This window comes from Zalophus californianus, chromosome 9, assembly GCF_009762305.2.
Source record: "Zalophus californianus isolate mZalCal1 chromosome 9, mZalCal1.pri.v2, whole genome shotgun sequence".
NCBI classification, from domain to species: domain Eukaryota; kingdom Metazoa; phylum Chordata; class Mammalia; order Carnivora; family Otariidae; genus Zalophus; species Zalophus californianus.
In genome coordinates, this window is record NC_045603.1 from 5,194,636 (window position 1) to 5,335,632 (window position 140,997).

At 55.8% G+C, this 140,997-nt stretch overlaps 2 protein-coding genes across 5 annotated transcripts in view; one reads left to right on the forward strand and one right to left on the reverse strand.

Moving 5' to 3' along the window:
* The first annotated feature begins 30,225 nt into the window (after positions 1-30,225).
* SHISAL1 (shisa like 1) lies at positions 30,226-112,553 on the forward strand. 4 transcript variants are annotated; one of them, XM_027595302.1, is made up of 5 exons: positions 30,226-30,371; positions 64,604-64,699; positions 68,067-68,280; positions 78,631-78,948; positions 99,203-99,247. In XM_027595302.1, the coding sequence occupies exons 2-5, from the start codon at positions 64,633-64,635 to the stop codon at positions 99,219-99,221; spliced, it is 618 nt and encodes a 205-aa protein (XP_027451103.1). In that variant the 5' UTR covers positions 30,226-30,371; positions 64,604-64,632; the 3' UTR covers positions 99,222-99,247. The 4 variants fall into 4 exon arrangements, with proteins under 4 accessions (XP_027451103.1, XP_027451101.1, XP_027451100.1 ...); XM_027595300.2 differs by lacking the exon at positions 99,203-99,247 and adding an exon at positions 106,767-112,553 and having other exon boundaries at positions 30,251-30,319; XM_027595299.1 differs by having other exon boundaries at positions 30,251-30,319.
* A 19,032-nt stretch (positions 112,554-131,585) lies between these two features.
* Positions 131,586-140,997, reverse strand: part of PARVG (parvin gamma) — a 24,313-nt gene continuing 14,901 nt past the window's right edge. Inside the window, exons 9-13 of the mRNA XM_035729077.1 lie at positions 140,144-140,202; positions 139,878-139,946; positions 137,741-137,842; positions 133,455-133,527; positions 131,586-133,005 (exon numbers count right to left, since the gene is read on the reverse strand). Of these exons, the coding sequence (XP_035584970.1) occupies positions 132,896-133,005; positions 133,455-133,527; positions 137,741-137,842; positions 139,878-139,946; positions 140,144-140,202 (413 nt within the window). The 3' untranslated portion in view covers positions 131,586-132,895. The remainder of the gene's footprint in view (positions 133,006-133,454; positions 133,528-137,740; positions 137,843-139,877; positions 139,947-140,143; positions 140,203-140,997) is intronic.

Here is a 140,997-nt window from a genome sequence, read left to right on the forward strand (position 1 = left end):
ACTTGATAGTAACTCTTGACTCCACTCCTGTGAGTTCCCATTTTGTTCTTCTTTTCTTAGGTTTTTAAAATACTATAGGTCCTTTTCATTTTTGTATAAATAGTAGGATCAGCCTATCAATTTACACACACACACACACACACACACACACACACACACACACGCATGCACACATGCACACACCTGCTGGGAATTTGACCGGATGGCATTCAATGTTCAGTGTACAGATCAGTTTGGGGAGAACTAAAAGCTTTACAATATTAAGCTTTCTCATCCATGAACATGGTGTATCTCTGCATTTTAAAACAGATTTTTATTTGATTACCCTCAACAATGTTCTGATTTTTCTGTGCGGGAGTCTTGTACATCTTTCATCATTCATTCCTGGGTGCTTTGTTTTTAATATATTTGCAAATGATTTATTAAAATTTCCCAACTATTTGTGAATGGCACATAGAAATCCAGTTGGTTTGGGCAGGTTGACCTTGTATCCAGCGATCTTGCTAAATTGATCAGATCTATCAGATTGTCTGTACATTCTTTTGGATTGTCTGTCCTCACAAACCATTCGCCTGTACACGCTGACCATGTCATTTCTTTTCTTCCAGTCCTTGCACTTTTCCTTTTCATGCCTTATTGTACTAGCTAAACCCCTTAATGCTGAACAGACGTAGTGATAGTGGGTCCCCTTGACTTGTGCCTGACCTCGGGGTGGGGGGGGGCATTTTCAATCCTTCGTCATTAAGTACAATGTTCACGGAAGGTTTTGTAGGTACTTTGATCAGGTGAGAGAAGTTTCTTCTACTTGTAAACTGCTAAGCATTTTGTAAAAATCATGAATGAGTGTTGGCTTGTATCACATGCGATTTCTACATCCACTGGGCAAACGTATCATTATATTCTCTAAAATGCAGTGAATTCCCCTGTCAAATGCCAGATCAGTCTGCATTCCCAGGATACACCCAATCATGATGTATTGTTCTTTGTATATAGAGCCAGATTCTACTTTGCTAATATTTTATCTAAGATTTCTTTTTTTTAAAAGATTTTATTTCTTTATTTGAGAGAGAGAGAATGAGAGATAGAGAGCACGAGAGGGAAGAGGGTCAGAGGGAGAAGCAGACTCCCTGCCGAGCAGGGAGCCCGACGTGGGACTCGATCCCAGGACTCCAGGATCATGACCTGAGCCGAAGGCAGTCGCTTAACCAACTGAGCCACCCGGGCGCCCTTATCTAAGATTTCTGCATCTTGAACTTTTGGCTTTAAATCGGCCACTCACTTTTTTTGTGTAGTAGTTACTTATTGCTTCTTAACAAATTGTACCTAAATATCCTGGCTTAAAGCAGTAATCTTATCTCTAATGGAGTCTGTGGGTCAGGAATTCTGCTCTATGATGTCTGGGACCTCAGCTGGAAGACCCGAAGACTGGGACAGACAGGAATCCCATGAAGTCTCAGACACTCACATGCCCGGTGGTTGATGCTGACTGCTGGCTAGAAACCCAGCTTGGACTTCCTCACAACATGGTGGCTGGATTCCAAGAGCCAATGTCCCAAGAGTGAGAGAGGGGGAGAGAGACAGAGAGAGGCAGAGAGGGAGAGAGGAAGGCAGAGAGACATACCCTATATTCTCTTATCCTTTATAGACCAGCCTGGGAAAGCACATAACATCACTTCTGCAGCCCTCCATCAGTCAGGGGAGTCCCCGGGCCCCTCCCAGATTCAAAGGGAGTAAGAACAATGTCCATCCCATTGTAAGAGGAACCTGTGGAATGGGGTAAATCTATTGGCGTGTTGCCTTTGGAAAATGCATTCTACCCCTTTTCTTGTAAGGTCCTTATCAGGTTTAAGTTCTGCCTCCAGAACAAATAGGGAAATAGTCCACTTTTTTATTCTGTGTGTAATTTGTATCTGATTGGTGTTATTTCTTCCTTACGTGTTTGGGAGAATTCATCAGAGAAGCCAGCTGGCCTGGAGATTTCTTTGTGGGAGAGTTTAAATTACAGATTAAATTTTTAAAACAGATATAGGACCATTCAAACTTCCTATTTCTTCTTGGTCAGTTTGGGTCAGTTTTGTTTTTCTAGGAGTCAGTCTGTTTCAACCAGAAATTTTAATTTACTAGCATGAAGAGGTGTTCATATTATCCTTCTTTAAAATGTTGGTAAGGAGTGTAAAGATGTCCTCTTTTTATTCTTGATACTGCTTTTTAATTTTTTTGATCAGTCATGCTAGGGATTAATCAATCTATTACGCATTTGAAAAATTATTCTGCTTTGTGGATTTTTCACTATTATATGTTTATTTTCTGTTTTAATATTTTAAGTTCCCTCTCTTATTTCTTTCCTTTTAATTTCTTTGAGTTTACTTTGTTTTTGTTTGCTTGTTTGTTTTTTGCCTCTTAAGATGTGTACTTAGATATTTCTTTTCAGTCTTTTTCCCCCCAAATGGCAAGTTTTTAGACTATACTTTTTCCTCTAAGCACTGCTTTAGCTGCATCCCATATTTTGGGGATTCATTTTTGCTATTTTCTGATCTTCATTGTCCAACTCCTTGGTTATTTAGAAGAGTATTTATTAATTTCCAAATGGCAGGGATAGTCTAGTTGCCTTTTTCTTAATGATTTCTGGTTTAATTCCACTGATTTAATGCCAAAGAACATACGATTTTAATGATTTGAAATTTGTTGATACTTCCTTTACGGCCTATTGTATATGGGCATAAATGTTCCAGGAGCACTCGATAGAAACATCAACCCTGCTGCTTACTTTCACAATGTTCTACACGTATCAGGGAGGCCAGGCCGATTAATCCCATTGTCTAAAATTTTCTGTATCCAGAGCGCCTGGGTGGTTCAGTCGGTTAAGCATCTCCTTCAGCTCGGGTCATGATCCCAGAAGTCCCACATTGTGGTCCCTGCTCAGTGGGGACTCTGCTTCTCCCTCTACCCCTCCCCCCTGCTTGCGATCTCTCTCTCTCTCATTCTGTCTCTCAAATAAAAATCTTTAAAAAAAATAAAATTTTCTATATCCTGACTACGTCTTTGTCTGCTCGTTTGATCAGTTACTGAGAGAAATGCATCGATTGCCCACTAGGATTATGACTTTGTCCATCTCTCCTTCTCATTCTGCTTATTTTTTCCTTCATTTATTTTGAGGCTGTGTTATGAAGTCCATACACATTTAGAACTGTTTCATCGTCTTAGCTAATTGACCCTCTAACAGTGATCTTCTTGGTTAATTGTCCCCCTTTACCTCTACTTAGGATTTTTGCCCCACATCTACTTTGCCTGATATTACCATAGCTAAACCTGCTCTCCTCTGAGTAGAGTTTGCATGAACTTTTCGTACCTTTCCACTTTCAGCCTATCTTAGAAGTCCTCGTATTTAAGATCCCTCTTCTAAGCAGCATACAGCTGGGTTAAAATTAAACCAGTTAAAATTGTGAAATGATGTCTTTTAATAAAAGTATTTATTTTCGGGGTGCCTGGGTGGCTCAGATGGTTAAGCGTCTGCCTTCGGCTCAGGTCATGATCCCAGGGTCCTGGGGTCGAGTCCCGCATCAGGCTCCCTGCTAGGCGGGGAGCCTGCTTCTCCCTCTCCCTCTGCCTCTCTCTCTCTCTCTCTGACTTTCATGAATAAATAAATAAAACATTTAAAAAAATTAATTAAAAAAAAATAAAAGTATTTATTTTCTACTGATTCTGGACATCCTGTGTTCTTTTACTCCCTTTCCTTTTTTTAAAAAAAAGGTTTTATTTATTTATTTATTTATTTATTTATTTATTTATTTATTTATTTGAGAGAGAGAGAGAGCACACACACCCAGAAGGAGGGAAAGGAACAAGCAGACTCTGTGCTGAGTGCGGAGTCTGACTCAGGGCTTGATCTCACAACCCTGAGATCATGACCTGAGCCGAAATCAAGAGTCAGTGTGGCTTAACCAGCTGAGCCACCCAGGCGCCCCACCCTTACTTTCTTTATTTTAGAAAAATGAAATATTTTTTCCCATTTCCCCCTTTCTATTAGCTTGTCAGTTATACATATTTAAATTAGTCTGTTAGGGGTTATCTAGAGGTTACACCATGCATCTTTGACTTACTATAGCCTAATTGAAGGTACTGTTTTTACCACTTCCTAGAAAATGCAAAATTGCAAGGGCCTCAGAGCATTTTAACTTGATTTGCCCCCTCCACGTATTTTCCTTGTTGTCCTGCTATACCCGCATAGTTAGAGGCTTACCCTTGTTCCTGCTCTCCATTCTTCCTGTGTTGTTAATGTGTCTTCATCAGGACGCCTGGGAGTCACTTTCTCCTGCCTGAAGAGCTTCTTTTATAGCATTTCCTTTCTTGAAGCTCTACTAGACATAAATTCTGTAAGCTCTATTTGTCTGAAAATATGTCCTTCCCTTTCATTTTTGAAGGATGTTTTGATAGGACGTATAGTTCCAGGTTGGCGGTTATTTTCCTCCAGCTCTTTGAAGAGGCCCATTTTCTGGATTGCATCATTTTTGTCGAGAAGCCACCTGCCAGTCCTAATGTTGCGCTATTGAAGGTCATGTGTCTTTTTTCTCTGGCTGCTCAGAAGACTTTGTCTTTGGTTGTCAGCAGTTTTGCTATGACATGCCTGGTGTGGTTGGAGGTGTTCATCAAGCTCCTTGAATCTTGGTTTGATGTCTTTCATCGGATTTGGAAACTCCTTAGAAACTGCTTTTCCAAAGAGTGTTTCTGCCTGATTCACCCCCAGATTCCCCTCCTGGGTCTCCAGTTATGTGCATGTTGGATCTTTTAACTGATCCCCATGTCCCTTATCATTCCTTCTTTTGTCACCCTGTGCTTTACTGTAGATATTTCCCACTTATTTTCCAGTTAACTCATTTTCTATCCAGCCTAGCCTACATTGCTCTCAACACCAACTATAGAGTTCTTGTTTTCAGTTATTATATTTTTCAGATCCAGATTTTCCATTTGCTTCTTTTTTGTGTGTATTCCAGCTTTGGACTGAAATTCTTTGCATTGTCATCTAGTTTCTTGAACATACTAATCACAATAATGCTGATGTCTACATCTGGTCACTCCAATATTTGGATAGCCAGTGGGTCGTTTGTTTTGTCTAGTTTTTTTTTTTTTTTTTCCCCTCTTTTTCCTATTGCTTCAAGCCTGGGGATTATTTAATGAATATTGAGCATTGGATATGAACTTGTAGATATCTAACTCTAGGTTGGCACTGATTTTCTTTCAGCTCCTTAAAGATAATGTTATAATCCTTTCAATAGGGTTTAGCTTCTGAAGGCATTTAGATGACAGCAAGATAACTGTAAGTGTTTCTTGGGCATGCTTTACCTCTGACTTACCTTAATTCCTCAAGGATAGCTAGCTTCAGGATCAAACTGAGATTATGGTGTCCCCCCCCCCCACCCCTTGGCAGTCCCCGAACTCCAATATTTTTTTTCCGCCACAACAAATCTGTGGAAAGTTCTGCTAAGATTTTCAGTCTGTTGGCAGCCACTTTGTGCTGGGCTCATTCTGCTAAGGACATGGCAAGTTTCTCGAAGGGGAGACAGAGAGAGCACAGGGCTCACTCCCTTGTGGTTTTCTTCTGGAATCTAGACCTCAAAACCTGGATGCCCTGCTAGCCATCAACCCCAGGTTTCCTCTCCCAGCCCCGGGAGGTTTCCAAAAGCTCTGAGAGATGCCAGTTTCTGCTCAGCAGCTCGGCTTCTTGGAACCGTCACCTACAAATGGGCAGGTGACTCGGGGGGAAAAAGCAGGGTAGATAATCAGCCTCACGTAAATGAGCTTCTCTTTTCTCTGGGCTCTTGGGGCTGCTTCTGTCACTCTTCCATGCCTCTTAAGCAGCTGTTTCCTGCATTTTATCTCACTTTTCTCCTCGTTAGGGCAGGAAGGAGGGCAGACGAGAGGTGATGCTGATGGTGCAAAGATGGCTGCAATAGAGAGATGTGCTGATTTATTTGAGGGGAGAGGAGTCAATGGTGAACACAGATTGTCCCTTCGGATACTGAGCACATACCAATGCCAGGCTGATGCCTGCTCCCACCCAGGCTCTGACAGCCCTCTCCCCTGGGCACCCAGTCCTCCCTGCACACACACCCCCCCACACCCACTATAGCCCTGACCACTCTGTGGTCATCATTCGTGTCCTTGTCCACTTCCTCCAAAGGCAGGGGTTTGTCTGCTGGTCTCCATGTTCCCCCAGGGTTGCTCAGCAAAGAGATGGTCTCAGGTCACTGAGGGAATAAATTAACTAAAGAAATGTGAATTTGGCCAATAATGAGCAATGGTAAAACCGGTGTCTCCTGGGTCCAAAGGCAACCGGGACCTCCTGTTCTGCACCCAGCTGGGTTTGAGTGGGGTGGTGAGGCCGGGTTTCTACGGGAGGTGCTCCCTAGGCCCCAGGCCCTCTGTTGCCCCAGCCGCTGGCTGCCTGCTCCCAGCTCGAACTGGGTCACTGGATGCGTCCCAAGGCTCTTCCCAAGGCTGATCCTTGGGCTCCTGGCTGTCCTTGGCCCTTGCTCAGTCCTGGCCAGGCCACGTTCTCACTGTCCCACCCCTGTCTCAGGTCAGAGCAGGTGCATGCCAGAGATAGGCCTCTCCCTGGCAGTAGGAGGGGCTGTGGAGAGCAGGTGTTTGCAGCAGCCTAGAGGGAACGAGGAGTGAGCACTGATTGTTATGACTCAGCCTTCCCCTTGGCCCTTGGGCGGGTGCAGGATTTAAGCCAACAACAGGACAACCTCTTGCATCCCCCACTGGAGCACTCCATCCCCAAGTTGCCAACCCCCTCCCAGCTGCCCCCTGCTTCTCTCTCCGCACCACATGGGAAAGAGCAGGCCCAGCAGGTGCCACACATCTCTGACTGTGAGACTAAAGTCCCCGCAGGGCAGGGGCTGGAGGACAGAGGCACCCCTGGGAGAGCCAGCTGGTGGCAGAGTATGGGGAAACTGCCTTCTCCAGAGCTGTTTGTTGGTCTCAGGTGGAGATTTTTCTGAGGTGCTGTGGATGGCTTTGGGCAGGGAGGTGGGGTCAGAGAAGGGGGGCAGGAAGGTAGCGTTGTGTGGGGGAGGAAACTGGGCTAGGATCTCTGACACTAGATTCTGGTTCTCTCAAAGCTCCAGCAGTTTCTGGCTCTAGAGTCAAGCTCCTAACCACTACCCACTGCCTCACCCAGCAACCCTAGCGGCCCAACGGACTCCTACTCACCCCTCAAAACTATAAGGCTGCCTCCTCTGGGAAGCCTTCCCACTCCTCCTGAGAAGGGGCCATTCTTTCTCTAGACTCCTCCCTGACTCAATTTCACACCGGGTGGGCTGTCCTTGCAACTGTCTACCCTTGCTCAGACATGAGCCTTGTGGGGACAGTCTGATTCACCTGTGCCAGCCCCATCCCCAGCTCCCAACACCCCGCATGCAGTCGGGCTCAGAGCTGCTGCTCCCAGGAGTCCCTGTGGAAAGGGGGAGGCTGGAGGAAGGGCAGGGAAAGGCGAAAATTTGCTGCCTGCCACTGGACACCTGACTTACTCATCTCAGCCAACAAGAGCTGCATGCAGACCCACCCCCCCCATCCCCAGCACTGGGTTCTTCCCATTCTGTGTCTCCCGCTGTGGATTCCTGGGTAAATTCCTCTCCTTTTCCGCGGTTCAGCTGCTCCCCTTAGCTAATGGGTCATGCCACTTTCCCAATTGCCGTAATTGGGTAGAGCCCACATCAGGGGGTGACCATCAGGGGGGGTTTGGTTGTAAACAGCATAAACATTTTATAGGAAGCATATCCAGGGGTTCTAAGAATCAGAAACTCAGAGCCCGGCCAGGAAAAGGCTTAGGAACCAAGAACAGCCTGGTGTTGTGGCCCCCTGGGTGCTCAGCACTGGCACTGCCATCCAGGACGCTTGGCAGCACGGTCTCCACCAAGAATATGCTCTAACGACGCCTGCTGCTGAATCACCCCATGAGCCCCAGACACAGAGTCCCAGGCGAGCCTCTGATTGGCCGAGCCAGGTCACCTGACACAGCTGCCTGCAGGGCCCTTCCTAGGGAGAGTAGTAATCCGGTGGCAGCCACCAAGGTAGGCTCAGGTGCCCGATAGACCCCAAAGCAAGTTCCACTCAGAGGACTCTGTATCGTGGTAACTCTAGGTGTCCCCCAGGGCTGGAACTAGGGGCGACAATCCTTGCTGTTCCTTGGCTTGTGGCCACATCCCTCCAGGCTCTGCTTCTTCCCTGTCTGTCTGTCTGTCTGTCTGTCTTTTTCACGTGGCCTTCTTATAAGGACACCGGTCCCTAGACCACCCTGTTCCAGTATGGCCTCATCTTAACTAAGCCCATCTGCAAAGATCGTGGGTTCAGATAAGGTCCCATTCTGAGTTTCCAGGTAGACATGATTTTGGTGAGGACACCAGTCAACCCAGTAGAGGAGCTCAGTGAGTATTTGTGATTGATCCAAAGGAAACGTGCTGCCATACCTTCCTCTCAGGGCCCGGCACTGGGTGGGCGCCCCAGCCCACTGCTGCCCCCGAGAACCTGAAATGGGTCCCCAAGCCCATCACTTCCCCCAAGGTCATCCCTCGAGACACTACGTGTGTGCTGCCCTCACTCAGGGCACCCACAGCCAGTTTCTGGCCACAGAGCTACAGCGGACCGATCCCCCGTGTTGGAGGCATCCACAGGTCACAAACACAGCACAAGGCCACAGCACCAGGTTTGGATGTTGCTTGAGAAGTGCCCTAATTCTTCCATGCAGAATGGGGCCTGGGCCGCCAGGGGACCAGGGCTAGGGCCAGAGGGAGTCCCCAGTGTCCAATCTTGAGGTCCTCAGGCCTGGTGACATCACTGCAGATAAAACGTTCAAGGGCCCCATTTGCCCTCAGTAAAGACCAAATATCTCAGCATGGCCACTAAGGCCCCACGGGTCCTTGCCCAGCCCTTGGCCATCCAGCACCCCTCCCCTCAGCTTGGGCCACCCTGAAAGTCCATTGCCCCAAATACACCTGAGGTCCTGCCTCAGGGCCTTTACACAGGCTGTTTCCCAGTCTGAGAATGCTCTTCCTCACCCCATCCAAGGGGCCACTTGACTCCTCCCCACACTTTGGGTCTTAGCTTGAATGTCCTTGGCCTAGGCCCGGCTCCTCACTCTTCAGCTCACAACTGTGCATTATCGGTGATGACCTCTCGGTGTCCCCCGCCTTCCTCGGGACTACAAGCTCCACAAAGACTGGTTTACCGCTGTATCCTTCTGCCTAGTCCTGCGCCTGCCACATCACTGGTGCTCCACGAACGTTTGCTGAACACCTCTGGGAAGGGTCCCTGGCTTTGGCCGGCTGGCCTCTGGCCTCCCATCTGCTTCTGCCCCTTACTTGTCTGTGACCTCAGGCAAATGGCTTTTTTTTTGAGCCTCAGTTTCTCCTACTGGCAGAATGGGGTTATTAATCCTGGCCGGCCTGCCTTTCTAGAAGGATGGTGTGAGGCTCAAAATCATCTTATTTCACTCATTCATTTACCCAATAGTTACAGAGCCCCTACGAAGTGCCCAGGCACTCTTCCAAGCAGTGGGGACACAGCAGCAGTGAAACAAAAGAGACAAAGATCCCTGTCCTCATGAACATCCTGGCAGTGGGGGCGGGGGGTAGAGGGAGGGACAGCGGCGGCAATATGACCAAATAACAGGTGACGGTGAATGGCACGAGGAATACTAACAGCCAAGCAGGTGCGGCGGCCAGGGTGGTGGGCATCACCAGCCGCAACCCTGCAGGGGGCGCTGTTTCCAACCTGGCAGCTTGGCTGGGTGCCAACTGCCCTGGGCTGGATCCTAAAGCTAACTGAGCTTGCTGGCGGCCACACAAGGCTGGGCTGCACTTTTGGAGGCCAGAAACCCCGCTGGCTGCTGACCCTGCCAGAGGCGAGCCCCCAGACTGTCCAGCTGGACCCGGTGAGCAGATCAGTGCCCAGGCAGACCACGGGAGACCTCCATCCCAGCCGCCCCAGTCCCCTAAACCTCCTCGTGGGGAGCGGGAAGGAGATCGGCCCTGACCCCCAGGGTGCCCACACACACACCCACCCCTTCCAGCTGTCTCCCCATCTTGCACACTCAGAAACAAGGAAGGCCCCAGCTGCTGCCTGGGCCTCCAGGTCCCTCCAAGACAAAGAGGCATTAATCAGGCTGGAGGCAGCCACCAAATGTACCCACAGACTAGGAAGGCACAGCCCCAGCCCCACTGCATACACCAACCCAGCTCCCCGCCCTGGGCAGATACAGGCCTCGAAAACTGCGATGTTCCCGCCCTGTGTCATTCCCAAGAGGTAGCCCCAGCCGGCGCCCAATTATCTCCCTGCCATCAGCCCAAGGAACAATTCGAGGTCAGGTGCTTATTGGCAACTATCCACAGCTGGCCTGATGCAGACCCTGCCCAAGGGGGCTCCTGGCTCAGAGAGCCAGAGCCAGGGGCTGGCTATGGGGCCCGGGAGGGAACGGGGATCTGTCCCTCTGCAGCGTGGGGAGCAGGGGCATCAATTCTGGTACACGGGACTCCGAGAAAGGTTCACTGGCTGTGCAGTCCAAGGTGCTGGCTTGATTGACGTCCCAGCCCTGACCTGTACCAGCTGGGACTTTATGCACCCCACCTCCTCTTTCTGAGCCTTGGTGTTCTCATCTGTAAAATGGGCTCCCACTTGTATCACGCCACTGTCTTGAGAGTCCAGTGACATCTCCTGGCTTCATCTGGTGAAGGGACTCCTGACCTTGCCCACGCAGGGGGTGTCTGTCTGGAACGGTGGCTGAGGGCGTTTCTCAAGTTAGGACTTTATGAAGGAAAGGAAAAGTGTGTTAGGGATGTCTGCCCTAGAGCAAGAATGATGTATATGGCTGATTAGGCCATTAACTGTAATATCTATCTAAATACATGTTGTATCCTGTTGTAGGTATGCATAGATTCATACAATAAGAAATAAGAGTAAATCTCCAGGTTCTGTATTCCCTCCCCACTTAGGGATTGGGGAAGCCCCTTGGCTAAGACAATTACTTGAAGGTCAAAAGGGAGGCCACGCTCTTCTGTGTCCAGAGCTACTCCCCACTGGAATAGTTGCACACTCCGTCAGGATGCTGACTTTTCACTGCAGAGAACGTCCCGGCTCTCGGTCAGTGTCAGCTGTTCACGTGGTCTTCACCAGCTGCATTGCTAGGAGTCTGCAAGATGCCTGCCGCCCGATTGAAGTCATCGGGAATGACTGGACGCTCTGCGTCTGGGAAGCTGGCTGCTGAGGCCGGTGCTGGGCACCAAGCATTTAGCTGCAGAAGCTTTTGCTGTGAGGAGTAATTTCCGGGCAAGTCTGTACTGAAAGCAACTCCGCCAATGCACAGAAGTTTTGAACACCGAGACCCAAGACCCAATTCTCAAATCAAATGTTACTGACTGCATCTGTTAGCTCCTGCCGTGTAACAAACCGTCTCAAATCTTCGTGGCTTAAAGTAACGACCATTTACTTAGCTCATGACTCCGCGCGTGGCCCGAGAAGTTCTGGGTCTGGGTCAGCTCAGCTCGTTTCTGTTGGGCTCTCTAATGCATCTGTGGTCAGCTGGCAGGTTGGCTGGTGATGGGATGATCTAGAATGTCCTCACTCACATGACTGGTGGTTGGCAGGCGGCCGGTTGGAGCACCTTAGTCCCTCGACATGGCCATTCCGGCAGGCTGTCTGGGGCTAATTCACCTGGTGCTCGCAATGTCCCAAGTGCAACGTGAGGGCAAACCCCAGTGCACTTGTGTTCTCCAAGCCTCTGCTTGCATCACACTGGCTAATGTCCCCGTGGACAAAGCAAGCTCCCTGGGCAAGCCCAGCCTTGGTGAGGGAGGGACTACACAGATTGAGTGGAGACGGCGGGGGGCGGGGGGGAAGAGGTGGCTGTTTTTGTCGCCTCAGATCGTTATTATTTCTATAATGAAGGTAGGATTCATGACAGGAGGTAGGGGAAGTGGGAGGTGAGCCATCTTCCCAAGTGGCCATGGGCATCCTGTCTTTGTTGACTGGTGGTGTTGGGGGTGGGGGGGACACGTGCCAGCAACGTCCCAGCCAAGGTGCCATTAAAACCAGCCAATTATCACTAAGTGAAGGGCAGTCTGATGATGTCAGCTCTATAACATTCTGGAAAAGGCAAACCTATGGAGAAACTAAAAAGACCTGTGGTTGCCAGAGGGAGGGGGGAGGGAAGGATGAATTGGCAGAGCACAGAGTTATTTTTAGGGCAGTGAGACTACTCTGTGTGATATTGTAATGGTGGATGTGTGTCATTGTACTTTTGTCTACACCCGTAGCAGGTGCAACACCAAGAGCGAACCCTAGTGGGCTTTGGGTGACAAAATGGGTGGCATGGGGTGATGTGTTGATGTAGCTTAATCAGTTGTAACAAATGTCCCACTCAGGAGCAAGGTTTTGATAATGGGGGAGGCCATGCATGTGTGGGGGCTGGGGGTATATGGGAAATCTCTGTACCTTCTGCTTAATTTGCTGTGAACCTAAAATGCTCTAAAAGCTAACATCTATTAAGAAACAAAAACCCAGCCAACTCCACTCTGAGAGGGCATCGGTTGTGTGAGGTGATGAGGCTGCGCTGGGCAGTCGGAAGTGAGCAGTGAGCAGAGGATGAATCGGGAGAGAGGAAGGAGCTGGGGGCGGGATCTCAGAGTACGGGAGACCTGAGAGGTCTGGTGCGACCCCCAGACCCTTCACAATGGGGAAACCCAGTCATAGACGCCCAGGACAGCCCAGGGGAGAGAGGGAGGGTGGGCTCTGCCATCTTCTGGCTGCCTCATTCTCCGTCACCTTGGGTGGGGCCCTTGACCTCTTGGGGCTAAGTCTCCTGCCTGTAAGTTGGGTCCGTTCACTGGCCTTCTATCCCAGGGTTGAGGGAAGGATTTAGTGAGGTAATCTGTGTAAAACACTTACAACTGTGCCTGGCATGCAGGGCATGCATGGGTACACACTGTTGCTCTTTTGTTTTTGTTTCAATTTAAATTCAATTAATTAACATATACTGTACTATAAGTTTCAGAGGTAGAGGTCAGTGATTCATCAGTCTTATATCACACCCAGTGCCCATCACCTCACGTGCCCTCCTTAATGCCCATCCCCCAGTTGCCCCATGCCCTCACCCCCTCCCCTCCAGCAACCCTCAGTTGTTTCTATGATTGAGACTCTCATGGTTTGTCTCCCTCTCTGATTTCATCTTGTTTTATTTTTCCCTCTCTTCCCCTATGATCTTCTGTTTTGTTTCTTAAATTCCACATATGAGTGAGATCATATGATAAGGGTCTTTCTCTGATTGACTTATTTCACCCGGCATAAGACCCTCTGGTTCCATCCACGTGGCTGCAAATGGCAAAATTTCCCTTTTTGGATGGCTGAGCACTATTCCATTGTGTATATATCCCACATCTTCTTTATCCCTTCCTCTGTCGCTGTTAGAGCTTGAACCCAAGCCTCCCCGCTCCCAGCCCTGAGCTTTTTCTGTGGCTGTGGGAAGGCTCCCTGCAGCACGGGTCTTCAGGTGTGGGGACTTCTCTCTGAAAACCTCTCTCACACCTGCCTGCCTTGGGGGTGCAGTCTTGGTGTTGAGGCTGCATGTTCCCTCTCCTGTCGATGGGCTTTCCATCTGCTGAGGTAGGGGGCGCAGAAAGCTGCGGTTCACCGAACGTCCCCGTTAGATGCTGGCGTCGCAGTGACTGAGAGGGCGTGTCGTCCGCTTGGGGGCTGGTCCCCGCTCTGCTGTGTGACCTTGGGGCGTCCTTTAGCCTCTCTGCGCTTCAGCCGCCTCTGGAAAGTGGGCCTGATGATAGGCTCCACTCAAAGGCCCCGTGAGGACGAACGGGTAGCTCCTTAAAGCAGTGGGAGACGCACCCCACCCATGGTGGGTGTTGGAAGGAATCAGTTTTATCCTTTTATTATTATCACTGCTCTTCAAAAACCATCCGTCGGTTCCTTCATGCCCTCACTCAGGTTGGAGCGAATCCTGCAAGTCACTGGGTCACCAGCTGATCCGGACCAACATCTGCTCCCAGAGAGCCCCCGGGGCCCCCGTGCCAGGGCTGAGACATGGGGACCCCGGGGCTGGAAGGGGCTCCAGGTGAGTCAGCTCCATGTGGGACCCTGTGCAGGCGGCTCCTCCTCCTGAGGCTCAGTTTCCCATTTGTGCAACAGGTAGGACTCACGCATCCCTTTATCTGATACTCGCACCTCATGCCCAAGGGACATGGGTCATGGCAGGAATCTGGGGCAGAAGTGTGAAGAGCCTGCAGGGGGTGGATGGGAAAGGCTCAGACTCTTGAGCTGGATCCAGAGACATGAGAGAAAGACCCCAAGGTCCCTTCCTGCAGATCTATATGATCCACGGGTAAGGCTCACTCTATACCTGCTGGGAGCCGTGTAGACGCCCAGATGCCTGGGGAGGGTACCCCTGGGTGTGCCCTCTGCACGAGCAAAGGCTTGAGGCAGGAACACTTCTCTCTCGCTTTGCTCAATTTTCACAGAGGTCGTCCTTTTTAGGAACTGCTGACCTTCTTAAAAGGCATAGAACAGTGAGGGAACGCTGATTTTAATGTAGCCCGCAGGTGCCATGGGCAGGAGGCTGCCCCTCTACAGAGAACGGGCCACGGTGGCCTGGGAAGTGTTCGCGTATGTGAGTGCACATATGTGGATGTGAGTGTGTGTGCATGCACACGTGATTGTTCGTGTGTGCGTGCATGCACATATGTGGATGTGAGTGCGTGTGCATGCATCTGTGTTTCAGTCAGTGGCTGGTGATTGATCGATGGACGAAGGTACAAAAGTGCAGATGGAAAACCAAAGCCCACCTTCTTCAAGCATCCATAGGCCACAAAAAGATGTCTTTATTTCAAAAACAGTCTGAAGCTTTCTGAAGACAAAAGAGCCCTTTCCGAGGCAAATGACTCAGGTTATAATGGCACAGCTCCAGGGGACTCAGCGCACTGAGAGGGGGCAAGGAAGCAGGTGCCCCCTACGGGACGGGAACAGGCAGGTTGTGAACGGTCACTGACATCCTGGAGGGATGCTTCTAACAAGGGCACAGTTAGAGCCCGTCCTCAATCCCCCTTTGGAGGGACTGGGTTCTTTGGTGACTTGACCTTTCACCCAGGGTCAGCGCACCGCCCCACGTGCGCGGCCCTGCGCTGGGCTCCATCCTGCAGCACACGACCTCCCAGTGGAACCCTGCCCCCTCCCAGTGGGTCCAGGCAGGACTTGCCCTGCTCTCTGAGCGCCGGGCCTCCTCATGTGCTCTTTCCAGGAGCCCCCACCGTGGGTCCAGTGTGGGCTGGGGGCTTGGGGGTGGGACCACCTTCATTCTTCCTTGCTTCTGGCCACTTGCTCCCACCTGGCAGTCTCATTATTCCCACGTTTGCACGAACACGGCAGGTACTTCTCCTAGTTTTTCCAGGCAGTTTTGGGTAATCCGGACTCTTCTGGGAGAGTCTGGTGGAATTTAAAGCTCCTGCCTGCGCCTCTCTAGCTCAGTGCCGCTGAGCTAGTTTTGGGACCAGGGGCTTGCTTGGTTTCTCCTCTGTCCCGTCTCCCTCCTCACTGCTAGGCAGGGTGGTGAGGAGGGGCAGCTGTGAGCTGGGGTCAGGGCCCCCTAAACAGTCTTTGGAGACCCTTCCCAAGGGCCCCTCAGCCTGCAGTCCCTAGGCAATGCTCTGCCCTCTGCCCCAGCTTCGAGGACCCACCCTTCTCGAGGTTTAATCGGGCCACAAGAATGAACCCCTTTGTTCCTCAATACCTAGCACGGCCCAGCCTCTTGGCTCTACCCAGGCAGCTTCTTGTTCCCACACCTACTACATCCCTGAGAGGTCCCAGGACACTTGTCAAGCTCTTGGAGTGGTTTGCTTGGTACCCACACCCATCCTCCTCAAGTAATTTGTGCACATTTTAGTCAGGCCTCTTCCTCCGGGCTGACCCCCTGGCTTAGCGTGGCTTGGAGGCTTGGCTGGAATCCAACCCCATTTGCACCTCGTGGGACCTGTCCCCAGGGCCAGGCTGGCTTGGGTATGCACCCCTCCAACGCCTCCACCCCGGGCTCCCTTGTCACCCTGCGCTGCCCCCATCTCAGCACTCTGCGCCGGGCCTGGAGACCACCGCCCCACACAATGTCCTGAAGGCAGACACTGCCTCCTGGCTCGGGGCCTGCCCACAGTGGGGCTCCATAAGTCTCAGCTAAGTAGTGAGCTGGGGAGGAGCCAAGGCTCCCTGTAAAATGGGGCAGGGCCCATCATGACCTTGGGGGATGGGGCCTGGGGGGTGGCAGCTGGCGATCTCCAGGGATGGGTTCCCCTGCAAGAAGTGTCCCCTTACTACGTCTCCTGCTGTCTGCGCAGTGTCACAAGGCCCTCTTCCTCAGGCCTGAGGCCACAGGATCAGCCTTATCCCTCCTGCCTTAGGCCAGGGTCAGCCGCCCAGCAGGAGGTGGATCTTGAATGAGGGCAGGACAAGGTGAGCAGCTGCTGGGGGGGGGGTGTTTGGGGGATGCCTGGGTCGGGGCAGAGCCCTGCAGTTCAGCCACTCTGATGACTGATGGGTAGCATCAGGAGCGGGACTAAGGCAGGTCTCCGCCTCTGGGCCTCAGGGTCCTCATCTGTGAAATGGGAGCAGTGAAGCAGCTCTGTCTAACTGAAGAGCCTTCCAGATCAGGCAGCTCCGGGCGTCCCCACATACCCCACCCCTCCTGTGACACATGCAGCCGCTGCCTCTTGGCCAGCCCAGAGCAGGCAGTTGGCGTGAGCGCTGACTCAGCGTCTGACAGGAGCTGGACCGGGATTCCGGAATGTCCTGGAAGAATGCTGGGTGCCATCCAGGCGCCACCGCCAACCCCACTGCGCAGGGAACCCTAGTTGCCAGCCGGGCCAGTGGCCCTGACCCAGCGGCCGGCCCTTCTAGAGGGCTGGGGCTGTCCCAGGCAGAGGGCCTCACGCCCTGGATGCCGGCCTGCTCCGTCTCAGAGCGCTCCACGCCTCTGGAAGCCGAGCGTCCGGGATGGACCAGCTCAGGCTGACCCTCCCCCTGCCTCTCCACAGCGCAGGTGGCACATGGTGGGGAGGGCGCCCATCCCTCAGCGGAGGAAACAAGCCCAGGGAGGCAGCGGGACCGCTCCGGGCCCCACACCCCTCGCACACGTTGTCACTCAGCAGCACGCTGCGAGGCAGGGTGCCCACGGTCACCACGCCACCTCCGTGGGCCACCGTGCTGCGGTGGATGGGCACTCAGCCTCTCTGCTTCTCAGTCTCCCCATCTGTGCAATGGGTCTAATCCCAGCATTTGCCGCTGGTATTGGGCACAAGGGATGCGGTGCGGGCTGGCATATGGCCAACGATGCCGGCGTTCGCTGTGACGTGTCACCTTCCGTGTGGAGACCTGTAGAGGTGCTGGGAGGGAACGTGCCTGCCTTCAAGATGCCCCAGGGTGTAAGCCACGGCCACCCCCCGAGCCCAAGGCCAGCAGGTGCCCAGGGGAGGGTCCTCCACCGGAGGGGACACTGACCCAGGCTTGCCCCGAGACGGGGCGCACCCTTTTTCTCTCTATTGTGAGTAGCAAAGGGACGTTGAAGGAGCATTTGAGAAAGAACCCCGTGATCCCAGTGCCCCTCACTGCACGGACACCCTCTGGATGCCTGGCTCCCGGCTCCGTCCCAGGACGGACTTCACGTCCCCTGTGTCCTTGCCAGTGTGTTTCATTCTCCGTGGCCTGCCCCAGGCTCTGCCACTCTCTGCCGAGGGGTCCTGGGCCTGCTCTTCAGCCTGTAAAGTAGAGATCAAACTCTCTTGCCGTAGGATGAGAGGAGAAGCAATGAGATAACCTAGAACGAATGTCCCTCGGGGCCAGGCCTTGGAGAGCCGCTCAACAAACAGCCGCCCTCCGGTCCGCTCCCCCCCGTTGCCAGGCCTTCAGAGCTTCAGCTGCTCTAGACTCCCTGGGATGGACCCGCACGGCTGCCTTTACCGTTTCTGCAGATGATCTGTGCCCGCGGCAATGCACGGCTAATGCCTGGGTGCCCAGAGCTTCCCGGCGAACAGCGCCCCCCCCCCCCCCCCCCCCCGCCTCCCCGGGGCAGAGAACTGTCCGGGACAAGTACAAGTTGGTCCTGAGGGGGCCGGTTGGGGCTGGGGCTCTGCCTCCTCCACGCTCCACGGATGTCATCAAGGGTCCCGTGGCTGGGGCGCTGCGAGGTGGGCTCGAGCCTGCAGGGGCGTGACACCTGCGTGCTCCCGCGTCGCCAGGGTCGGCTGTGTTCGTTGGCTCGACCTCTTGTCCGTCCGTAACAAGAAGCCGGGGTGGGGGAGGGGGCGGCTTAGCCCAAGCGCCCTCAGTCCAAGGTCAAGTTGTTTGCCCCCTCAGTCCAAGGTCACGTTGTTTGCCGTGCTGGCTCCTTCTGGTCCCCTCTCCTTGGCTTGCAGACCACCGTGCTCTCCCCGTGTGGGTCTGTGTCCTAAACTCTCTTTATAAGGACATAAAGCATATTGGATTAAGACCCACCTTAATGTCCTCATTTAGTTTAATGATCTCTTTAAAGACCCTGTCTCCAAAGAGAGTCACATTCTTAGGTGAAGGGGTGAGGACCTCAACATAGGAAGCCCATAGCATGGGTGACTCATCCTAATTCTGGAATTTGGGGAGCACCAATCAGGCGGAGCCTCAGGATCACTACCCCGGGAACCCCCGTAAGAACGCCGCCCCTCAGCACCACCAAGAACCCTGCCTCCGATAGGGAAACAAAGGCTGGGAGAGACCATGACTTTCCAGGGGCTGAGGCAGCACTTGGACCCAGCCTGGCTCATCCCAGAGCCTGCTGGCTTTCCATCCTGCTACAACGGCTTCCTAAAATGGTCTGGGAACGTTCTGGACTCCCCAGAAGCCTCCTGCAGGGGCCATGACACCGTCCACGGCTTTCCAGCAGGGTGCAGACGCCAGCCAGCCGGCCAGCCCTGGAGCCTGCCTGGGACACAGAACTGGAGACCAATTTAAATGGCACCCACAGTGTGCGGCCCCCGCCAGGCTGTCTGGGAAACACTGGGACGAATCGTGGGTGACGCACGGCAAGGTCACGGCCCTGGGGCACACACTCGCTCTGCACAGAGGCCGCTCGCCACACATCTGAACACCCAGGACACGCAGCCAAGAGTGGGGCCGCGGCCCCCCTCCGGTTTGGGCCCCATGTGGGGCTGGCCTTTCCCATGTCCCAAGCCCTAACTGTCCCAGAACTGAGTCATGACAGAGGTTGGGAGGACTCCTCGGGGCTGGGGGGCGGGTAAATCTGGCCCCCACATGTTCTTGCCTGCCTCCCTCCGTGCCAGGGGCTCCAGCCCAGATGTGCCCGCGCCGTGAAAACCCCAGCCGGCCCCAGCTCTGAATTCCTCCCTGCTGGGGTCCCTGGGTGGCTGCCGGCTGTAAGCAGCGTGACCCCACAGTCCCACAGGGCAGGGAGCTGCGGTAGCAAAGAACATGTCTTTGTCCCCGTTGGAGTGGTGTTGCCAAAGCACATCGGATGTGGTGGGTGGAAGCTCAGTGCCCGCCCCCCCCCCCCCCCGCCGCTCCCCCAGGCTGCGGGGTGGCGCTCCATCAGGACGAGCCTTCGTGAATTTGTGCCTTTTTACGAGCTGTTGCCGCTCCTTGGAGGTACTCAGTTCATCAGCAACAGGGGCCCCACTTAATGGCTGGGAAACTGAGTCGGGGTTAAATCATGGAGCATCGGCCGGGGAGGGGCCAGGGCAGGAATTTCCACTCACACCTAGGGCTCCGACACTTGTGTGGCTGGGTCGTCCCAGCTCCACCATTAGGGATGCTGTTCCCAGTTCTGCTCTGTGCTCCCCCAACATTCACTGCTACCCCCCAAGTGTTCAGGTCCCTTCTGCCTCCCAGCCTTGGCCTAAGTTGGTCTTACTCCCTGAAATGGCCTTCCCAGGCCCACCCTACTGCAGGCCCTGGGGAGGACTCGGGGCCAAGGAGCTGGGTGCGGGGTCCCCAGGCCCAGGTTTGCATCTCCCCTGAGACCTCTGCGGGCCCCTTCACCTCTCTGAGCCTCCTGCCTCAGTTTCTGCGTCCATAGAACGGGAATAGATTTGAGTCCTTCTAAGAGCTGTGAGAGGGTCAGTGAGAGGTAACATGAGAAAAGCCTTTTCAAAATAGGAAAAGCTTTCAAGTGTGTCATCACCAGTCTGCCCCAGGGCCTTTGCATATACTCCCTTGCAGCTCGTGGGAGTGTAGATGAGGGTTTCTCCCCTTCAGCCAGCCTTGCAGAGCCCAGTAGCCAGGCCAGCCAGAGCCACAGCTTGGAGTGGGGTATCTAATTCTTCTTCTTCTTCTTTTTCTCCTCCTCCTCTTTCTTCTTCTTTATCATCATCATCATCATCACCATCATCATCGCTGACATGATGGGCCAGGCTTAGGCCACGTAGCCCTCCTAGAGGAGTGTGTGTTCTGGTTACCTGTCCGGGGGACGAGGAAACGGAGCTGGGTAAGGCCAGGAAGTGGTTGAACTGGGATTCAGCCCTGCAGCCAGGAGAGTGCTGGGGTCAACCATGCCGTGGCCCGCCAGGGAGCAGGTGGTGACCCGGGCGGCGCGAGTGCCTCGTGCTTGGCCCAGCCCAGCTGTGTGAGACCACCCTCTGCCAGATCACTCACCCTGGCTGATTCCCCTGGGGCTGAGCCCTTGGCCACCACACCAAAACCTGCACTTTCGGGAGGCTGAGGGGTATGGATGGGTAACCCGTCAACACCCACCGTGAGGCTTTTGCGGCTCTTGTTCTGCTCACCCAAACTGTGGCTGGAAACCTTGGCTCTGCCAACGAACACTGGGTCCCCCTGAAATTGTGGGCCCTGGCATCTGCCGGGTCCTCAGCGTGGCCTCGGCGTGCCATCACACTCCTCCTGGCGCCTGCATCCACGTCGCGGGACACCTCTGAGCCCTGCCAAGTCCCCAGGGACTCTATGGCCTTCGACCTCCTTCTCCTCTCCCCCTTCACGTGACAAACTCCCTCCTTGCCCACACTCTCCTGGGGCTCCTCTGAGCACTCTCCTCCTTGACCGGCCCTCGACATGAGCCCAGCTCCAGCAGAGAATCCTGCTAAGCCGCTTTATCAAAGATCCCCCAGTCCCTTATCCCCCATCCTCGGCGTCTAAGTCCTTGGCCCTTGGGAAGAATGTTATTGGGCCATTGAGCAGGAATTCCCCAATCCCTGATGTCTAATCAAGCCCCTCTCAGTAATTTTCCATCCACTGACCCCTCGCTCCACTCCATGGTCATAAATCCCCAGCTGTCTTCGCTGTATTTGGAAGTGACTTCAGTCTCTTGATCTTGTGCAATGGTCTTGACCCCTATAGCAATAGTCCTGAATAAAGTCTTCCTTGCTGTTTTTAGCAAGCATCTGGTACAATTCTTCTCTTTAACTTCCCCGCCCCCTTAGCCACCGCCAGCCTGGCCGTCCTCCCCCAAAGCTGCTCACCCCTGAAATCTTATTCTGTGTCTTGGTCTACAGCAAGTGTGGCGTGTTCAGAGACCCGACTTCACTTCTCAGCTCCCCTCCCAGGAGGGTGCTCCTTATACCCTCATCCACGTCTATAAGGTGGGTAGAGAAGAGAGAAGAAACCACACACATACACCCCAGAAGGCAGGTCTCTGAGCAGAACAGGTGCTCAGTGAACATGTGTTTCTTTGTCCTTCTCAGGCTCCTGTATATAAGATGCCTTAAATCTGCCAGCAGAGATGCCACACTGCCAGGATATTCTGTCTTCCAATGGGGGAAATAAAATCCCAGGTGGCGAGCAAGTGGCAACCCTCAGAAATGGTGACATCTGCCCAGCTCTGCTTCCCTATTTATCTCTCTATTTCGGTGCTCAAAAGGACAGGCAGGTGGCCAGCCGCAGAGCCGAAATTGAATAAAAGAACCGGGAAGGTATTGGACAGTCCAGGCGCAGCCCCGGTGGGGTGTGGGTCTTCAGCAAGTCTGGCTTGGTATTTTGTTTTCCCCTCCACTGGAAGAGCAGGGCAGGGAGTCGATGAAATATTTCGGGTGTTTGTCAGGAGTATTCTTTCTCTTACCCCAGGCAGGCAGCTTTCTTGGAACCGGCTGGAATGTTACCCGCTCGAGGGCTTTGCGGGCAACCTGCGTCTTTACCTCAATTGGCTTAGAGGGAAGGGCCTGGGGGCAGTGAGTCTTAGCAAATGTGACACCCAAGCTCTCCTGGGGGACTGGCGAGCTTGCGTTTGGCACGCAGGGTCACAGGTTGAATAGGTGCAGGAGCTGGGGCCAGAGGCATGGATTCCCTTGCTTTTATGCCGACTTCAAATGTCCCCTGCTCCATGAAGCCTTCCTTGCCTCCACCCCCTACCCTAGGCTGGCTCAGGGTCCCACATCGGAGCCCGAATCATGCCCCATTGCATTCAATGTAGCTCCCTCTTTGGGGGCAGATGTGTCTGAGCACAGAGGTGGCAACAATACATCTGAATAAATGAAAGCATGACTACCTGGAAGTCTTTCCCCTCTCCGACAGGCAGCCCCCTTGCCTGTACACCGTGGCGTGCAGAGGCCCAACCGCGAGGCACTTTTATCCCCACAAGGGCCAGCTCGGGCCGGGAAACTGACAGCTAATTACAATAATATTATTGATATAACAACAATAAAAATAACCACCACACTCCTGCTACACCAATTACTGAGCCTTACTACGAACGAGGTGCATGTCCCAGTGTATGTTACTGAAGGCTCGTGACAGCCGTGGGAGGTGGGTATTATTATCCTAATTTCTCAAATGAGGAACCAGAGACTCAGAGAGCTGACTCCCTTGATGAGCGAGGGCGGCCCTGGAGCTGGTGGGGGGGAGGGCCGGGAGGGGTGCACAGGGGGGTGTCGGGTCATGTGGTTAGTGTCCCGGGGCTGCTGCTGAGAGGACCGCAGATGGGGCAAGGGGAGAGGGCTTAAGACAACAGGAATTTATGCTCTCGCAGTTCTAGAAGCTGGAAGTCTGAGATCAAGGTGCTGGCAGGCTGTGAGGGAGAATCTGCCCGGGCTTCTCTCCCTTTCTGGGGGTTTGCTGGCAACGTGTGGCGTTCCCTGGTTTGTAGACGCGTCCCCGGATCCCTGCCTCTTGTCTTCACGTGGACTTCTCCCCGTGCACGTGCCTGTGTCCAAATTGCCCTTTTTATAAGGACATCGGTCATTTCGGGTTAGGGCATACTCCAGGATGACCTCATCTTAACGTGATTAATTATATCGGCATCAAACCTATTTCCATGTAAAGTGCCACATTCCGAGGGACGGGGCGTTAGAACTTCAACCTATGAGTGCTGGAGGTCAAATTCAACCCATAACAGTGACTCCAGGCGGGACTCCGGGAAACTGGGCCAAGCATGGCATCAGTGAGGTCAGGCTGAGTGCCAGGTGGGCACTTGGGGACAGGCCAGTGGGAGGAGGGGATGATGGAGGCACTGGGGCCACCAGTGCGCCTGGGGAAACCAGCAGCTGCTCGGGAAAGTGTTGCCTGGGTTCCCCGTCAGGGCAAATGGTTCCACGGCCCCCCACCCCCATCCTCAAACCATAAACACTTGCCCCTCCCTCGGCCCCCAGATCTGGACCCCCATCACCTCAAGAACTCTTGGATCTGTTCACTTCTCACAAATAAGCAAGTACGTATGTACTATAGCAGATGGCAGTGAACACCTCAGGGGGAGAAGCCGAGAAGACAGGCAGGAAGTATCAGGAGGGGAGGGGTCTTCAGAGAGGCATGTGTGTCAGCGGAGGCTGAGGGAGGAAGGAGGAAGCCAGGGGGGCGGGGTATTGGAGGAGAGCAGAAGTAGCTGGTAAGCAGGACCAGCCAGTACAAAGGTCCTGGGACAGGTGTGTGCACGACACGTCCCGGGAGCAACAAGGAAGACAGTGGAGTGGAGGAAAGAAGCAGGTGGGAAAGACGCAGGAAAGGTGGTCTGGGAGATGAGTGGGTTACCTCGTGTGCCCCTGGCCCAGGAGGCAATCTCAGACCCAGGCTGCTTCCCCTCAACTTCCCCATCTGATGGTAAGAGGAGCTTCAACGTCGGAATCCCAGCCCCGAGCCACACCCAGGCCCCCAGGCCTGTCCTGCCTGCGGGAGCCCAGCTCCCAAATCAGCAAGAGCAAATAGTGAGCGGTTGTCATGATAGAAATCACTTTATATAACAATATCATGAAACCCTGGGGAGGAGCCGGGAAGAAAACCCCCAGAAATAATGAAGTAAAGACAACGGACTCGCTATGAATAGAAACCCCATTTGCAAAAACCGCAGAAGGGATCACAATATTTCCAAATCTTCCCATGGCTCTGCTTTAATTGCCGCCGGGCACCACTTTCTTCCTGATGCTTTAATCAACCAATTTAGATGTATTACCGTGCTTGACTTCTGATAAATGAAACAAAAATATTAAGAACACTGGCAGAGTTGGGAACAGCAGGCCCGCTCCCTGCCCATGGTCTGCCTAACATTTCTGCAAAACGTCCCCACTCGTTCAGCAAATCTTTGCTGAGGGCCTACTGTGTGCCAGGCCCCCAGAGGCACAGCAGAGAGCAAGCAGATACATGAGACACCCCTCCCGCCCTGTTGGGGAACTCCCAGATCAATGGAGTATTTGTAACAACGTGACAAAGGAGCAAGGTGCCCAGATGGGCAGGAGGTGCTTCAGCCAAGACAGAACCCCTGAAGGGGGAGTCCTCCTGGGGAGGGAGGGGCAGGGGGAGGAGCAACAGGGGCAGCGGGGGCCTTACTGAGGGAGCTGACATATTAGGAAAGATTCCACGGAGTGAGCCAGTTAGCTGTGTGGGTCTCTTAGGGCAAGAGCGTTGCAGAGAAGGGAGCTGACCTTAGCTCTGGGTGGCATGGGGCCATGGAGGGAACACAGGGGCCCCTGGGGCCGCTGGCTGAGAGTAGACTGGGGGACAGAGGGGTATTTGAGTTACAGCTCCGCTCCAAATATCTCAACTGTGTGATTCTGTGGTCCTCAAATGACCTGGAAGCTTCTGTGGGGCTCAGGCCCGGGGTCAGGGAGACGACAGGGCATCGAGGTCTACAAAGTGGTTCTCCCGACAGCTCTGCAGCTGGGTGTTCTCGGACAAGTCAGGCAGCCTCTGGATGGCTTCTGTCTAATCACGGCGTGGCCCGGCTGGCTGCCATGAGGTGTGGGTGAGGCAGTGGGTGAGAATGTGCTGGACCAAATACGGGTGCTCTCTGCATTCTGAGAAGCACCCTTGTGAGTCCTGTGGCCATCACTGACTGGCCCGGGCAAGTCCTCAGAAGGGGCTGGGATAGACATGCATCCACAGGGCACCTGCCACGCACCTGTCTGGAGGCACAGGGAGTGGAGGTGAGGGGTGGGGCCACCTGAGCGCTCCACAAACAGGAACTTAGCTGCAAGCAATGGGTCCCTCATTAGGTCCCCAAGGCCAGACTCTGCCCACGGTCTAAAGACCTCCATGCGGCATATCCACACAGGTGCCCTCAGGTCCCTGAGACCCAGAACGCAGTCCCAGGTAGGAAGAAGCACCCCCCTACACACACACACCCTGATGGGCAGACCTGTGTGCTCACCACACGCTGAGTGCAGCTGGGGAGACTGTAGGAGTCACCCACCCGCTCTGAGCCCCGGGCTCTTCCTCTGTGAGTCAGGGTGGCCGGAAGAGCCCAGCAACTTTGGCAAGTGACTTGCACGACTGGAGCTCTGGGCGGATAGGAAACATTTGTTCGCTCCAATCACGGCCTCTGCCTTGTCCTCTCTGGCCTCTAAGATGAGCCCCCAGCCCTCCAGCCACATTCGGAGACCAGGTCCACCCTGTCCATGTTCACCCAGCCTGTAGCATTGGCTTTAAGTCCATCCTCCCACCCAGCCCTGGGGGGGCCGGGACTGGGAGGGCGCAGGGCCACCCTCATTCTGTCCTGCCTCCTCCCCTCCTTTGCCTGTTGGGACGGTGGAAACCTGGGACGGTCCCTGGCAGCAGCCTGGCAGGCTCACATCTGATTTTAGCTCACAGTCTACACAGGCGTGCCTCTGCTGGCCCCGGATCCAGACACAACCCAGTGTCATGAAAACCCAGGGTAGCCCCTGGCCCAGGTATGTGTGAATCACTGCTTTGATATCCCCCAAAGCGGAGCACCAGATTATTGATAGCCCCTGGGAATGGGGAGCTCTCTACCCGAGGGGACCATCCCTCTCTGCTCAGCTAGGTGGGGCTCTTCCTACCAATCTGCCCACAGGGTATTCCCGTGGTCCCGGCCCTGCCCCTCGGAGACACAGAGCATGGCCATTTCCTCTCCTCAACAGCTCGGCCCTGCAGGGGTCATCCATTGTGCCCATCCCAGGAGGAGGCATGATACTAACACCCAGCACCCGCTGTGCGCTTCAGAGTCACCTACTGTGTGCCACATTTTGTGCATACCTCACACCACAGCACCATGCCCCCATAATGGGCCACGATCCCCGTTTTATAAAGGGTGAAACAGGCTGGGAGAGGTAAAGTCACTGGCCTGAGGTCACGAAGCCTGTGAGTGGCTGATCTGGGGTTTGGCCCTAGGCTCTCAGGTTCCAGAGCAATGTTCTGGGCTGTTAGGTGCCCATACAGAATCCGGCAGCCACGGCAACAGTGTGCACTTGGAGGAGCTGGAGGGTGGGGGCGGGGGCCTGGGAGGAAGGTCTCTACTCTCCCCAGCAGGGTAGGGGCTGTGGACCAGCTCTACCTGCTGAAGCAAGGGTGTGGCCATTTCCTCACTGGGGGGACCCCAGCCTGGAGGACAGGTGGCTTGCTGAAGGTCACCCGCCAGGAAGCGGCAGAGCCAGCGTTCAAACACCTTCCCGTCCTCCCGGCGGGACCTCAGCCCAGCAGCCAAGCGTGGGCTAGGCACTTTTGGAGATGAAGACTCCCCCCTTCGTCTGGCTCCTCCCCTCTTCCAAACAGCTAGCAGGGCTCAGCCCTGCGCCCAAAGATGCCAGGAGCAGCTGTCCCCTCCGTGGGCGGCCGGGTCCTTTCGCCCCCACTGCACGCAGGGCTGGGAGGGGCGGCTGCCCAGGCTATCTTTAGCTCCCGGGGCCCACAAGCAAGGTCACCCTGCTGTCCCAAGAGAGAAGGGACTCAGATTTGGACAAGTTGACAGAGTGCCTGGTTCCCGGGCTGCCCTGCTCCGGAAGGCAAGGGCCGTTCCTGGTTCAGGGACTGGGCCAGGGTGGGCAGCCAGGTGGAAACCCAGCCCGGAGGCAGATCCGCCGCTCCACCGAGCGATCTGCCTGAGCCCCGGGGTGCCTGTGTTCACTGATGTGTTCTGGGGTACCCAGAACGGCACCTGGAGCCTAGAAAAGGCTCCCTCAATACTCATGGAATGTGTTGATTGATTAATGCGTGAAGGAGCCCTGATCTCATTTTTGAGAACCATACTATCTGGTGTGGGAAGGCGGTGGTTTCAGGAAGGGTAGTGCTAGTCTCAAAGCAACGTCTACACGTCAGCCGCCGCAGGAAGGACAGCCAGACCTCAGTGCTCGCCACAAGCAAACAGACCAGAACTCTTGCTTATGCTCACGTTCCACACCAGGACGCCGGCCGTGGGGAAGCCAAGGGTCCCAGGGCAGTGACTCCAGACCCCAGGCTGGAAACCATCCTGAAGCTGGCAGGCTCGGATGGAGCTCCAGAGGGAAAGGCCAGCTCACTGGGCCCTGAGGTGGACGGTGGGGACTGGCATTCTAGAAGAGACGGCATGTAAGCACTGATCCGGGAGCCTGTCGTGGAGAAAACTGGGGACCTTTGGTGTATCCGCAGTGGCTGGCTAAGAGATGCTGGGTGCACCAGGAAGGCCAGGTGTTGGGGGGCCAGGGGAGGGCTTGGGGGCAGGCAAGAGGCAGGATGAGGGTTGTGCTTTGGCGAGAGCCCCTTGGCCGCCCTGGGGAGGGGGTCACGGGAGAGGCCGGGACCACTAAGGGGGGCGGGGGTCCGGTCCAGCAAGAGTGGGTGGGGGCTGAAGTCAGGGGTGGAGATGGCCTCAGGTCTCCCTGACAGCTGCAAGAGGGAGGAACAGCACTGCAGGGAGGGAGGCAGCGACGAGAGGAACCTAATTACACGGTGGGATTAATCACAGCACCTTTACGGGAAGAACTTCACACATCATTATCTGCCGTGGGATGAGCAGCTTGTTTGGGGTGCAGGGAGAATTAATTAAGGCTGGGGACGCCTCAGAGAGCTGCAGATGAAAGGTGCAAGGCAAGTGCCAAATGCGCTTATTAATAAAATATCGGGGCCGAGTTGAAGGTGCGGCCAGACTGTGCGCCGGGTGTCCCGGGGTGGGGGGTGGCTGGGAGGGCCGTCAACCCCACGCTTCCTCCCAGGCCAGCCCTCCGGAGGCTCCTGGTGGTGACAGGAGCACAGACAGGCAGGGTCATTCAGGGTGACCGGGGCTGTGATGGGCTCGGGGAAGGCCTCCGGAAGGAGAAAACGAGTGACTGGGTCGTCAAGGATGGGAAGGAACCAGACACACAGTCCAGCAAGAGAAAACAAAGAGCTGGAGGCAGGTGGCGTGAAGTAAGTTCAGGAAAGATGAGAGATGGAGCAAGCCTCGGGTGACTCTGTGGCAGGAGACGGAGCTGGGTGGCATGTCCTGAAGGCAGCGGGGAGCCGTAGAAGGGTCCTGAGCAGGAGAATGAAGCTGTCAGCTGTGCTTCACACAGATCCCTTTGGCTCCCAGGGGGCCAGAGAATGGAGTCAGGGAGGCTGCTGGCTACTGCATGAGTCCAGGCAGGAGGGAGTGAGGTTTGAGCTGGGTGGCACCAGTGGGTACTAGGGCGAATGGCTGAGAGGCTGAAGCCAGAGGACCCTAAAGGCTCTGCCCGATGAAGCCAACACCCCTGGGGACGGACTGGTGAGGGCGTGAGCACTGTCAAGGGCAGAGTTCCCACATAGGTTGGCCTCTGTGTCCATGGCACCAATCCTATCCTTCTCTGGGAAGGACAGACCCAGGTTCAAAGCCCAGCTTGACCACGTCTTAGCTGTGTGATCCTGGGCTTGTCACTTAACCTCTCTGGGCCTGCTTTGTCGACAAAGCTGTATACAGAAATGCAAAGACGCAACTCCTAGGATGGTAATGAGGATGCAGGGAGACCATCGAAGTGACACGGGGGGGGGGGGGTGTCCCAGAGCACCCAGTAAGTGGAAACCCTGCCTTGTTTCGGTCAAGCACATGCTTACGGGGCTAATGCCTTGGGCCCCCTCGGGAGGGGAGGAGAGAAGGCACACTTCCTGCCCAAAGCAGTTGTCAACTTAATTCAAGAGAAAAGATGGATCTTCAGCTCAGAGAGGTCAGGTGACCTGTCCAGGGCCAAGCTGCTGCCGAGTGGAGACTTCTTCAAACGATGGTTCTACGGAGCAAAGCCCTCGCCCCACTTCCCCAAGACAGAGCTTCTGAGAAGGGGCCCCCTGGGCAGCGAGGCCCTCACAGTTCTGCCCCAGGGCCTGCCTCTCAGAAGTGGCATGCCCTCAGGCCCTCCCATGACCTCGCTCAGGCCCCCTCCTGCAGCTCGGACAATGGGGGGCGTGGGGGGGCTGCCCCCACGCCCCACATTGTCTCTAAGTGCAAACGTGAGGGAGGAGCCCACACGGAGCTGAGGAGGCCCTGCATGCACATGCCAATTATCCGGATTATCACTGCTGTTGTGATTCCTCCGGGGCCTGCCCCTGGGGAGGGCTGGGCCGGGTGGAAATTAGGCTGGTGCTTGGCTCAACCTACCAATTTGCATCATATGAATCCTCATCCTCTGAGCTCTGGGCTGGAGATGCTGGTGAGACACAGGAGCCCAAGAGCCACCAGCCACAGCAGAGCCGGAACCCGGACAGACACAGGAACAGGGGTCCTATCAGCCAGGGCAGACCCACTGGGGATCTGAGGCCTGGCTGGGGGTCCCTCACCGCCCCCAACGCAGCCTCTCCGCCTTCTGGGGCGGGGGGAGGACTGTGCCGTGCCTCCTGGGAGCCAGGCCTGGGCCGAGCTCTCCACCATCCCCCTGCGGGAGCAGAACCAACTTGCCCAAGACCACCAGCGGGCACTGGGGGAGCCAGGGTTCAGGCCCAGGGCCCACGGCTGAGCGGCCAGAGCTCTGCATCACAATGCGCCACTCCCAGTCTAAGTTCCCCACCTGTGAGACCGTCACAATGACCGAGGACACTGGCTCCGAAGCCACAGGCTTGTCCTGACTTAATACACACCATGCCCCGAGCACAGCCTGGCGCGACCTGAAGGCGGGTTATCATCGGTGACGTGGACAGATGAGTAAACTGAGTCCCTGGGCCCTCTCGTTTTGCCCTTTGGAAGGCGCAGTTCGGTATTGTCCACCAGCCCCTCCCAGCTCCTTCTGCCCCCTTGCGGCAGACACACTCCTGCCCCTCCCTGCCCCCCACCCCTGAGGCAGCTCCTGAGCTCCGGACTGCTGAGCATCTGCAGGCTCCAAGCTTTAGGGTCTGGGGCAGGCAGATCTGCAAAGGCCACTTTCTGGAGTCCTGCTGTTTTCCTGGGAGCAAGGCCCACTGCTAGAACCAGTGCCCCCAAGCCTGTAGCAGGGGCTTCGCTGCTGGCTTCTGTCGTCTTTTCATCCCTGTGCTGAATTTTCTGAAATGTGGGATTTGCAACTGTGCCTAACATTATTGCCTTACATCTGCCTGATATCCACATAACCGGCTATCGGGGGGCGTACTGAACGAAATGGAAACACTTGGGAACATCTAGGTGCCCTACCTGAAAGCAGGGAGCCATCATGATCCAACACTCGAGTCTGATGAGGGACCAAGGCAGCCCTCTGCACACACACCATTGCCCACGGCACGTGTGGGGCAGGGACACTCGTAGGAATGTGGGAAGGCAGGGATCAGAGCATGGAGGGCCTTGAGTGTCAAACTAGGGACTCAAACTTCACCCCAAAGACATAACCACCGAAGGGCCACAGGCAACGAGATGGCTAGGTCAGGGTCATGTTGTACAAAGACCGCCCCGGGGGTCTGCAGCGGGAGCGATGGCTATAAGGATCCTCACCCCATAAAAATTAAGTAAGCAGTTGGCTTGAGTGGTAGCCGAGTATACTGGTACCTATATGTATATATAAATTGGTTTTTCTATTAGCACTTAATAAATGCAGCAACTTAAAACAGTGCCCATTTATTATCCCACAGCTCTGTAGGTCAGAAGGCTGGGTGGGTTCGGCGAGTCCTCTGCTTCGGGTCTCACGAGGTAGAAATCAAGGCATCAGCCAAGATGGGCCCTTGTGGGGACACTCTGGGAGACTTTTTGAGGGCTCCTTCAGGATGCTGGCAGAACGTGGCTCTTGGTGGTCGCAGGACTGAGGTCCCGTTTCTTAGTGGCTGTGGGTTGGGGGCTGCTCTCACCTCCTTGCCCTGAGACCTCCCAGCTCAGCAGGAGCCTCCCTCCTGGGGACGCTCTTCACACTGACTTCTCTTCGGCTTCCTCGTCTAACACCAGCCGGGAAAACCCTTAGGTTTTAAAGGGCTGCTGTGATCAGTTTAGGCGGCGGATAATCTCCTTATCTGAAGGTCAAGTGATTAGTAATCTTCATTATATCTGTAAAACCCGCTTTGCCACATAATGGAATCTCGGAGGAACACCAGGCGGGGAGGCCGGTGGGACTGGTTTAGAACAGGGCCTGCCGTGTGCACTTCTGAGGCAGACAGAAGCCCGGTCTCTTCTGGGCTCTCTGAGTGGTCCTGCCAGGCTCCCTGCCCAGGCCAGAATAGAAACTGTGCTCACCCCTTGTGACCAGGAGGGAGGCAGGCAGGAGCGGGGGGAGGAGCGGGAGGCTGAGCGGAGGCCGCCCGGTGAGCTTATGGCCCAGCGCACATGGCCTGCCGCACACAGCACTGGTCCGTGTCACCGCCGCGGCCCTGGACCCTGGCTTCCTGGACCTGGCGACCCGCTCGCGGCCTCCGGGCTCCCAGATCTCCAGAACGACAGTCAGCCACAGCAGCGGCTTTTGCACGCTGAGCACCTACTCTGTGCCTGGCTCTGAGTCTCACGACAACTTCCAGATGAGCCAACAGGCCGAGAGCGGGGCCCAGGCAGCTCAGCCTCAGTGCTGGGCGGCCCTACCGACCCGGCCCTGGAACCCCAGGGAGGCTGCAGCTTTTCTGCCACACGGGACTCCCCTGGCCAGTTGGGAGAGCATAAGCAGCAAGGTCCCAGGATGGCCATGATCTGACTGGCCTCCCGCCTCCCAGGGGTCAGGGCTGGGAGGCCGAGGCCTGGCTGCTGGCCCGTTCCTCCACCCCTCCAGGGGCTTGTGTCCTCTGAAAACAAGGGGAGGGGTGGACTTGATGCCCCCCGCCCCAGGACCCTTCACAGTGCTTTGTCCAGAGGTGGAGGCAGCTTGGTATTTCCACCCCTTTGGATGGAGAAGGGAACGGGCTGCAGGAAGCGAGTGACCTGCCCATCACCCCCGTCTACTCCACAGGAGGGACCAAGTGGCTAGATGGCCCAGAACCTAAGCCCCAGGCCAGGCCAACAGTTCAAATCTTGGCTTGGGGACATCCTCCAGGGATGACTCTGGGGGCTGAGGTTTCAAATGTCTCTGAGCCTCGGTTCCTTGTTTTGAATTCGGGAAATAGGGGCTTGGGGGCAGAACCCTAAGATTTTGAAGAGGAAAGAGGGACCGGAGGGGCCCTCAGGAGGGCAGAGGCTGCTCCCCGAGGGAGGGGGGAATAAGAGGAGATGGTGCCGAGGCTGGGGGCCAGCTGGTGGTGCTCACACTGGGGCCCCTCCCCTTGCCCACCGCAGGGGCTCAGTCTCCAAGGGCCCTCACTCCCTCCCAAAGGAGGCTCACTGTACAGACCTCTGCTGAAAGCCTCATGTCCCCAACTTCTAATTAAATGGCCGTGATTTTGATGTGGCAGGTGATCTTCTCGGGAGGCCTGGCTTTAAATTTAGCTCCCTCCCCAGCCAGCCCTTTGCAAAAGCTGCTCTCCACGGAGAGAGTGTGAGTCATCCCCAGGCCTCCCTCCCGCCCGCCCTGGTGAGCGGCTGCGTTTGCGGGGGAGCAAGCCTCCCGAAGGCAGAGAAATAGTAAATAGGGATGGTATTAAAGGCGACCGTGCCTGTGGAGCTCGACACACAGTAGGTTCAGAAATGGGGAGTCTGTGTAATTACCTGCACATACCCCTTCCCCTCTCCCTCCCCCAGCCTGTACCCCCAGGGGGGCACAGATATTTGTGGTCTGGGTAGCCCGATGCCAGTATGCACGCTCCAGCTCACCTCCTGCAGATGCAAAGCCGGCTGGCTGTAGCTCTGAAGCCTGAAAATGCTCCCCACCCCAAAGATACCTTCTTGCGCCCTAGCCCCTAAACTTGGGGATGTTATCTTTTATGGCAAGAAGGGAAAAAAGGAGCTTTGCAGATGTGATTTAGGAAGGGCTTTGAGATGGGGGATGATCCTGGATTATCAGAGGACCCCAAATGCCATCACAGGGGACCTTCCGAGAAGGAGCAGAGGGGGGGTCTGGTGCACACGGAGGAGCAGGGCACACAGAGAGACGGGCAGATGCTGGCCTTGGAGGCTGGAGGGACACGGCCATAAGAGAAGGAATCCGCGGGCAGCCACCAGGAACTGGAGCGGTCCTCCCCTTGAGTGTCAGAGGGAGACAGCCCCGTGGACCCCTGACTTGAGCCTAGTGGCTCTGATTTTTGGCTTCTCGCCTCCAGAACTATAAGGGAATCAATAGGTGTTGTTTTAATTCACCAAGTTTGGGGTCATTGGTTACTGCAGCCATCAGAAACCAGTGCATAGGAGTTGGGAGAAGTGAATGAACTTGCCCTCTGTCACACAGCTGGTGAACAGCCACGCTGAGAGCCAAGCTCCAGTCCAACCGTCCCCCCGCCCACGCCATTCCCTGCCCACTCAGGACCCCCTGGAAGAAGGGACACTGATGCAGATCCAGCACCAACGAAGTTGCCAGGCGCTCATTTCTTTCATGCCAGTCTCTCATTTAACCCTTGTATTGACCCTTTGAGGCGGATAAAATCATCCCCATTTTGCAGATGAGGAAACTGAGGCTCAGGGAGACAACCTCGCTTTGTCCACACTGGGGGAGCCAACTGTGGGGAAGGAGAAGGTGCAGGCCTAGGAGCGCAGTGAGGGCAGCCCCGCGGGCACACAGTAGCTGGGTAGTGGAGCTTTGAGGCTGACTAGGGAAACCCCAGTTAGCGGCCTCGATGTGGCTGGAGCTTGGGGCACCTGGCTGCAGAGCAGGCTGGGAAGGCAGGCTGGGCCCCGCGTGCCAGGAAGGGGTGATGGTGTCTGAGCGGGTAGAAAATCGGGGTGGATGGAGGTCTAACATCCCGAGTCATCACCTGACTGGGCTCTGAGCCTCTTGGGCACAGGGAGCTCATCTCATCTCTGGGTGTCTCGCACCAGACAAGGGACAGGCCCAGAGCCCTGCTCAGTGACCTGAAGGGGGAGGGGAGACTGTTCTGAACCACAAGGCTTTCCAGTATACCCTGAACATGCCATACCCAGGTACACACACACACACACACACACACACACACACACACACACATACATACGCACAAATACCCCCACACACACACACCCCACTCTTTACAGCCTCAATGACCCCCAAGACACAGCCTCTGGCTACAGAGGACAGACACCTCTCAACCTGAATACCATCCCCATGAGCTCTTAGGCCTGTTTCTTAACCTTTCTTGCCCTTGGTTTCCACCATAACATGGGGTGACCATGGACCCCCTCTCGGGAGGGTTGGCAGGTGCCAGGTAAAGTGCGACCCGCATCCTGCCTCGTTTAATCCTCATAAGATCCCGGAGGGAGGTGCTGCTGCGATCTCTTTAGGGAAGAACACTGCCCCAGGTGGAGAGCCCTGTGATTAGAAGTCAGGGGGATCTGGGCTGCAGCCCTGCTTCTGCCTCTTGCTGGCTGTGTGGCTCGGGGCAGGTGTCCTAACCTCTCTGAGCCCCAGTTGCCTGCCTCGTCCGTAAAGAGGGGATGACACCACCCAGTGCTGTGGTGAGAAATAAATAAAATACTGTGCATAAAGTGCCCAGCCCAGTTTCTGGTGAGGTTCAACCCATGTCAGAAGCCAGATCCAAGGATGGGAGAGCCCCAAGGCGTTGGCACTAGGGGGACTGACCAGCCCTCCAGGGCACTCGAACACACTCTCCCTCCCCAGATGACCAACTGATAGCCATTCTCATCACTACTCCCTCTGTGGGGTCCCTGCAATGTCCCCCCACAGTCCCTACCACCGGAGGTCGGGGGGCCTGGGACAGAGGAGGGTGGGGGGACGGGCTTACTGAGGTTAGCTCTCTGACTCAGGGCCACAGAGAGCACCCAGCACACCTAAATGGGGGGGGGCAATTAGAAGTAGGGGCTGCTGGGGCGGACACGGGGAGACAAGGACTGGAACAGGAGAGGGAAGCCCAAGCAGGGGTCACCGCGGTCAGGGAAGTTGGGCTCTGCCCGTGGGAAACTGAAGAGAGCATCCTCTCTGATGTGATGGATCCCCTCGCCCAAGCCTGACCCTGCCACTGAGCACCCTCAGCCCGACCCTGCCACCGATCCCCCGGGGCGTGGTCTGCCAAGAAGGAATGCCTCCCTTGAAAGAAGCGCCTGGGGAGGGAACCCGCCCGAACCCACCCTTAGGGAGCCTCCCGCGGCAGGCGGCCGCACGTCTGCCAGGACAGGGTCCACCTGGCAGAAGGGGGTCTGTGTTCCCGTGGGCAGGGGCCGGGAGCACCTGGAAGGAGGCAAGTGACTGCGGGGAGGGGGGGGCGGGGGAGACAGGAATCAGGGGCGTGGGAGAGAGGCAGAGAGAAAGGACAGGAGGGAGGCGAGAAGGGGAAGGAAAAGTAGAAAGGAAGGAAGGACGAAGGAGAGAAAGCGGGAGGGAAGAAAAGACGATAGTGAGAAGAGAGAAGGAGCCACAAAAGGAAGGAGAAAGACTGCGAAAGAAAAAGCGAGAGGCGGAGGAGAGCGAGAGGGAGAGCGCGCGAGAGGGAGGAAGGGAAGGAGGGAGGGCGCGGAGAGAGGGAGGGAGAGAGAAAGAAAGAGAGAGGGAGAGAGACCGGCGAGCGCGAGAAAGAGGGAGAGCGCGAGGGAGGAGGAGGGCGGGCGGGAGAGGCGGACGCCGGCGCTGGGAGAGGGGGAGCGCGGCGCGGCGGCGAGGCCAGGACGGCTGGGAGCCGCGAGCGCGGCGAGGGGGCAGCAGAGGGCGCGGAGCGAGCGGCGAGCGGCAAAGAGTGAAGTGGCGGCGGCGGGCGCGGGGCCGGCGAGCATGAGCGCGGTGGCGGCGGCGGCGGCGGCGGGCGCGGCGCGGGGCGCGGGGCCGGCGGGCGGGAGGGCGGCGCGGGCCGCCCAGTAGCCGCGCGGGGCGCCGGCGGGGCGGGCAGCGGGCGTCCGGAGCGCGAGCCGGAGTCCCAGCCGGAGCCCCAGCGCCGCGCCGCGCCCCGCGCGTCTAGGCGCCCCCGACCCTCCCCCCCCCACCCCCGGGCCCCCGAGTCCCCGCAGCCCCCGGGGCCGGGACAACTGTTGCGGCGGCGGCGGGGGCACCGCGGGGGCGTGGGCGGCCCCGCGCCCCAGCAGGCGGCTCAGCCCCGCGGGCGCCGGCTCCCGGCGGCGGAGCGAGGAGCGAGCGGGCGGCGGGCACGAGGTGAGCGGCGCCCCGGGGCGGGCCGGGCTGGGGCCGCGCGGGGGAAGGGCGCGCCGGGCCGGGGTCCGAGCACCGCGGGCATAGGGGGCCGGGGGCGGGGCTCCTGGAGGGGGAGGGTCCCGGCGAGTGGGGGGGGCGGGGTCTTCGGCGCCGGGGCTCCGCGGAAAGGGGTGCGGGCGCCCGGGGCGCGGAGGGGTGGGCGCACTGGGAGAGCCGCGTTGGGTGCTTCGGAGGGAGGGTCCGGCGGTGCCTTGGAAAGGGGCCGGGGACGCCGGGCGGAGAGTCTGGGGGCGGGAGCCGTGTGGGGTAGCCGGTGCTCTGGCGTTCGGGTCCGCGCCAGGGCTAATCAAGGTCGGGGTCGCTGAACCTTGGGGAGGAGGCGGGCCCGGGTCCGAGGAGCAGTCCGGAGCGCGTCGTGCCGGTACGAGGCAGTTGGGACCGGAATGCGCGTCCGAGGTGGGGACCGGCGTCCGAGGACCTAGTCCCGGAGCGCAGCGAGCCAGGAGCCCCGTGCGCGCCGGACAGAGTTCCGGAGGCACAATAGGGGGGACCCAGCCGGTTCCGGGGGCCCCAGCTGGGCGGCGCGGGCGACCAGGAAGACCCCCCTCCAAGAGCGCGCCCCTGGCTCCCCGCCTGCCGCGTGGCCCCAATGGAACCGCCGCCGCTTCCCGGGGCCGAATCAATATTGATCCCGCGCCTGGGGCCGGGTGGCCCGGCGGCCTCCGAAGCTCACTAGCGGGAGCGGTTGCCATGGCAACGAGACCCCAAGCGTCTTCAGGTTATATTTATTCTAATTATTATTATCATTATCAGTATTAGTATTTGTTAAGTCAGCCAGAGGGAAAAAAGAAAGGAAGAAATGCCAGCGCGTCCTGGCGCCTCCAACTGTCCTCTCTTTGGAGAGAGCCAGTGTTGGGCTCCTGGGCCAGGCCCGGCGGGTCGGTGTGGGTGGCGGGCCGCACCCCTGGGGCGATGGGGCCAGGGAAGGGGAGTTACATAATCTGCCGTGGGAGTATGTCTCTATGCCTCTTTGTGTCTACCCTCCCTCTCTCGGCCTCTCTGATCCCTTGGCTTGGTGACTGCTCCTGCCCAAGGAACCCCAGAGCTGGAAGGGGGGAGCAGAAAGTGCCTGGCATCAGGAATCACAGTGGGTGGCCTCTAGCCCTCTCTTCCCTGGCTGGGTGACCTTGAGCAAGGTGCTTGACCCCTCAGAGTCTCTGTTTCCCCATCTGTAAAGTGGCACGGAAGCCCTTGCCACCTCTGAAGGTTGGTGGAGGTTGCCCTGAGAAGGGACTATTAGTTTCTGATGGTGTGCTGTTGGCTGTGTGACCCCAGGCGGTTTCCTGCCCTTCTCTGGGCCTCAGTTCCCCAGTCTATTGAACGAGGGCCTTGACCCCCATGGGTCTACCACATCTTCAGTCACTGGTGTCCTGTGAATCCCATGCTGGGCTGTGATTGAAATGCTGTTGAGCCAGCCAGTTAGGCCCCATTCAGAGCCAGACTAAGGAGGGGGAGGTCCCTCCATCATCCCTTGTTTCTTCACCTGTCAGATGGTTTGAATGTGACCAGGAAGCATGTGGCCCCGCGGGACATTTCACTGCCAGGCAGTCTTCAGGGTATGGTTGGAAATGGTTTTCAAAGCAGAATCACAATAAACCCCGGGCCCCTGGTGGCAGCTCAGGACAATCCCCAAGCTGGTCAGGGTTGTCCAGATGGGGGGGGTCCCTCCAACCCCTGAATCTGTGGCTGCTCGGGGCAGGACACCCCCCTGCGAGCCATCCGTCTCCACAGAGAGGCTGTTTGCCGTGCCTGTCCTGACGGGGGGGTTGAGTGTGGAGCGGGAGATGGCCAGAAAGTTCCCTGGAGCCAGGTGGCCCCTGCACCTCGGGGCTCAAGGTGAAAGCCCCAGGTAGAGGGCACTGCCAGTTTCTTTCATGTCACCGTCACCCGGGGTTCCTGGCTCTGTCTCAGGCATCTGGGAGGTAGTGGACTGACGGGGCGGTGAGGAGAAGCAGTTCAGCTTGGAGCTGTGAGTGTATGTGTGAGACTATGTGGACGTGTTAGTGTGTGTGGCGTGAGAGTTTGTAGCACCCATGGTGTGCGTGTAAATGTGTGTGGTGGTGTGAGTGTGTGTGTAAATGTGTTTGTGTGAGCGTGAGCGTGTGTCCCACCCCCAGTCCCAAGCCACCCAGCCTGAAGCCTGTCAGGCTGGACGGGAGGGCTGGGGGCAGGGCCAGCGCTGCTCAGACTTTTGTGGGGGAGAGAAAGGGGGGAGGGAGGCCGGCCCCAGGGAGCCGCTGAGAGCCCCTCCCTGTTCCTGTTAGCCATCCATCCATTCATTCCTTCACGCAGACCGCCCAGCGAGCCCCCGTGTCGCTGCTGCTGAAGGGCATCAGCTCTACCCTTGGCAGCTCTTGAGAAAACAGCCCCTGACGAGCCAGCAGGACTGGAGCCCTGCCTGGGGGAAGCCGAGGCAGTGGGGGCGCAGGTGGGAAGGGTCTGCCCCAGAGAGCCCAAGGAGGGGTGCCAGGGGGGCCTGGTCCAGAAGGCAGGCCTGAAGCAGCCAGAAGGGAGGAGCAGAAGGTGTTCTGGGCAGAGACCCTCTATGGGTGATGATGCAGATTGGCCTGGGGTGGGGGGGCGGTGGGCTGCAGGACTAGGGGGACAGGCAGCAGATGGTGCCGCCATGCAGGCCTGGCGCCAGGGAGCTGGACACCCCCCGCCCCCAGCCTGGGGGAGGGTTCAGAAGCAGGAGTGGGGCGGCAAGGTGGGGAGGATGGGTGGGTTTGGAGCTCGGACACTTACGTGGCCCACGGGTGGGAACCCATGGTGGGGGTGGGCAGAGGGAGGGCTAGTTCGGAAGACAAGAAGATGGATCTGGTTTCCAGCTCTCTAGGACGATCAGCCAAGCCCTCGACAGCCCTCCCCGCTTCCGGCCACACTGCGGGAGATGAGTGCCTCATGGCCAGGCCCTTGCCTTCTAAGAGAAGGAGGGAGCAAGCGGACGCCAGTTCTGGCCGCTTCAGCCGCCTGCATATGACAAACGACTTTGCGGACACCCGTGCAGGATGGCGCCTCCACGGCACTAGGCTGGCATCTGATGGCAGGGGCCAGAAGGCCTACTACGTGCCAGACATTGTGCTGAGCAAGCCCCAAGCCCCAGCACCCCCTAATCCGCACGCCATCTGCCTGAACTGGCCATTATGGATGTTGTTGTGCAGACAAAACAGCCTCAGAGGGGTTCCGAATAACCCAGCTGGGGTCCTGCTCCTAACCACTATGCCGCTCCACCTGGAGCCCGGCCCTCTCACACCGCGCTGTGAGCTGCTGCGGGTCAGGCTCTCTGGAGACTCACTTACGAGACATTGTTCTGTTTCCTCTGCTCTGGACCGAGCCAGAGCATGGCCCATCTGATGCTCAGGGTGATAGGTATCTCCTCCCTTCGTAGGGACACTCTGCCTCTATTAACTCGGCCTCTGTTGGTTTGCTTCGCCCCAGGCTGAGTCACACAACAGATTCACATTGATCCTAGGATGAACTAAGAGCCCCATCCCCGGCTCCCTCAAGAAGTGGCTTTTCCCAGCCCGGCTGCTCTTCCTAGAAGTTACTGAAATCCCAGTCAACCTCTAAGAACGGGAGGGCCTTGTGTCCTAAACATTCTTCCGTAAGGTGGAGTCCTGAACATCTGGAGCCACCAAAAGCGAGGAGGGTGACCAGAGGCCTGGGCCACAGCCTCCTGGGGACAGCAGGTGCCACCCACTCTTTTGGTTTTGGCCTCACTCCGCACAAAGCCTGGCAGGAAGGAAGTTCCCTCTCCTCTCTCCATCCCTCTTTTTTTCCTTCCCGACTTCCTTCCTCCAGCTCACACATTCCTTGACCCCTTCTTTATGTGTGACCCCCATTGGAGATATAGAGAAGATCCCAAAGTCCCCTCAGACCTGTCCCCATGGAGTCCCTGCCTAGAGATGACCAGCGCTCAATTTGTTGGGTGACTGAGTGTATAAATAGATAATTCTCTGGCTGTGACAATGGCTGTCTTGGCACCCCTGACCCTGTTACTGTACCCCCTCCCACGTGTCAGCTAGGCCCCCTTGTGACAAGGCCCTCCCTCCTTTTCCCCTTGGCTGTGACCAGGTTGGAAATTTTCTGGAGAACCTTCTCTGGGCATCCTGACTTGGCCACTCACTGGCGAGTCACTTGCCCTCTGAGCCTATTTTCTCATTCAGCAACGCAGGACATGAAGGTTGTGGGGGAAGGGGTACTGGTAGCGTCTTGGGTGTGGGAGCCCCCACTCTCCATAGCCTAAAGTTGGGGTATCAGGCAAAGAAGGGGACCCCAGCACATCTGGGGCCTGTGTGCCATGCTAAGTTAGAGGGAAGCCCCAGGAGCTGCTGCTGTGGGTCCCGAGAGGGAGCTGGAAACTTGTCCATGTACCCAGATACAGATGGGGACACTGAGTCCAGAGCCTGCCCCGGATGTGCTCAAGGTTACAGTGAATGAGCATCCTTGATGGCCAAGGATGTGCAGTGATACCGTTGCAGACTTGGAAGGTGTTTTTCAGAGGCCCCTGAGGCTGCCTGGGCTGGGGGATCGGGAGGGGGCTTGGATGGTAAAATTGCACTCCCTTCCGGCAAAGGCTTCAGACACCCCCACCCTCACCCCCACCCCCTCCAGGCCATTGGCCATCAGAGCGGAAAAGCAGAAGCCAGATGAAATGCAAATGCCTCCCATCCCAGATTTCCGGACGTCAGCCCTGAATGGAGCGTTTACTTTGCGTGTTCTCGACAGCCTGCCCCTTTCCCTCCCCCGACTGGGGCGCACACTCCGATTACCGCCCATCTGTCCTCACGCACACGTACCTCAGCAGATGCGTGCAGACTCGCCTTGAGAAATTAAGAAATAATGCATGAGTTTCCCAAATTACACCCATTTAACACTGAATTAAGTTCTGGAAGCTCTTAACAGAGCCCTGGGAGGAAAAAAATTTCTTGTTCACACTTCCCTGGAAAATGAGACAAACCGTGATCTTTTAAAACCCAGCTACATAATCTGATTATTCCTGGCTGGCAAGCGTCAGAGAAATGCCCGGCGGAGGGCGGGGATGGCTCGGGCCGCCGCCGCGAGATTTGCATGAGGAAATTGGGCCGGGAAAGTTTGCCTCCTGCGCCAGAGTCAAAGCTCCTCGGTGCATGATGGGCTCAGAATAAAGTGCCGCTTTCTTAGATATTGGCGCAAATTAAAAATAAAGGCAAATTCCTTCCATAATCCAGTGTGAGAATTTCCTCCGCGGCTCCCCGAGCTTGTTACGGAAAGGATGGTGATTTGCTTTCACTTCAGGCTCCTTTTCGTTTCGGGAAGAATCCTCCGTGTACAGCTGGATTCGTAGACCAACAGCCAATGCAATTTAGCTTACATTCAGTCCACATTTCCGGAGCACCTACCCTGTGCCCGGACACAGTGCCAGGCGCCGGAGACCAGAGACCATGAAGACAGGACCTGCTTTTGCTGTGTGATTGTTGGGGGCAGAATAGAATTCAACAGGCATCTGCAAGGTCCTACCCTGCCTGAGGGGGCAGGGAGGGCTCCCTGGAGGAGGTGACTTTTGGCTTGGGTCTTAAAGGGTGAGTAGGAGTGTGCCGGGCCCAGAAGAGGAGCAGCCCGAGAAAAGTCTTGAAGCAGGTCTCGCAGAGGCTTGGGCTCCCAGTGGCATCTTCCAATTTTCACATTGGCAGTTTCCCTTGTTACAGATCCCCTTCATGTGCATTACCTTCCAGCACCCTCAGGAAACCCCAGGGCCAACCTCTTGAGTCTCCCTTTCCCTGAGGAGAACAGAGCCCAGAGAGAGGAAGCGGGGTGTCTGGGGGTCATAGCCAGACAGGGCCCTTTGGGGTGGGGGAATAAGTATAGGACGCTAAAAGTGGAAATTCTAAAAATCAAATCATGGAATCACAGACACTAATACCAAAGTCTAGAAAGTCCCCTTTCTCCTTCCCTCTGAGCCCTGCTCCTTCTCCACTACCTCCCAGGCTGGGCTTCAGGACGTGGGGCCTGGGATGTCTGTGCTAGAGCTACCAGCACTCAGCCTCAGTCTCTACATCCAGAAAATGGGGGCAGGGAGGGAGCCTCTGTGTCCCTTTGCAGGAAGCCCAGCATCATCACTGAGCCCCAGAGGCCCAACCTTCACCTCTGGGTGGCAGTCCAGCATGCCCCCGCAGCCATGGGCTGGTTTCCAAGGTCTCTGCTGTTTTAGTGTTTCAGGGAGCAGGTCGGGAATGTGGCATCCTCTGGGTATGACTGCCTGGAATCTGATCCCTGGGACCCTGAGGCCTTTGGGGAATGAGCGGAGCCTCTGAGCAGAGGCCCATCGTCAGGGCAACGGGTGGAGCCGGAGGGAGGCTCCTGGCACAGACCCACAGATCCCTGGAGAACCTGTGCCCGGAGCTCCAGCCAGGACAAGTCCCCCCTCCGCTTGTTCCGAACTCCGCGACCCTGGGCAGCTTCTCTAACCCCCGGGCCTCTGTTTCCTCACCTGCAAAAGTGGGTTATTGTGAGAACCGGATAAGGTTTGCAGAGGTGCTTAGTGAGCACAGAGTGTGCATTGACGACTGCGTCAGCTCTCCCTATTCTCACTTTATTACGGCGAACAGACGTGTCACTGTGGTACTGTTCATCCTGTTCACCCTGCTCCAGCCCTTTCTGCAGCGGCCAGGAACCACAGCCGGTCGTCCCTGAACCTCCGTGGCCATGGTTGTTGACTGAATGAGGAAATGAGTCAAGGGGGCCATGAGAACGGCTGGTGGCCGGCCCAGCTCACCCTCCTGGGCTCACGCCCCAGTTCCAGTGTCGGGCTGCTCGGTTCACCCTGAGCCTCAGTGTCCTCGTGTGCAAAATAAGGCTGATAACGTTGGTAATGATAATAATACGTTACAAGGGTGTTTTTGAGGGTTACGGGTAAGAATCATAGTATTCCGGGCTCCTGGGTCCATCACAGTGATGACCATGATTTATTATCCCAGAACTCTGGAGGGACCATCCGGGCTGGAACCCCCGTCTCCATCCCTGCTAGTTGTGGGACCTCGGGCGAGTTACATGACCTCTTGGAGCCTCGGTGTCCTCATCTAAAAATGGGGATAGCGCCCACCTCACAAGGTTCTTTCAAGACTCAAATGAGGAAATCCAAGGACCTTGCTTGGTGCGGAGCCCGACGCGTAGTTACGTGCTCAGTAAACATTATTGTCATTGCCACCACGGGTCCACTTAATAACAGAAACACCCAGGAGGCCCAGGGGCAGTGGAGCTTCTCTCTGTGCTTGAAGGGTGGAGACCACTTCATTCCTGATTTAGTTCTGGGGCCGGTGCCTAGCCCAGGGGTGCCTGGGCAGGATGGACAGATGGGCAAGTGGATGGATGGATGGATGGGTGGATGGGTGGATGGGTGGGTGAATGAGCGAGTGAGGGGTTGGATGGAGGATGGAAAGAGGGAAGGAAGGAGGGATGGACAGCTGTCAGGAAACGTCACAAGCCTAGGATCGGGGCAGCTGGGGAGGGGCTTCCTTCTGAAGGCCGTTGGCAATGAGGTGGAATGGGCTTTGTGGCCTTCTCTCTTCTCTGTGCAAACGTCTACTGTCCCCGTTCCCCGGGACTGGGCATGGTGGCCCAAGTCCGGGGGCCCAGGCCACCAGTGTCCCTGCCAGTTTGGTTCTGAGCCGGACAGAGCTGAGTTCGGGCTGTGGCTTCCACCCCTTTCACACAGCGAAGTCCGGGTGCAGCTCCGAACCTCTGTTCCCTCCTCCATAATGCGGGCTGAGCGCTGCCTTCCTTTGGGGGCTGGTGGTGCGCAAAGATAACGTGTCTGAGCGTAGTTTGTAATCTGTGAAGCTACACTGAAAGTCGGAGGAGGTGTTTGGACTCCACACGCCGCAGGCCGAGATTATGGAGCAGCCTGTGAGCCACCTGGTGGCTTCCAGAAGGGGCCCGAAGCGCGGGGTCAGGGAAGGGGCAGGGACGAGGGCACTGCCAACCCAGGGCAGAATTCGGCCTGCCGGCCCTGGGCACGGGAACACTGGCTCCCAGGCCTGCAGGCGCCCCGACCTGCTGGGGAGACCCGTGAGTCGCCACGGAGCCCCCGTCCCGGGCGCTTTGTAAACACCAGCCCATTTAATCCTGGGAACGTTCCATGAGGAAGGACAGGTTACCACTCCTACCCGGGTGATGACTTCCCTGCGAGCACACAGCTGCTAAGCAGAAAGCCAGGATTTGGATCTGGCAGCTTCGACTCTTTCCACGGTGGGAGGCCGGATACGCTTCGTGGTCGGGGGAGGCGCCGGCATGGGGGGGGGGGGCGCCACAGTCCCGTGCCCACCCGTCACCAGTGTGTGGCCTTGCCGAGCCGCCTCCTCTCTGTCTCAGTATCCTCTGTAAACTGGGGTCCCCGGCGGGACCTCTGGGGTCCTGGGTGCTTGAGGGGCCAGGCAGAGTGCTCCAGAAGCAAGCCCTTCACACGTTTCCACTCGTCTGTCACCATCACAGAGAGCTCCTTCTCTCTGGGGAGGGGGATGCAGGGCAGCGAGACCCTGGGGAGGGAATGGGGTCTGAGTGCGGTTATACTGGGGTTGCCCCAGCATCGTCTGGGCCCGAAGGTCGAGGGCTGTGGGGTCTTTAATATCTGGCACCCGGTTTCCACTGCCACCTGTGGCCACCTCCGAAGGGGCCAGGTGTCAGGAGTGCATAAGCCATCTGCTCGGATGCCCTGTGGCATGGTTATTCACTCCTGAAGTTGCACCCAGGCCTTGTGGTCTGCAGGAAGTCTGAGTCCTACGGGTCTGAGTCCCATGTAAGGGACTGAGCAAGTGTGGGTGATGACGGGGTTTGGAGGAGCAATTGTGCCTGGAGAGAGGGGCCGGAGCAGCAAGGAGGCCTTCCCAGAGGAGGTGGCACCCCAGGAGGTAGAGTATGAGATGACCAGGTCAATGAGCAAGGGTGGAGGGACATCAAGGCAAAAGGAACAATGCATATGGAGCCCAGGAAAAGGAGCTGGCACACTTTGGGTGCTTGGGCACGGCTGTCCCGTGATGGTGGTAGAGGCTGGGCAGGGGAGGCTGTAGCATTCAGCAGTGGCCTGACCTCCAGGGACTCTGGCAAGTTAAGGAGCGTTTGTCCTGCCGCTTGGTCAACAGGGATGATGACGGCCCCTCATAGTTGCTTGTGTTGTGGCTCAGCCCAGCATCCAGAGAACTTTCCTGACGGGAGAGGGGTGGGGAGGCAGGTGGCAGCCTCCAGCTGCACCCAGTCTGCCAGGCTCCCAGGGTGCCCCATTGCCTGCAGAGCCCCCCGCCAAGTTCAGTCCTTTCTGGGGAAGCAAAGCCTTCTCTTCCAGGGCCAGGGTATTTCCAGTGGGTGCCCAACATGAGCGCCACCTGAGAGTACAGACCCCCAGCCCGGGTGAGCCCCCGTCCGTCTCCTGCAGGGCCACAGGCCAGCAGGTGGGAACGTCCAGCCGGGTCACCAGGAGAGGGCAAGGGCCTGGCAGAATTCTGGGCAGGGCGAGGGAAAGATTAGGAGACTTTTCTCCTGAAATTCAAACAATTGGACAATCTGTTCTGGATCGATTTAGAAGCAGTGAAGTGGGAAAAAAAAAATCAGAAAATATAGTGTGAAAGCTATTTTCTCTCTCTCAGTTGGGAAGAGGGATGAGCAGTTTATTTGTGGACTGTCCAAGGCCGGGGCCGGGGCTTCTTAGCTCCTCGCTGCCCCTGCACCGCTGCCCTGGCCCCCGACTCGCCCACTCCCGGCCTCTTCCTCCTCTGTGCCCAGGGCAGGGCTGGGCAGCCGGGGTCTCAGAGGGGCACCAGCCCTGGCTCCGGCCTCCGCCAGGAGCCAACAGTCCACAGGGACCTCAGGCGTGGGCATAGCCAACATGGGCACCGCTGAGCTCGATCCCTTCTGCGCAGACAGCAGGTGGGGAGGGATGGAGAGGCCCGCTCCCCGCTCCAGACCGAGGCCTCCGCATGCCAAGGGCAAGTGTCTGTCTAGTTCATTCCTGCATCCTCAGGGCTGAGAGTCAGGGGTGATACCTAGCAGGGGCTCGGTGAAAGTTTCCTGGCTGAATGATGGGTGGGAGGGAGGCAGGCAAGAAGAAAACGGGTTCTAAATGGAGCGACCTGCTCACGGTCCCACGTCAGTTAGTGGTGGGGATGACATTGGAACCAGATCCGTCACCCTGAGGCCTGGATGCCCCCCTCCCCCCTCCCCATCCGTGAGGCCGGGAGCTCGGTCTGAGACACTCGGGGGATCTCCCGTCAACGACCCCCTTCTTTCCCAGGCATGGCCTATCCACTTCTCCTGACACCACCAAATGTAGATTTCGTTTTCACAGCTTGAGCCAAATGCTGATTGTTTTAAAATAAGCCTGTTCAGTGCGAGGCCAGACTAGTGTAGAGTGGGGGGTGGGGGGGGAGCAGGAGTGCGGATCCCTCCTCCCCAGCTTCCCTGTGGGACTCCCCCCCAGGAGAACGGGGCCCCAGGGGCTGTGGTGAGCCGAGGTCTGTGGATGGAGGAGTTCAATCAGGGGCCAGGTCTGCCGGGAAGTCCTGAGTGTGGGCGGAGGGCCGGGCCTCCAGCGCCGGGTGGGAAATGGGACCAGCTTATTCCAAAAATGGTCTCTCTTCTGCTCTTCCCCCGGGCCTCGGGAGAGGGGGAAATTCCCGGTGGTTTCATTTCGGGAGAGTGGCAGCCTTCTCCCTTAACACCACTTCCTCCTGATTGCCCAAGGCCAAGAGCCCGAGGCCCAGAAAGGACCTTGACTTGGAAACTGGACCAGCTTGGGGCCAAGTGCCCGTAGGTCAGCGGCTCTGTGACCTTGGCCTGGTGACACCACCTCTCAGGGTCTTACTTTTCCTATCTGCACACTAGGAGCAGCATCCCCCCGCCCCCTTTTCGAAAATTAAAAGAGACAGTATTTGTCAGATGCCAATCCCAGGGCTGGACACATAGTAGGTGCTCAAGAAATAGTCTCTTTCTCTTGTTTCCACTGTACAGAAAGAAGGTCAGTTCTTATATACAGTTTAACTCTTGTGTGGGTTCTGCCTCTACAGCCTGGAGCCTGTGGGCTCTGGTCCAAGGACGGTGCCCCCCCCCCCCGCCCCGACGGCGCAGAGAGCCCTGTGAGCCCCCAGACGTCTCCCCTGAGCCACGCCGGGGATGTGCAGACTGTGCCAGTTGTGGCCAGTGTGGCATTGTGGAGGGAGTCCTGTGCTGAGAATCTGGAAACCCGGGTGCCAGTCCCAGGTCGGCTTTGTATGAGCTATGTGACAACCTCCCCCAGCTCCCAACAGAGTGACAGCCTCTCTGATCCTCCGTTCCTCCGTGTCCACATCTGAGGCTAATAATCTCTCCCTGGACCACATCTCGGGGTCACGAGCAGCTCACGTTAGAGAACATGGAACAGCCAGAAGCAAACCCCGAGCCCCAGCGACGGAGGGGCTGAGAAAGGAAACCCTATTTCCTGACCACCCGCTGACCCCCCAGCCCGGTCCTGGATTCACATATACCACCTCATTTCATCCCTCAGGCCACCCCCATGAGGCTGGGACCAGCACCCCACTTTGCGGGCAGGAGGGAGGCCCAGACAGACTAGGTCAGGCGTCCGGGGGCACAGGACCACCGTGGGACCTCCCCCAGGCCAGCCTGCGCCCCTGTCCTCTCTGCGGCCGCCCTCGGCCAGACTCGGCCCAGCACCGGCCTCCTCGTGGACGCCCACCCTGCCCACCCTGGTTCTGCCTGGCTTCCTTGCTGACAGAGCTCTTTCATAAATGCTTTTTGATGTTACCTCTCCATTCCCCAGAAATTTTGGAGCCCACATTCCCCAAAGCGGCACACTAATTAGACCTCCATAAGACTGTTTACCTAGATGTCAACCTACGCTCTAAAATTGAGCAATTTTCTCCCCATGCTTAGCGATGTTCAGTTTTGGAAAAGCGGGAAGCCTGCTGAGGTGGGCCGGGACGTCTCCTTCAGCCCAGGAACCCCCGGGGTGGGGGGAAGGCTCGCCCTCCCTGTGCTGGGCTCTGCCCCATCACCACGGTGGACCCGGATGGACTCCCGTTTGGGGAGGCGGGTGTAGGCCTGATGGCAGGGCCTTCCCTCCCGCAGGGCCTGTGCTCGGCCCCTCGCTCCCCGCTCCCTCTCCAGCATCTCTCGTGCCAAGATGAACACAGAGCCCACCTGGGGGATGGTCAGAGGGCTCCAGCCGCTCCTGGACACCGGCAGACAGGTTTCTTAGTGAGTCTTGGGTTTCCGGAGTGGTAACTCAAGAGAATGGCTCTCCAGTTCGGGGAAGAGGTGCTGGCTGGGCTGGGGAGGAGCCCCCAGGCTGGGAAGAGCAGGGAAGCAGGCAGGAAGAGAAAAGCGCCAGGGGCTCAGAACATTCCGTGCAATTCCAGAGCCCAGCTCCTGACCAGACACCTGACGGTGGCTGGACATGGTGACCCCAGGCCTGGCTTCCCTCCAGATCACCTAAGACCATGTGATACTGCTGTTCTTCTGGATGGCATGGGGATGCGGGGAATGTGTCTGACGCGGGGGTCTTCCCACTTTCCTGGAACCCCCATGCCCTCCACCTCTCACACCAGTCTCGTGGCCGACCCCTCGTTCTTCCTGGGAGATCAGTCATAGGAATGGCTGGCAGAGGGGGCAGCAAAGCCCAAGGTGGGGAACCACAGGGCTGGGGCTGGCCGAGGAGTTCAGGTTGGGGTGCCAGGGGCCCCAGCAGTGGAGATGAGCCAGAGGAGGACTCCTGTCTGTTCAGGTCTGGGCTGCAGGGGTGAGCAAGGGGAAGACGGCCAGGAGCCACTTCCTGCCACCTTTGCGAGCGACCTGTGTCCCCCGGCTGCCTGGCCATTGCCACCAGGGAGCCCTCTTGGGTGTGGAGGGTCCCAGGTGAGGCCAGGCCTGGCTCGCTGGGGGCTGGAGTGGGATAGGGACCCAGGCCAGCTAACGGGGGGTGGCAACAGATGCTTTTGAGAGGGGCAGCAGGGCCTAGCTTGGCTTTTGGCAGCTGCTGGCTCACCTCCTGCTCAGCAGCTTTGGTGCCAATTATGGGGAGTGTGGGCGGGAGGCTCGTTAACCCCCCCAGAAGTGGAGTGGGTCGAGGGGTGATTCAGGGGAACGTGGGCCCCCCAGGCCAGCGGTGGGGGGTTAAGAGTGCCATGTCAGGGCAGTGGGGGGGGGGGCCAGCTTGCACGCACCATCCCTGTGGTCTCCTATAAGGCCCTATTTGCATAATTTTGAAGTTGATTGGCCTAAAGGCAACTTCGCTTAATCACAACTGACGAGTCTCTGGTTGCAACAGCAGCTGCTGCCCATTAGCCGAGTTGGAGTTGGTGCCAGGGTTTGTTACTAGTTCGCTCGGCAGCCCCTCCCCCAGCTCCCCCCTCCCTGCCCCTGCTCATCAGACACCACCCCCCCACCCTCCCCACCCCCCCCACCCCCGGCCAGGGAACCAGCAGGGCCTGGAGGCTGCCTGGAGAATCTGCGGCCTGCTCCCTGGTATGTGCCCCGGCTGGGGCTTCTCAAACTTGCAGGCGCTGGCACCAGTTAGCAGGCACTGGTTAGCAGGTGCTGGGACCGGTTAGCGGGGGCCAGGACCAGTTAGCAGGCACTGGTTAGCAGGCACCAGGACTGGTTAGCAGGCACTGGTTAGCAGGTGCTTGGACCAGTTAGCAGGTGCCAGGATCAGTTAGCAGGCACTAGTGAGCAGGCACCGGGACTGGTTAGCAGGCACTGGTGAGCAGTTGCTGGGACCGGTTAGCGGGGGCCAGGACCAGTTAGCAGGCACTGTTTAGCAGGCACCAGGACTGGTTAGCAGGCACTGGTTAGCAGGTGCTTGGACCGGTTAGCAGGTGCCAGGATCAGTTAGCAGGCACTGGTTAGCAGGCACCGGGACTGGTTAGCAGGCACTGGTGAGCAGGTGCTGGGACCGGTTAGCCGGCACTGGTTAGCAGGCACCAGGACTGGTTAGCAGGCACTGGTTAGCAGGTGCTGGGACTGGTTAGCAGGTGCCAGGACCGGTTAGCAGGCACTGGTTAGCAGGCACCAGTTAGCAGGTGCGGGGACTGGTTAGCAGGCACTGGTTAGCAGATGGTGGGACCAGTTAGCAGGTGCTGGGACTGGTTAGCAGGCACCAGGACTGGTTAGCAGGCACAGTCCCTGATTCGGCAGGTGGGGCAGCCCGAGAGCCTGTGTTTCCAGCCAGCTCCCAGGACATGCCCTGGATGCTGTCCGTGGACTTCATGGTGGGTATCAAGGCTCTAATGCAGGGGTTCACAAGCTGGGCCTGCCTGTTTCTGTTAATAAAGTTTTACTGGAACACAGCCCCTCCCATGTGCTTAGTATCGCGTATGGCTGCTTTCTTGCTCTGATCTCAGAGTTGAGTTATTGCAACAAGACCCAGTGGCTCAAAAGCCAATGATAAGTACTATCTGGCTCTTTCTAGAAAACGTCTCCTGACCTCTGACTAGCCCAGTGGTTCTCATACTTGAGCGTCTGTCAGATTCCCCTGAAGAGCTGGGATAAAGATGCAGATTCTGAGATCCTACGTTTCTAGCCAGCTCCCAAGTCAAGTGCAGGGCCACACTCCAGGCACCCTGGTCCAGGCATCTCTTACAACATTCTGCACACATCTTGTCCTGCTCTGAACACCATTCCCATTAGACAGAGGAAGAAACTGAGGGTCTGAGAGGTCCCTTAACTCTCCAAGGTCCTGGACTGATAAGCGCTAGCTCTTCCCCACGACATACTGTACCCTTGATGCAGGTACCTCACCCTAAGGTGAACACACCCCAGGTACAATACACCCCAGTTACTTAGCTTGGTCTGTTTCAAATCTGGGTTCCACGACTGGGGCTTACTATTAGTAACAGCAACACCTGAGCCAGGCTCAGAGTGCCATCATCCTCTTTGGGTTAGGGAAGCACGATCATGGGAGGTCAGGGTGTCAAGGGCACAGCCGAGAGCACCTGACATCCAGTGGGGGCTTTGCTGTCTGCCCTCTGCCAACATCTGCAGAGCAGCTGGTGATTTGCTGTGTGTTCAGTTACCAACATCCGTTTGGCGTCATTCACTCCCTCGGCAGTGACCACCTGTCCTGCCACCCCTGGGTCACCTGGTCACTGTGAATGATCAGCATGCTCTTCATCTCCTTAGTCTTCCCCAAACCCAGAGAGGGGAGAGGCAGGGCACCCACTTACAGAGGAAGAAGCCCGGTCAGGCCAAATCGCGGAAGGACGGTTCGTGTCCCTTTTTGTAGGCGAGGAAGCCGCGGCACAGAGAGTTGATGACCAGGAAGTACTCGAAGGGACAGGGTTGTGCCTGCGAGGAGGCCGGGGATCCATGCGGAGACAGAGCCGTGCTGGAGTGGGGAGATGCCAGCACCAGGCCAAGAGTCCAGGAGGCCTGTCTGAGCACAGGCATCCTTTCCAGAGAACGCTGCCAAGCCAGCCACCTGGGGCCCCTCCCCAGGCCCTGGTGTCGCCCCCCCCAGCGTCTGGGAGCTGAGACTATTTACGGTCGATGGGGGAGGGGACATCATCTTTATTTTTGTCCATATTTTTTAGCACTGATTTTATATTTTATTGCCTGGACTCCAGGTTGGGGAATTAGCTTAGTCCCTCTCCCGGTGTTCTTCCACTACGGGTCCTGTCAAAGCTGCTTTACTGACTTGTTTGCCTATTAATAACATAATAGACATTCTCGAGCCCACCGCCCAATGCAGGAGCTGGAACATTGGCCCCGAGTGCCCTCCCTCACCCCCGCTCTGCAGGGCCCGAGCATTGTGCTGGCTCCCCTCTGCGCCCTGGTCACGGCCATACGTTTTCTACAAGAGTGCGTGTTTCTCCAGCTCCTTCTAGTCTCAGCAAGTGGACTCTGCCATGTTTGATCTGGGGACCTGAATCTCTCCCTCAGCCCTGTGTTGCTAAAGTGCCCTGAGATGTTCGGCGTGGCTGTGGTGCCCTCGGCAGCTTGGAGTGTTTCAGAGTTTGGGCATACCACAGTGCATTTTCCCGTCTATCCATTTGGCTCGCCTCCAGGGTTTTGCTCTTCTAAACCTGTGCTGCCAGGAACATTCTCATACCTGGTACATGTGGGCCAGCACCCCTGAGCCCAGGAGGGGGTGTGTTGGTGCCACTTACCATGCCGTGGCTGGGCACCCACCACGTCTAAGAGGATGTAGTGAAATGAGCCTCTCCGGGGCCTCCCTGAGCTTGCGGAGGGATCGTACTCCTACTAGGCTGGCTGGTCTGTGCTGTGAATCCAGCCGTTGCAAAGGTGAATATAGGAACTCCTGTGCAGGGTAATCACGGAGAGTAATGGAACATTAGAGCTACATGTTTATGTGCCATAGGTTCTCAGGATCTGGCACATAGGAGGTTCGCTTTGAACAGTAGCTTAAAAATGTTGAGGTGGCCCAGGCTCAGAGAGGTGCAGGGGCTTGCCCAGGGTCACACAGCTGAGAAGTGGATCCGAGTGTGTGGATCCCAGGCTCAGAGCCTGCCCTCTGGCTCTCTCCTACCTTGGTAAGCACCGCGCAGAAATAGCTCCCACGTTCATTACACTGAAACAGCCCTCACTTTCACCTCCCGTTTGTAAGTCTCGTTCCTTGAACACCCCTCCCCCCACCCAAGAGGCCACTATGAGACCCTGGGGTCCACATCGAGTCTCAGCTCTGCCACCGACTAGCTGGTGGCCCAGGATGAGTGATGAAGCTCGTGGAGTTGAGGAGATAAGAAAGTGCCTATTTCCTCACTTGTAAAAAGTACAGATAATCTACCCCCCTCCTAATCCTGAGAATTAAATAAATATTGCCTGCCCCTCACCCTCGTCAGGCGGGGTCGACACTTCTCCTGGGCCCCGCGGCTCCCATTTCCCCTTGACTGCACGGTCACCCTGGGGGCCCTTGTCCGCCTGGGCCGTGGCTGGATAAGGGGAACCCAGGCCAGTCTGAAGCTGGTGATAAGCAGAGCACCCGTTCTTCGGGGGATGAGAAAGGGGGGTTTATCTCTGGCCCAGCTCAGGACAGGCAGGATTCGAGGGATAGAAGGGAGGGAGGGGGAGCTGGCCTCCTTGATGGCTCAGCTCTAAATTCTTTCAACATCCCCCCCACCCCGTCCACCCAGCTCCCCAGGGTGGCCTGTGTGCACACCTAGCTGGCCAGAGGACCGAGTGGACAGACATAGGGGCCCACCACAGGGTCATAGCTGTATGAGTGTGGGCCGGCCCCTCCCCCCCACCCATTGATTACAGACCCAAGAATGCAGAGAAGGTGCTCGAATGGCTCCCCGCTCCCCACTTGACTTGCTTTGTCCTTTGCTCTGTTTCCCTGTCCCTTCCCCACCCAAGAGTGTAGCACCCCTAGTTTATGGTGGTCCTCATGAATTATGGGAGTGAGCCCATCAGCACTACCCTGTGCCCGGAGTGCTCACCTGGGCCCTGATAGGTGAACCGGGCCTCCCCCCACTTCCTCCCCCCACTTCCTCCCCCCACCCCACTCCCATTGCACTGGCCTCGTCCCCTAGCTCTGTCCCACCTCTCGGCCTTTGCCCGAGCTGGCTGGCGTGCTCTCTCCCCCAGGCCCCCCTCTCCTGGTCTGGGGAAAGCCTGCTTACCTCAGAACTCAGCTTCCCTGAGCGCCCCCCGATCCAGACAAGGTCAGGGCCCTCCCATCTGCTCCAAGGCCCTGAGTCACTCATGTGGGTGCTTGGTTGGCTTCGTGAGGGTTGGGACGGGTCTGTTCCCACTGGGCACGCCATCTGTTGTCCCCTGCCCAGCGCCCAGCTCACACCTCGTAGGGAGTGAATGAATGAATGAATGAATGAATACATTCACACATGCCTGCTTGGTCCCTCCCAGCACCCTTTCAAGATGAGTGTGTGATCCCCATTTACAGATGGGAAACTGAGGCTTGGCTCCGGCTTCTGTTCTCCCCCAGGAGGAGGGCTCCCGGGGCCAGGGCCCCCCACACTGATGGAGGCCGGGAAAGAAATCGAGGCCACCCTCCAGCAGGCCTTCTGTGGGCCTGTCTTTCCTCTTCCTGCCCTGACACTTTCAGTGATTCATTCTTCATGGGATATTTTTGTATTGCTCCAGTGGCGGGGGGTGGGGGGTGGGGTGGGGAATGCCTGTGGGATTTCCAGGGGTTGTTTTATCTCCATGGTGCCGCCAAATAATTCGAGGGAACAGACAGAGGCAGAGGGATGTCAGGTTACGGAGTGTCCCTCGATGGCTTCAGCCAAGCGCTCCCCTCAACTAGGGAGGAAACCGAGGTGGAGTTGGGGGAGCTGCTAGCCCTGTGACCCGGCGTGGCCCCGCGGGGGGTGGAGAGCAGAAACTCCGGGGGCCGGGATTGCCTGCTGTGTGCCCTTCCCTGGGCCTCAGTGTCCTCACCTGGGACGTGGGGAGAGCGGCCGTGCCGGCCTCCAGCATTTGAGGACGGAACATACAGGAAGGGCATGGTGTGTGCAGACCTGGCCCAGGGCCAGGGGTCAAGGAGGGGAACCAGGGAAGCAAGCCGAGGTTAGAACTTGAACCCAGAGCCCAGCTGGCTGAGTGCAGGGGGTTGAAGAGGGGAGAGAGCCCTTTATCAAGGAGAGACTGCAGTGTGTTCTCGAAGGGGAATGGGGGGCAGCAGTGGTTTCTAAGTTGGTGGTAATGTGCACTCTGTCCCCGTTACAACACTCTTTCCAACACCCCACACTACAGCTTGCAGAGATCCCTTTGACCGTCCAGGGGCCCCCGGGAGCGGGCGTTATCATGCCCACCTGATATGGGTGACGGGGGGGGGGGGGGGACAGGGAGCATAGAAGACTCTGAGCCGTCCCACCTGGGTGCCCTGGCCGCAGAGCTGGGGTTTGGGGTTTCTCGGCTAAGGTGAGTGGCTTCCACCATGAGGCTGATGCCCAAGGTCACTGTCAATGACAGGAGAAGTCAAGCCCCCCATCTCCGCGGGAGGGGCAGGCATGGTGCACTAAAGGCCTCTGCCTGGCTCTACCCTGCTTCCTCTGAAAGCTTGCTCTTTGCGATAAGGCGGACCTGGCATCCAGGCCAGTGAGTGTGGACAGAGTTCCTCCTCTTTGGGCAGCAACCATCTAGTCAGCACCTACTGTATGCAAAGCAAGGCAGGGGAGGATAAGAGGCCCAGAGGTCCCCTCTGCCCCAGAACCTGGCACCAGGCAGGGAAGCGATTAGCCAGCAGGCTGGGTGGAAGGGTGTTAGTGCTAACATGAGGCACAGACAGCAGGAAGAGGAATTCACCTGCAGGCCGACTGTTCAAACACACTTTCATTTGCTAAGGGGCACCCCAGGAGACTCTCAGGTACCTAAACCACTGGCTTTGGAAACACAGTGGGCAACACCAGGTAAGAGCCATCTGTGGAGTCCGTGGTCTATGCGCTGGGTGCTCTGCCAGCATTTCTGGTCCTTTCTGTTCCTTTGTACCCCAGCAAGGAGGGGGCATGGTTCCCATCTTACAGATGAGAAACCTGAGCCCAGGGAAGGAAGTTGCTTAGAATTCCCAGCTAGTGAGCTGCAGAGCTGGGATCCCAGGCTAGGTGCTGTCACCCCCAACCCACCATGAGCCTGTTTGGAGTCAGACAGACCTGAGTTCAGGTCATGGCCCTGCCACCCTCCAGGTCGACACAAACCACTTAGTCGCCCTAAGTTATGGTTTATTTATCTGAAAAATGGAGCTGATGATGCCTACAGTCATTCACCAATCTGGCAAGTGTTTGTAAAGGGCCCACTATGTGCCAGGCCCCATGCTGCTTACAGTGACAAGCAGCGACCATGTGGTCTCAGCAGGGCGAGCGTCGAGGGTGCGTGATCGGCGCAGTCCCACAGAGCCCGGGCGCTCAGGAGGGCCCAAGCTTGGCTTAAATGCTCTGCGGTAGCTATCTAGAAATGCCTAATCATTTTTTTTTTTTAACAAAGGCCTGCATTTTTCATTTTGTGCTGGGCCCTGCAAATTATGTCCCTGGTTCTGGGTCCCAGCCCTCATCCAACTTACAGTCCAATGGAAGAGACGAATGTACTCAGAGCCACCGCTCCAAGTGCGCCACTAGAACCTCCATCTGCATTTGAAGGCAAGGTGAGCGGGCAGTGAGCACAGCAGCAGGGCTCAGGGAAGGCCTCTTGGAGGCCCCAGGCCCCGGGGGAATTGTCTGGAACTGCCAGGTGCAGGGAAGGGACAGCGGGCTGGGGTAGAGTGCAGGGACGGAGAGATGGCCAGTGTGGCTACAGGGGAACCCCTCCAGCCAGGGAGGAGCCAGGAGTCTGGCAGGGTTTTGATCAGGGCCACAGAGCTTGATTTTTGAAAGCCAGCTCTCTGGCTTCAAGGTGAGGATGGGTTGGGGGTACAGCAGCAGTGCGGGGGGGACCCCATGGTGCTTGACGGATGCAAGGGAGAGGAAGTGAGGGGGTCCAGAGGGGGCCAGACTTCCTCCCGGGCTCACAGGTCTGCATGGAGGTGGGAACAACGGGGGACCTCGCGGGCCAGCTCGAGGTTCAGTGGGAAGCCGTGGGTGAGGGGGCTGGTGCAGGGGCTGGTGCAGGGGCTCAGTGCGCGTGTCTATCTCTGGCCCATGTCTGTCCTCCACGCGTGTGCACCAGCCACCTTGCCCTGGCCCCTGGCCGGCGCGGGGAGGGAGCGCATCCCTCCCTCCCTCCCTCCCTCCCTCCCTGTTCCCTCCTGCAGGCGCAGGGGTCAGGAGGACCCACTTTGATCTTGCTTCACACAGGCATCTCGCCTCCCCACATGTTTATTCCCAGACTTCACATTTCAGAGTGAGATTTCATAACCTTGAAGTGGGCGTTGTCCTGAAAACAAAAGTTCGAAAACTCCGGGTTAGGTCTGCACCGCTAGCACCCTGGGAACTTGGGACCAGGCTGGCAGTTAAAGATCACTGCTGATACCATGTGCGCTTACACACGTGCGCGTGCGTGTGCAGGCGTGTACTGTGTGTGGGCATGTGTGTGCCCTTGTGTGCTGCCTGGGGCATGCACGTGCTCATCCTGTCGGTGGAGACAGGGCTCAGGAGCAGAGCACGGGGTTTGAATCCCGGCTCTGCCTCCACCCTCCACCTGCATCCTGGGGAGGGCGGGGTACAGCCTCAGGGGTGGGGTGTGGCGAGCAGTGCTTGAGCTCCTGAGTGAAGCACCACCAGCCCAGGGAGGGTCCCCAACAGCTGTTAGCTGCCACCTCCCATCCGTGCCAACACCTGTCTCTTGGGCACCTGCTGCTCGCAAAGGGCCCCGCCCAGTTTTCATTACTTTTACTAATGCGCAGTCCTCATACTACAGCTACTAGCAGGAAGAAGAATGTCCAAGCTTCCTGACTAATTCCTCACGGAAACAGTTGCTTTGTGACTCTGCCCCAGGCCGTGGTCCCACGGGGGCCGGACTGTGTCCCTCTTGCTTCTGTCTGCATGCCCCCGACCCTGCCCTGCCCTGGTTTTGGCCCCCAGGGGAGCTCTGTTAGGTATTCATTGAGTGGGCCTCCGGAAGAGGAACCACTCCCCGGACAGTGGGGTGGGGAGGGTGACCAGGTGGCCTTTGAGCCGGGCCTCGCAGCTTGGTCTGCTTTGGACATAGGAGTTGGGGAGAGGGGGACCCAGGGAGGGCCAGCCTGAGCCAAAGTCCTGATTCCTGTGCTCTGCTCTCCAGCCACCGGGCACCCAGGAGGCTGGGGCAGGACCTATCCTGGCCCTGCCAAAGGGCTGGCCACGGAGCTGCGCCTTCCACCTCTCCTGCCCCTCATGCACCCCCACAGGGGAGGGGCAAGGTGGGACATGTTTGGGTGGCAGGCATAGCACTAGTCACATGTCCGTCTTTGTTCTCAACTCCAGGAAATTCAGGGCTTGGGGGGCCAGGTCTAAAGAGGGCCAGGTCTACCCCTCATTGTCCCTACTCCTGATTTGCACTCGAGGCTTTGTGCCCTGCCATGCTCCTGCCCACTCTGGTGGCGGGTGAATCCCACACAGCCCAGGACAGCCCTGGAGCAGAGGCAGGCCCAGAGTTTCAGGAGCCCACCCAGGGGAGTGAGAGAGTCAGGGGGAGAAAAGCTTCCTGAGAGATGGACACCCCAAGCTGAGCCTTGAAAGCTGGGTCAAAACTGCCTAGCTGCAGGAGAGGGTAAAGGTGTCCCAGGCGTGGAGGAACGGCATGTGCCAAGGCGCAGAGGAGAGGGCTGACCCTTGAGGAGCGGAGAGAGTAAGGGGGTAGGAGCGAGGGCCAGACCACACGGGGCCTCAGGAGCATGGAGACTTGAACCCGGAGCTGCCAGGACTCCTGAGAGAGTGGGCTGCTGGTCAGACGGGCACTTCAGAAAAAACCTGGCCCTGGATGGCTCCTGGGGCAGAGACAGCTCAAGGAGCACTCAGCACGGACCCTTTCTGAGCGCCCACTGCGCGCCAGCTCTGTTCCAGGCGCTTCGATGCATCACCTCATTCAATGGTCAAGGATCCTGTGAATTAGATACCATTTTTATCCCCATTCGAGGTCCAAGGAGACTGGGGAGACCTGACCCAGGCCACACGGGCTGTGGTTACAAAGGTGGAGCCAGGACTTGGCCCCAGACAGTGTGGTCCAAGCTCAAGGACCAAACCTCCAGGCCACGCTGCCCTTGACCCAGTCCTGGCAGGAGGATGCGCTTGGCCCCGCCCAGGGGAGGGTGTGGTGGTCTGAGAAGGGGTGGGGGGAAGCCCCAGAGACGATGCGGGAGATATCTCCAGGTACTGGGCCCAAGGCGTCTTGGGCAGCACCCCTGCACCGAAGCCAGGCCCTACCCCACGTCCCTCCCTCGCCCGGCCGGGCTGACGAGAAAACAGATCTGTTGTTGTTCCCGGTGGGCTGTAATTCATCAGCTCTGTTTCTCTCCACATGCCCTTCTCCTCCTCTCCAGCCTCGCCAAATTCGGTGTTTAAAAATAATCCTCAAATCTGGGAACAGCAGTCCCCGGCTGACCCGAGGGGTGGACCGCAGAGATGCGTACCCGACTCGTGATTCTGGATGCGGCCAGAGCTCAGGGGGAGTCCTACTCATCCAGAATGTTCTCTCAGTTATTGGAGTTTTATTGTTGGCCCCGAGCTACCCTCATGGACCGTTTACCAATTTTCAAAGAACTAGAACCCAGGACAATAAATCTAATCTGTCTGTGGTAAATGTGCTTTCTCGGGGGGCTGCGGGGGGAGGTGGAAACTCCCGCTGCGCAGAGGTGGCGAGCAGGATCTAGGCCGGGTTGGCCTCCCGCCTGAGCCGCTGAGGAGCTGTGTGACCTTGAGCCTCAGTTTCCTTCTTTACGAGATGGAGTTTGATGACCTGTCAGTGCTGGGTGGCGAGATTCCCTGAGACTACGTGGAGAAAGGTCAGAGTCCAGGACTCGGGCGGGGGTGGGTGTGGGAACGACCTGAGAAAGCCGGCTCTGGGGCAGCCCAGTGGGAAGAAGGTGGCTCCCCGTTTCCCACAGCTGTCACCTGTGGGGGTCCCAGGTGGCCGTACCTGGTGGCTTGACATGCCCTTTACACCTGAGCTCATAGTCGCTGAGCACACGTCCCCCTCTGCAGACCCCACGCAGGGCGCGAGGGCATGGCTTTGGCCTTGTGAAGGTTGGTGCTGTCAGTTGCGTGACCCCTGAGGACAGACCAAGGATCACAGCTGCTGCCGGCCACTGAGTTTCCAAAGCCACTCTGACCCTGCCAGGCTGGAGTGGCCGGCTTCTGAGTTTTGCTGTCTCGTGAGAAATGGAGTTTTTAATGTGGTGGGCTTTGTTCCATCGTAGATTTGGCGTTCAGTTCTGGCGCCTGAGCAGCTCCTCTCCATAGGCCCCCATGCCCCCCTCCGCCCCGCCGAGTCCCTGTACCCCAACCTTTGTCCAGCAAACAGGGCTGTGGCTTCTTCTGCCGCCAACCCCTGCCATGGAGTCACGCCCAGGCAGCCCCAGGTGGGCGTGGGGAGCCCTGCCGAGCCGTGGAGTCTGAGCAGACCAGTCCCGGGCAGGGACAAATGCGGCCTGTTCCCACACATCTGCAGTATGCTGGCCCCTGAGGCCTTCAGTGCCCCCAGACAGGCCTGAGGACCCGAGGCCGGAGCTGGCCAGGCTGGGGTTCTCACCCAGTCTTTGGGACTCTGGAACCCAAGCTCCACGGCCATGGCCCCCAGCTGGCCAGGCCCTGGCCCAGGACCCTCATGGCCTATCAGAGGAGGGCCTGGGGACCCATCACGTAAGGGAGAGCTTGGTGGGCGTCCAGCCTGGCCTACCCCCTCCTCCCCGCCCCTAGACCCCAGCCCAGACCCTGCTCCAGACTGGGGGTTAATGAGTGGCTGTCGGGAGAATGCGTGAATGAGTAAATGAATGAACACATGAATGAAAGAAGAGATGGAACATGACGTGTCTCATGGAGGGACAGACTTCTCCCAGCTGACGGGATCGAGGCAGGCCTCCTGGAGCCGCTTCTAGGGTGGTGCAGGATTTGGGCTCACGGGAGAAAGAGGGGGACACCCAGGTGTGCGTGCAGCCCCCTACTATGAGGAGGGCTTTGTAGGGGCTGGAGCAGCAGGAGGGAGTGCTGGGTACAAGGCAGAGGTGCAGCCCCCCTCCCTGTATTCATTCAACAAACCCACTGGCCCTCGGACTTGAGCCTGGCTCCCAAAGTGGGGCAGCCCCATCCTACGGGAGCCAGAGGGCCCGCAGTCTGCAGACCTGTGTCAGCCCTCGGTGGGCCTTGGCTTGCTCACCTACAGAGTGGAGGCTCGGAGGGGACCATCTCAGAGGACCTGTCACTCCCCTCCCCTCCACCCCACCCCCCCCCACCCCCCGCCCTGTGTTTTCCAGGGTGGATCCTTGGGTTTCCTCGGTGCAAATCCTGGCTAAGCACTTTGAAACGTTTAATCTCCTTCATCTTCCCAGAAGAGCCCTGAGGGAGGCCGGGAGGAGGCCCAGGCTCAGAACAATTAAGCAGCTTACAGCCAGTGGGGCTCCGAGGGGTGTAGGGAGGCCCGTGGGGAGAGGTAGGAGGGCCCTTCTCCAGGGGCTGCCCCGACGCCAGCTTGCGTAAGCCCGAACGAAGGCGTTTCGGCTCCATCTTCCGCTCGTGCCGTCACCCCTCTTACCCTGGCTCACGCTTCAGACGAACAGCACCTGGCATCCTTGGTCCGCCTGCAGGGCCCGGCCATCCACCTCCTGCATTTGGCCTGGAGTCCAGTCGTGTCTGCTCCCTCGGAAGTTTCGAGCCTCCGGGTTACCCAGGGTGGCTCCCTGCTCTGCCTGCCCCCACTCAGGAGGACTAGGGCCTCCTCGGACCCCAGCTGGTGGCCCTGTGCCCTCCCTGACCGAGCTGTGAGCTCCCGAGGGTAAGGACAGGCTGGCGGGGGCCCAGAGCAGGTGCCCCGGGACAGCCTGGGCTGTCAGAAGGCCATTCCTGTGGACTGTGCCATGCCCTTCCCAGTGCCCTCTTCCAGAACTATATTCTCTGGCAGCAAATCTCTGCAGTGTGTCCTCTGCTCTCAGACCTTCCCCTGGGAGGGGGAGGCCTTCACCAAACGAGGGGACAGGACTGGAGGGGTCAAGGAAGCCCCCCCAAACCTGCTCTGCCTCTGAGGGGACAGCCTGGCTGGGAGGGCGCGCAGGTCTCCACCAGGGGCGGAGTGGTGGTGAGGGGCCTGTCCAGGCTCCAGCTCCCAGGTGAGCCGAGAGCACCCCTCACACCTCAGTGTCCGTCCCAACCCGTGCTGGGGCAACCCCCACGGGAGGGTGTGGCGGTGTCCTGGGGCCGCCGGAACAAAGCACCACACAACCCAAGTGTGTGCTTTTGTAGTCTGGAGGCCAGAGTCCAGGATCAAGGTGTGGGCAGGGCTGGATCCTTCTGGGAGCTGCCAGGGAGTCTGCCCAGGCCCTCTCCCAGCTTCTGGAGGTTTGCTGGAGATCTTTGGGGTTCGCTGGCTTAGAGGCATCACCCCAACCTCTGCTTCTGTCTTCACATGGTCCCCTCTCCGCGCGTGTCTCCGTGTCCAAATTTCCCCTTCTTATAAGGCCCCAGTCGTGTTGGGTTGGGGCCGACCAGACTCTAGCGTGACCTACATCTCCAATGACCCTATTTCGAAATAAGGTCCCGTTCTGAGGTACGGGGGGTTTAGGACTGCAACGTAGGATTTGGGTAGACACACCTCATACACCATGATGAGGTGCCACGAGGGAAGAGGATCAGCCTGGCACATATTAGGGGCTCAGCGAATTAATCCCCATCCCGAGTGTCTACACCTCTTACAGCCACAGGCAGCTTACAGCCTGCTGGGACTCGGGTTGGGCCACTGAGTTTACACAGAGCACACGTAGGCCTTCTCCTGTCCCCAGCCTCCATTCCCACACCCCTGCAGGGAGGGGGTGGTGATGGTGAGGTGCCCTCAGGTTTGTCCCGGGGCTTCAACAACCTGATGTGAAGTGGTCCCCGAGGGCCAAGGCCCTGCCTCAGGTGGCCTCCTGTTCCCCCCACCCCCAGCATCCCCCACTGGCCTCCTGGCTGCTCCTGCCTCAGGACCTTTGCACCTGCTGCTCCCCAGTCTGCAGCACTGTTCCTCCCAATAGCCATGCTGCTCACTCCTGCCTCACTCAGGTCTGCCTGCCATCACCTCCGCCCGAGGCCTTCCCCCACCACCCTGTCTGAAGGAGCCCCCCGGCTTTGCTATATACCCCCCACCCACCCACACACACACCTGGCTTTATTCCTTCTCATACTTTGTTTATTGTGGTAAAACACACATAACATAAAATTGACCTTTTAACCATTTTTAGTGCACAGTTCAGTGGCATTCCGTCCACCCAGCCATCGATACCATCCGTCTCCAGGACTCCCTCCATCCTCCCAAACTGAAACTCCGTCCCCATGGAACACGAACTCCCATCCGTCCCCAGCCCCCGGCGCCCACCATCCTCCTCGCCGTCTCTAGGAACGTGACGACCCTGGGGAGCTCATGGCGTGGAATCACACAGGGGCTGTCCTTTCGTGTCGGGCTCATGTCACTGAGCGCCACATCCTCGGCGTTCGTCCGTGTCATGGCACGTGTCGGCACCCCCTTCCCTTTTGAGGCCAAATCCTATTCCGCCGTGTGAGTCGGCCACCTTTTGTTTCCACACATACCGTCCACGGACGCTAGGGTTGTTTCCACCTTTTGCTGCTGTGAACATGGGTGTGCAAGCATCTGTCTGCACCCCTGCTTTCAGTTCTTCAGGGTGTATCCCCAGGAGCCTCGTAGCGTTTCAGATATTCATCTGCTCGTCTGTGAGCCATCAGCCCCCCTCCCCGGAGTGCCAGCCGGGCAGGGACAGATTCCGCTTAGTGCTACTTGGCGTCTGTTTTGTCCACGGCTGTGTCCCTAGTGCGTGGAAGGTGCCCGGCTCCGTGCGGACTGGTGGAGGGGTTAATGGAAGTCGCTGCGATCGGCACCGCAGGGAGACCTGCGTCCCGCAAGCCCCCCGGGGTGCGTGAGCGCCTGCCCAGTCACCCCACCGCCCACCCCCGTGCCAAGTGGCCGCTCTGGCCCCCCGCACTCCGGGCGCCGGCCCCCTGGCCTCAGCTCACCGGTTGTTTCCACCACCTGAGCCATCGGTCCTCCTTTGATTAAGTCTCATTTTGCCGTGAAAGGAAAAGGAGGTGACAGTTGACTGGTGGGGGGAGGTCATTCATTCCAGAAAGGAAATTGGATGGCAGTGTTTCCATCATCGGCGGCCCAGCCCCTGCTCCCAGCAAACACGCTTCCCCGCCCGTCCCCCGCTGTGGGCAGCAGAGCCAGTGTCTGCACCCGCAGGCAAGGCAACCCACACCCAGCCTCTGCCGGATCTCGTTAAACAGGCAGCTCCCGACGGATCGATGCCAGCCAAATGATGACCAGTTGTGGCCAGCAGTCCTTGAACGTGCTCACCGTCCTCTCGTTGCTGATTTCTGCAGGTAGAACCTCCGTGGGTGCCCAGCGGGGCAGGGAGCGGGGGCGCAGGGGGTCCCTTCCCGGGGTCAGCACTAGCCCAGTGGGGGTTCCGGGTACTGGCAGGGGGGTGCCCCTAGTCCCCCGGCATCCCCCTGGTGAGGAGCTAACGTTCGGTGCTGTTCAGTGAGAACCTACTGTGTGCTGCGCCCCACGTGCCTATGGCAGGAGCCACACTGAATGTCCTCCTGGGCGCAGTGGAGTTAATGGCGGCTGCCAGCCTGGGAAAAGCCTTCCCATGAATTCTCTACCTACGCCTGAAAGGCAAGTCCAAAATGTCGTGGTCATCCCATTGTATGGATGAGGAAACTGAGTCTTAGAGCAGAACTGGCTAGCAGGAGGCCACACAGCTAGCTAGTGCAGGGGCTGGGGTTCTTATCCGCCTGCCAGCACCCAACCACCTCCTAGGCACCCCCTAACGCAGCAGATGGGCTCTCACATTCCTGTTTACAAAGATGGGCATAAAGCAAGTCCTTCGGCTGCTCCAAACTAAAGCTGGCTGCCTGGAGAAGCCTGCCTTACTTCCTGACAGCAGCAGCGGCTGGCTAAGCCCTGTTCTGAGCAAGGCACCTGCTCTGTGTCTCCCTCTGTCTCTGTCTCCCTGTCTCTCTTGTTCGTGCGTCTGTGCACAGGACCTCCTCATGCCCCCTTGCCTCTTTGTTGAGGGCCTGGCTCAGAGGGAGGCCATGAAGGGCCCTGGGGACTGGGGGCTTCAGGACAGCAGAGCCAAAGCCAGGCCAAGGGCCTGGGGGCCATTGTTTACCAAGTCCCTCCTTGACTCCTTTTCCATGCATTAGCGCGTCTGGTCCTCACCGCCTCCTGGGAGAGAGGAGGAGGCCTTCACCCCTTTTACAAGTGAGGAAACAGGGCTCAAAGAAGGACTGTGAGCTGCCCGAGGCCACAGTCACGCGGCTGATAGATGATGGCGCACTGTGGTCGTCCCTCGGAGCCCAAGAGAGTGGCTCTCTCCTTGGTGTCCCCTCTCCACTTAGACCTGTTCTCCTGGCGACTCAGAACCCACTGGCCTCCTAACAGAGCGTCCCTCTGCCCTCAGCCCCCAGGCACGGGCTGAGAACCACACTGAGCCTGGAAGCCAGCAGGTGCAGCCCTGTATTATCCATTCACTCACTCACTCGTACCTCCCTGCTCGAAGCAAGGCCGAAGCTTTGCTGTTTACAAAACTCTCCTCGGAGCCCCAGCCATCCGGGCTGCCAGGGGTCTCCCATCTGTGGGGGGAAGGAGGCCCAGAGAGGTTGTGATAGCAAAGGTAATCCTGTGTACTCCACGGGTTCGGAGCCCGCTGTCCCAGCTCCTAGCTCTAGGCAACTTCAGCTCATTCTTCCTTGGGAAGCGGCAGTGGTCTCCTTATCTTTGCCAAATGGCAACACAATCGGCGCTGACCCTCTGGGGTGGCCAGGTGATCCAGTGGGACGTCTCCTGTCCCCTGCCTTACCCAGCCTCCCTCCCCACCCCAGCTCTGCAGAGTGGGCTCCCCTAAAGCCCAGCTCAAAGGCCACCTCCCCGCTCCACCCCTTGCCTCCCTGGTTCCTGCCTTAGGTCCTAGCCTCCCGATCCAGCCTCAGGGCCTGAGCTAGTCTTTCTAACCTGCTGCTTGCGTGTCGCAGACACATCCAGCTCCCAGCGAGCGGACCCGCAGCGGGGCGTCCTCACCTGTCTGGACAGACACTGGACTTCCCGCCTCTAACCCTCACATCCAGCCACCGGCCCGTCCTCCCTCTGGGCGGGCGGGTCCCAAGCCCCAGCCCATTGGCCTCCCCTGCAGGGCTTGCCTCCCACGCCAGTGTTGCTCATTCAGAAGGTCTGCTGGGGGGCCTGAGAAGCTGCTTTGTGACACGTCCCCAGAAGATGCAGATGCAGTAGGTCAGGTCCACGCTGTGAGACCCCTGCTCTGAGCCTCAGTTTTCTCCTCTGTACAATGGGAGTACATGAGATTAAATGAGATGGGGCATGCCCCGCCGAGGATGGGGCATCCTTAGTGCCCCTGTCTCCCCACAGGAGGGTCTTCTGTTTCCCAAGGTCAAGGCCGAGCAAGGGGGCCTGGAGGGCTCCCCTAGGCCCTGAAACTCTGGGTCCCTCTTCCCAAAGTGCTCACGTCTATCCCCACGATGCTGTACTTTGGGCACAGGATTTCAGGAGGCCACCCAAGCCGGCCTCAGCACTCCGGCTCGTGAGGCCCGTCTGCCCGCTGGCCAGCCCAGCGCAGCGGGGACTCCCCTCCGGCAGCCCCGGGCGGGCGCACAGGGAACCGTGTGGGCTGCTGTCTGGTTACCGCTCCGCAGAGACAGAGCTTTCAACTAGCTGAGGAGCTTTTGCAAAACCAGAGCCTTTGTGGTTAGAGACATGTATTCAGCCGACAAAGCCCCTTTTCAGCAATACAAATTAGATATAGCGATGCCTTTTATGAAGATACTAATTAAGCCAGAGACAGCGGGCTCCAGGTTTTTTTCCATTGTTACATTTGCTTAGGCTTTCACTCCTATTTATCACCATCCGCACGACTGGTAAATACTGTCCTGGGTTTGCAGCAGCCTCTGTGGCTGAATAGGGGCCTCCCGCCTTGAGCCAGGGGAGGGAGGGCCCAAAGCCAGGGCAGCTTTGTGACCGTAAGATGAGGGTGGCCAGGGCAGGCCCTTGGGGACCTCTGGGGCTGGGGCACTGGTTTAGTAGAAACCGTGGTCCCGAGGAGATGCTGCTTCCTTCAGGAGGGCGACCCCGTTCCTGTGCCCATGCTGCTCTCCAGCCAGGTGTCCTGGGCTTGGGGGCGAGCCGCCCCCAGTCCACCCGGTAGCAGAGGTCATTAAAGCCGGTGACAGGAGTGGAGAGGGCTGGACGTCAGACCCAGGCAGTCTTGAGTTGGATTCCCTCCCACCACCTCTTACCAGCTCAGATCACGGAGCCTCAGTGGGATCCCAGACCTGCTGCTAGGCTGCCAAGTGGGTTAAATGGGATGTAGCGTATGACGTGCATAGTAGGCACTCAGTTAATATTGTGTCCTAGTTGAGCGCCTGCTGTGTGCAGAGCCCCTGGAGGGGATCCCCATGAGGCTTAAGATGCAGCCCTGCCTGCAAGGAGCCCCCCGTCTAGGGGACACAGTGGAAGCAGGGCTGGTGTCGAGGGAGGTCTGGGACGTGACAGCAGCCTGGAGCCAGCTTCCTGGACCACAAAGCTGGACCACAAAGCCTTCCTGGGGAGGGAAGAGGCTAGCAGCGCTGTAGAACAGACTGACTGGGACTCCCTGTCCCGGCGCTCGTGGACTCGCGGGGCAGCGGGCTTGGGGAAGCCCCCCACTGAGCCCGGGACTCTGTTTTCCAGTCTTGTCTGCGCATTTCCGGGTCTGTGAGCCGTATACGGACCACAAAGGCCGCTATCACTTTGGCTTCCACTGCCCCCGGCTCTCGGACAACAAAACCTTCATTCTCTGCTGTCACCATAACAACACAGTTTTCAAATACTGCTGCAACGAGACAGAGTTCCAGGCGGTGATGCAGGCGAACCTCACGGCCGGCTCCGAGGGCTACATGCACAAGTGAGTACCGCGCTGGGGCCCCCGTGGCGGCAGGGGGCCACTCAATCACCCCATCCTCTGGGGCGGCTGTCGGGTAACAAGAGCAGGACAGGTGGGCCTGGAAGGATTCTGGGGAGGTCTTCAGGTGACAGGTTTTCTGGCCTGCCTGTCCTCTGACTTTAGCCTTGTCTTCTGAGAAATGGGCACGATACCCACCTCCCCGGGCTGCTGCAGAAGTTAAGTGAAGTCGGGGATAGGGAATGGAAGGCTTAGAGGCATGGAAGGTGCGTGGACCAGGAATCCACGTTCTTTCCCTTCGTTATTTATTTGTGCAACAGATATCGATTGGCGGTTCTGACCCAGAGATTAATCCCAGGCAGCCTCTTTCCTTAAAGTGATTAAAACATAAGAGACCAAGGCTCTAATGGAAGGGACCAAAGAAAGAGAAATTAACCCTGCAGAAAAGCAGTGGGGATATGCTAAGGAAAGGCAAGCAGGATTGAAACAACATGCATTTCTCTCATCATGAGTGAAAGAAACTAAGCATCTTTCCACATCTTTGAGAGCGACTTGTATTTCGTTTACTGAGAGCCAGCTGTTTATGTCCTTTGCCATTTTCCCATTGAATTGTTGGCTTTTTTCTTATTTATTTGTAGGGACTCTTTATATATGAAAGAAATACAATGAGTTGCAAGTATTTTCCCAATGTGTCTTTAAATTTGTGATGCTTTTATCTCATGCTTAATTTTTAGTTGGTATATAATCAAATTGGATCCATTTCTTTTCTTTTATATCTTCTGGGTTTTGTATCAGACTGAGAAAGCTTTCCCTACTCAGAGGTCATTAAAGATCCACTCATGTTTTCCTTTACTTTTTTTATGTTTTAATTTTTCACCTTCAAATCTTTGATCTGTTAGGAATTTATATGGATGTAAGTTTTGAGGTAGGAATCCAACTTTATTATTTTTTTTCCAAATGGGTAGGCAGTTGTTCCAATACCATTCACTGAATTGTCCATCTTTCCCCCACTGATGTAAACTGCAAACTTATATGTTATAATATACTAGATTTGAGTATCTAGATAGATCATGATACATTTTCATGGCTTTCATTGTCTATCCATACCCTAGTATCTCACTGTGTCACCTCCTGCAGCTTTTGATATGTTTTAATGCCTTCTTAATCTATTCCCTCGGCTCTTTGGTTATACGAAATTTAGAAGTAGCTTGTGTGGTCTTGCCCCTCCAAGAATCCACTTAGTATTCTTTACTGAGATTGTGTTGAATTCATAGATTAATTCAAAGAGAATGGACTTTTCGTGGTACTGAATCCAAGAACACAGTACAGATAATCCCTGACTTATGAGGATTCAACTTACGACTTTTTAACTTTACGATGGTAAGAAAGTGGCATGCATTCAGTAGAATCCATACCTTGAAATTTGATCTCATCCCAGGCTAGCAGAATACAGTACGATTGTCCAAAAACACCCTTGCTTGTAATGCTGGGCAGTGGCTGTGAGCTGAAGCTCCCAGTCAGCCAGGCAACCATGAGGTTCGACACCTGACACACTTGCAAGTTTCTGTCCCCGTACAACCATTCCGGTTTTCACTTTCAGTACAGTATTTAATAAATTACATGGCATAGTCCACAACTTGATAATCAAATAGGCTTTGTGGTAGATGATTTTGCACCCGTGTAGGCTAATGTGAGTGTTCTGAGCACGTTTAAGGTCAGCTGGGCTACACTCTGATGTTTGGTGGGTTGGGTGTAGTAAATGCAGTGTGTACTTATGATATTTTTAACTTACAATTGGCTTATTGGGACATAGCCACATCATAAGTTGAGGAAGATCTGTTTGTCTTTCCACTTGTTCAAATTGTCCTTCATAGTGTTTTGGAATAATCTTCAGAGATATTGTATGCAGATCTTTGCACTTGTTCCTACTTATTTCTTTGTACACTGCTATTATAAATAGGGTCTTCTCTCCCATTTACATCTTTCAACTGACTCTCATTTAGATGACAAAACTTAACAGTTTCTATATATGAATTTTATACCCAGCCACCTTACTGAAATTTCTTATCTTTGTTATACTTTTTCTGTTGATAATCTCTTAAGTTTCCCATTATGCTCTTTGCAAACAATGATAACTTTATTTGCTTTCCAGTTTTTGTGCCTCATTTCTTTTTCTTGTCCAGTCATGTTAGCTAGTACCTCTAAAACCATCTTTGGAATTATCGAGCGCTCTTCTCTTCTTCCTGATATTAATTGGGCTGCTTCAGATATTTTCCCAATAAGCCTGAGGCTGACTCTTGGGTGGCTCTATTTTTTTCATGGCAAGGAAAAGTCCACTTGGAAGGAGGGTTTGTTGAGTGACTGTGGAAGGGAGTGGTGGCACCACTGGGGGGTCTGAGGCCCAATCTGTCTGTCTGATGCTGGGGCTTGAACGCTTTGCCACTGTGCCGTGCTCCCTCAGAGGAAATCTCCTTTCCCTTTGGTCAGGCAGGAGATGCAGACTCCTTGACTATCATCCAAATCTGCCTCCTCCCACCAAGGCCGACTCCCCAGCCTTCCTTCCTCAAATGCATGGGTGCTTCCCCTGAATATCTTGCCATCTGCTCAGGCCTTAGAATAATTCTGTGTGTGAAGTCGTTCGGCAAGTCCTGTCCATCACAAGGGCTGGAATCAGGCCTGGAATCTGACCCAAGTCTTCTATAAGACCACAGACTGACACCCTGAGCGTGGGGAGTGGTGCCAGCACTGAGGTTAGCACCCCGGAGTGCTGTCCTTGCCGGCCAAAAGCCAGACAGAAGACAGAGGCTTGGCAAGGCAAGCAGACTTTTCCAAAGCTCTGGTGACTGGTGTCTGGGATCCTCGTTTTGAAGCCCACAGGTTTCTATAATCTGCACATTTCCACAGGATCTCACGCAGAATACTCCATCATTTCAGCACCGCGGGGCCTCGTGGCTGTGAGGAAGGAAGGGTTCAGCCATACAATAAAGCCATTCCCCTGGGGAACAATGGAAATATTAAAGAAGTTTAGCTTAGTTCTGATTCTTTAATCTCAGAAAGCACTTACGGAGTGCATGGCACGGGGCCAGCCCAGTGCTCAGCTCCGTCCTTGCCATGTCACTGAGGGCACCTGACGGCCCATCCTGAGCCCACGTCACACATAGGGAAGGCGAGGCACGGGGAGGTTGCGTAACTTGCCCGATGGAGGCGGCCCGTCAGTGGGGGAGCCAGGAGCCCAGCTGGGTCTGGAGGCTGCTTTAATAAATCTGGGGTCTCCCCCGATGGAGGCAGATCTGAGGGGGGAGGCCCTAGAGTGGGGATCCCCACCACAGCACCACTGACACCTGGGGCTGGATCTCTTTCTGGGCAGGGGGTGGGGGGGGGCTGCCCTGTGTGTAGCAACCTCTCTCGCCACCACCCATGAGACTTTGGGAGCAACCCCACCCCTCCAGCTAGCTGTGACAACCAGCCGTGTCTCCTGACGTTGCCAGCTGTGGGGGTGCAGGATGGCCCTGCTTGGGATCCACTGCTCTGGAGGGATTCCTCCTTGTTAGTCCCCACCTCCCTTCCCACAGATGTGGACGGAGCCCGAGAGAGGGGCTGTGCCTACCCCAGAATGACTGGGCTCTGCTCCTCACCCAGGCTGTACCACACACATCGTCCTTGCGTTTCGTGCAGGGAGGCATGTTGCTGGGTTCCCCTGCATCCAGAAGTTGGGAGCCACGTGGTCCAGAAGAATGAGCATTTCCAGGCAGGTCTCCCTGCGGCCTGAGTATGAAGTGCAAGGGGAAATATGGGGAGGGGCGCGGGGGCTGGGGACCCGTGTGAGCCCAGCCTGTCTGGACGGCGCGGGGCAGCCATGCCCCTTCCCGGGCTTCCTGAAGATGCACGGGGTCCGTTGGCGGCCATGGCGCCTGGCACCCGCCCACCTCCCCCACCCCACCAGTGAATCAGCGAGGGGGCAGGGCTGGTGACAGGGAAAAAGAGAGCGCTTCTGATGACTTATTTATTTGTGTTTTTCCGGAGGAACAGAATGGTTTGTTTTGGTTCTCGCTGCCTGGCAGAAAAGGCAGGCAGAGCGAAGGAAGCAGCCTCGCCAGGCCCACGGCCACGGCAAGGTGCCCCGTCCTGCCGTGCGGGCAGAGGCCCTGGGTGTTCGGGAGAGGGTGCGGCACACTGTCCCTTGCCGGGTGACCCAGACCCAGAGCCCTGAACCAGCAGGGCCCGCGGTCAGCTCTCCCTGGGGACAGTGGTGTCCTGGGGCGGAGTCTTGTGTGGTGAGTGGGCGTTCCTCCGCCGGGCAGGTGGGCTGCAAGAGGGGGAGAATTGGGAGACGGATTCTAGGAAGGCAGAAGGGTCCTCCAAGGACGGAGTGGATGAATGATCGTTCTTCCCTTGGCCGCAGGTGAAACCTCTGTCCCCTGAAAGCTTTCCTTTCCCCAGTGCCCGCGGACCCAAGAGCCCCGGGCCCTGTCCTGCAGGATTTATAGCCCCGTCCAGATGCTTCAAGTTCTGAGAGCAGCCCCTGAGTGTGGTCAGAAACTTCTGGATGTTCTTGTCCGTTGTTCAACCCCGTCAAGCCCTGTTAGGCACAAAACATGCATACACACCGGCAGTCTTCTAAAGACTGAAGCGGTTCTAGAATCATGATGTTTCTTGATCTAATACACTCTGCCAAGCCAGGGGGAGGGAGACAAATGAACATTTGTGAGCACTTACTGTAGTGTGAGGGGCCTCGCTAGCCCCTTTGATCCACGTAGAGGTGTTATCTGTGGAGAAGGTCCCCTGGCCCCCTTACACCAGGCCTGAGGCTCAGAGAGGGTGGAAAGTTGCCCGTAGTCACACAGCACGCATGGGGCAGAGCAGGGTTGGGGACAGGTGCGTCAGTCCCCACCGCTCGAGACTCAAAGGCTGATTTTGGGCTCACACTCCGTGTCCCTCTGGGGTCACCTGTGGCTCTGTGCGTGGAGCCTTCTGTGACCCAGGCCAATGAGGCGCATCCCATCTGGGGCAGGATGTCCCTGTGCAGAGGGAAAGGAACGCGGTGAAACCACGAGGGGACTCTTGGGCTTCTGCTCAGAAGCAGCCACAATACTTCTGCTCACACTCTACTGGCCAAAGCGCATCACTTGGCCAAGCCTGTTACCAGCAGGGTGGGAAGAGGTGCGGAGACCGGCGCAGGGAGGGATGGCGAGTATTTTGATAGTAGTCGTGGGCTCTGCTTCAGTGGCCCAGAGCCCATGCTCCTCCACGACCTGGGATAGCCTGGGTCCTGCTGTGTGGCCTCGGGCATGTCGCCTGGCCTCTCAGGGCCCAGATCGACCGAGCATTCCCGTGCGCCTGACTCATATGAGCCAGCACTCACTGCGTCTTTTCCCCTCTCAGCCCCATGTTATCTCATTAAGCCCCATAAATAACACCACCAAGGAGGGCCATTGTTATCTCTGTTTTACAGATGAGGAAAGTAAAGCTCGGGGGAGAGAAAGGTGCAGAGCTGGGCTTTGAATCACGCAGCCCTGACGTCTCGGGCCCAGAATGTCGCCACCAGGGTCACCAGCTTGTCACACTGACCCACAGGCCACCCTGTGAGTGGGCTCAGGGCTCAGATAGCATAAGTGAGGTCGGCCGAGGGGCCGTGGTCTCCTCCCAGCCAGCGCAGCCCCTGTTCCTCTCTGGCCTGATGGCCTCAGCAGTTCATCTCCTCCGTCCGCAGTGGGGACTCCCTCTTGTCCACAGCACCCTCTCCTGCGGATGTACCTGCTCCTGTAACCAGTAGGTATTCGAGGAGACTCCTCCAGCCGAGCTTTTTGTTTATTGCTTGGGAGACACCGAAAGAATTCGAATCTGTAAATATCCCGAAACACACTGAAAATTTGCTATCTGTGGTTTTGGCTGGCTTCCCATCTTGCCCCATAAAACAGCCTCCGTTTTATCTTCTGCCCTTTACAAAACATATGCATACACACAACAAAAACCCCTGCATCTGGATGGAATTAATTCCAGATCACATTTTTTAAATTAAATTAAAAAACCCAGAATGCTTCCAGCCGGCCAACCACGGGGAGGGCAGGCCGAGAGAGGCGGGAGAGCTGCTGGGGGCTGTGGCCTGGGCTCTCCAGCCAGCTGCCGCCTCCCGTGTGGGCTCCCTTGAAGGGACGTGGGAGTCGGCGAACGGGGGGGGTCTCCTGCAGGTGCGCCCCTGCTTTCTCTGAGCGGGGAGAGCAGGGGGAGCGGGCCACCACTCCGCATCCCCCCCGAATGCCAGTTGGAAGAGGCGGCTGCAGAGGCCTGTGGGCCCAGCAGCGCCCACGCGCGCACGCACGCTCGCAAAGCCAGTGACACGTGGAGATGCGGGATGCTCTGGGGGGCGGGGACTGGACTCGGTCCTCAGGTCCTCAGGTCCTGGTACGGGGTGAACCGGGACAAGTGGGCACGCCACGCAGTTGCGGGAAATCCCTCCCTGGACATCCAGGCGTGAGCTTGGGGTTTTCCCAAGATTCAGCACACTCTGGGGTTAGGTGACCTGGGTCCGAATCCCAGTGCGGCCACTTCCCGGCAGGCCAGTGACTTGGCCTCCCTGGTCCTCGTTTCCCCATCTGTGCAGGGGGCAGGCTGGCCCGTCTGCTCCCTCCCGGGGTTGTGGCAGGGACTGAAAAACACGGGGTGCTGGCGTGTTCTCTTTGCTAGCAGTGCTCTTCACTGTTTGTGAATATGTAGAGAGGAGGTAAAACCCAGTGAAGAAGCTAATATATCAAGGCCACCACTGTCACCAGCTCACCACGGCATTCCATGCGTGTCAGCTTCAGTGACATCAGCAGCCGCTCTGCACTGAGTGTTGGGCACGCAAAGATCCGTGGGACCCCGACCCTAGCCTCAGGGAGCTCAGAGCTTCCTGAGGAGCCAACTTGAGTCCTGCAAAACAGCCAAGACAACACCGTGTGTTCTGGGAAACCCAGTGACTTTGGGAGCCCGAAGGAGGAGTCGGGTCATCAAGGAGGGCTTCCTGGGAGGAGGTGATAGCTGAGCTGAGACGTGGGTGCACAGGAGGTAGGGAGTGAGCCCCAGGCAGAGGAGCCACGTCGACCAAAGCCTAGAGGTGACTTGTCTGCTCTGAGAGGACAGGAGCGAGGCTTCTGAGTTCAGATGCTGGCTCTTCACCTAATGGCTATGAGATCCTGGATGAGTCTCTTAACTTCTCTGAGCCTCAGTTTCCCATTTATAACATGGGGCTGGTGGTGACAGCAGCGACGCTTCCTTCTGTGTTTGCTCTGGGTGCCGAACGGGCTACCGACACGCACTGCCTGCCGCTCTCCTGACTCTGGTTGTTTCTCAATCCTGCTGGCTCCAGGCCCAGCTGCGGCCCAGCCGCCACCCCCGGCTGGCGTCACGGTCCCCCTCTCTGCGGGGCAGCATCTGCACACAGCTGCCCTGCCTCCCCCTTCCCGCTCCCCTCCCTCAGCCCTGAAGCTGCTGCCATGGGAACCACCAGGAAGAGGCCTGATGCTTGCAGCCATGCCGTGGGGGCTTCAGGGAGCCTGGAGAGAGGGTGCTGGGGAAAGCAGGAGGGCCGGAGACTGGAGCCAGGCCTGCCTCCTCTGGCCACGTGGGCATCCACCCCAGGACTCGTGCCTCTGCCAGCCAGGCCAGGCTGCCGGCCCCTGTTCCCCGACAGAAATTCCACACCCCGATGTAGCCAGGCAAAGCTAGCCTCCCCTGGCAGTGAGGCAGCTTGGGGCCTGGCTGTCAGTCATTCACACCTTAGCGTGAACAAGCCCCCAAGACTGCTGCAGGCCCCGTGGAGGTGGTGGCTGGAGGTAGGACCCCACAAGGGAAAGGGGGTGGCCCAGATACGGAATTGCATCTCGCCCCTCCAGCAGATACCGAGCCCTGAGCACTTACCAGTGCCTGCTCCACGCCAAGTGTTTGGATACCCAGAGACCGCCCACTTGAGGGGCCTCCAAGCACCCAAGCCAAGTCTTCGGGGGAGCGGGGGGAGTTTGGCCAAGTAAGGGGATGGATGGCGTTCCAGGTAAAGCACACATGTGGGCAAAAGTGAGCAGCCCTGGCCCCAGGCCCGGGGGTCAGAGGGCAACAGCCCCTGCCTCACTGCTGAGGCCAAGGCTGGGAAGGGGGAGAGCTGAGACTGAGATGGACTCAGTCGTCTCCTGCAGGCCCAGAGACATGTAGGGGTTCTCCCAGGCCACACAGCAAAGCCGGGCCATGGAGGAACCTGGCCCAGGCCCCCTGGCTGGGGGCCTGTGCTCTCCAGCCTCAGGCAGGTCCAGAGGGATCTGCCGTGGGGCCCCAGGACACCAAGGGGCCCTGTCTGGGCACAAGCTGGTCGGGGCGGGGGGTCCCTCCTCGTGAGCAGGGGCAGCAAGGCTGGACGCTGGCTCTCAGCAGTGTGCCTCCTCTCTGCCACCCGCCTGCGCACACCCGCCTGAGCACACCCGCCTGAGCACACCCGCCTGAGGACACCCGCCTGCACGCACCCTCCTGCATACACCCACCTGAGCACACCCGCCTGCACACACCTGCTTGGGCACACTCACATGAGCACACCCGCCCGGGCACAACCTCCTGCGCACACCCGCCTGCGGACATCCGCCTGCGCACACCCGCCTGAGCACACCTGCCCGCACTCACCCACCTGAGCACACCCACCTGCACACACCCGCCTGAGCATACCCGCCTGCACACACCCACCTGAGCACACCCTCCTGTGCACACCCGCCTGGGGACACCCACATGAGCACACCTGCCTGGGCACACCCGCCCACGCACACCCTCCTGCGCACACCCGCCTGAGGACATCCGCTTGTGCACACCAGCCTGAGCACACCCACCCGCGCTCACCCACCTGAGCACACCCACGTACACACAGCCACCTGAGCACACCCACCTGAGGACACTAGCCTGAGGACACCCTCCTGCGCAGATGCCCGTAGCAGGGAGCAGATGGAGGCTGTGTCGGAGCGATTAATAAATCAGTCCCTTTTAACAGCCGCCGTCCCCGGCGGGCACTGTTCAGAGCACAGCTGTCCCAGCTGCACTGGCCAGCCCAGGAAACAGCCCTCCCTGGGCACCCAGGGGACACTCAGACCCTGGCCTGGGAGAGGGGGACGGAAGGACCCAGACAGCCCGGTCCTGGGTGGTGGGAGCTCAGTTTGACAGGCATTCAGGACTCTGGGCCAGAGGAGGGGCCCAGCCCAGCCATGTAGGAGGGGCAGTGCGTCTGGAAGCCTTCCTGGGGGAAGCGGTGTCCGAGAGGGGCAGGTGGGAGCCAGGCAGGGAAGGGAGGAGGCAGCGAAAGGGAAAAAGCTGCCCAGGCAGAAGGCACAGCCCGTGCAAAGGCCCAGTGTCTGAGCGAGCGGGGCATGGTCCTCAGTGAAGGGATGGGGTGGCGGGGAGCCAGGCTTCGCAAAGGAGCCGTGAGCCCCAGCAGCCTAGAACTCACCCTCACTTCTACTTCTAGAGGGTGCAGCAGTGCTCGGCGGGGAAATGCTGGGTGAATGAACAGGAGAAACCGTGTCAGGGGAGCCTGAGAGCCCCAAACACATGGGGAGAAGGGGCAGGGGGAGGGGGCAGTGGAGGTAGGTGCTGGTGGAGCAGCCAGGACCAGTGGACTGCCCTGTGGGGTGTGGGGAGGGAGGCTGAGCCCACCTCTGCTTCCTGGACTTCCGAGAAAGGGCAAGAGGGAGCAGGCTGAAGGGGAGGCTGCCCCAGGGGAAGGGGGGCACCAGCTGAGTTCCTGGCGGCATGGGGGGTTGTGAGGTGGCCCAGTGTGGATGCTGAGGGCCAGGGGTTTATGGCTCAGGAAGTTGGGTTGGTTTGTCCTAAGACGTCCTGCGTTTGCCCTGGGTCCAGTAAGGTAGGGAGGGGCTGTGGGGGACAAGGGGCGGAAGACACAGTAAGGGATGCAGGAGAGCATCCCAGGAGGGAGGAACGGCATAAGGAACCAGGGGGCAGGCAGGCGGGGGGGGCACCCACAGGAGCCAGCTGGCAGGTCCAGGAGCAGCTCCCATGCTGGGAGAGACATGAGGGTGAAGGTCCTTCCAAAGCCCTGATGAAGTGGGGCCCCCTGGGATCCCTGCCCATGCTAGGATCCCGGGGGGGAGACACTCCAGGGGACCAGGGTGCAGGGGAGTGGATTCCAAGGATCTAGGAGGAGGCGATCAGGCAGGTGGAGGGAAGGAAGCAGAGGGTGGGTGTGAGGGTGGGGAGCCTGGACTCCCTGCCCCCCAGCGGAGGTTGCGGCCCCTCCTCTCTGGGACCCTGAAGTAGCCCCGTGGATTAACTCTGTCGGGGGGGGTTTGCTGTCCTCTTTCCCCTCAGCGTCTGTCTCTTTTCCTCCAGCAATTACACCGCCTTGCTGGGAGTGTGGATCTATGGCTTTTTCGTGTTGATGCTCCTGGTCCTGGATCTTTTGTATTACTCGGCAATGAACTACGACATTTGCAAAGTTTACCTGGCGCGGTGGGGCATCCACGGACGATGGATGAAACAGGACCCCCGGCGGTGGGGCAACGCTGCCCGGCCCCCTCCACCGGGGCAGCCCGCCCCACAGCCCCAGCCTCCCCCAGGCCTGCTGCCACAAGCCCCCCAGGCCGTGCACACGCTTCAGGGAGATGCTCACAGCCCACCACTGATGACCTTCCAGAGTTCATCTGCCTGGTGAGTGCTTGCGATCGAGGCTGCCATGGTGGATCACTCGTCTTTGCCAAGCTTGGAAAATAATTGGGTCGTTATTGCTGCTGTGTTTGGCTCCTTGATTACCTGATCGTTTGCTTATCTTATTTGCCAAGAAGGATTTGAAGTTGCCCATGATAGCACGCACCTGGGCCAGAGTCAAACGCGAGGTGGAAACGGAGCTTGGGAGCCCGGCTTGCCAGTTTATTGCACTTAGAGACTGGTGCGGGGGTGATTGCCACTGAGCAGTTAATGGAGTTGTGAGTTTCCTGGCTGCCAAGGCAAAAGGGGAAATTGGATGGCTTTCCAAGTTTTCATGGTCAAATGAAGCAAATGGGTTTTTGGGGGCTGGGGATAAGCTTTTTCAGCACGAAGTTAGGAGATAAGCATATTACTGGGTTGGTTCCTTATGTTCACATGCACTGAGTCTCTTAAGAATGAGGCAACGCAGGCAGGCTGCTTCATGACGGCTCAGGGGAAGGGAAGGGAGGCAGTGAGGGAGGTGGGATATCAGGGGGTTAGCCTAGTAGCCTGGCTGCATGTTCAAACCTGACTTTCTCTACTGTGACTCTCATTTCTGCCCAGTCCCAGGCCAGTGGGGGGTGGGGGAGGACCGACCGTCCCTGGGCAGTACAGACTTGGACAAAGGGAGGAGGGCTGTACATTTTGGAGCAGGAGCCCACTGTGAGGGAGGACCTCACAAGGAATGGGAACCAGGCAGAGGGCAGATGCCCCAGGGAAGAGGTGGGGTGCGGGGTCCAGATGCTCTGTGGAGGCTGAGCTGCAGCCACGGGCAGGTGGGATGTGGGGCACATCACCCCGGAACATCCCAAGACTGAGCCCAGGCTGCAAGATCCATCCCAGAGCCCACCTGCTGGCAGGTGCACAAGTTTTCAGTACAGTGATTACTGTCGAGTCTGTGAGCAGGCAACCCGACCTGGGTGCGAGTCCCAGCTCTGCCATTCACCAGCTCTATGTGCAGGCAAGTTACCTCAGCCCTGCTGACCTTCCCATCCTTAGGAAGCAGTGGAGAGTAAGCATGGTCCCCTGCCAGGGTCCTCGAAGGGTTAAATGAAATGTCTGGCACCTAGTAGGTGCCCAGTTAACCATGGTGCGTCCTTGCTGGAGATGCCACCAAGCTAGTTAATGATCATTAAATAGCTAGCAGGTAGCGACCTTTTTAATAATGAATGACTTAAATAATTCATAAGATACACTTAAATCAGCTTATTGATCAAATAATTGCCCCATTTATCATGCAGAAGACAAAAACACAGCCCTGTTCAGCTCAGCTTGACAAATGCCCACGGAGGCGGTCCCCTGGGCCCTTCCCCCGTGCCGGGCTCCGGGTAATATCAAGGCGATGGGTGGAGAACCTTGAGAAGGACAGAGAGGCGCAAACCCACGCAAAGCTGCAGACCATGAAACAGAGCTGGCCCCGGCGGTGGGGTTTTCTGAAATGTGGGTCTCTGGCAGCAGACCCACCTGGGGTGTTTGTCAAAATAAATTCCTGGGTCTCATCCAGAGCCCCCTGACCAGGAAACTCTGGGGGTAGTGCTTGAGGTACCGGAGTCTGAGAACCCCTGGAAAATGTTGTTACACAGGGCTAAGTGTTTTGAGAGCTGGGATTCTTCCACGTGAACAATGGTTTTCTCTCTCCCCCATTTGGACTGCCTCGTGCCTCCCTGAGCAACGGGCTTGCCAAGCTTGCTGGGCTTGTGCATCAAGTCCAAACCAGAGACCGAGCTCGCAGTCCTTGAGCCCTGCTGTCTAAGTGGGAGACCCTTAACTTCGGAGCTCGGAGGCTCTTCGTGTCCCCCCTGGCTCCCCCATTGCGGACTCGAGATGGTGCTCCCATAACCATATGAGCGTTCGAAAAACAGATCATCAGAAGCCTGCGAGGATGGGGGATGGGGGATAAAGGATTCACTTGGTGCCTTCCAGCTCCGGTCTGCCCTCGACACCCAGTGTGACCTTGGGTGAGGGGCTTCCTGCTTGGGCTTCCACCGTACCCACCACGGGGAGAGGGGATGGACTTGGCGAGACCGTCTCCCGCCGGCCTCCTGGTGGGAGCCCATGGTTCTCGCAACATCTCTTGAGCACTGGCTGTGCCCCTTGGCACCACGCTTGCCATCTCTGTCTTGCTCCACCCCCATGGGCTCGGTGCCAGGGCAGAGAGGTGAAGTGGCTTCCCCACAGTCACCGGCTGGCGGTGGAGCGGGGATCAGGCTGCAGCCCTGTGTGCTGACAGAGACCCCTACACCCCCCGTGAGCACAGCAGAAAGGACAGGGTGTGCGTACCCATGTTCCTTCACACTGTTCACGGGGGCTCGTTACCCCACCGGCCGCCACCCCATCCTGGCCCTGTGCCGGGTGCTGGGGACAGGGGACAAGTGACACACAAGACATGAGTGAACCACCGTGGGAAGACAGAAGGCTGTGACACAGCCTAGGGGCGGTGCCAGTGGCATGGGGGGCGGGGCACGGCCAGAGCAGATCCGAGCAGGTGTCCTGGGCAGAGAGCCAGGGCTGTGACCCTGTGGTGAGTGTGGCCGCCGGGGTGTCAGCAGGTGGCACAGGGGTGTGGCTGGGGCAGGGGCGGGCTGTACTCAGCGCTTCTCCCAGAACAAGAGCCAGTGTCTGGGCCGCTTCATGTCCAAACTGTCACCCTGGGTCCTCCAAGCAGCCCCCTGAGCACTTCCCTGTCATCGCGGCGACGCGGCCCCCTCGGGCACAGATCCCGCCAGTGGCTCCCCTGCTCTTCTACCTCCGGGGCCCCCTTCCAGCCCGGCACCCCCACCACCCAGCTCTCTCTCCAGCAGAGTGACTGCCGCCTACCCACCTGCCCAGCGGCCCTGCTTTTCCCCTTCCTCACCCACAACCTGAGGTGGCCTCCCTGGGGACACCTGCCGCCTTGCCCCTTGGTTCGCAGCTTTCTTGTCAGTGGCGCTCTGGCCCTTCCTGCCCCTGCCCGTGGCTGAGACCACTAGCAGCCCTCAGAGTCCTGCCAGACGGCTTGTCCTGTTCCGACTGTAACGCGACTGGACCCCCAGCCCCACGTGACGCGGCCGCAAGCGGGTCGTTTGAGTATTGTCAGCACCCCTGGCGTGACTGCAAGCAGCACATCCGTTTGGGGCTGGAGTTGACCGCCCAGGTCCAAGAGCTGCCCATACCGATTGCCGGCTCTGCGGCCTCGGGCGAGTCATTCCACCTCCCGTGCCTCAGTTTCCCCATGAAGATACCTTTAATCCCTTGAGGATTAAAGGGGAGGATGCTTAGGGAGGGGTTTGGCCCGCCACCTGGCCCCACGTTGTCAATCCTCGTGGTCACTGCTCGGGTGGGTAGAAAAATGTCGTAGGGGTCCTGCCCCCCAGAATTGACGGGGACATGCAACCTGCACTCACCCAGTGCCCTGCACGGGCCGGCCACATGCCACTGTGTCGTCTCCCGTCTGCCCGCTGGGCTAAGGATGTTGTGCCCCACTTTCAGAAGTGGAAACTGGGGGGCTCGGAGGTCATTGGCTTGCCCGGATCACCCAGCAAAGTGGAGACTGAGGCAGGGCCCCACCCCAGGGCTGAGTGGCACCCTGGAGTCAGTGGTCTCTCTGTCGGGGGCTCGCCCACGGGGGGAGGGGGAGCCTCCTGTCAGAACCTGGGCCAGTGCATTAGGACTGAGGCAGCCGCCCAGCCGCCACTGAGAAAGCAGTCTTGGAGGCTCCATGGAGGAGGTGCACGTCCGCCCAACCCCCCTCCGTGGCCCCAGACACACTCCATCCAGCTCCAGCTCTAGAAATGCTGTGTTCCAGCCACTGGCCAGCGGCCCGATTATCCCTGCACGCAGTGTGGCCCGGGCCCTCAGTCCCTGCGCTGTGGGCCGGCCTGCAGGGACTGGGGCCTTCAGCTCCCCGCTGCTCCCCTGGCTCATGTCCTCCTCGAAGTGCAGAGGGGGCGCCCTTCTGACCCACACCCGGAGCCGGCCGAGCGCTGGGAGCCATGGCTGCACGTACCGCGTAGACGCCGCCCGCCATGATCATTTCCATTGGCTGACCCCCGCGACTCCTGCGGTGGGAATTGAGCGCAATGCGGTTATTGTCCCCTTTCACAGATGAGCAAACATAGGCCCAGAGAGGGGAATTGACTTGCCCAGACCACACGGTAAGTCCGTGGGCTGGAGCCAGATCTCCCCGGTCCCAGGTCTCCCAGGACCAAGTAGGACCCTGACCCCGGTGCCACAGGCCGCTGCCTGCCTCATCCCACCTCACTCCTTCCCCTGTGGCCTGGCGCCCTCTGGCCCTTGCCAATTCACACCTCCCCGGGGAACACTCCTATTCATCCCGCAAAACCTTCCCTGAGGTCACAGGCCCTGGTCAGGCCTAGAGGCCTGAGGCCTAGTCGGGGGGTGTGGGATGGGGCAGTGACAGGAGGAGAGGCGGCTGCCCAGCCCCCATGGCCTCTCAATCTTTCAGCGCTCAGGGGGAAATTCCTGACTTGGCCTGGGAAGATGGTTGTTTGTGTATCTCAAACTTCAGTGGGCATTCAGTCCCCTGGGGTCTCGTTAGATTTGCCGGTTCTGATGTGCATGATCTGGTTTGGGCCTGGGAGGTGCCGATGCTGCCAGTCTGGGGACCGCCCCTCGAGGAGTGGCGACAGAGCCATGCTGGTGGAGCTGGGAGCTCCTCTGCATGGTGGTCTCTGAGATATCAGGGCTCGGATTGATGGAAGGAGCTTAGGGAGCCAGGGGGGCTATCTCTGGAGTCCATGGGGGGACTCTGGCTAACCTGGCCCTCCAGGCAGGAGAGGAGCAGCTCGGAAAGCCCCAGCCAGGGCAGGGCTTGCGTGTGCACAGAAAGTGGCACATCACCTGAGACCATGCAGAACCAAATTGCGTCAGGCTCTGACCTGTCCCGCAGGTGCCTGTAGAGGTAGAGGGGATGCCCGGCCCCCAGGAGGCTCCCAGGTTGATGGGGCAGGACAGAGGACAACCGCAGTTACACAAAGTGCCCAGAGAAGCTGGGTGAGGCCATGATGAACTGCAAGAGAAGGAGGAGTCAGGGCAGGCTTCCTGGAGGAGGAGGAGGCAAGGTGGAGGCAGAGCCGGTGAGGTAGGGGGAGTTCACCGGGTTGGAACAAAATGGAAAAGCCACTTCAGACAGAGGAAACAGCACAAGTAAAGACCACGGTGACCCTGAAAATTGCGAGAAGCTTGCAGATGTCATGTGGCCTAAGGCAGAACCAGGCTCTGGGCCCTGATGTACAGGGCCCCTCTCAGCCCACAGGCCTCTGCCCGGCAGCAAAGCCCCCGCAGCAGCTGCCGCTCTTACCTCCTGCTTCCCTAACCCAGAACACCCTCTGGCTCTTCATGAACTTATTCATAGGCCACCCCCCGTGGGTCTCTGGAGTTTACCCGACCCCAGAACCTTCCTCCCGATAAAGCTCGGGCATCACTTTCTTCTCGGCTCTGGGGCCAGATCCTTGATGTGTGGTTTCTGTAGGAGGCCACTAGCCAACAGGGAGAAATTCCAGAAAGCCAGAAGACAAAAAGGGAGACCAAGTATCTTCTTGGCATCACATCAAATACCAAGGAGGCGTCCGTGATTAGAATTCAGAAGACAGAGAATGTCTGCGTGTGGGTGGAGTTTCAAATCCTGGGGCTCTCAGCTGGACTAGGAAACCCTGGGCCTGTCCCCCAGAACCCTTGTCTTTCCCAGCTGGGGCCCTGGCTTCCTCCCGTCCCAACCCTGTGCACATGGAAGGCACCCACCCGCTTCCTCACCACCTGTCTCCACCGTGTGCACACGGCTTTGGGGAAAACCCAGGAAGGTGTTTGTTCAGCAGGGCTGCTCCACAATCAGGGAGGACCACGAGGGTGGGGTGACAGGCCCAGGACCAGACGCGTCATCGGCTGTGTGTCCTCAGACAAGTTGCCGGCCCTCTCTGAGTCTCAGCACTTCCCGTCGACAGTGGCGATGAGAGGTGAAGGAGGGGACCTCACCCAGTGCTGAGCACAGAGTAGGGCTGCAGGGAATGTTGATTCCTTTTCCAGAACCATGTCCTCACCCTTCCACCAGCAACCAGCAGGCCCGTCCTTCCTTACCCCGCGGATGCTTGGCCCAGGGAGGAATGCTTGGGTTTGATGCTAGGGAGCAAATTTAAAATCACAGCAAAGCAGGAGCCACGCAGAGCACTCAGACAGGGTGCCCTCCGTTCCTGGCCTACCCCCGCTAGAGTGTAAGAATGAGGGTTTTGTCTGCTTGGTTGGCTGCCTCGTCCCCTGCTCTCAAACACTTATTTGATGAATCCCCATTTTACAGATGGGGAAAGTGAAGCACAGAGAGGTTAGGTAAGTGGTGCAGGGTCACCCAGCTGGTTACTGGCAGACCCAGCATTTGAGCACAGGCAGTCTAGCTCTGGCCAGCTTAGAGGACCGCTCAGGGCCAGGTGTCCAGCCTCGTCCCCTAGGCTGGGGAGCCAGACATGACAAGGCAGGCAGGGGTCAGGAGACAGAGCTCAAGGGCCTCAGATGCCCCAGGAAGCCTTGGGCACATCGTGACCCTTATGGGCAGGAACTGGCTCTCTGCCGCAGGTGCCAGCCAGAGCAGGACCCAGGGCAGGGGGAGGGGTCAGGGGCCGGGAGGAAGACGGGGTGTGGGGTCCAATTCCAGTCCAGAGAGGAGCAGGGACAGGAGCCAATCTTCCCACCCCCATCCTGCGCCGGGCACTGAGCCGGGCATCTGACTTGGGGACAGACAACGGCAACGAGCTATCAGCTGTGATAGGAGGGAGCCCAGAAGGCACATTGTCCAGATGGGGCATCAGGGAGAGCTTTCTCGAGGAGGTGACAGCTGGAATGATCTTCAAGGATGAGTAATAATTAGGCAAAAAACTAAAGGGGAGGAAGAGCATGTACAAAGGCCTGGGTCAGGGTCAGGGTCAGGACCCTCAGGGTCTCCACAGGGGATAGCCGTCCTGGAACAGAGATCCTCTCAAGGTTCTCTTCTCTAATAGAATAATCAGATTCTTTTTTTCTGGTGAGAGCCTCTTTACCGATAATATTCCACGAGAGGCCAGAAGGACCCCCTGAAAGTCTTCTGGGGCTCACAGCCTTCTCTCTTTCTGCTCTATCCCTGCCCCCAAGGACCACTGTAGACCCAGACAGAGACCCCAATTCAACCGGAAGGAATCAGTCAGGGTACTTAGGACAGACTGGGCTTCAGGGTCCAAAACAAAGGACCGGACCACATCCAAAGCCACCAGGGTCTCTGCTGGTAGATTTTCTTACTCGTAACAACGAGCAAGCTATGCTCTTGGAGCAGAGGGGAGGGGCTGAAGGAAGCAGTTTGGAAGGAAAGCCACGGGCAACCCAGACTTCAAATCCCATGTCTGCCCTCCTGAGTCCTGGGACCTGGGCAGATCCTGCAACCTCTTGCCCCCTCTGGGCCCCCAGAAGCTCAGGGGTCATCAGGAGAGGGTGACGAGGATCCCGGCTGCCCAGAGCCGGAGCACACGGGTCCTGATGGCTGGTCCTAATTATTATTCCCCTGCTACTTCCCTCCACCAAGGAGTGGTCACGGTTTCCTTCCCTTTTACGCCTAATTTTCCGTGATAAAATTGCCCTGCTCACTGGACAACACGGCGGGGGGGGGGGGGGGGCGGAGAGCAGACCCCAGCCCAGTGCAGCCCGCCGTCCCCTGCAGCTCTCAGCTCTCTCTCCACCTTACGGCTGTTACCATCTGCACATCACGTTGTGTGTCTTGGGTTTTTAATTCAACATTCTGTCTCAACGAGGTTCCTGCATTATTAAGTCTTCATAACACTGTTTTAATGGCTGCCTTAATTGTCTTTGAGAGGTGATGGGCCATAAGTAGTCAGTGACCCACTTTCCCTGACTCGGGCCACTGGGTGCTTCTGAGCACCCCCCCCCCCCCGACACACATGCTGCAGCGGTTCTCTTTCCACCTCTCAGAGCATTGCTCCATCTCACGCTGGGTCCCTCCGCCTCCAGGACAAGAGGGTTTCCAGATGTGGGCATCTAGCATCCCTGCCCAGGTGAGCACGGCCAGTGATGGATCGCTCACTCCCTCCAGAAGCCATCTGCCTCAGTGGAACAACCCCACCTGCTACAAAGCTCTATTTTTTTTTTTTTTTCAGGCAGGAAACAGAACATTTAGATGCAAAACCTGTTAGAGGCAGACAGACCTGGGTTCAGATCTTGTTCCTCCAGTTTTTGATTCCTGGAGTACCTCCAGCAGGTGATGTAGCCAAACTCGCCTCACCTGGAAGCAGGATGCTAGAATCAGTGCTGTCTGGCTCAGCAAGAGGAGACGCAGAAGATCGTGGCATGCAGAAACCGCTCTCCATTGTTCCTCCTGTCCGCCCCCCACCCCCGGCATCACGTCAGGGTGTAGCAGGCTTTCTGTGATGTTGAGGACACCAGTCAGCTGTCTCAGGGTCCCCTCTGAGCTGAGCACTGGCTGGCCAGGGAGCAGTCAACACCCAGAAAGGGTTTCAATGGATGAGTAGGAGTTTTCTGGAAGTGGAGATATGACCCTCTAGGCAGAGTGCAGCTCAGGCTAAGTCCCAGAGGATGGGAAAGGCTAATGAGAAGTGGGGAGCCTTGGGGAGCTCCAGGTCCTGGGTACCACCCCACGTGGTTCCCAGCCCCTCACTGGTCTCCTTCACTGCTCCCTCCTCATCAACGTGGCCTTAGGCACCAGAGAGCCCTGGGCTCCTTCCTTGACCCTGTTCTCTCCATCTCCACCCACCCTTGGGAACTCCGCTGGCATGCCAGCTCCAGACTTGTCCCTCTGCACCTGACTTCTGGGTCTGTCTTCAGGGCGGTGCCCCGCACCCACCTCGCCCCGACCCCAGACTCGGCTTTGCAAATCCTGAGTCTTCACAGGCAGCCCTTCAAGTATTCAGTAGACATTGCAAACTGGCACACCCAGTGTCCTCTGCCCTCCCACCAGCTCCTCAGGACAGAATCCCTGACTCTTGGCCGCTTCACACATCCTATCAGGGACATCAGGAAAATGGACCCAGAATCCGCCCTCCGCACCCCTCTACCGAAACCAACCATCTGGTCCATCCTCTTGCCCAGACTGAGGCAGCACCTTCTAAATCTCTTCCTGCTTCTATCCTTTGCCCCCCACAGCAGCAGAGCAATCCTTTTAAAATGTAAATCGAAACCCATGGATATCTCCCCTCTCTCTAGAAGACGGAAGAATTCAAAGTCCTTGCAATGGCCCACAACCTGATCTGATCCCTCTGTCCTCATCTCCCCCAGTTGCTCCAACCACACTGGCCTCCCTGCCATTTTGCATTTTCTGCTTTCTTATGCACGTGGCTTAATACTTTTCTAATAACAATGTATGTATCGTTTTGCATTCTAATTATATTCACTTAGCATTAAATTAGCCATTACCTGTGGTTTTACTTAATTTTTCTAAATATAATTTTAGTAGCTACCCAGTAGTCCTGATCCCACGTGCTAGCATTAACTGTGCCATTCCCCTACAGCGAGGCATTTGTATAGCTTACAATTGTCTTTATTATGACAAATAATATTGCGGGAGGGTAAACATACTCCAGAAGATTAGGGGCAGCAATAAACACCTTTAAGTGTTTATGGTTTTCCCTTTTATGAATTAGTTCCTCTGGATACATTCCAGGCAGGGAAATGATTGAGTCGAGGGGCGTGACAGCTGTACGGTTCTTTGTACCAATGCCAGCCTCCTTCCCAAGAGGACTGTCACCAGCAGCAGCTTGTGAGGATGGGCCCCCCTCGTTTTTAGGTGTCTGCATTTCTTTGATTGTTAGCTGAGGCTGAACATCTTTCCTTTCGTTTGTTAATTAACTGTATTTCCTCTCTTGTGGGTTGCCCATCTATGTTACTGCACCCCCAAGACGGGTGGTAACTGAAGGCATTTCCATAAAGCAACTTTTATTTTCCAAATTTCAGCTCCTGGGTATTACTCTTGTCTGTGTATTTCCTTCCCCTGTACTGTTTACTTAATACCTTTTTAATTGGCTTTAAATCAAGTCGCTTTTTAAAGCAACTCAGACTTGCTCTAAGCAATCGTATCTTTGGTTTAAGAGTTATATTTTTCCCAATACACATTAAAACAAATGTATGGGGACCCCTGGGTGGCTCAGTCGGTTGAGCGTCTGCCTTTGGCTCAGGTCATGGTCCCGGGGTCCTGGGATTGAGTCCTGCACTGGGCTCCTTGCTCAGCAGGGAGTCTGCTTCTCCCTCTGCCTGCTTCTCCCCCTGCTTGTGCTCTCTTTCTGACAAATACATGAATAAAATCTTGAAAAAAAAGTCTTAAATATATAAACATAGCCAAGATGTGCTGGGGTCACCTTGCACTGGCTCATGAGAGTTAGTAGTTAATTTTTTAGGAATTTTGTGAGCCCGTTGTTGAATACAGACACTATAAAAATTAAGTGCTATAAGCCGACAATTAAATAAATTCTATGAAACACAAAAGTAACAGACATTCAAAATCATCACTTCCTAGTGATTTTGCTACATTTCCTACGATCTATGCTCTTGAGCTTTTCTTATCTATTGTGTCAGTGTAGTGAAACTTACATAATGTTGGCTATTGTGCATCTCTTCCCAACACTGTTAACAGTACTTACACCATGGAAATGGGCAGCAAATGTTACAAATCAGGGCTCTATCCTCTCAAGATCTGGTCATTGAAAATTTACTGGCATGCGACTGCACGTAAACTTTCAAACGCCCATGTGTTCAGCACCTCCGACCATCTGCCTGCCCCGTGGTCTGTGAATCTTAGTGCAGAGCTGCGAACGTGTCCTTACGGGCTTATGAAACTGGATCCCAGCGCTTCAAGGAACACCCATAGACAGGCATCCTGGCCGGCTGTAGCCGGGGCAAGAGGCAAGGTAGTTCTGAAAAGGAGATTCATGCTCCTTCCCAGAGCAAAGAAAGTAAGGGAGATGAGAAGGCAGGAGGACGGGTCAGAACTTCCTGTCATCCATCTGGCCCTTTGTCCCCGGAGGGAACATCTTGGGCTGTCCCTTTGCAAACTCGCCAACCCCATCTGCTTTTGCTTCTCAGCACCAGTGTGCACTGTGGTGAGGATGCGGCCGGACACCATTAATTCACTCCTTCAACCTGTGCTTGCTGAGGGTTGGCCATGCCCTGGGCCAAGTGCAGGGCCTAAAATATAAGAGAGGCACAACCCCAGCCAGTGATGTGCAGAAAATCAATCCTGGCCCCTTACTTTACCTGGAAAATCAATGTATTTGGCCACAGGGCAAATATACCTTAGAGAAGGTTTTGGCAAAGTCTCTTTGAAGATGCTCTTCCAGCATGAACTAGACCAGACTTAACTGTCTGCAGAGCCCTCTTCCAGCTCAAGTTCCAGATAGAAGTTCACCGCCTCTGGGCCTGGGACGCAACTCTGTGTGGTGGACGAGCAAGGGCCATGAGTCCAGCCAACCGGATCCGCAGGCCCTGTGACCTTGGACAAGTCACTTGCTCCTCCCAGGCCCATTTGCCTGGACGTGAAAATGGGGGCGGGGGGTGGACAGAGATGGAGCCCACTGGGAGCCTGGCACAGAGCCGGCGCTCAGCCACAGGGCACCCCATTCCCAGCAGCACGCTGCCAGGTGGCCTGGTTAGACGTGCCTCATCCTGGAGGGGGCTCCTGCGGTCCTGTCCCCACCCCCAGCCACCCAGCCCAGGGGGGACCCATACTGCCCAGCCGGCACACTAGCTTGGAATCAATTAAGATTCCCTAACCCAGTCACTGCGGCTGGCTTCTGTTTAAAGAAAGATGCCAGTTTGAGTGAGCAATTAACAAAGAGATGTTTCCACGGAGGCCTGGACAAAGCTGGGGGAACATTGCCTGCGAGAAGAGGGGGTGTTCCTTCACATCAATTGCTTAGCAATTCCGTCCGATTGCCCCCTGGGCTGCAGCAGGATAATGTGGAGACCACAGGATTGCCATGAAGGGAAGCCGAGGCTGGGCCCACAGCTGTTATGTGTCCCCAAAACCATTTAGTTCAGGGGCTCTGGACGGGCCTGGCTCCCAGATCGGGCACCCCAAGGCGAGAGAAGCAGGAATTTATCTCCATCGGTGTGGGCCGGGGAGGACCAAGGAACCTTTCCTTCTTTATTCCCTCCATCATTAAACTCTGGCCTTAACTGGGAAAACATTTGCTTCCAAGAATAGATGCTTGTTGGCGCAGTGAGACTCTCCCACCGTGGGCATCCCGCTGCCGTCAGAATGATGGAAACCAACTCTGGCCTTCGGGCCAGGAGGGCGCCGGCTCCTCATAAATGCCCTCCAGAGTACTCTTCCTGTTACTTCTGAGGCGCCCCGGAGGGTGCCAGGGAGAGCTCCTTGCCAGATGGCTTTGGCCGCGGGCTCCAGGTGTGGCTCCAACCTGCTCAAGTACTGGGACCTGTGGCTTCAGGAATTGCTGGGTGTGGCAGCCTACAGGTGGCAACAAGGACCCCGGTGTCCCCCGAGGTCCCCTGGGCTGGACTCGCACGAGCTCTGTGCTGCCCAGCTGTGTGTCCTTGGGCAGGCTGCTTCACCTTTCTGAGACAGCAGTGGGGAAGCAAATAATCCCCCGTGGCAGGGGTATCATGGGGTTGCCGTCTGAGGATGTGCTGAGGACCTCCAAAGTCTCCCCTGTCCCTGTCTCTGTCTACTCTGTCAACAGGAAAAGGGGCCCCTGCCAAACCCCTCCTCTACCCTCTCCTCCCCGGGTTGAGGTTGCTGAGAGCTTATGTCATAGCTCATCAACCAAACAAGAAAAGGGTATTGTGCTAGATTGTTCTGTCGTCAGCTTGGTTAGCCTGGGGTCTTCATATCCCAGAATCCACTGCCCTGGTAAGGCCGGCCAGAGTTGTCTGAGTTTTGGGAAGCCCCAGACAGCATCACTGGGCCCTAGAAGTCTCAGAGCCAGGGAGGCATGGCTGCAGAGGTGCCCCAGGCCCCCGTGTGTCTGCAGATTTTCCGTCTGTGTCCGGCTCTTCTTCCGGACTGCTGACCACAGGCCGCAGATCCCGCAGACATGGAAGGCAAGACCCTTCCATGGACCCCAGGCCCCCTCGGCTGCCCCTCAGGTCCCAGCTCCCTGCGGATGGGTCCCGTTCTCCCATCCAGTGCAGCTGAGGGACCCTCCTCTGAGCCTTCGACTCCCCTTTCTCGACCTTCTCTGCCCCTCTGTAAAAACAGGGGTTCCTAGAGTAAACGCCTTGTTCTATGACAGCCCAGCGGCTGTGCCACCCCCTGCACCTGGGCCCTGCCGGAGACTGTCACTCACATGACCCTGAGGGGCACATTTTCATCACCACCTCTGACGTCCAGATGTATCCCCGGCCAAGGTGGCCATTTAATGCAGCGCTGCTTACTTCTTCCCGGAAAAGCTATTCCTCAGGCGATGGTGCATCTCATGGTTGATGGCATCAGCAGGGGGAGGACATGCAGGACACCCCACAGAGCGGCTGTCTCGATGGGGGGAGATCGTGTCCATTAGTTTAAGGGAAACCACGGGGCAGCAAAGCACTTTGAGCAGCGAGTGACTTGGTCAGATGGGAGCTTTGGTGAGAGCCCCCCGCGATGGGCAGGGCTGACTGTAGGACGGGGGTGTGGAGGCAAGGAGGCCGTGGGGAGGCTGTTGCTGTGCCCCAGGGAGGAGACTATGGTAGTTTAGGCTGGGGGCGGTGGACTGATTTGGAGATGTTTTGGAGGTGGTGCGGCCAGAATTACAGAGGGATTGGACCCGGGCGCAGGGAATGGGGGCACCCCGGACGGCTGTAAGGTCTGATCTGAGTGACGTGCGGTATTGCCACAGATGAGGAAGGACCCCGCTGGAGAAGAGGCGGAGCGGGGGTCCCAGGCATGGCACAGTGGGGCCTGTTGCTGGCTGCGGCCGGAGCCCTGGGCTGTGCACGACCGGTGAGGACGTATAAAGGTTGAGCGTGCATCCTGAGGCCTGGGGCGGGTCCCAGGTGGGCAGGAGCTGGGGAGGTGCCAGAGGGACAGATGTGTGCCAGGTGGACAGCAGGAGGCCCCAGGAGGGATGGTGGCCTCGGGACATACTGCCCAGGATATATAGCCTTCTCCCCAGCTCTGGGGCCAGCCAGGAAAGCCAAAGACTAGGGTGTGTGTGCGTGTGTGTGCAGTGTGTACGCAGCGTGAGTGTGCGTGTATAAGGATGCACGTGGGTGTAGCGTACACATGTAGCATATGCTGTGTGTGTTGGGGACACATGTGCGGTGTGTGTGGTGTGTGTGTGCATGTGTAGTGTGGCTCTGTGGTTTGGGCTTAGTGTGCGTGTAGTATGATGCCTGTGTCTTGTGTGTGTGCAGAAGTGTGTATGTTGTGTGCATGCTCACATGCTTGGGTATGACCCTGGCTCCAGCCTCGGCCCCTCCTGCCACATCTGTCCCCCACCGAGGGCAGGAAAGGGGCCTGGGGCACAGGCTGGGGTATTTGAGGCAGCCCAGGCATGCCATAACATAAAAACAGCATCAGGTCAGCGGTCGCCAGGAGGGAGCACAGAGATTTGCACAGGGGACCAGGAGCCATGGACGGTCAAGGGCAAAGTATAAACAGCCCTGGAGCTAGGAGGCACATTCATTTCACAAGCATTTGCAAAACATGGACCAAAGCCTGGGCTCCCCTCCCGGCCAGGGCTGGGTACACAGAATGGGTCAGACCCCATCTCTGCCCAGGAGACGTGCCTCCAAGCCTGGTCACCTCACTGGGTTCCCCACCCCAGCTCCCCTGTGAGCTCCTACGCGTCCCTCAAAACCTTGCTCAGGCTGCTCTTCTCCCCGAGGCCTCCCACCCTCCTGCAGAGGTCTTCTCTCCCTGCTCCCCACCCTCAACACAGCCAGGCCCACGTGGTCTGTTATCACATCTGTGCCCACTGGATGGGGCGAGGCCAGGGACAGTCTGAGTCCTCCTGCAGATCCTAGTGCCTGCAGCAGAGCCCTGGGTTCAGAATCATGGCTGCTTGTCGGACTCCTTCTGCCACTGGCTTGCTCTTTAACCTAGGGCAGCCTTGTCCCTCCCTGGGCTCCGCTTTCCCCTTGTGTGACGGGATGCTTCCACAGTGTCTTTCAACTTAAAACCCCTCTGACCTTCTCTTCTGGCTGATGGAGACGCTGATCAGGGACCAGAATGGATGTGGAAAGCACTTGAAAAATTCATAACAAGGAGGCAAAGGGAGAGTCTTTTATTTTTGTAGAGCAAGAGGAGGTGGGGTTGTGACGGAGGCTGCGGTCGGAAGAAGACAGCGTCCCCAGCCCTTTGTGGCCTTTAATGCAGAACGCCGTTCTCTCGTGAAAGCCACGGCATCAAATATTTACCAAAGCAGCATTAAAAATTAACCTTTAGGATGTAGATGTTTAAAGACCCCAAGCTCCCCAAGAAACGTCCGGAAGTCAGGAGGGCGAAGGGCCGGGAGGAAGGCTGCACACAGGGCTTGGATAATGAAGCTCCCCAAGCCAGGCACAGCTCCCCACGGGCCCTCGGCCCCTGCCACCAAAGCCGGAGCAGCCTCCAGTCCCGTGTCTGCGAGGCGCCGGGCTGGTCAGCCCTCCTCGGCCGTCAGCCCTTCCAGGCTCCCCGGGGCTGCCAGATAAGCCAGGCCCTCGGCGCTGAGGCAGAGAGAGCTGGTGCCTTCGTGCATCAGAAGGAAAGTTGGGGTGCAGGAGTTTGGGCAGAGAAGGTGGCAGAAGCAGGGGGCAGCGCCCACCAGACTGGCTGGGGGAATGGAGGGGATGGTAAGGAAGAGGGGGGCTCCAAAAGCGATATCTAGGACCCTAGACCGAGCCGCTGGGGCTATACTGATGGGATTTTCTGAACTGCGACCCCTCGGGTGGGTGTGGCTTTGGGTACCAGCTGCGTGGGATGTCCGAGGTCGGAGATGCCTGTGAGCATCAGGGAGTGATGTTAGGGTCACAGACCAGTGGAGCACCTCAGGGGAAGGTCTAGGCTGCAACCCAGCTTGGGCTTGGCCGAGGGTGCTTGTCATGGAATCCGAGGGGCTGGGGGTCGCCTGGGGGGAGGATGAAGTGTGGGGGAGCTCTTGGTGGGGGAGGGAAGAACTGGCAAAATAGTCGGGGGGGGCAGCCCCTGAGGCAGGAGGAAACCGGGAGGCGTGGGGTCTGGAGGCTTAAAGAGGGGGTGTCCTCAGAGGAGCAGGGTCAGCCGACAGGATGTGGGGACCTGGCCTCAGATGCCAGGGCCAGATGCCCTGCCCTTTGCCCATCGCTCCCATGATGCCCCGTCCCCGCCCCCATCCCCCAGTGCAGTCGGTGTGCTGCTAGAAACACAGACACAGCATCTTGTCTGTGGAATCTGCAGGGAGTAGCCGACACCAGAGCATCGCCCTTCGCTCCCGCATCCATCTGGTCTTCCATTCCCCGGGATGACAGTCATCTTCTTTCTCAGGGAAAGAAAGTGAAGTTTCACATTCCATTCTTTTCAAATGACACAATGTCCTATAAAATGCAAAGTAATTCCAGTTTGTCCACAAATAAGATCTTTGTTGGGATAGCTTCTACCTTTCCTGGCGACCCAGTAAGCAGGCAATGACGGATTCCCCGGGGCACTTTGGAGAGGAGGGCTGCCCTCCGTTCCACCTGCTATGAGCCGCGTCCACACTGGGTGCTCAGAGCTGGGACCCGCGCCCGAGCTCACCTCCCAGCTCTCACCTAACACGGGGAAGGATGACATGAAGCCATGATCCAAAAGTTCAAGATGAGTCTTAGGAACACCTGCTGTCGAGGTGTTGGCCGAGCTGACTCCTTCTGGAGGCTCTAGGGGGGAATCTGCTCCCTTGCGTTTACCAGCTTCCAGAGGCATCCACGTTCTGTGGCTTGTGCTTTCAATCGTGGCTCTGCTCTGACCTGTTTCTGTCCTCACCTTGCGTTCTCTGACCCTGGCCCTCCTGCACCCCGCTTTGAAGGATCCTCATCATGACACTGGACCCACCTGCATAACCCAGGAAGATCTGCCCATAGAGGTGTCCCCAACTTACTCCCACCAGCAGACTCCCTTTCCACTGTGTGAGGCCACATTCACAGCTTCTGGGGACCCGGACGGGGACCTCTTTGGGGGCCTGAATTGTGAGGGGCTACTCATCGTGGCTTTATGTCGCATATTCCCAATGCTTGTGTTACACAAACACACGTCCTCCAGGCAGCCTCCCAAGACCGCCTCTTCCTTGGCTAAAAGCTCTGCCCTAGGAGACTCTGCTCTCACCTCTGCGGGCTTGCCGGCTTACCCGGCACCGTCCAGTCAGGATGCCGGCCCTGTTTGCTCCTTGTAAGACGTGGATACCAGCACCCCACCCCCACCGGGCTGCCATGGGAATGCGGTGGAAGGCGTGCTGAAGGCTCCTAGCTCCGCACCTGGCAGAGTCAGCGCCACGCAAACTGCAAACCGAGCTATCATCACTCTGAGGGCCACATTGTCTGCAGCTCACCTGGCAATTAGTCATGTTGGGCCTTGTGACTCCTCTGCTTTTGTCAGCTAACTGTTATTGTCACCGACGTTCCGCAGCCTTCTGGAAGCGTTCATTGTTATTCAAATTGCCAGGTGCTCTGTCTTATCTTCCCAGTTAGGTTGCAGACACCAGCTGAGACACTCCTCCTCCCGGTGGGCCCTCCGCCCCAGGTTCCAGGCTCTGCACCTCTCCACTGGGGGGGAGGGGAGGGGGCCCGACAGTGGCCACACTGCCCTGCAGGCTCCCTGCCCCCAGCCCGCCAGCCCGCTACCCTGCACCAGAGCTATGGCCACGCACAGGGGTGAGCAGCCCAGACTGTGCCCCCGGCTCGGCGCTAACTAGACAACTGACCCTGGGCAAGTTCCATTTCCTCCCCGAGCCTCAGTCTCCCCGTCTGTACATGGGGGAAATAACGTGCCTGCCTCGCAGGCAGAGCTCAGTGAGACTGTGTGTGGAATACCCAAAACACATCAGCCCAGACTCCTGCCCGTATCAGAATTAGGAAGCAGTGCCCGTGTCTGCTCTCGGAGCCCTAGGATCACGTCCAAATGCCTTCGCCTGGCAGGGGACGTGCTCAGGGGCTGCCACCTATCTAGACGTGCCCCTGCCAGGAGCATCTTGTGCCACCCGCTAAGAGCCTCTGAATGACTCAGAGCTGTGCCCGCCTCCCGCTCGCCTTCCTAATCTGCCTGATTATGCCCAGGCCCCAGCTCAGCACCGACTCCCCGAGAGTTTTCCCTGAGTCCCCCTTCTGCCTCTGTCCAGGCTCTGCCGCTGGGGCCCCCAGGCCGTCACCCCTGATGCCGCGTGGACCTCCCGCTCTTGTTTGGGGATCCCCGTGTGACTCCTCCACCGGCTCAGAGCCCTTCAAAGGCAGGGCCCACACCTGACTCAGCACCCAATGCAGGCCTGGCAGAAGATGCCACCGGTGAGGGCTTCCAGAAGGGCCTAGTAGGAGGCCTTGGCCTTGGTACTGAGTGAGAGGAACATCGGGAGCCTGGCCCCAGTTTCTGCCGGACTTTTGGTAATGAGGGGCCAGGCCACCTGCAAAGTGCCTGCGAGGACCAGCAGCCCCAGGGACAGGGGCACGTGGCTCTCGGCAGTGGGAGCAAGCTGGACAGTTTCCTGCACTCATTGCGTGGCCGAGGTGTGGTTGCCACAAAAGCAGAACAGAAGTTGACCTTTGCTGAAGCTTTGTTTTGAGGCACGGTGTCCCCCAGTGCAGGGGCTGCAGTGGGGTGACGGGCCTGGTGGTGTCCAGATGGGCCAAGCCAGAGCTGTCAACCAGCCAGGGGGTGTCCACAGCAGGGAAAGTCCCTGTTGGCCAGCGATGAGGATGGTCCCACATGCCTGGAGTGGCATCAGGTGGGTTCTGAGGCTCAGAGAGGTTAAGTGACTTGCCCAGGGTCGCACAGCTTGCAAGGCGTAGAGCTGAGATCCGAACCCAGGCCTGCCCCAAGGCCAGTGGCCATTACCACCCCCACCCCCCTACAGTGCCATGTGGTACTGACTGCCACAAAGACACGCTGCGTGGAAGGGGTGCCCTGTGAGCAGGGTCTTAAGGATGAGTAGGAGTTTGCCAAGTGGACAAAGGGGAAGTGTTCCCAGCATGTGGGAGCACACTCAGGTATTCTGGAGAGTCCTTTGAAGTGGAGACCACAAATGTAGAAACAGGAATAGGGATCTGGTGGGAAGAGGCCCCACGTGCCCAACTAAGGCATCAAAACTTTCCCTTTGAAGAAACCATGAACAATTTTTTTTTAAAGATTTTATTTATTTATTTGACAGAGAGAGACACAGCGAGAGAGGGAACACAAGCAGGGGGAGTGGGAGAGGGAGAAGCAGGCTTCCCGCAGAGCAGGGAGCCCGATGCGGGGCTCGATCCCAGGACCCTGGGACCATGACCTGAGCCGAAGGCAGACGCTTCACGACTGAGCCACCCAGGCGCCCCATGACCAATTTTTTTAACATTATTGATTTCAAAATATTTCATTCTGTATAAAAGATAAAAGAATATATGTAAAAATGTATATATGAGGCATAAAAAATAGTGAAGTCAATACCATGTTCCCACTGTGAAACAGCGTTATCAAGAGGCCCTCCGCATGCCCCGCCCCCCCTCCTCACGCATGCACACACGGTGCCGCCAGCCTGGATTTCGTGCCTGCCATCCCCACACATCTCCCTCTGGGCAGTGACTGGAGCAGATTTTGCTCTCCAGAGAAAGGGCTCTGGGGAAATACAGGGGCTAGCCTGGTCGTGGGGCCCAGAAGCAGGGATAGCCTCGTGGAGGCCTTGGCCAAGGTCAGGAGTGATGCTGCCTGCCCTCCGAGAAAGGGGACCCTCATTTCCACATCAGCCTGGAAGAGTGAAGACAAGGGAGCAGGGATGTTGCTGCTGGCGCCATGTCTCAGAAGGGCCACCGGAGGCAGGGAGGACCAAGCTGGGAATGATGGAAGAGATTTGACCCACATTATAAAAGTTTTCCAACTAACTGAACAGTTGAAAGGGCAATGGGCTACGAGGTAGTGAGTTCCCTGTCCCTGGGGGAAGCCAAGCAAAGTCTAGACAACCACGTGGACTTCCTCTGCAAGCTTCCTCTGACTTTCCTCTTCCTTTGGCCCCTGGGGCTTCCTCTGTCTCAGCATTTTCCTACCTGATGTCACCATCTACCCCTTCATATGGGGTCCCCAAGGCCAGAGTCTGAATCATCTACTCCATGCTTCCCCCCCATCTAGGTTCCCGGGGCTGAGATAAAGCAGAAAACAGCACCAGGTAAGCCCTGCTCTCATGGAACAGACGGGGTGGTGGGAAGACAGAGAGCCCTCAAATGAAGGAGACAGCACATCAGTCCTTGAGGAGCATGGTAGTGAGCAGTAAGCAGGGCCTTGGGGGGTGCAGGGGGGTCAGGAAGGCCTCCCTAAAGAGCCATCTGCACCAAGACCTGAAGTTGCTGAGAAAATGAGCCGTGCACAGATGTCTAGCTAGAGGGAACATCAAGTGCAAAGGCCCTGAGGCAGGAGCACCCAGGCATGTTGGAGGAACCAAAAAGATGCCCATGTGACTGGAGAGGAAGACAAAGGTGCATGACAGGAGGCCATGTCAGAAAAGTATGAGGGGGCAGCATGGAGAGTCACCAGAGCTTTGGTAATAAAAAGCCATTAGAGAGTTTCAGACAGAGAAGATTTAATATATATATTGAAAATATACAAAAAACACAGGGAACTCTGGCTTCTGTGTTGAGAGTACACTGTAGGGAGGCAAGGACAGAGAAATCAGTTAAGGGTGTTGAAATCCTCGAGGACTGTGGCTTAGACCATGGCAGCGATGTTGGAAGTGGTGAGACTCTGTGTGTATTTTGAGTAGATGAGATTGGCTGATGGGTCGGACCTGGGCATGAGACCAAAGGAGTCAAGGACAGCTACCATTCTTTTGACCTGAGCTACTGGAAGGATGGAGCTGCCATCAGCTGAGAGGGGGACTGAGGAGGAGCGGGTTTAGAAGGTAACATAGGAGTTTGGTTTGGGATGTGTCAAGAATGACACCTGCTAGGCACGTGAGGGGAATATCCAGGAGGTGGTTGGATGTTCAAGACTACAGTTCAGGGAAGAGTCCTCAGCATGTAGATGGGATTAAAGTCACAAACCCCAATGACAGCTGGGACAGAGATGGGAGAATGGGAGGTGTGTGAGCATGGCGTGTTGGGACAGCCGACAGACTGCCCTCCTGGACAGCTGCTTAGGCCTTTCTGATATCTGCATCCTTCACGTATGGGGAGCTGTTAATTTTGAACCCAGTGCCCTACAGATGGACATTCCATTGATCCTAAGCTCCACTATTGCATATGAATGAGCTTGTGCATACTTTGCCCTTGTGTGCATATTTGGAGGATAAATTTTAAGTGGAATTGCTGGGCCAGAGGGCACGTGCATCTGTAACTTTGCTGCACAAACTGCCTCCCAGAAATGACCTTGATGTCCCTCCTACCAAGAGTGAAGCAGAGGTTCTCTGCCCATCCCCCTGCCATCATCCAGCAGACACATGAGCGCTCAACCTTCTTGATCTTTGCCAGTGTGGATGCCAGGAAGGATGTGGATGTGTCCTGTTATTTGTGCTCCAGAATACTGTCTCATTATGGCTTTAATTTGCATTGCTCGTATTATAGACTTTGGATTTGCGATTTGACAGTTTTTCTTCTTGGTAATTGGTCTGTTTAGATTCTATCCTCCTGGATCCTTTGGGTAATTTCTGTTTTGTTGGAAATTCATTCATTTTGTTGAGGTTTTCTGATTTAGTTGGACGGAGTTGAGTGGGTAGGCTCCCTTGCTCTTCTCTCATTATTTGTCTGGTCACTTCATTTTACCGAGCACCTGCTGTGCGTCCAGCATCATTATTGGCCCTGGGGATATGGTTGTGCACCAAAACCAATGAAAAGTGCTACTTTTATGTACACATATTTTTTTAAAATATGTATGTAAAATCTGTGGACTGTTAGAGTGCTGTAAGTGCTAGAGAGAAAAACAGTATGAGAACAGGGAAAGAGTTTGAGAAAGAGTGCAACTTGATACAATAGTCACAGAGGGACTCAGGCACAGGTGACTTGAAGGCAATGAGGGAAGAATCATGTGATTATCTGAGAAGAAATGGGTGCAGGTGGTGTGTTAGTCTGAATCCTACAGAAACACAGAACCAATGGACAGATGTAAGTAGATATTGATACACTGTAGATACCGATACAGACATGCTGCAGATACAGACATGCTGTAGATATAGACACACTGCAGATATAGACTCACTGTAGATATAGACACGCTGCAGATATAGACACGCTGTAGATATAGACTCGCTGCAGATACAGACATGCTGCAGATATAGACACAATGCAGATACAGACTCGCTGCAGATACAGACTCGCTGCAGATACAGACACGCTGCAGATACAGACTTGCTGTAGATACAGACATGCTGCAGATACAGACATGCTGCAGATATAGACTCGCTGCAGATATAGACACGCTGCAGATATAGACACGCTGCAGATATAGACTCGGTGCAGATATAGACACGCTGCAGATATAGACACGCTGCAGACAAAGACTCGCTGCAGATACAGACACGCTGCAGATACAGACTCGCTGCAGATATAGACTCGCTGCAGATATAGACACGCTGCAGGTATAGACTCGCTGCAGATATAGACTCGCTGCAGATATACTCGCTACAGATATAGACACGCTGCAGATATAGACACGCTGCAGATATAGATACACTGTATAGATATTGACACCCTGTAGATATAGGTATAAGTGTATAAAGAGATTTACTACAAGGAATTGGCTCATGCAGTCTTGGAGGCTGAGCAGTCCCACAATCTGTAGCTGGCAGGCTGGAGACCCAGGAGAGCTGATGGTGTGAGTGCCAGTATGGGTCCAAGTCTGAAGGCAAGAGAGACCGAGGTCCCAGTTGGAAGACAGCCAGGCAAAGAAGGACTTCTCCCCCGTCAGTCAGTGTGTTCTATTCGCGCTTTCAGTAGACTGGGAAGGGCTGTCTGCTTACACAGTCTGCCGACTCAAATGTGAGTCTCTCCCAGAAACACCATCCCAGACACATTCAGAATCATATTTGACCAGATATCTGGCCCCACCCCACTGGCCCAGTCAAGCTGACCCGTAAAAGGAGCCACCAGGGATGGAGTGGAGTGAATAAAAGAGAGAAGACAGGGAGTTGATCAGAGAAGATGGAGAGGAAGCTTTTGGCTTCCACTCTGATGGGACGAGGGCCATTGAGGGTTTTGAGCTGAGCAGTGACATAATCTGACTCAGGTTTTCATAGGATCCCTCTGGCTGCCAAGGAAGCCCCTGCAGGAACCATGTGGGCTGAGCCTGTGGTGGGAGAAGGGGGTACAGGAAGCAGCTAATGGATCGGAGTGGACTTTGAGAGGAAGAGGGGGCCAGAGATAGCCCTGGGGCTCTAATGCAAGCAACCGGAAGGATGGACTTGAATTTAGTGAGGTCAGGACGATCGTGGAAAGGTTGACTGGGGAAGAAGATCCAGGTTTTAGTTCTGAGAAGGTTAAGTTTGAGAGGTGTGGCAAATCTCCAGTTGCTGATGTCAGGTGGACAGTGTGGAGATAATGTGAGAGCTTGAGGCCAGAGAGTCATCAGCATATAGAGTGAGCCCCTGCAAGGAGAGGAGTTCCTCAGGAGTGAGTGGAGGTGGAGAGGAGAGGAAATGGGAAGATGGGGAGGGACCCGGGGAGGAGCCTGAGAAGGTTCCAGAGAAGCAGGAGGAGAACCAGGAAAGGGTCCGGTGTGTCCCAGAGGCAGGAGGAGTGACCCCTGGGTCAGCGCTGCCCAGGGGGCAAGTAAGAAAAGATCTGAGAATTGACCACTGGATTTAACAACACAGAGGACTTTGGTGACCTTGACCAGGGCAAATTCTGCAGAATAGCGAGGGCAAAAGCCTGTCTGGAGGGAAGAAGGGACAGTGGAGGAGTAGAAATGGAAAACAGAAGTATAGGTAATTGCCACGTGGCCACTTCCTCTTTCCACCTCCAGATTCACCAACAGCTAACGTTTCAGTGTTTTTCAGAGAACCCGAAATTGGGTTTATTTATTCCTTCCTTCATTTTTAACTTCATTTCAGTTTTATCAGTTGCTTTCCTGTGCTTTCCTTGAATTTATTTGGCCTTTTCTAACTTTTTGAGTTGGATAATTCATGTTCTGTTTATTAATTATCAATATTTAAAGCTGTAAATTTTTCTCTGAGCATTACCTGAGCATCCCACAGGTTCTGAGATATGGTATTTTTATTTTTATTATTATCTACCTATTCTGAAATTTTCATTTCTTGGCTCTCTGAGTCACGAGTTATTTTAGAGTTTTTAGATTTCTTGGTGGTAGAGTTTTGTTTTGTGGTTTTCCTTATAAATATTTTCAAATTCTAGTGTATTGTGATCAGAGAATGTTATCTGATTTTTAAATTTTGGAATTTACTTTCTTTGTGGACTGATAGTCACTTTCTGTGTGTTCTTTTCCAAAAACATTCGAATAGAAGGTAGATTCTGTTTAATGCACAAACACATGCATGCACACACATGCATACACACACACCACACATGCAGACATGCATGCACCCATGCACCACACGCTCACACGCACACACATACATGCACACGTGTACATGCACACATGCACATACATGCACATGCACACATACACGCATGCACACACATACATACACACGCACGCGTACACACACTATGTTATTAATTAGGTATTTGGCCTCCTGTCTTTTTAATTATGCTTTTGTCAACTTAATCTGTAATGCAGAGGCTATGTTATTTGGTGCATAGACATTCATTATTTTGAGATCCTCGTGGTGACTCTCAGCCTGATCCCTGCACAGATCCTTTCTTTTTCTCATTCAATATTTCTTGCCCCAACTTCAGCTTTATCTAATATTCAGATCAAGACCCCTGGTTTCTCTTGGTTTGCATTTGTTTGTTATGTTTCTGCCCATCCTTTAATTTTTTTTTAATTGTAGTAAAACACATAACATAAAATTTACCACCGTAACCATTTGAAGTGTGTGGGTCAGCGATACTAAATACATTGACGTTGTTGAACAGTCGTCCCCTGGGGCATTTTCATCATCCGTCCATCCTTTTATGTGAAACCTGTGTGACTCATTCTACCTTCAGTAGATCTTGTTTGTAATCTGGTCTGAGTGTTTTGTTTTTTTTTAAGCCAGTGTGTATAGCTCATTAACATTTACTTACATGGCAAATACATTTGGTGTTACTTTTGTCATGGTTTGTGATATGCTTTCTGCTTTTATAGCTTTTGTGGGGGTTGTCAATTTCCGCCATATGGTCTCTGTTATCTTTGTTTTATTTTTTGTGTATATGTCTTCTGACAATTTGCAAAGCTGTGTTTTTGATCCTGTGGTTAGCTTTATAATTCTACTGTGATATGATACCCTTAATTCTCTTTTGCTTTAGACGGTGTTTTTCTCCTCACATATGAAGAATGTCCAAATTAGAATATATTTCTATTTTCCTTCCCCTTCTCTCCCTTCCACCAAATGATTTTAGTTGATTATATTTTATGATATTTTCCCTGTTTACTGTTGTGCCTCTAATTTTACTTAAACCTCTGAACAATTCTTGAGATGCCTAAATATAAGTGATGGAGACATAGTTTACATAAATTCCCTCCCCGCTTCTCACCTCTACCCTGCCATCTATTGTTATTTACCCCAGTTCTCTGTTTTCTCTTTCATTCTTGCCTATAATAGTCCCAATCCTTGGATTTGTTTCAGATGGTCCTACAGTTCAATAGATTCTCTCTGTTGGTGCCCTTGCCACACTCACCCCGTTTGGCCTTGGTTATCCCAAGTGTGTCCTCTAGTAATTTATATAAGAAGGACTCAAGCAAACTATATTTCAAAAATAGATTCAAAAAGTGTTTCTGTTGATGTTAAACTTGAAAGATGGTCCATCTGGGTTTTAACTTCTTGGTTCATTCATTCATTCAGCAAATATTTATGAAGCTATATTCCAGATCCTGGCTATGTTACTGTTCCGGACCCTGGCAATACAGATGTGAACATGACACACAGACACTTTGGCCCTCTTGTAGCTTACTTTCTAGGTGGGGGAGACAAACAATAAATTAGACCAGTAAGTAAAATCTGTGGTGTGCTGAATAGAGATGGATGCTATGGAGAAAGATAAAGCAGGTGGTGGGGGGAATCATTGGACCTGGCTTTGTTCTGGAAAGCAGCAGAGAAGGTTCTCTAGAATCCAACCCTTAGCCCATGCACGTGTTCCTGCTGATGTAGAGCAGGGAGGTTGGCTCTGCTTCTTGGACTCTCACCTGCTCTGGAAAGATGTGCTGTGCTGGCTTTGTCAGAGCCCCTCCCTCAACTTCCCCCTGCCCCCCGCCCCCTTCCTAACTTGCACTGGAGCTTGGCCGAAGATGGTTTATCAGTTAAGAGCTATAATCAGGTGCAAGTAGCAGAAGTCCAGCTGCAGTGATATGGAGGGGAGAAGTCAGGGGCCACCACCAGAACCCGGTTTCTCCCTGCTTTCCACTTCACCTACATTAGTGAGTGTCCCTTCTTCTCATGGTCTTATCTGGATTCATATCCCCTTCCCAAGGGACTTCCACTTACACAGGACTGGGTTGTGGGATCACCCCATCTGCAAGGAAGTCTGGAAAGGTAAGTATTTGTGACTGAGCAGTTGCCCTTATAAATGGATATAGGTCAGGGGATTCACACTGCCATCTGGACTCGCTAGTCAAAGCTGTAAGTGCCCCATGGGCCAGTGTTTACCCTCCTGACACTGCCCATTGGTGTCCTGGCCCATCCCTGTGCCAGGAGCACCCTGGTTTCCTCTCCATGGCTTTGTAGGATACGGTCACATCCAGTGATATGATTCCAAGACTCATAATGGTTTTTACTATAATTATGAATGGTATCTGTATCTGCTCTTAATATTTTCTAGGTTTTTAAAAATTTTTATTTATTTCTTTGAGAGAGAGAATGAGCACGAGCATGCATGAGTGGGGAGGTGGGGAAGGGGCAGAGGGAAAGGGACAAGCAGACTCCCTGCTGAGCACAGAGCTGTAGTGGGGCTCAATCCCAGGACTGTGAGATCATGACCTGAGCCGAAGTCAGACACTTAACTGACTGAGCCACCCAGGCGCCCCAATATTTTCTAGTTTTTTTATAGCAAGGTGACCATATAGTTTATCATCCAAATGAAAACACTTACTAACATGAAAGGGGAACAATATTAAAAATTATGTCAAAACAACAGGTGTTAACTGGGATGACCTAAACTAAGACACCTAATCACTCTGGTAACTGTTGAGACAGATGAACACTGTTGGTTTTATAAGTTAATCTGCTTATCTCTAGGATTAAAGATCATAACTCTGTATCTACACTCTGTTCTAATAATTAGCCTGTTGATTCTCTTGGATTTTCTGTGCACATTATCTGCCATTAATTGTAATTCAGGTTCTTCTATTCCACTCCTAAGATGCTATGCTTTTTTTTTTTTTCTTGTCTTATTACATGGGCCATGGGTGCTGGTACTGACTGGAGCCACAGTGGCGGCAGGCTTGCTTGTCTGGCTTCCAGTCTTAACGTCAAATATTTCTCAGTATTCCAGAAGTCATGCACTCAGAGAAAACCTGGCTTCTCTGGGCAATGACGCCCAACAGAAATGTCCTCAGTGAATCCCCACGGAGGAGACACCGTGTGATATTTTCTTTCCTTCTGCTTCCCCAGAAAGCCCTTTTGCCGTGCCTCAGGATGGGGGAGGTGAGACCCGAAGCACCTGGCACAGCCTCCAAGAAGAACAACTTCCACAGAGACCCCAGGGAGAGCCGAGGTGGCTGCGGCGGTGGCAGAGGAGGAAATGCCACCTGTACCCACAAGCCCCTTCCATGGACTTCTAATATTAGGAGCAAACTCAGGGGTGGGGGCCAGGGATCTTAAGGGAGGGGTTCTTGAGCCACCTGTCCGCAAGCAATAGTCCCATTCTGGGCTGGTGGCTTCTGAGAGGTGACGCCATTGTGGACTCAGGATGACCAGCACAAAATTGCTCCGGCTAATTCAAGCCACAGGGATTAGGCCTGTGCATCGTACCTGTGGGCCCCTTGCCTCCTGTCCCTCCAGCTGTGGCCTGTGGGCCTATCTGTGTCACAATACTGAATGTGAGTGTGTGTGTGTGGGTGTGTGTGGGTGTGGGTGTGGGTGTGTGTGGGGGGGTGTGGGTGGATGTGATTTGGGTGTTCTTTTTGTGTGTTTGTTTGGTCGGTTTCTATTGGAGTCCCCCCCGAGTCCTTTAATGGGCACAGGCCACCAGTGGCGGGGGCCCTGGTCAGCGTCCCCGTTCAAACTTCTGGCTGTGGCTGGCAGCCGTGAACCCACTAGAGTCAGTGAGCATGAGGCATTGCCCCGCTGCGTCTGAGGGCCCTGGGGATTTGAAGATGTTAGTGAGGGTTGGTTCTTATGGAATTTGTTCCTATAACAATGTAATAATAGGGGATGATGCATCTTGGGCCATCCACAGAACAGGCACTGGGCTGCGTGCCTTCATGCACTCTCCCTCTCACTGGGAGAGGGGTGTGGTGAGCCCCCTGCAGAAATGGCTCTGAGAAGGGAAGTTGCCAGGGTCACACAGCCACGAGGAAACCAGCCCTTCTGTTTGATCGTAGGGGTGTAGGAACCCAAAGTCCACACTCCCCATCCCAGGGGACCCCTCAGCACAATCCCTGGGACATCTCCCCACTAGTTTCTCAGTGGACTGACTGTTGCCCCAAGTTCTCCACCATCACTGCCCTGAAACCCTCATCCACACAACAAATTCTGGTTGAGCACCTGCTGTGTGTCAGGCCCCAGGCTGGGCAGTGACAGGGACTGGCCATGAGTCAGGCAGGCCTGATCCCTGCCCTGGAGGGGGGCTGCCATCTGGTGGGATAGACAGACACACAGATCTGTGCTGAACACGGTGATGAGGACTGTGGAAGCCCCAGGGGAAGTTTCCAGAAACCATTCCTCTTTAGACTTCCACGTAAACCCGGATGCCTATAACATCTGTCACCAGAGCTCCCCCCACCCACCCACACTGCTTGCCCAAGGTGCACACACGGAAGGTCATTGCCTGGGAAAGGATCACATAAATCCCCAAGGACCACACTGCCAGTGTAGACACATTCATTCCACTGGTGTTGGTGATAACCGGATCTCCCCCAGCTTTTAGCGTGGTGGACACGGCTCAGCAAACTTGTGTCCCTCTGATGGCGTGTCCTCACTCAGCCAGACCCAGTGCTCTTGCACACACACTGTCTGCGCTCCAGACACAGCAGGGAGCGGGCAGGCCCCAGCTCCTGGTGCTGGCTGGCTAGGTGGGGAGAGAGGACAGGGGAGAAGTGAATCGTGAATAAGGACGGGGCGCGCTGGGCCGAGAATTCAGTCAGAACAATCTGTTAGTGAGGGGCTTGTCAAGGCTGGGTGGTCTGGGAATGCCTTTCTGAGCGGGTGATGTTTAAGCCCAGGTCTGAATGATAAGCAGCAGCCAGCCACGGGCATTAGACACAGGGGAAGAGCATCCAGCACAAAGACCCTCAGGCAGTAGCATGCCTGATGGTTTCAAAGAACCAAAGAAATCCAGGATGGCTGGGACGCAGAGGGAGGGCAGAAGGGGTTGAGGGTGAGGGAGTCCAGGCTCTGTAAGGCCTCACAGACACAACACCTTGTCCTTTGATAAAGCATTTTCCAGGCAACCTGGCTCTCCATCCCCTCAACAGCTCCATAAGGAAAGGACTCTCCTCATTTCGTGGACTAGGAACCTGAGACTCAGATGGGTCCGGTGACCCGCCCCAGTTCACCAGGCAGGCTGTGGCAGACCAGACCCACGGTTTCCATGCATCTCCCCGGACAGGGGTGCCCAAGCGTGTGGCTTGGCAGAGGCAAAGTGGGAAAACTTTACTTTGGGGTCTTGAGTATGGAGGGGCATGTCTTCCTTTCCCTGGACACTGTGGGGAGCCCTGGAAAGGGGCACAGCTGCCCTCCGGCCCAGGGGGATCAACCCTCACCTGAATCCAATGTGCAGAGCCTCGGGAATCAGGGGAGCCCGAGGTTTGGGGAGGGGGCACAAGACCTGGATTGTGACATCAGCTCTGCACTAAGAGTGATGTGAGCCCGGGCCAGTCCTGTGCCTTCTCCGCCCTCAGTTTCCCCCTCGGTGAGAGGAAGGAGTCAGACCAGGTATTAGGGGGCTGGCATCTCTGGCTTCCTGTGGTCCAGGGTGACGCTCACACAGCTGATCCCACAGGGGGTGCTTCTTCTGGTGGGAAGGAGCTGGTTGCCTTGCCTCCCTGGCCGGACTGCCTGAGCCGGAGGCTACTCTCACTTAGACCAGCCTGGGCCAGGACCCACCTGATTGGCAGCCCCGAGAATTACAACTTGCAGGCCTCTGGCCCCTGCCAGCAATCTTCTCGGGAGTGACTGATAACCCCGTGGGGCTTGGGACAGAATATTCTGTTGGAATTGGAGGCTTCCCACGTGTAGCTCAGAAGACATCACAGACGCAGCCGGCCAGTGCGGGACAGAGTATGCGGAGGGCAGAGGCCCTTCCTCGCTCCTCTCCGAGCCTGTTTGCCACCTGTCAGGGGGCAGGGGGTGCGTGGGAAGGAGGGAACAATGGTCACTGGCTCTCTCCGTGGCTGAGGGGTGAGACGGGGCGCCGGTTGTGAGCGCCCCGAGTGGAGGGCAGCCGCAGGGAAGGCACTTGTGCGCAGGGCCGTCCCTCCCAACGTCCAGGGCTCCTCAAAACCCTGCAGGAGCCCGGCTTGCCCCAGCAAAATCCTGTCCCCCCCTACTGTGGCAGGCCACCATGCCAATCGGTAGAGTGTCCCCGAGAATAAGACACAGGGTAGTGACAAGTTCAAGTAGAGATTTCCAGAGTTAGTGTTTTTTAGTGACTCCCAAACCCGGTTTTTCAAGCTGCCTATGTTTACTTTCTACTGCAAGCTTCTGGCTATCACCACGTAATTTGTAACAATAAAATAATCATAGTACAAAAAGAAAAATAAAAAGCAGAGAAAGAAGAAGACAACATACCTTACCGAGGAGTTTGTACCCGACGCCGGTCTGTGTCCTGACTTCCATTTGTAAGGACCTCTTCCTACTGGGAACGGTGCATCATGGACAAGCAGCTGACGCTTTTCCTCTCGCCGGTGTATGGTGTGATCCGTGTGTTTTGGAACCGATTCAGAACCAATACCAGGTAGCATCCTCAGGCCCTCTGCCCTCACCTTTACCTCTGAAGTCGCCCTGAGCCTCAGGCAGGAGCAGCCTGCTCCTGCAGACGGGCCCGGAGCTGCCAGGGGCCAGGGGGCCGTCTGACGCTGACCAGGACCAGTATGAAACAGGCCTTAATTGAAAACACACGCACGTGCACCCCCACATGCATAGGGACACGCATGCACACACGCACACGTAGACACGTGCACATGCAGGTGGACCCTCTTGCGGTCTCAGATACTTTAGAAAAATAGGCAGGCCGCTAACGAGGGTGGGTGGTCCTTCCCTTCATTGTCCAAAACACCATTCAGGTGTGGCCCCGAGGCTGGAAAGAAGGGCTTGGGGGGTGGGGGCATCAGGGACATGGTGAGGAGTGGGGCCGAGAGACGCTTCCTGGCTCACCATCAAATCCAAGGCTCTCTCTAGAGCATTTCAGTCACAGCGAGGCTGTGGGTGTGGCCGTGCCTGGCACCGTCTCCCACGCAGACCCCCAGACCCTCCGCCGTCCCTCCAGCCCAGGCCCCATCCGCCAGCCCAGCTGACATCTTGCCCACCGTGTCCACTAGAGTCTAGTAGATCCCTCAACAATCCAAATTCATGTGACAGCCCCAAGGGGAGTTATTGGGGGCATTTCTTGTCAGTGTCGAGGGGCAGCCGTGTCATCACAGAGAGACGTCTATGCCTCCCCACCCCCGTCGTCTGCTATGGGAACCTGAGGTTGGAATAATAGAGGTGACTTTCAGGAATTCTTGACCTTGCCGCTTACCTGGTGAGTATCAGATGGTGTCTGCCTGGTCCCCACAAACCAGCTGTAAGGTCAGAGGGCAGCCAGCCCCCGAGTGAGTGGTGACACCGTGCTCACTGCCACCTGCAACCCCCAGAGCCCATCACCAGACCAGGCTGCGGCGATGCCCTTTACCCTCCAGAACATAAAGACCACACACCTGCTGTGTGACTGACACCCCACGAGGGTCCCAGCCTGCCTTGCAGCACACACAGCCCTAGACGGCAGTCAAGGGAATGGATACAACCTTGGGGTCTGTGGCCTGAAAGACAGATGTTGAAGTTGAGCGGTCAGGCGAGAGAGAGAGAGAAGAGCCTAGAAAATCCATTCGCTCATGCATGCATTCCTTCATCTGTTCAACGAATATTTATCCAGCTCTGAACCCAGCACGCATCTGGGCGTGGTTCCTGCCAAACACAGAGATGTCAGGGAACATGCGTGTGTCCATGGGAGAGGCTGGGATCCCCTGAGAAGTGACTAGTTGTGCCTAACAGTTAGGAACGCCCAGATCCCCAAAGCAAACAGGCAACACCTACCTATACCCTCCGTGAGAGTGGCCTTGGAGGTGGCATTGTCCCCACCCAAGTTCCCAGGACCCTGCCAGATGGTGCTAGAGAGATGCCTGCTGAGTGAGCCACTTTGACCCTTAGTCACACTGTACCAAAAACTCCTATCTTTACATCAAAACCCTGATATGTTTGCCCTTGACAGGGTGACATTCAGGGCTGCGGCAGGGCCCACCCCCCAGAGGCATCATTCACAACGCGGTCACGGAAATGGTCATGGGTTCCCAGGAACAGCATTTCTGTGGACCGCATCGGGAACAGCAACCCCCAGGTTTGTGCAGTGAGGTGCCCTGTGAATTGCCCTACACCATCCAACAAAATACGCAGGAGCCCATGGAAGTCAGACGAACCTGGGTGTGGGTGAAATTCTGGGGCACGTGGTTGCAAGTCGCAGCTGGCACTGCCACCGGGGGCATCCAGTGGGACCAAACTGGTGACCTGAGAGAATGTCTTCTTGGAGCCTCGCCTGGGTTCTCACGTGTGTTCTTTCTGTTTCTCCCCACTTCTGTATGTTCAAGCTGATGGGATGCGTCACAATCAGATCGGCAAGCAGTCAGTCTGGGTCAGGTGTAATAACTGAGTGGGACGCCGAGGGGGAGGGGCTCAGTCGCCTAAACAAGCCAGGACCCGCCCCCCCAGGCAGGTGCGTCCACGCCAGGGTCGGCCACGCTAGGGCACACAGGTGAGGGTCGGACAGGGCGGCTCCTCTCTCCTGCACACCCCGACTTCCGTGAGCAGGCACAGGGTCTCCCTGAGAGCTGATAACCGGGAAAACCAAAAACCAACAATATTCCTGATAATAATAATGTAATAATAATAATAATGTATTTTACACTGCGCTACGCTGCTTTTGTCTTTATATACAGTAGTTTTTATAAAGATGTCCTTAGGTTTTAATAAAGGAGTGTCATGTCAACTGTTCCCAGTGTTAAAACGTGCTTTAACGTTTCCAAATGCACTCGTGGGAACCGGCCTTCGTGATTATTCCGTTCTCGGCCCGGGAGGCTGAGCTGAGGAGCTGTCTAGGGTGGCACTAGGGGTCCAGCCCCAAGGGCAGATGGAGATGCCAGACGGGGACCACCTCCCAAGGGGCAAGAGCAGGTGGGAAAGGAGACAGAGCCATCCGGTCCCCTGGGTGGTGGCTGGAGCTGTGAGCACAAAGGATGGGCTGGGGACAGTTGCTGCACATTGTTATCTCCTTGAACCCTGTGCCTGAGCTGGCAGGTGGATTCCCATCCCTGGCTCAGAAGGTGGCCCTAGATGACCGAGTGCCATCCTGTGGGTTCTCGGAGGAGGGCCGGACCCCTGCTCTCCAGGAGGGAGAGACACCCTTATTGGGCAAAGGGGGGTCTTGTGCCTCCCATACCTGCCACCCACGGGGGCCACGTCGGACCCTCTTTCCGCACGGGTCTCAACTCCACGAACGATTTGGCCAGAGCAGTGTTGCCCATGAGGGCTGGCGCTGTATCCAGTTCCATTCAAAGCTCCAGCCTCAAATACCATTCGGAGTTTTGCCTCCGAACCCCCCAGGCTGGAGTCCCATCCTAGGGCCTAGAGGGCGGAGACCAGACTCAGCGCATCCTTCTCCTCCCCAGGGCAGCCAGCATCTGGGCTGGAGCGGGAAGGTGGGGGAAAGGACCAGAAAAGGGGGCAGGGAAGGAGCTATTTTGATGTCACTGTTTTTGCTGCTGCAGGAAAGTTCTGCATTCTTGGGGCACATGGAGATTTCTTTGGGAGAGCCGTGTGGGGTCTCCCCATGCCCCTATTCCCAGGCAAGGAGGACCAGGCAAGGATGCAACCATTTGTACACACACACACACACACACACACACACACACACACACACAGACACATGAACATACACACGCAGGCGCACGCATGCACACGCTCATGCACCTCCCCTACTTGGCGCTGGAGAGGGGCCGGGGACAACCTTCCTGAATGAAGACTGTCCTCCTGGAAAGCTGCGCTCTCTCTCCCAGGTGCGCCCCTTATGCTGTGGGCAGGGTGACCACACAGGAGAAGGGACAGAGTTTGGCTTCAGATCCCTCAGGGCCTCGGGTGCCCAGCCAAATGTCTTGGACTTGATCGAATGGGCTGTGGAGCACTGTGGGCAGGTTTGGGACAAAGGAGGGATATCATCAGTTCCCCAGACTAGGAATGAAAAAGAAGACACCACTACACATCCAAAAAAACAAAAAAGATAAGAGGAAAATTCATATCCAAAACACCTGAACATTGAAAAGAAACAGGTAAGTTTCTTTAAAACATTACAAGTTCCCGAAACTGATACTAGAAAATGAAAATCTAAAGAGCCCTATAATTATTAAATAAATTGAATCCATAAGCAAGTTATTCCCACTAAGAAAACTCCAGGACCTGCAAATTCAATGAAAACGGTAAGGAAGAAATCAAGCCAATCTTACACAAGCTCTTCTGGAGAACAGGAGGGAAAAATAAGATAAACATTCAAGAGCATAAAACGGCCTCAACTCATTTTTTTGAAGCCAGAAGAATGCTGATACCAAACCCTTGCAGAGCAAGCCCCAGTCATCACACAGATGCAAAAATCCCAATCAAAATAGAGCACGTGGTGGAATTCAGCACAACCTAATCAGGTGTATCCCAGAAACGTCAGGTTGGTTGAACATCAGAGAACAATAACTGTGATCCCATAGCATCAGCATCTTAAAGAGAAACATGTATGATCACTTCAATAGGCTCAGAAAAAAAATAATAAAGTCAACACCTGTTCAAGTTTAAAAATGCTGGAGCACAAGGGGACATTCTTAAACCAGATAGCCAACACCCATGAAAAACGTATAAAAAACACCTTATGGATCTTGATACTTGAAAACTTGAAAGCTTTCCTTTCAGATCAGGAATAAGCCCCTGACACCTGTTCTCACCGCTTCTGTCCAACGTTGTAGAACACCCAGCAGCACTGTGAGACAGAGACAAGGAATCAAAGGTGTAAGGATTAAAACAGAAGAAATTAAAATGCCACCTTTCAAGATGATATGATTGCATAGGTGAGAAATCCAAAATAATCTAATTTAAATTAAATCCAGCAGCTAAGCATTATATATATGTCATTCAAACAAAATCTGATGTGGGTTGCTGAGAACCCTCTATTATACACCATTCAGGAGCCTAGGCACCCTCTGACCTGTTCACCATTGTCTCACTCCGAGGCCTCCAGGGTCACCATGGTGAGGAAGGACAGAGCACGAGGGTCGCTTGTCAGCTCTTCAACACTTTGGGCCGGAGGTAAGAAGTGTCACTTCTGCTCACATTTCATTGGTTGGAACCAGTCACACAGCCCCACCTAACTGCCAGGGAGCTAGGAAGAGTCATCCTCCTGTGGTCCCCAAATATTCAAGTCACACTTTGTCCCACGTGTAGGACACACTCACACCTCGAGAGAGAGTCAACCCAACTGCCGTGCTCACTGAATCCAGCTTGAAATCTCGGCTCTTGTTGCAAGTGACCTGCACAGAGCTCTTCAGAGGGTCTGTGCCCACCTCCTCTTGCTCTGGACACCTATAAACTGAAAGACATGCCCTGCCTCTGATACTGACCCCATATTCAATGATGGAGCAGGATGGTGACAAGTGCAACGAACATTCCCATGTGGAGAAAATGCAGACGGGTGGCCATCTCTGCTGTATAGAATCCCCACACCCTGCTGGGCAGACCTACCTGGGGCCAAGACCCCTACCCTGGGGTGGCCAAGCTTTCTTGATTAGGCTCCTTCTGAAAAGGTACCTTGCTGGTCATTCTCCCTGGCCCTTGACTATGTCCTGCCATCAGGCTCCTTGGCCACACCTGAAACGGATATTCGGGAGTATGCCCTTTGGGGGCTGTGGGATCTCAGCTACTGTCTGCCCACAGAAGACTGGGGACCTAGTGAACAGTCAACAGTCGAGTATTTTAGTCCAAGCTTTGGGTTCCTCTCCAATACGGTTTCCTCAAAAATGTAGCAAACATCGATATATTTGTTTCCAGTGAGTTCCATGTTCTATCCATCAGTGCAAAAGGTCTTTCTGGGATACAGGTCTCCACTTTGCTTACTTGCCATTTTGTCCCCATGTTTCATTCACAATATAATGGCAGCCACTTGGAGTCTATCTGGACTTTTCTAATCTGCTTTTTGCCCTGAGGTAGTTTGAGCCTTTATTGTTCAAACGCTCCTTAAATCCCTTTCCAAGTTTTTTTTTTAAAGATTTTATTTATTTATTTGAGAGAGAGAATGAGAGAGAGAGAGAGAGCACATGAGGTGGGGGTCAGAGGGAGAAGCAGACTCCCTGCTGAGCAAGAAGCCCGATGCGGGACTCGATCCCGGGACTCCAGGATCATGACCTGAGCCGAAGGCAGTCACTTAACCAACTGAGCCACCCAGGCGCCCTCAAGTTATTTTTGGCTTTCTAATTTTGCTAAGCCCCAGATTTCTGGAATTTCTCTATTGTCTTTATTTCTGCTCACAAACAGCCACCTCTTTCTTGAGCTCATGTCTTTCTTGCAAAATCTTGTTGAGTGTCGTCAACAGCCAAGACGCACTCCTACTCTCCTGCTCTCTCCCCTCTTGTTTTCATGTTGCAAGTTTAATAGGGTATGGGTTCATGCAGAGGTGACTTAGGTGAATGTGTCACCATCCACAACCTGACCCCCAACCCCCAGATCCAGTGTTTCCTTGGCATCTGCCACCAGCCACTAAGCTAATGCCGTATCTTTTAGTTTTTTGATGCCTCAACACCGACGTAAGTCAGGACAGGATAAGGCTACGCGGAGGTCAAAATAAAGGCTCCTCCATCCCTCATGCAAAGATGGTACAATCAGACTGAGCTACAGGGAAACTCCACTCCACAAAGTGACTCAGGGATCCAAGTGCTTCCATCTTGTGTCCACAGTTTTCACTCGGAGCCTCCTGGATCTGAATGCACCAGGAGGGAATAGAGAGAGAAAGAAGCATTCTTAATGACCTCATCCCAGTGTTATGTACCGTCTTCCCAAAGTCCTCTGGATGCAAACATACGGTAAAGACACTATGATCAAAACAATATGCTGCTGGCTTGAGACTAGACAAATAGATTAGAATACAGAAATATAAGTGAGCATATATGATACTTAATATAACAAAAGTAGTGTTTCAATACAGTGAGGAATTATTAATTAATACATAGTTATTATCATTGTTTGACTGAGCCACAAGTATTTACAAATGATACTGACTGGTACCCATCCAGGGGAAAAGAAAGGTCGACCCCTATCTTAGGCATATCTGAAAACCAACTTCCTATTAGAGACTTACAATAACAATTCAGCAAGAAATTCTAAAGGGTTATATAGGAACATTCTCAATGTAGGAAAATTCTTTTTTTTTTTTTAGATTTTTTTTAAGATTTTATTTATTTATTTGAGAGAGAGAGAGAATGAGAGATAGAAAGCACGAGAGGGAAGAGGGTCAGAGGGAGAAGCAGACTCCCCGCTGAGCAGGGAGCCTGATGCGGGACTCGATCTCGGAACTCCAGGATCATGACCCGAGCCGAAGGCAGTCGCTTAACCAACTGAGCCACCCAGGCGCCCCTCAATGTAGGAAAATTCTTAACCAGGACCAGACACCCGGTGTAGCTAAAGGAGTGATAAACAAAAAAATTAATTTTTGTATGGCAAAAGGTAACACTGCGAACAAGAGATTTAAATACAGAGAACACATACAAGGCTTATATTTAATTTATAGAGAGCATGCACAAATCGAGAGGTAATAAACAACCCAATTTTTATAAAAAGGAAAAGGGACACCAGGAGGCAATTCACAGAACTAATCCAAGTAGCAACAAATGTATGAAAAGACCTTCAAACACACAGACATGGGGCCGGGGAGCAAAGCGAAATAAAGAGTTGCCATTGTACACCCATCAGACTGGCAAAAAATAAATCTGTCAGTTTCTCGTTAGCAGCCGCATGAGAAAAGGGTACTTTTTGTGCACTGATGCTAGAAATGGATCCACACTGACCTTTGTTGGAAGCAATCTGAAAATATCTATTAAAATTAAAAGCTGTACCCCATTTGACCCAGCATGGATGGAATGGAATTCCAAGTGGGAAAGGGAGCAAAATGATGCTTATCAACAGGGGAAAGACTCAGTGGTGTGCTGTTAAGTCATCAACAATTTCATCTCCAAGGGGGGACAAAAGCATGCATTTTTTTATTTATCATAAAATTAACTAACATAAAGGACATGCGGCACAGAGTTTACGAGTAATAATAAAATATACAATCCTCTTGGTTATAAATTTTATATAGTCAAATAATTCTCAGAGAGTGCTTCTGTTGGTTTTTGCCAAACTCTTGTACCTGTAGCCAACGCAGGTGGCCGTGGTGAGAAAGTGTAGATCCAGTGTGAACTTTCATGGATAATTCCGTTTTAGTGCAAGAGGAAGAAGAAAATGAAACCAAGACGTGTTGAGACTTCACTCTTCTGTTCATGGCCTGAATACCCTCTTTGTCCAGTTAAATAAGTTTGCAAGTCCTTAGAGAACGTTCCTCCATTTTTTTGTGCGATTCCCAATGTAATAGCTACAAACATGACACCCTTGGACGTTGATTTGCATTATCAACGTTAGCATTTCTTAAGTACTAGACAACCACCAAGACAATAAATCAAGCCCTAATGGGTAATGCGTGGCAATTTCCGTGGTGTGTACCCTCTCACCACGGCCACCTGTAAACTAGGTGCATGACGTGTCTGATCATAACTCGGGAAGAGACGCACAAAAGCGTGCCATTATACTGTATTGACAGTAGATGTCCATAACCTCGAGCATCAGTTATAGTAAGATAATTAGGAAGCGATCATTTTAAGTATTTGCCTTTGTTTTTTAATAGAATGTATTTGATATGTAGTTTATGGAATTTAATCTTCTTGCTGACTGCATTGAATAAGCGGCTCACAAAATTCCTGAAAAATTAACAATAGACTCTCACGAGCCAGTACGTGCTGGCTCCAGCACAGCCCTGGGAATGGCTGGCCAATACGGAGTGGCCATGCAGTGGAATTTTTAGGCAACTATTTACAAGAACAAATTTTGAAGTTCTACAGAGGATTTGGAGGGATTTTCACAAAGAATTGCCAAATAAGAAAAGCAAAATACAGACAAGAGAGAATAATATCAATCCCATTTTTGCAGCACAATGACCGCCCCCAGCAAAAGCTGTGTACATGTGTGTGTACACATTAATTAGTGGTTGCACGAGCATTCCGAAGAATAAGGCGACACGGTTGGAGGACATAGGGTGTGATGTGTGGGAGAGAGGAAAGGGAGCCAAGCAAAATAGGAAAACAGAACAAAAAGACTGCCAATAAAACAAATTGCACATATGTTAACACATTCTGGCATTATGCATAATATATGCATGTATGTGTTCATGTCATTAAAGTACATCTTATTTTTTTTAAGATTTTATTTATTTATTTGAGAGAGAAAGAGCAAGAGAGCACACGCATGGGGAGGGGCAGAGGGAGAGGGAGAAGCAGACTTCCTGCAGAGCATGGAGCCAGCTGGATGTGGGGCTTGATCCCAGGACCCTGGGATCATGACCTGAGCTGAAAGCAAATGCTTTACCGACTGAGCCCCCAGGTGCCCCTCATTAAAGTACATTTTAAACCAGGTCCTCCGTGGGACGATTGTTAGGTTATCCATTGTTGCGTAGGGCAGGTGGAGTGAGGATGCCGGCTCAGCACAGCTTGGAAGGAAAGCATCCAGCTCTTCTGCCTGTTCTCAACAGGCCTTCAGCCCTGCTTCTGCCCTCCATGGCTGTCTTCTTCCCTCTCTGGATAGCAGAGCTCCCTGAAAGAGCAAAACCCCTCCTTATCCTTCTCGAATCTCCCAAAGCCCTCCAAGCAGGCCCTTGACCCCACAGATTCCCTGAAACGGCTCTGAATGAACTCAGCAGGGGCCCCCACCCCACTGTCAGACCTGGGCTCCCTGCAAAAAACATAGTAGCCTAAAATGCCAACAACCATTTACTGTGACAATTCTGTGGGCTCAGAGTGTGGGTATTCTGGGGCGCTGGGAAGGCTGAGGAGGTTGGCATGAGCTCCCCAAGAGGCTGGCCACGAGCTGTCTGCACATGGTCATCTCCACGTGGCTGCTTGGGCTTCCTCACGGCATGGTGACCAGGTGCAGGGGAGTGAGTGGGGGGCGCTGGAGGAGGGCCAGGAAAATGACACAGGGCCTTGCAGGACTTGCAAGGATTTCGACTCGCATTTCAAGTGAAAAGTGGGAGATTTTGCAGGGTTTTGAGCAGAGGAGTCACAAATTCTGGCTTCCTGTTTGGGTTATTTTAAAGATTTTATTCACTCATTCATTCATTCATTTATTCATTTGAAGCAAACTCTACAGCTTGAACTCGCGACCCCAAGACCAAGAGTCACACGCTCAACTGACTGAGCCAGCCAGGTGCCCTGGCTTCCTGTTCTGAGTCCTGTGCTGAGGACGGACTGCAGGGCGCAAGGATAAATGTGGCTTGCACCAGGGTGGAAGCAGCGAGCGTGGTGGAGAGCGGTCAGGTCCTGAATGTGCTTCGAAGGCAGACGAGATGATTTCCTGCAGATTGCGTGTGGGGTGTGGGACAGGCACCATGGGTGAGCACAAGGTACTTGGCCTGAGCCACTGAAAGGTGGCGAGGCTGGGAGACCGGGAATTCAGCGCTGGGCGTGTTGAGCTTGAGAGGTGGTTCACATCCCAGAGAAACGTCACGGAGGCAGCTAGAAACCTGGCTGGAGGTCGGGACAGAGGCCCAGGCTGGAGGATAATGTGGGAGTCATTGGCATCTGGATGGTGATTAAATCCACTCAGCAGGATCACTAAGAGAGCCTGTGGCTAATGAAGGGAGGCACAGTCAGACAACTGCGTCCCGGGACACTGCACCGTGCTCAAGGTCAAGCACAAGGAAGCCCTGGCAAGGGGGAGTGAGTGTGCGGGGTCCTGAAGCCAGGTGAGGAGAGGGCAGCCAGGAGGAGAGAGGGACCCAACCACAGAGTCGGCTGCTGCTGGCGGGCGGGGAGCCCAGGTCTGACAGTGGGTTGGGGGCCCCTGCTGAGTTCATTCAGAGCCGTTTCAGGGAATCCGTGGGGTCAAGCGCCTGCTTGGAGGGCTTTGGGGGATTCGAGAAGGATAGGGAGGGCTTTTGCTCTTTCAGGGAGCTCTGCTCTCCGGAGAGGGAAGAAGACAGCCGTGGAGGGCAGAAGCGGGGCGAAGGCCTGTTGAGAACGGGCAGAAGAGCTGGATGCCTTCTTTCCAAGCCGTGCTGAGCCGGCATCCTCACCCCACCCGCCCTCCTTCTTGCCTGCCCGCTGGCCACTCCCAGAGGGGGAGCCTCTGGACCACACAGAGGCCTGGCACTTGGGGTGGGGCCTTGCTGGGGACAGCATGCTCCCCGGATCGCGTCAGATCCCCCACCTTCCCATTAACGGCCTCAGAAAATACCCAGAGCGGCTGGCAAATGTTCGAGCCAAACTCCGTCGCGGGAGGCAGCAAGACATGACGGGGACTGGGATCTGTGGCATATGAGCCGGGGAGGCAGGGCCAGACGGGCTCTCGTTAGAAATGTCTATTTGTGGCTCCCCAGCCTAATTTCTGAATATGATAATGAATAAATATTGGTCTTTCCTTCTGCAGCTTTTTCCATTTGGGTGGTTCAATCAGATAGATACTGCCACCTCTTGTTTTCTAGAACGGTGGAGAGGCTGGGGCCCAGGAAGGGAGAGGGTGTTACCCAGCATGGCCCAGGAAGGTGGTCACAGACAGGGAGGGGAGCATGGGAAGGGTCAGAGCCCCTCAGAGGGCATCTGGGGCTGCCCTCAGCTTCCCCTTACCTCCTGCTTTCATCCCTCTGACATACCCTGACAAGGGCTCATCCGACTACTGCTTGGATACCACCAACCATGGGGAGCTCACTACCACAAGCAGGCCATTTCATTGTTAGATGGTTCAAAAATGCTAGAAAGCTCTTTCACTTGAAAAACAGTGTTAACCCCTGCTCTGGACACAGGATGCAGTGAATAAGACCTCCAGGGTCCCTGCCCGCAGTGGACAAACAGGAACCCACACAGACAGCAGAAGGAGAGCAGGGAGGAGATACCTAGCACGGAGGTGCTAGGGCAGGGTGAGACAGTGACAGGACAGGTCACAGGGGTGGCCAGGAGCCGTGACAGCTTCACGAACACTGGGCCAAAGGGAGCCGTACATGTGAATATCAGAGGACAGTGTTCTGGACAGAGGATGTAGTATGGGGGGGACCCAACTGGCCTCTGAGGATGGGGACCCCCACCCGATGTGGATGGCTATCTTCAATGTCATTGCTGGGGTCGGTTCGGTCCCAGGAGCAGAATTGGGACAGGGGCCACAGGACAGTTAGCAGCAAGGCGCTGCACTTCCTCTCTGAGCCTAGAGGGACGGTGCGAGTGTGTGCTACCCATGGGCAGTGCCCTTCCCCTCCGGTCCCCACGCCCTCCATCCCCACCCCCAGCCCCTCTAGGTCTCTGCAGCCTTCTCCCTGAGTGGAACCTGCCCCCACCCCCTACCCCTGGAAACCCTCCTTCCTGGCAGCCTTGGGGGTCCCGGCTTAGGCTTAGTGGACTCTGCGGGAGCCCCTCCTGCATCAAGCTGGGATCCAGCTGCCTCACCCCCCGCCCAGCCCTCCCCCCAGGGCCCTCACGACTGCTCCCTGCTGCGGGTCAGCCCCATACAGACTCCTGTCCCTGCTCTAGTGTGCTGAAGAGAGTCCCCAAAAAGATATGTCTGTGTCCTCACCCCCAGGACCTGTGAATGTGACCTTATTTGGATAGCGCGTCTTTGCAGATATAATTAAAATGAGGTCACCCTAGATTTAGGCCGAGCCCTATGTCCAATGACTGGCATCCTTCTAAGAGAAAGAAGAGGAATATTGGAGACACAGACGCAGAAGAGACTCACAGGGGACGCCCTGTGAGAAGGAGAGCGGAGGGGCGCAGCCACAAGCCAGGGACACCACGGGAACCACCAGAAGCCCGCAGAAAGCCTGGGACGGATTCTCCCTCAGAGCCTCCAGAAGGAGCCAGCCCTGCCCACAACCTGCCCTAGGACTCTGGTCTGCTGACGGAGACAATACATTTCCATTGTACTGAGCCACCCCGTGGGTGGTAATTTCGTACCACAGCCCCAGGGAGCTCCAGAAAGAGGGCCGGCCTGCCAGGTGCAGAGTCGGCAGACCACTAGCAGAACGGGTGGCTAGGGGACCAACCAGCCCAGGGCAGGGGCCTCACCCTGGGCCTCCTCTTTGTTTCAACATCACGAGGTCAAGCGACTCTGAGCGGCTGGTTCCAGCCCCCAGTCCCAGCCCTGGGCCACCCCAGGGCTCTCAGACTTGGGTCTCCTGGCTCTATCACGGCTGTGTGGCCTGGAGCATGTTATCAATCTCTCTGGGCTCTTGCCAAATGAGTGTGTGAGAACTCCCACTGAAGACTATTGTGTGGATCCCAAGTTTTCACAAGCCACAGAGTTAGGAGCAGGCACTTAGTAGGTGCCCAGGGAGTGGCTGCCGAGCACAAACCCCTCCATGCGCCTTCAGGCTCCGCAGCAAGTGACCAAATGAACATGTGCTGATTGGAGGGTATTTCTGCCCAAAGCCGATGTTTCTTATATGGAATTTTATTCTTACCAATAGTGGCAGCTTGTAAAATGCGTAGCTAAGTGTATTTAAAGGCTTTTACACTTGTGTAAGGGTTTCTCTGAAAACTCATTTACAAATGGAGTGGGGGCAGGCGTCCTTTGTCCAACCACATGCCTCCCCTGTCCCCAGGGCGCAGCCCCAGACCCCGGCCCCCCGCGCCTGTCACGGCCGGGCTCTCTGTCTGGGCCAGTGTCCAACCGTCTTCCTCTCAGCTCCCACTGGACAAGCCAACTTGGCCCAGAAGAAGCCGTGCTGTCGAGGAAAGCCGCCTTTAAAATCTCTGTCTTCACCCAAGACAGGACCTGGGTTGTCCACCATCAGAAAATAGCCTGACACAGCGAGGTGCCCATGGGGCCTGTCTGAGGCACCGTCCCCTGCTGGGTCACTGGCTAGGTTCATCTCAGGCCGAAGCCTGTCTCCAGCCCCATTTGCTGTCTGTGTCCCCCCCCGCCGGGGGGTCTCGTCTCTGTCTCGCCTGAGTGGCTGAGAAACACCCGCCCCTTTCATCTCAAGCTCAGCAGGGCCGAGTCCACAGCAGTTTGTGACCACATCAGCTGCAGACCCCGGTGGACCCCTGCCCCAGGACTTCCAGTCTGGGTCACCAAAGGCCACCAGCTTCCTCCAGGGACACTCAGAGCCCGGCTCTCCTGCTGTGAGAAGCCCAAAGCGTGCCCAGCAGCCACACACAGTACTTAAGCGCCGGTCAGCCAGCCGGGCCCAGCATGGGACCAGACAGGCCTGTGGGACACCTTGGATGGCTCTGACCACCCCAGCCTCTCTGGCCTTCCTCCCTGAGGCCCCCACACTGCAGAGCTGAGCTGCCCCCCTCCCCCGAACCTGCAGAGGCCAGGAGCATGACGCTGATGGCCCCCTCCAGCTGTTGTGTTGACCAGCAGGTAAGCGGCGGGGAGCGGGGGGGGGGGGGGTTACCAGATAGCCACAGAAACTGGAAGGGAAGAAGTGGTATCAAGAGACTCCACCCTCCACCTAAAAGGAGGCACTGTGACTTAGAAAGCTCCAGTCCCTCCCCCCACGGTCAAGGCAGATAAAGGGCAGAGCCAGATTAACACAGAAGTCCTGCTTATAAAGCCCCGCCCTCCCCTGGTGCCCGGTCCTATGTTGCAAGAGGGCAGTTTGAGGGTTGAATCAAAGGGCTGGATTAGACGTGTAGGACCCCCAAGCTGTGGGATGGCAGGGAGGGAGGTCTGAGCAGAAGAGGGAGAAGGCCCAAAGCGAGACTTGGAGGGGCTCCCTGCAGAAGTTGCAAAGTGTTCCAGCCCTGGGGGTAACGAGGCTCAGTGTTTCTGGAGCGACCCCATTCCAGCAGCACCCAGTCCAGGAATTTTGGGGCCCAAGCATCTACAGTTCAGCCGGGGGATGGGGGTGGGGAAGGGGAGGCAGGGGCACTTTAACAAAAGGAACATGAAAGTAGTTTCTGCTGGCAGACTGTACTGAGACATAGGCCCCTCCCAGCACCTTGGAAGGGGCCCGGGGAAGGGACAGACCCTGAGGCTCCTGCCTGCCCTCCCTCCCTCTGCCTTTTTAAAAGGCTGCCCCTTGTTCCAGAAACCATCCCTGTGTCAGCCAGGATTCATCACTGCACTGTCTACACTACATCACAGACCACACATACCCCAAAATTTCCGCCGGTGGCTTGCTGCTCCCCACAACACTGGGTCTGGGGCTATATGGCCACTTACAGTGCATGAGACGGGATAGAAGGGGCCCTTCTAAGAGTCCAGAGCAGGGAGGGGATCCCACCGGAATCTCGAGGTCAAGCACCCTGGGCCTAAAGTGGGGAGACTAAGGGGGAAAGGTCTTGTCCCCTAGACCTAGGACCCCTGAGGTTAAGGGCTAGTCTGTCTGCTTTGGTGTTCCTTGACCTTGCGCCTCGTGGGTTTGTTGCATGAGTGGGAGGGGAGGGGTCTGAAAGACAGGGAAAGAAGGAGGAAGGAGGGGAGGAGGAAGGGGAGGAGGAAGAGGGGGACAGGGTCTAGACCTCCCAGCATCCAAACCGCACCTGGACCAGGCACTGAGAACATCTACAGGTGAGATCCAGGATCAGAAGTCCCAGCGTGGCCAAGATGAGAACCACCATCCTAGAGCTGCCACTCAAAGTGTGGTCCGGGGACTGGCAGCATCCAGATCGCCCAGAGCTCGTTAGCAAGGCAGAATCCGCATCAAACGCCCAGATGAGTCATGCACATGTAAATTCTGAGTGGTTGCCTGGTTTATAATATAAAGCCCAGGATGTACTGCCTGTCCGCATAGGCCCTGAGGGGTGGATGGACATCAGCCGGTGGGCCTGTGTGACCAGCACAGCCCAGATTTTGGTGACCCAGAGTGGTCCAAGCAAGGCACCTGGCCCCATGGGCTGCACCTACCTAGCCCATTAGGAGTGCTCCATTCCCACCTTGCCAGAGGACACTAGAACCCTGTGCAGACACCCAACAGGTGAGCAGGCAGCACCTTTGAGGCAACCCACACCCTCCTGGCATGGCCTTGCCTATTGGAAAGCTCTGCCTGATCTGATACAGAATCCCCTGGCCGTTGACACCTGGGGGCCTCTGCCTCCCCTGGGGGAAGCTGCTGAGGTCTTGTCTCCACCTCAGGCTGTCAGTTCCTCCACACTGGTTTCTTGCCGCTCTCTGCCTGGGAAATTCAGGCCAATTTCTTTCCTCCAGAACTGCTGCTTCAGCCCACTCGGTGCTCTGAGGCAGGTCCTGTCCCCCAGAACATTCTATTTCCCTAGCACACCCACACTAATTTTGTCCCAAGAAGAAAGCACCCAAAGCCTTTTGTTAGCGGTATATACCAGTGTGGTGGGGAAGATGAGCCATGGACAAATGCTGCCCAGGGCAGGGTCCAGGATGGGAGACAGAACGGGGCAAGGGGGATCTTGATAACCTCCAGGTGGAGACTCAAGGAGGACCCAAAAATGGAGAGAGAGAATTGTAAAGATCCGTTATTGCCTGTTAGAAATCTACTATGTTAAACCAGAGAATGTCTCCCATTTCCCACAGTACGAGGGACTAATACACCAAGCAGTGGTCACCCTGCAGAGCAACAGAAAAGTAACATATGTATATGCATATATGAAGGTATTCTTACATATATATGCATGCACACATAGATATGTATAATATAAATATTAATATGCATCACATGGGGCAAGCAAGGAGAAGGAAAACTCTCTCACAAGCCAGGGGACTAAAAGTGAAACTGGAATTCCCCAGAGGTAAGCTGCTGCCAAAGCTGGCTTTGTCCTGGGGACATCTGGCCAAGCCAGGTCACCTGACCACACTTGGCTCTGGGGTGAGAGGAAAGCCTGGGCCTGCCCTGCTCAAGAGTCAGACAGGGAGCCACATAAAGCTGGGGTCCCCAAAGGGCTGCGCTGTCACGGTTGAAATAAGTTAGGGGGAAACCCTAAAGAGGACACTTGCCTTTATCAATCCTGGCATGGGAAGAAAGGAAAAAACCCTCCCCTGAAGTCATAACCACAAGCCAGCCCTAATGTGGATATTATATAGCTGTGTGGCCCATAACGCTCAGACTGACTTTAATTTAAAGGGAGCCGAATCGAAGTGACCCTCAGTATCTGGCTGAAGTAGATGTGAATTATCTCTGGAGGTTCCCATCTGCAACATAGGCTTCAAAGGGTTTCTGATGATTAAGTAGAAAGGCCCATCGGCAAAGCTCACAGAAGACACACAAGGGAAAAAGGACCATGAGCAAGAGTCAGCGTAGACAACAGGCAGCAGCATCAGACCAAAAAGACAGGCTTTAAGGCATTAGCTCATCAGACACAGAACATAAATAAAGGTGCCTAAGGAATTAAAGAATTAAAAGAAGGGAACAAACATATGAATAAGGAATAAGAGACTATAAAAGGGCCATGAAATTTTGAAAAGAAAGCAAATAAAACTTCTAGCAACAAAAACCTATATAATTGAAATAAAATGGAGTAACCAGCAAAGTCAATGCAGCTGTTATAGTCAAGGTGCCTCCCAGCTACAGCGGCAACCCATCAGAGAGGTGAGTTCAAGCATTTCTTGCTCACGTACAGTTCAAAGCTGGTGTTCCTTTATGGCAGGCAGCTCTCCCCCCAGAACAATCCCACCTGTGGCTCCACCATCTTCAGCACATGGCTACCAAGGTCACCACATTGCCCGCATCACCTGGGGATCACCCAGGCATCCTGGAGTACCAAGGGCCATAGCGGGACCAGGTGTGGGTACCAGGCTCTTCGATGTTGCATCTTGCTTCATTCACATCTCAGTGACTAGGACTCATTCCCCGGCTGGGAAATGTGGTCTAACTCTGTGCCCAGGAGCAAGCGAAAGCAGGTTCGGTGAGCGGCCAGGCTGTCTGGACCACAGCAGGTGAAGAAGTGTGAAGGTCCAGTCAATGGGAGCCTCAGCTATTATTTTGCTAACTGCACTCTTGAAAGCCCTGCCCGTTGTTATTTCGGTTAATCCTACCGACTCCCACCCTAGGAATTAGGCTAAGCAGGGAGGATCCTTCCCATTTTATAAGTAGGGAAACTCATGCTCAGAGAAGAGCAGGACTTCCCACAACACCACACTGATGCCTTTCTCTCCAGATGACAGGGGGAAAGGGGAGGGATCACGGAGCCAGAGCTCCTCCATATGCCTCTGTGTTTTCAGCTGAGCTGGTGAACCCACCAGCCTAGGGGCCAGTGAACCCAGGGGCCAAGGAGACCAACTGGAGGTCAGAGCAGTGAGTCTAGAGTTGAGCTCAGCTTTAACACTGGCTTCCTGGGGCATCAGGTCTGCATCTGCCCCACCCCAGTAGAGCTAAGCAGTCCCTGTCATTGGGTCAGCCAGCAAATATTTATCCAGTACCTCTGGAGTGCTGAGTAGTGTTGTGGGTTTCAACAAGCAGAGCCTGGGGGCAGGGGACATGCAAAATCCAGGTAAGGTTACCTGATGAGCTAGCTCTTTAGTGTCTGGCCCTGAACTCCAACTATGTGCTGGGTCCAGACCTCATATGATGGCATTCTCACCAGAACCCATGGACGGAGGGTCTTTCCGTTCTGTTTTTGCAGGTATAGTGATGGTGATGGTGGTGATGATGATGGTGATGGTGGTGATGGTGGTGATGATGATGGTGATGGTGGTGATGATGGTGATGGTGATGGTGATGATGATGGTGATGGTGGTGATGATGATGATGATGGTGGTGATGGTGGTGATGATGATGGTGGTGATGATGATGGTGGTGATGATGGTGGTGATGGTGGTGATGATGATGGTGATGGTGGTGATGGTGATGGTGATGGTGATGGTGATGATGGTGATAGTGATGGTGGTGATGATGATGCTGATGGTGGTGATGGTGGTGATGATGGTGGTGGTGATCGTGATGGTGGTGATGATGGTGGTGATGGTGGTGATGATGATGGTGGTGATGGTGATGATGGTGATGATGATGATGATGGTGGTGATGATGGTGATAATGATGGTGATGATGGTAATGGTGGTGATGATGGTGATGATGGTGATGATGGTGATGGTGGTGATGGTGATGGTGATGGTGGTGATGGTGATGACGGTGATGATGGTGATGATGGTGATGATGATGCTGATGGTGGTGATGGTGGTGATGATGGTGATGGTGGTGATGATGGTGATGGTGATGGTGATGATGTTGGTAATGATGATTGTCATGATAGTGATGATGGTGGTGATGATGGTGATGGTGGTGATGATGATGGTGATGATGATGATTGTGGTAATGATGATTGTGATGGTGGTGATGATGGTGATGGTGGTGATTCTGATGGTGATGGTGGTGATGATGGTGATGGTGGTGATGATGATAGTGATAGTTGTGATGATGATGGTGATGGTGGTGATGGTAGTGATGGTGATGGTCATGGTCATGCTCATGGTGGTTATGATGGTGATGGTGGTGATGATGGTGATGATGATGGTGATGGTGATGGTGATGGTGATGATGATGGTGATGATAATGATAATGATGCTGATAATGGGGTTGGCGGTGGTGCTGGTAGTAGTGATGATGGTGATGGTGGTAGTGGTAATAATGATGGTGATGATGATAATGGTGGTGGTGGTGATGGTGGTGATGCCATCTGACATTATTGAACGCTATGTGCCCAGCAATGTTACAAGGTCAGATTGATTCTCTTCTTTAACTTTCATAGTAACCCTACAAAAAGCAGATTCCTTTGCCCCCATCTGACAGAGAAGGAAACTGAGGCTCAAGGAGGTGAGTGATTCACCCTGCATCACAGAGCAGGTGGAGGATGTACCCAGGATTCCCCCCCAGAATCTGACTCAAGCATTGCACTGAAACCACCACACCTCCCTGCCTCCCCCAATGGGCTCTGAGCTCCCCCAGGACAGGGCCTCCAACTGACCGTCTCTATATCCGCAGCTCTGAGCCCAGGGCCTGCACATTGGCAGGTGCTCAGGGAAGGTCTATTAGGAATGGCTTGTGCACGATGATTTGTACAGATGTAAAATCCCACCTGTGCCTTAATGCATCACCTTTGCAAGCAATAAGCATACCGATCGATTTGAAACGCTTGTGGATAATTGAATGAATTTGTGCAGTTTTTGGCCAACCCAGATCAGTTGGCTGGCTCTCCCTGGAAGAATCATGTCCGGGACATCCCCATTGACCACTGCCCAACCAGCCAGGCCTCCCAGAACCTGCTGCCCAGGATCAAGGCACCCTGGCCTCTCCCTAAGTTAAACCCACCCGTGGGTGAGGACCCCATGAGCTCCCAGGTGAGAATGGCCTGTGATGCCCCCCTGCCTCTTACAGAGAAAGAGCCCATAGGGGCAGGGACTGGAGGAGGGGAGGTAGAAGCGTTGATCTGTTGCCGGAGAGAGAGAGAGTGGGGAGGAACACACTTCTCTCCAGACAAGCTGTTCGCTTACCAGCTGACTTTGGTAAAAGAAAAAATATTCCTAGTGCCATCTGTTCCCAGAGTGGGGCTGGTGTGGGGCCCGGGGCTTCCTGCCGCTCAGGCAGCCAGACCCAGTTTCAGAATCTGCAACAGCTGCCCCCCTGGATTATTTTGGGAAGCGGCTCAACTCCACAGCACCCCGGCCTTCCTTCGAGGCATTTCCCGTCACTCTGAAGCTGTTTGCACACCCGGCCCCAGACTGCCAGCTTCTTCTCAGGCCTGCCTGTCCTCCCGTTCAGCCACTGTCATCATCCCTCTTCCCACTTCCCCCGCAACCCCTGCAGGAGTCAGACTCCCCGGGGTGGGGGGCAGGGACAGCCAGCTAAACGGAGGGAAGGGCTCCCTGTCCACCTCCCTGGTCTCCTCTGTGAGACCCACGGCTTCCACCACCTCCAAGCGCCAGGCGGGACCCCCAGGCGTCCATCCCGTGCCACTGGGGGTTCCCCCTCCCTCACTGATGACTCCTCAAGGATCGCCCCTTTGTGAAAGCTAAGCTCCTGGAACAGGGGGATGGGCATCTCGGGCAGGCGCGCGGCAGCAGAAAGGCCTGGAAACTCAGCTGAAAGCAGACGGGAAGGGTTGGGGTGGGGCAGGGGGTAGACCACAAGGCCGGCATGCCGGGAGGGCCCAGGGCATCGGATGCTGTGGGGAGGCTGGAGACCAGGAGGGATTTAGAGCAGGACACTAATGTAGTCATGATCCCAGGACAGAAAAACCCCAAGTGTTGGTGCGGAGCTGGGGTCAGAGGGGAAAAAGGTAGAGAGGCCCGCTGAGGAGTCACCGTATGCCGGCCCCCCCATGGGGGTGAGAGCCTGGACCACTCCAGAGGCAGAGGGAAGAGAGGAGAGTGTGAGTGTGAGAGGCAAGCCGAGGGCAAGACTTGGTTCCCCGGGAAAGGGGGAAGAGGGGGGTTGGATGAGCCACAGATCTGGGGCCTGGGGGCCAGGAGGCTGAGACGGGGCGTCCGGAGGTGGGGTGGGGGAGGGGCGAGCTCTGACTTGGACATGGAGAGTGGGGTGGGTCCCCCAAGGGAAGCTGTGCCCGTGGGTCTGGTCAGGAAGGGGGATGGGGGTGTCAGAGGCTGGCAGGGGGTGGGGGATGGAGTTATTGTCTAAGGGGGACAGAGTCTCAGTTTGGCAAGATGGAAGGAATTCGAGGGACGGATGGTGGTGATGGTTACACAGCAGCTCGAGGGTACTTAATGCCACTGAACCATACACTTCAAGATGGCCAAAACGGCCAGCTTATCGAGTATATTTTACCACAATAAAAAAAAAAAACTGAATCCTGTGATTAAAAGGCAGAGGCATTCAGATTGGTCAGAAAGATACAACTATTTGTGTCTGTAAGGAATCCTCTTTAAATACAGAGACACAGAGAGTTTGAAAGTAGAAAGACGGAAAAGATACCTCGCTGTATTAATATCAGACAAAGGAGGTTTCAGAGCAGGAGATATTCCGGAGGATAAGGAGGCACAGGTGATGCTCCCGATGGGCACAGCGGCGGCAGTGGCCCCAGGGAGCAGAGATGGCCTGGCCCACACCAGCCCCCTACCGCAAAGCCCCTCCCCAAGTCCAAGGCCGTCAAACTGTGATGACCCCAGACCTAGCAGGCTCTGTCCTCGATGGGGGTCCTGAGCTGGGAATGCAGGGGAGAAGCCCAGCGGCAGCCCCGTGGGGCCCACCTCAGCCTTCCCCCGCCAGGCCTGACTCCCTGCCCCCTATGCCTTGTCCTGGTTGGTTCCCCCCCCACGTCGGCTACTAGGACGGCCATGGTCAACACTCCTCCAGGGACTTATTCTTCGAGAAACATAGGCAGCAAGTGCCAAGTCTCAGCAGAGAGAGAGCAAGGCCCCTCCCTGGGACAGACTGGGAGACCACAAAGATTTCTCCTTCGGGATTTCTGGGCAAGGTTCTCTGCCACCGTTGTGGGGTTGGGCCTGGCCCACGGTTCCTCTGGCAAGTAACCCACTTAACTGCCCCAAGGGGCTCGGGGGCTTGGTTTTGGAGCCACGTCCATCCCCTGAGGGAGAGACAGGCTAGCAATAGCTAACTGTGGGCAGGCTGGGGCCTCTGGCCATCTGCCCTGACACCCGAGAGTCCTTTCTGCTCCCAAGGTCAGGCCCTGGAGCCCGAGTGAAGGTCAGCATCACTGGGCTCTCAGCGGCCCCCATGGGTGCCCTCGGAGATGGGACTCCAAGCACCTTCCATGCCCAGCCCGTGGGAAGGGGAGCTGCACTGGGGGGGAGGTGGGGGGCAAGCTCGTACACAAGCAGATTGAACCGTCTCTCCCAGGACACTACGGCCTCCCCAGATCCCTCCCAGAAATAATACTTGTTAATATTAACTGAGTGAGGCCAGGGGGTGGCTCAAAACACCTCCATGCCTGCCTGCGGAATTCAAAGATACTCAGATGGACACGGGAATGGGGGTGGGGGTGGGGCCGGCACACCGCAGACACGCAGGAAACGGGGGGCACGGGCCGTGCGGTGGGGCGGGTCCCTCGGGGGCAGTGGGTCTTCCTGCTGCTGCTGCTGCAGGCAGGCGGGCTCCGAGAAGCAGCTTCTGGGGGCAGCGACCGCTATTTGGGGGGTCCACGGGGCAAGCTATCCGTGCTTTCCTGCAGCTTGTGCTTTCGAAACAAGCTGTAGAGGACCCGCAGCGTGCTCTTGGCGTCCTTGTTCACAATGTCTGCGGGCCAGAGGAGAGCAGGACAGCCGGTGAGGCCTCGGCCGGGGTGAGGAGGGGGAGGTGACCACAGTCCCACTTGGCCCAGGACCGAGGGGCTTCCTGGGACACGGGACGTCAGTGCTAAACCCGGGGTCAAACAGGACGGTGGGTCACGCTAGGCCTGAGTCCTGGGACCCATCACATGGCCCTGCCTCCCTCCTTCTCCCCCCCAGTCCTCCCCTGCACCCCTCTTGCGGTGCCCCCCACATATAATTCCTCAAGGTCTCATCCATCTGGACAGCCTGCCCCGGGGTCCCCAGCCCCCTGTGTCCTCTCCCCAGGCCCCCTCCTCCAGCAGGGTGGGTGGAAGCCGTCTTTCCGTCGTGGGAAGGCCCCGTGCCAAGCAAGAGGACCACCCCGACATAGGCTGTCCCCCGACACCGCAGCACCCACATGCTCCACGCGCTCACCTTCGGGGTTGATGGGGTAGTCGAGCAGACCTTCATCCTTCAGCAGCTCCAGGGCAAGGGTGACGTTGTGCAGCTGTGGTAAGACCCCACCAGATGTTAGCCCCAACCCAGGCCCAGGCCCCCAAGCCCCAGGCCTCACACTTCAAGGAGGCCACCTCTAGTGGGGAGGCAGTTATGGGGAGGGGCATCCGGTCCAGAGGTCAGGGAAGGCTTCCTGGTGGAGGTGACACCTAGAGGTAAGTCCTGCCAGGCAAGGGGACTTAGGCAGGGAAAAGAACACAGGTTTATCCTGGCCTTTTCTGATGGAGCCCCAGCACCGTGGGCAGCAGAGGCCCCATCGGAAACAGCTAAGGAGAGCAAGGTGCAGAGTGGCCAAGGGGCTCACCCGAGCTTGCAAGATGGAAAGTGGCAGGACCAGGTCTGTCTCACTCTGATGTCCGTGCAAAGTGGGCTGGAGGCTGGAGCAGCCGCCCACGCTAAGGCACTCGTGGGTTCAGATCCCTGCTCATGGGGTAACTTCCAGCAAGTGGCCTGACACCCCTGGACCTACCTTGCTCACCTGCAGAGTGGAGTCACCACCATCTCCCCCGTGTCCTGATCTGGGGTGCTGGGTGGGAGCCCAAGGGAGCCCGGACAGCCCTTGGCTCAAAGCACACACTCTGTTAGTGGGGTTTTCCCTATTCGTGGCTAGTTTCTCCCTTGGGCCTCAATACAATCAAAAAGACCCTGCCCTTCTCCTGGGGGCAGCAGCCTGGTGTGGGGCGAAGCAGGTCTAAAGCCGGTTTCCCAAGCTGTTTGACCATAGGATCCACTTGTCGTGGAGCACCTCGTGGGACCAGTGTTTTGGAAACACTTTGTCTACTCGCTCATTTAAAATACATTTATTGAGCATCTACTATGGGCTGGCCGTGTAGCAGGGGCCAAACCAGACCCCCTCCCTGCCCTCATGGAGTTGGTGCCCTTAGAACCGTCTCTTGACACTATAAACATGATCACACTTGCTTCAGCTCATCAAGCCCATACTCGACCTGAGCCCTGCAGTCTCCAGAGACGTCTCAGCATGCTCTACCCCAGGTGTCACTTCCCTTCCGTGCACGGCTTGAGATTATAAAAGTAAAACCACCACGTTGCACGGAGCTGAGGGAAGGTTGTAATCCAGGAGGATGTGCTCAAATCCTCCCGGGGAGAAATAATTGAATGTGGAAGGAAGCCCATGATTCCCTGTGCCGGTGTTTTGATTTCTGCAGAGCAGACGGTCGCCTCCCTCCCTCTGTCCCTCACTTGTCTTCCTGGAAGGGATGACAGCCTCACATAAACACCAGTGGCAAGGAAGATCTGAGAATAAAGCATCCAATTTTGAGGGACCACTCTGCCAAGATTACGTACGACTCCTCGGGTGTCCCACCGGCGGAGAGGGCTGTGGTCCCCGCCCTCCAGCTAATGACCTCTTTGGCATTTTGATCATATGCTCCTGCGGCTAAGGTTACCTACAATGTCCTACAAAAATTCATCCTTGGGTCTGAGCAAAGAGGCTGCTTCTCGCCCCCCGTATGCAGTGTGGCTCAGATTGGGAAGTTGGTTCTCAAATCGGTGGCTAGAGCGGGCTCACGGCCCCCAGGGACATCAGGAGTAAGAACGCTTGTCCCTGGCTTGTAACTGGGGTTTGCGAGCGTGCCGAATCCTGGGCAGAGGCTCTGAAGTCCCATGAAGCCCAACACCCGAGTAACAAAGAGGGGACACCTGTGCTGTTCTGGGTCCCGGTTCTGAGCCCCTTCCCCAGGCTCCCCGGCCTGCGTGTGGCCCGTGCTGTTCCATCTTCCTGCCTTCTCCCCCACCTCCGTGTTCTGCCTTCTGGCTGTAGGGTCAGCACCGCCACCTTGGCCGGGCTCTGACCCTCCTGGCCCTCCCAGTGGCCCAGCACACGTCTGATCCGTCCCCAGGACCATGGCTCTCACCCTCCCCAGGGCCACAGGCAGGCCAAAGGGGACAGACATCTTTCCTTCTCCCACAAATGGCCCTAAGGCTGGCCCTGGGAACTGGCCTGCAGCCCTGCTTGGTATTCCCGCTCTACAGAAGGAGCCACTGCTGTGGAGAGATAAAGGGGGTGCCTCCCAGTGGGCTACAGCGGCCGTGGCGTGGACAGAGCTAAGCAGGCCACCTGGGGTCCTGGGCAGGCCGCCACCTGCCCAGTGCTCTAGCACATCTCAGCCACGCCCCCAGCATCACCTCCGGTAGGGCTGATGCTCACGAAGACTCCTGGCCGGTCCCGAGCAGGCCAGGGGCCCCAGGGACCACCCGCCCTCGATGCTTCCCCTCTGTGACCCTCCAGACTCCGTCTGGGTGGTCTGAGGGGTGGGCAGGGCGGGGATTGTGAGCCCACAGGGAAGAAACGAGAAGCCCAAGGTGCAGCCCGTGAGCTGGTGGTGGAGCAGGGACCAGACTGAGGCTTCTGCTTCCTCTGCCACGTCTGCCCCGACGTGGGGCCGGATGACGGGCTCCGGTGCTGCCCCTCATCTGCAGAGTAGTGAGAATCCCCTGCCCTCACTGGCAGATCGATGTCTCTTGTGGAAGGGGCCTTCCCGGCAGGGGAACAGCCTGGGCAATACCCCGAGCAGGGAGAGCGCGAGGAGCTCTAGCACTGTGGCACCCCGTGGGAAGGCTGGGGAGGCTGGTGGGCTGAAGAGCAGAGCAGAGGAACAGGAGCCCGCCAGGCGGGGAGGCTGTGCGTGGGGACTCAGGCAAGCCACCAGCATTGTCATCCTCTCCCCGGCTTCCCCAGTTAGGACGCAGAACCCCCTGCCTGGACTGGTGTAACCATCCCCCAAGCAGCCTGCCAGCCTGCAGGGGCCACAGGGGGACTCCCGACCCCTGCCACGCCCTGGCCCACCCCTGCAGCAGCGCAAACCACAGATGATGCAACCCCAAGATTTCCGTGCTTCTGTCCACACCTGAGCCTTTGCTGATGCTCTGTTCCCGCCCCTTGGGGTGCCCTCACTCTGCAAAGCAAACGCTGATCAACAACATGTGTCACCTCTTATGCCCTCCCAGGCTCCTTCAGATCATAGCAGCCACTCCTTCCTCCGGGTCCCCAACGGACCCACCCACCCGGAACCAACACTCTTCACCGTGGCCCTGGGGAACCACACCTCACTGACAGTACAGTGGGTATAGACTAAAAGGCCCTCAAAAATAGGAGCTGTGTGGGACTGTCTTTATGACCCACACGCCACAGCCTGACACCAAGCAGGACCTCAAGAAATGAAGGATCAGGTGGCAGATGGGGGCTGGATAGGTGGATGGATGGATGGATGGATGGATGGATGGATGGATGGATGGGCAGATAAGTGGGTGGATGGATGGATGGATGGATGGATGGATGGATGGATGGATGGATGGGCAGATCAGTGGGTGGATGGATGGATGGATGGATGGGCAGATAAGTGGGTGGATGGATGGATGGATGGATGGGCAGATAAGTGGGTGGATGGATGGATGGATGGATGGGCAGATAAGTGGGTGGATGGATGGATGGATGGATGGGCAGATAAGTGGGTGGATGGATGGATGGATGGATGGGCAGATAAGTGGGTGGATGGATGGATGGATGGATGGATGGATGGATGGATGGGCAGATAAGTGGGTGGATGGATGGATGGATGGATGGGTGGGCAGGTGAATAGGTGGATGAACTGGGTGGATGGGTAAATAGGCAAGTCAAAGGATAGGTGTGAGGGTGGATGGATGGATGGATGGATGGATGGATGGATGGATGGATGGGCAGGTGAATGGATGGATGAGCAGATAAGTAGGCAGATAGATGGATCGGTGGGCAAGTGAACGGATGGATGAAGTGGGTGGAAGGGCAAATACGCAAGTCAATGGAGAGGTGTGAAGGTGGATGGATGGGTGGGTGGATGGATGGGTGGGTGGGTGGATGGGTGGGTGGGTGGGTGGGTTGGTGGGTAGATGAGGAGATAAATAGATGAATGGATGGGCAGGTAGGTAAATGGGTGGATGAATTGGGTGGATGGGCAAATAGGCAAGTCAATGGATATGTGTGAGGGTGGATGGATGGATGGGTAGATGAGTAGATAAACAGACAGATAAATGGATGGGCAGGAAGGCAAATGGGTGGATGAATTGGGTAGATGGGTGGATGGATGGGTAGATATATGGACAACCAAACAAACTCCCCCTCCACCCTTCACTTCACCTGGAAGTGAATAAGGAGACTGGTATTGCCAACTCCATAAGGTCTACATCAAGGAAACCTCTGGAAAACTTACCATTTCCGCAGGAGAGGTGGGAGTGAGGTGGAATTCCTTCAAGTGCAGGAAGAAGCCTTCCAGTTGTCCAATCAGCAAGAGTAAGAAGACCCCATCTGCAAACTGCAGAGGAGAGTGTTGGAGGCAGACGGCCCAGGGCTCCCGCTCTGCCTCCCGCGGACTGTGTGGCGCTGCAGGAGGCACACACCTCTCTGAGTCTCAACTGTCTTTCTGAGACTTAAAGACAACATCCCCGACCTTTGCAGTGTGTTGTAAACATCGGCGACAGCAAGTAGCAAGCACTCACTGGCCACCTGGCACAGACCACACGCTCCATAAAATAGGTTCTTTACACATTATCTTGTGAGATAGCTGAATATCGCTTTTTAAACCACATACTGATCCATGAGCTACAGGAGCACAGGAGAAAACAGAGTTGAGTGTAAAATTATTCCTCCGGAAGAGGCAGAGAATAGCACACGGGGCTCATTTTGCTGGCTGCCACATTAATATTTCTGCCTGTTTGGGCTGTACGTTCAGAGATAAAGCCATCAGCCCACCACCAGCATATCATATCCTAGCATAATCTTACTCAATCTCTTCAAAGATACAAAACACAAGATTAGCTATCAGAGGGAAAACCACCACTCGAAGTCCTTAATAGAATTTCCTCACATTAGGTCTCTTCCGATGTTATTAGTTCGGTCTGAAATCTTTTCTGCTGATATTCTCTGGTAATACCCCCAAAATACCAGGGACTTCAACTTCTCCCTTTATCTGACGGTCTCTACATACAGTGCTCCCACATATCATTATTTTCCGAACGCCATTCCTTCACCAAGGGAGAGAGAAAAATGAGAAGCAGGTAAAATGGAAACCTACAGGATCATCCTTATATCCCCACATAAGATATAATAAAACCCCAAATTCAGCATTTATGGCATGTCCACAGTGTACCAGGTCCTACGGTAAACACCAGAGGCTCCTCATCTTATTTATTGCTCCCAATTCTATGAGGCTGGTCTCCTTAAACTCATACTAAAAGAAGAGGAGGCTGATGTTCAGAGAAGTCCAACCCAAGGCCACACAGATCATGTGAAGGAGGTGTCCTTGAAGCCCAGGCCACACGTGTCCATCTGGTACCCATCGGTCCAGAGCCTGGTATCGCTAGCCCACCACGTCACCACACCACATCACACACGGGCTTCTCCTGTGGCCACCATGAGACGTGGTGAGGCGCATAAACTGTGGCCTCAGCACCCTGGATTCAAATCCCAGGTCCTCTGCTCTATCGCTGGGTGACCTTGCATGAGTTCATCGACATCTCTGTGTCTTAGTGTCCTCATCTATAAAACGGGGTAGTATCTGCTCCCCCCGCAGGGACTGCCGGGAGGATTCAGGAGTTCCTGGATGTAAAGCACTTTGCTCAGGGCCTGGCACATAGTGAGGGCTTTATTGCCTTTAGATACCTGGCACCCCGTCCCTCGCTGGCTAATGCCAGGCGTGTCGGAAGTCAGCAGCTCTGGCTAAGATCGCCATAAGCCATTTGGCCCACCGGGGGCCAGACCTGCCTTCCACCTCACTCGCCCACGGCCACCACGCTGCATGGGCGGAAACAGGGTGGCAGGTGGTTGAGGCCAGTGGCCAGCAGGCTCCATCGCCCCCCGAAGGCCCTGGGCTGACGATTAGCCTCTCAGCTTCTCCGTTCCCCTCTGTGCTGAGGGGACATTACGGGTGCACAGTATCCTCGTGGAAGGCTGTGGCCCCCTGCACACGGCTGACTGGGTAAGATTCTGCTCCTGCCCCACGGCAGCACTCGGTGAAGTCAGCTGCGCCGGGCTGGGCCCAGAGAGGCTCTAAGGCAGCGCCGGGCACATGACACCGTGAGCAAATGCAGTCACACGAGCGGGGCTCCAACTGCATGGGGGAACCCACAGTCCCTGCCTCGCAAGATCCCTGCAGTGTCCCTGGTTGGTGAGGCTACCTCCCAGCAATACCCCCCCCACCACTAGAGAGGAGGAGCCCAGAGCTCTGAGAGGCAACACATCCTGGGCCACACGGCGGTAGGCCCCGGCTCTCAGGGCCCCGCAGGACCCTCTTCCCCAACTTGCACCCCATGGCCCTTCCCTGCCCGGGGGCCCCACGCCTGAGTCCCTACCTGGGTATCCAGGTTCTGCACAGACAGGCCCAGGCGGTCCAGGTTCTGGTTGACAAAGTTCACAATGGCCTACCCGAGGAAGGACAAGGACCTTAAGGCTCAGGGCTCCGGTTTGCCAACTTCCTGCTCGGGAGGGGACAGAAAGCCCCTTGCGCGGTGCCCGAAGCACAGCAGGTGAGGAGTGAGGGCCTTGTTCCTTCCCCTTCATCCCCCAGGACTCAGGGTGGACAAGCAGGAGGGCAACTGGGAGCTTTGATCTCTCTTACCTCTTTCACCGTGTTCACTTTCTCCGGAGCCAGCCTAAATAATTCATCAAAGACGTCCTCTGCAGACAGATCCAATAAACACCTCATTACCATGCCGTTATCTTTGGGCCAAACAGGGACTGTATTTCCATACAAGTTTCTCAGGGTCCCCAGTCCAGAGGGAGCTGTCGTTCTACCTCCGGGTTCTTGAATTTAAAAAACGGGCCTGGGTCTGTCTGGGTCACTGCTCCGCTGGCTGTGTGGCCCAGGAAGAACTGCCTCCCCTCTCTGTGCCTCGGTGTCCTCATCTGCAAAGTATGGCTGATAATACCTACTAGATGGGGTCATTGCAGAGATGAAATTTGGGGCCACATAACACACTTGGCTTGGTGGCTGGGCACACAGTAGGGCTTCACTAATGGTCCTCCTTTCTGTAGTGGATGCCTAAGGTGTCTGCTCCGCCACCATCCCGTCCTCGGGAAGCTGCCCTACCTCCTCCCAGTCCCCTGCCCTGCCCACAGGTTCCAGAGCAGACATAGGTGGCTGAGCAGGGGCCAGCCCCACACGGACACTCGGCCCATCGCTCTCCTCCCCAGCATTTCTGGATTGGCAGAATGAGGACATCGAGCCCTGCACCATGCAAAAGGCCAGCACCCTCAGCAGCTGAGTCATGCCTGTGAGACTCGGGAACAAAAGAGGCATCTTGGCAGCTCAGCAGCTCAGGCCCTGGGCCCGCCTCAGACACCAGAGTCCTCGGATGAATGCCCTTTTCCCACAAGCTGTCTTCCTAATATTTGCAGCCCACGCATCTCCCTGGGGGAGACCAGTCCTCAGGCACCAAATGCCCCAGCTAGCTAGTGGAAATTACCTTCCGA

Bases quoted from the DNA above. Each gene is read 5' to 3' on its own strand.
- SHISAL1 (XM_027595299.1), top strand. The intron at 64,700-68,066 runs GTAGAACCTCCG...TCTGTTTTCCAG, and splicing joins CTCGTTGCTGATTTCTGCAG to TCTTGTCTGCGCATTTCCGG. The intron at 68,281-78,630 runs GTGAGTACCGCG...CTTTTCCTCCAG, and splicing joins TCCGAGGGCTACATGCACAA to CAATTACACCGCCTTGCTGG.